Source organism: Meles meles, chromosome 18, assembly GCF_922984935.1.
Source record: "Meles meles chromosome 18, mMelMel3.1 paternal haplotype, whole genome shotgun sequence".
NCBI lineage: Eukaryota > Metazoa > Chordata > Mammalia > Carnivora > Mustelidae > Meles > Meles meles.
Genome location: NC_060083.1, coordinates 3,390,673 through 3,534,851, shown reverse-complemented (window position 1 = coordinate 3,534,851; position 144,179 = coordinate 3,390,673).

Here is a 144,179-nt window from a genome sequence, read left to right as displayed (position 1 = left end):
AAACTTACATACATGCCGGTAATATCTCAACAGAAGATAATAAAGGGCCACCAGTCACATTCCGTGAAGCCACAAGCAATGGCTAATAAGGGTGCAATCCTATTAGAAGGAGTAAATGCCTCCTGTGTCTTTCTTCTACATCTCTGAAAACATGAAGGCATGATCTCTTGACATTAGATCAAGGAGAATAGAGGCAGGAAAGACAGAGGGATCTTAAGAAAGGTCATTTTTTTCTCTATTTTTTATTTATTTTTAAAAAATATTTTATCAATTTATTTGAGGGAGAGAGAGAGAGGGAGAGCACGAGAAGGGGGAAGGGCATGAGAGTGGGGAGCCCAATGTGGGGCTCAATCCCAGGACCCGAGGACCATGACTAGAACTGAAGCAGGAGTTTAACAGACTGAGCCACCCAGGTGCCCCCAAGAAAGCTCAGCTTCATTTTTAGAGACTATTTTTATTACATGAACATTTGCCCTGGCTATCTCTTCTGCTTGGAGAACATGTTCCCTAAATATCCACTCAAGTAACTCCTTTACCTTTGACCAGTAATGTCACTGCAGCCTACTCTGATTACCATCATTAAAGCTATCACGTCTTCTGGGCTCGAGATTCCCACCTTTCTCTTTTAGATTCCATCTCCCATAGTTTGTAACACCTTCTAACAGATTATTTAAGATACATAAAGACACATATTGTGTTTATTTTTTTGTTGGTTGTCTTTTCTCCTCTCTCTCTCTTTCTCTTTCTCTCTAACACACACACACACACACAGGCACACACACACACATTATGCACAAAGTGCACACAGGAAGGGAGTATTTTCTGCGCACTAATGCATTCTAAGCATTTACAGAAGTATCTAACACATGACACGAGCTCAGAAATTGGTGGAATAAACAAAAGGATGAATGTCCCTTCGTGCTTCTCTCAGATGTCCTTTCGTGTTAGAATCTTAGCGTTTTTGTTACTGTTACAAGAATAGTGATTTTGATCTTTATGATGGGTAATGGTTCAGACAAACCATAGTGATGGATAGTCGATGACATTTTGTCCACCTCCTCTCTGCCACGAGCAGCCCATGTAACCTTGGAGGTGCCTTCCCTCTGTGGGATTGGAATAGAAACCCAAGATCTTTATTTTGATATATCACCTCGATCACTCACTATAGAAGTGGAGACAGCAGATGCTGACTGTGTCCTTTTATCATCTCATTGAATGAAATGAATTGGGACGAGTAGGGCAGCCATCTTTCCTTGGGAGAGGAAGACATTGGACACCAAAGGCACAATGAGAAGTGGTGTCTGTGGACAGGCAGTTAACGAAGTGAACTATCCAGGGGAGACAGAAAAGAGCAAACCATCACTGTAGTGTCTAGGCTTTAAAACTCCAGGGTGTTCCATTTGCCCTTTGCCATAAAAATGACAGAGTTGGGTTAAGGACTCTGCACCCCTTATTAGCCATTAGCATTAACAACAAAGATGAAAGACCCCAAAGGCAATTTTTGTCACTAAGATCTGAATTTATTTCCCTTTGCTGAATCTTAAATTAGTAGTTAACTGATGGTGAGATCTGTACCAAGAGGAGGTCATGTTTCCAGCTAACATTTCCTAAAGCCATTAGATATCCGTATTTCCCCCCCATAAATTCAGAAGCTGGAGTCTGACAAGACTAATAAGGGGGGAAAATCCACACTCAATCACACTATCTTGAGTTTATCTTTCAGAAGCAGATGTAGGCTCCTAGCCTATCTCTTGTAACTACCCGGCAGGATGCAATATAAGAAGAACTCATAGATGGGAGCTTTAGTAGAGAAAATCCTTTTTGTGTTTGATCTTCCCCTTTTCCAGAAATACTGACAGTTGCTGGGGACCATTATCTACTTACCAGGGTTTACGTGTGGTTTAGATCTCCTAGATTACTTTTAAGCTAAGATCCAGTTGAAAAGAGAGTACAAAGGAAGTTTGTTTGTTTGTTCCAAACACAGAAATTGGGTGGGAGAGTTCTAAAAGAACTTGTGTATTCCATTTCGGTCAAGGGAATGCCTTTAATTCCACCTTCGACTTCTGACAGTCTCCATATAGATAATCCTTTCCTAAATTGTCTGTTTATTATGCTGTCTCTTAAACAGCATGGCAGTAGCTTCTGGAGAGTAACAGAAAGTAAGGAAGAATACTAGTGTTTACGGAGGCAGTTATTTACATGGTATTATGCTTTCTCATATATGCAGCAATTTAATGCTCCCATTAGCTCTGTTTGGTAGAAACTGTTCCCATTTACAGACAAAGCTATTGCCTACAAGTCCTAGGATGGCAGGATCAGGATAGACTGATCTGGAGACCCCGATTGGAGATCCCTTGATTTAGACCTTGAAGGCTTTGATATTTCTGCTTAGTACACCATCAGGCCTTCATTTGATTTAATCGATCAGTAAATATTGAGTGTCAATTACCTCTTAAGTGTTATGCCATGTTCCAGATACAAAAGTTATCAAGAGATTCATCCTTCGCACTTATCACTTAGTCTCTTGGGAAAGACTATATTCGTCTTTATGTACGTGGATAAACGTATGATTTTAAGATTGTGATAAGTGGGGGCACCTGGGTGGCTCAGTGGGTTAATGCCTCTGCCTTTGGCTCAGGTCATGATCCCAGGGTCCTGGGATCGAGCCCCGCGTCGGGCTCTCTGCTCAGCAGGGAGCCTGCTTCCTCCTCTCTCTCTCTGCCTGCCTCTCTGCCTACTTGTGATCTCTGTCTGTCAAATAAATAAATAAAAATCTTAAAAAAAAAAAAAAGATTGTGATAAGTGCTATGAAGGAAATTGCAAGATGCAGTGAGACTCAGTGAGGAAGAAATTTCACCTGGGCTGCTACAGGGACAAGAGATTTAGCAGAAAGAAGACACCTAGAAGATTCTGAGGTAGGAAGAGCCCATGGGAGAAATACAGGAGATCAGGGGATTGTTGTCTGTCAGAGTTTGAGAAACAAGCCTAGAGAGGTAAGCAGCAGCCAAGTCACAGAGAGCACAGTCGGTCATGGGAATAATTTTGGACTTTATCTTTAAATCGCATGGAAGTTTATGCAAGGGAATGACATAATTGATTTGCATTATTTTAAGATCATTTAGTTGTTAGAAAATAGACTGGAGAGGATGTAGGAAACACTGGTTAGGAAGCTATAACTATGATCCAAGTGAGAAAGGAATAAGGTGGGAGAGAATTCTCTTCCTCTCCCTCTCTCACCTTGGATAAATGATGATGGAAGATGGCAGCAATGAATCCAGGTTTGAACAACTGACCCAAGATGGTGTTATCCACTGAGATGGAAAAGTCAATGCAAAGGCAAACTTAGGAGAGTTTTGGGGGGAGGATGGGGTTTAGCATTCAACTCCAAGCACATTGAGGTAGAGATGATTCAGTGAAGTAGATGGTACAATGGCAGCTTATTATTATGTGACTAGAAGTTCAAAAGAGGGGTCTGGACTGGAGATATAAATTGGGGCTTGATATGTGAACTTGGGACCTCAACAGTATCACACAATGATTAAGAATATTTGGAGTCAGGTAGCCTAGGTTTGGGTCTCAGCCCCATAACTTATTGTAGGATCTTGGACAAATTTCCTTAGCCTTCCATGTCTGCTTCCTTTTTAATGTAAGGGAGAATATTCACATAGAATCCTCATGATAAATGACTAAAAAGCTAGTAGGTGCCAAGAACGTAAATCTTATTTTAGTTTTATTGGTAATAGTAGTACTAATAGTAGTAATTTAAAAATTGAGCATATGAGGGGTGCCTGAGTGGCTCAGTTAGTTAAATGTATGATTCTGGATTTTGGCTTAGGTCATGATCTCAAGGTTGTGAGATCAAGCCCCACACTCAGTGGGGAGTCTGCTTGAGATTCTCTCTCTCCTTCTCTAAAAAAAATTTGAGCATATGAAAGCGCAGAAGACTGGGACACTTGCTTAAAGGGAGCATAGAGTAAGAAGGAGGGCAAGCCCCAATTTCTAAGGATTGAGTAGAAGATGAGTCTGAAAAGTCAATCAAGAAGTAGACACCAGAGGAGCAGGAGAAAATTAGAAGATGGTGACGTCATGGAAGCCAGGAGAATGGAATGTCCTAGAAAGATGGAGGAGTCAACTGGGCAAAAATAAAAATTGAGACGTCTCTCCCATTTGGCCACATGGAGTGCACCACTGACTGTATCCAAGGCAGTCTGAGCAGAATGGTAGACTGCAGGACTGGACGGAAGGGAGAGGGATGGTGTGCTTTTATGAGAAGCAGGACACAGTGAGATTGTGCTGAAAATGTGGATCATCGGAGCATGTTTGTATACTGTAGGCAGAGATCAAGGGGAAGAGAGAGACAGGGGAAGCAAGATAGAGAGGAAGGAAGGACAGGGCATGGGAGTGAGAGAGGAGACGCGATCCACTGAAAAGGAAAAAGAGGAAGGAGTCAGTATCAGAATGATGGAGAAGAAAGTTTTCCATTGTAACTGAAGAGAGCAGAAGAGGCAGGGCAGATGCAAGAGGGTGCCGTTCTGGTGGTAGAACTTGGTGTCTTGTCTGCTGCTGGTGGTGGACGTTGAAGGTTGAGCAGTGGTCAAGCTATGCAAGCAGTTCCTGTAGCAAGCGCAGCTCACTGAGAAATGTATGCTAATTCCTCATAGAGTCCCTTCAAAGCCTTGCTTACCCGTAACTCCATTGCAAGTCCCTTTTCTAGCAGACATCATGTGCTCAGGGCTGCCCAGACGAGGTTTTGGTTGGGCTCTCCTAAGTTTGGTATTTTCCTGGGTGGATGCAATGGAAGAACAGAGGCATGAGGAAAACATGGAATTTGCAAGATTTCAGGGCCCAGTGGCCCTTGTGCTCCTGAGCTGTAGCCAACAAGGAAGTTGAGGAACTGTTTTGTGAAAAGATCATAAAAAGGTGGGTGTTAATTCTGTGGGACAAGGTTGCAGAGGGCACCGTAGAGACATATGGGAGGAAGTGAAACTGTGAGGTTTCGAGAAAGAGAGCAGACCAAGGTAGGGGGAGATGGGTCCCCATCTAGCAAAGGGTAGCGAGGTGTGTGTTGATGCCTTTCAGAGTTTCAAATAGACTTGACCATCATGTCTTGTTTGTTTGAGGGTGCTGAGGTCATGGGACCTTCAGAAGCCAGTTGAATCTGGAACTTGAATTTGTAGTTAAAGAGACAGACAGAGGAAGAAGCACTGGGTGACTGAGATAGGTTCATATACCCAAATCAAAGTATTTAGTACTTGGAATCTTTTCCCCATGTGGACAGGATGCTGTTTCTGGCATACGTACCACTGTTTGTCCAGAGAAAGTGAATCAGTGACATACAGTACCACTGTTGCCCTGGCTGGTGCCTTGGATCTCTCCTCCAGATCACCCAGTCCCCACGTCATTCCATATGCCTGCATTGTGTGCTTTTCAGGTATGCCTTCTCCTCAGTTAAGGATGACAGCAGCCGACAGCAGCTTCATCCCTTATAAGCAAAGCGTGTAACATAGTAGGGGCAGGGCACCATATTTTTTTTTAAAGATTTTATTTATTTATTTGACAGAGATCACAAGTAGGCAGAGAGACAGGCAGAGAGAAAGAGGAGGAAGCAGGCTCCCCGTCCAGGACACTGGGATCATGACCTGAGCGGAAGGCAGAGGCTTTAACCCACTGAGCCACCCAGGTGTCCCTGGGAACCATATTTAACACTGTGATACACTGTATCACTTAAGACAGCAGTGTGAGAAAGGCATTATTATTATCATTATATATATACATGTATATGTCATTATATATGTGTGTGTTTCTTTTTTAAGATTTATTTATTTATTTGAGAGAGAGAGACGGGGCATGCACGTGCATGAAGCCTGACGCAGGGCTTGATCTCCCAACCCATGAGATCATGACCTCAGCCAAAACCAGGTGTTGGACACTCAGCTGACTGAGACACCCAGGTACCCCTCATTTTATATATTTTTAAGGCTGATAGAGCTTAAGCACATTGTCCAATTTCATCCCAAGACAAAGTGGTCGACCCAAAATCCTGACCCAAGAAAGCTGACTTCAGAGTCAGCTCTCCTTACCGCCATGTTGGGATGGTTCCCTCTACCAGTTAATGGTCACCACATACGTACTATGGAGGCAGGCATCTGCTGTGAGGGTATCTCTGGGAATAAAAGTGTTTATTATCCTGACTATTTGAATTGCCGCATGGATTTTATTCTAAGCAAAGGCATAGCATTCCATTTCATGAATATTCTGATTTTATTTCAACTCTGCCTTGTGGGGGTGCCTGGCAGGCTCAGTTGGTTATGCGTCTGACTCTTGCTTTCGCCTCAGGTCTTGATCTCGGGATCATGAGATGGAGTCCTGCATCGGGGTCTGTGCTCAGTGGGGAGTCTGCTTGAGATTCTCTTTCTCACCTTCTCCCTCTTTCCCATCTCTGCCCCAAAACACACACACACACACACACACACACACACACACACACAGAACCTTTAGTAAAAAAATAAAGAGTAAACTCTCCCTTATGCATGGACATCTAGACTTTCCCCTCTTTTTTCCTATTTCTGTTGCAATTAAATTTTCTGGCACATATATTTGTAGAAGTGTACAAAGTTATGTCAGTAAGATAAACACCAGAAGTGGAGTTGCTGTGTCAAAGGATGTGTGCGTTTTTCACTGGAGACATGTTCACACCGCTGTCCAAAAATACATCCTCCCGCCAGAACTGGAAGAACATTGTCTGTTTTCTTGCCTATTTAGTAAGCTTCTAAGTTTGTGCCAATCTGATAGGGGAAATATGATCGCTCATTGTTTAATACATTTATTCCACTAAGGGAGCCGAATTTCACCCACTACTTTTCTTTTCTTCTCTGGGCTGCTACTTTATGTATCCTGCCCATTCCCCCCCCCCCCCACGGGGTAATTATTCATTTTCTTACTGAGTTATAAGAGTATTTTATGCCCGAAGGAAATGAGTTCTTTATCATGTATATTTTCCCAGTATATTTTCCGAGTTTGCTCGTTATCTTGCCTAAAGGAACCTGCAAGAGAGTTGAGTCCCATTTGCGTGTGTTCCTTTTTCAAAGGTGATCACAGGCGAGGATGTGCTCAGACATTTTCCTGAAGCATATGTGCGAAATTAACATTACTTACCAAAATGTCGGCAGAGAAGGTGATTAACTTTTCACTTCTCACCATTCCGCACGCCGCTTTTAAATACTGCCACTGGACTGCTCTTGTAACTAAGAAGCCCACACCCCTGGCTCTCTCTCGCTCTGCATATTTGAAACCCAGGAACTGGAAACACGCCATTTTTTAAACAGACAGTGGCCGCCTCTCTCCCTTCCCTCGCTGCTTTAAGCTCCCAAGTTGTGAGTTGAGAGGTCTTTTGAGTCCGAGAACCGCAGTAAAATTCTTCTGTGGGCCACGCTGATGTTAATGGCTAACATTTGGGGCAAAGGTCTCCTCCATGTCCACATCTGCAGCTTTGTACAGACCTCACCTCTGAGATGCCTGAAAGCGTGAAGCCAGGCAGGGCGTAATGTGTATTAGCAAGACAAAGAGCCCACGAGGGGAGAGGCGGGGGATGAGCTGTAATTTACTGAAGATTTATTAGGCCTCATGAAATCTGCCTGAACCACCCATTTTCTGGCTCATCTGCCCACATCTAAATAGAATGGCTTTGTTAGTGGACGATGGTCATTTAGAATTATCCCGCAACAAATCTCTGTGCTCAGAAAGGCGGGCCGACGGGAACCGCACAGGGGAGAGAGTTCATGCTTTGCACACAGAACCCCAGATCTGGAAATATGGAAACATGGGAATGCCAGGGCCTCGCTGGGGGCCTCTCCCTTGACTTTTATTTGTGGTCTGAGTCTTTGGGGTGGCTTATTTGCTGGAGTGTGTGAATAAAGTTCAGGAGAAAGCAAGGCAAAGGTGCGTTCATAGGGAAGCCTGGAGTTCGCGAGGGTGATTTTCAGAGAAATGTGTTGAATGTTCTGCTTTTAGGAAAAATGCTGCCCAAACCTTAAGACTCAATGGAGCATGTCCAGTAATATTTTAAAGCCCAGCTTTCAGGCATGAGATCTCTCTGGGGCTACACAAATGTCAAAATAGCTTCTCCCTAATTTGAATGAAAGGTAAAAGTTATTGGGGCGTGGTTTTCCATTAAGACTTAGGCTTGCAGCTCGTTAATAGGGTGTTAGAAATTCTCCTGGATTTTATTACCAGGAACTTCCCTTTGGGTTTATCACATTGCTGGACTCACAGGTCTCTATTTGCCCATCTATGCAACGGGTAGATGCTGAAAGCTTCATGACAAAGCAAGGCATTTGGAAAAAAACGTGTTTATGGATTTCTCCCCATAGAATATGATCTCATTCCACTCCACTTGACTTTGGAACCCAAAGGATATAAAGGGAGAGGTCTGTCCACCTTAATAAAATTCTCATCTGCCCTTACTGCTGATGTAATGTGAAAAGGACACATTCCTAAACTTAACAAGAAGAAGGATAAATCATTCCTTCTGCGGGTCTTAAAAGTAGTAAGTAGGGCTGATGGAACCCAGTCAAACAAGGGAGGGCACAGTGGGCAAGTCCACATCAAGCCCTTGAAATCGATACCAAGGCAGTGGCTGGAGAGGAACGTATGCCAAAATGACATAGCACCCAGCCAACGGCATTACATTCTTGGCCTTGGATAAAGAAGGGAAAAAGCAAGAAGCTTTTCGAAGCAAACACACTGCTTTAAGCCATGCTTGATGATCCCAGGGAACATGTGGAGCCCAAAGCAAATAGTTTTGAAACAACGTTTAAGTTACTTGTTTCTCCATCGACGTCATAATCACCTATGCGACTGTGGGTTGGAGATGCACACCCGTCTTCACGTGTCGTTGGTGAAACCGTCTAAACAATGGGATAGTCCTCAGTTAATGCAAATGAGACCACAGTTGTCTTGTCTGTAATTGTCTCAACTAGCCAAGCGCCTTTCTTTGGTGAAAAGAGTCATCCCAAACTCCTTGCTCTCTCTACCCCTAAGGGCCCAGTTCATGCTCCATGCTTTATCTCTTTCTTGTGGCTTTTATCCACATCACATTAAAGGGACTCTTGTGCCTTTATTCAGGCAAATAAAAAGTAGATTCAGAGAGGAGAGATGAAAAGAGCACATTCCACCGATGGCTGACTTCAGGATCCGGCAGCCTGGTGTTCAGACGCTGGCCAAGTTAAAAGTTGCACTGGGTTCCTTTACATCACAAATTCAGAGGGAAACATGAAATCAAGCATGCGCCCGTAAGGACTTGTAGTACATTAAAATGGAATTGTGTCATTGGCAGCTCTTGAAAAGGGATTTCCAGGCCTGCCTTTTAGCCTTGGCTAATGGGGAAGAAGAGCTCTAGAGCTAGAGGTATGCAATTTGCCCGCTCAATCTGTTTCCATTTAAAGAATACTTTCTCCAAAGCTAAAAGCAGGCAATAGAGCCTCCACCACACATTACCCTGAAAATATCAACTTTCCCACTGGTTCCGAAGTTCTCGGGAGGTATGTTCCACGGGAAACGTCAGGGGCTCGTGCTGTTCCCCTGAGCAGATAATGATCAAACAAATCACAGTTAAAATTCAGTTAGCTCTCCAAATGAAAAACATCAGAAGAGAGGGGTTGACTTCTTTCCAGAACAAGCCTAGCTTCAGAAGGGCACAAACATGGAAGAGAGGGTAATGGGTCTGTTTCAAGGCTGTGCCATGTGACAAGGTTTGGTTTTTGTTTTTTGTTTTTTAATCGGGGGGACCATAGGGACACAATCATTGTGTGCCACCACACCTGGACAGCATTCAAACTGCCCCCCCATCCTTTAAAAAATTTTTATTAATTAATTTATTTACTTAGAGAGAGTGTGAGTCAGGGGAGAGACAGAGGGAGAGAGAGACTCTCCACCAGACTCCGCGTTGAGCATGCAATCCAATGCAGGGCTTGATCTCAGGACCCTGACATCATGACCTGAGCTGAAACCAAGTATTGCGTGCTCAGCCAAATGAGCCACCCAGGTTCCCTTGAACTGCCCTTTTAATTAGGGAAGTCAACCTACCTGGAATCAGGTGGCATCTGTACCCTAGCCCCACTGTAGTCTTAAACACGATTTGATTGAAACTATTGTCTTCATTATTGCCATACACCCTCCGATACTCCTGTGAAGTATCAGAAAATGTGTGTATTCATCTCTGTGCCTATTCCTGGCACAGAGCTCCTGAAACCCTTGCATGGAAACCTGGATGATAGGAGTGTCTTATGTTCTAATGAGGTGCCTCCAAATGGGCTTCTGGATGGCGTCTATGCGAAGGTTAGGTACCAGAAAGATCAAGCCATGATTAGAAGCTTGGGGTTTTCAGCCCCAGCCCATCCCCCATCGTCCAGAGAGTGGGTGAGGGACTAGAAATAGAGTTGAAGATCAATCACGCCTACATTCAGAAGACTCCATTAAAAACTCCAATAGTAGAGGGTTTGGAGAGTTTCCAGGCTGGTAAACATATCCATGTGCTAAGAAGGTGATGCACCCCACTCCACAGGGCTGGAAACATCTGCACTTGGATCCTTCCAGACCCCACTATTGTATCTCTCCCTCTGGCTGTTCATCTGTATCCTTTATGGTGTCCTTTAACGAACTGTAAAACCTATATAAGCATTTCCTTGACTTCTATGAGCCGTGCTCACAATTAATCAAATCCAAGGAAGTACTCTTGGGAACCTCGTATTTACAAATAAGTCGAACAGAAGGTGTGGATAACCTGGAGACCTACTACTTGCGGTTGGCATCTGAAATGGGGACAGTCTTGTGGGACTGAGCCTTAACCTGAGAAGTGTTTGTTGTGGAAACTTCCCCAGCCCCCCAACCAAATCTGCTGTCAGAGCTGCTGTGAATATAGTAGTTGTGTGAAGGCAAAGGGTACTCACAGGAGGCAAAGTGAGGTTTTTCCTAATACAACACCCATAAGCACAGGCTCTACACCCCCTTAAAGAGAGCTGTGACTGGCCAAAGGGAACCCCACTGGCCTTCGTTCCAACATTTTACTCTTTTTGACTCTACTCTCAGTCACCCTTTCTTGCCCATCCAACATTCAGTTCATTCCCGGGCTCAGTTCCCTGCTGAGCAGGGCTCCCTAATTGGGACTCCATCTTGCAGCCCTGGGATCATGACCTGAGCTGAAGGCAGACATTTAATGGACTGAGCCAACCAGGGGCCCCTTAAAGAGTGACTTTAGGGGCGCCTGGGTGGCTCAGTGGGGTAAGCCGCTGCCTTCCGCTCAGGTCATGATCTCAGGGTCCTGGGAGAGTCCCGCATCAGGCTCTCTACTCAGCGGGGAGCCTGCTTCCCTCTCTCTCTCTGCCTGCCTCTCTATCTACTTGTGATCTCTCTCTGTCAAATAAATAAATAAAATCTTAAAAAAAAAAAAGAGTGACTTTAAACACCCAAATGGAAATAACCTTATTCTGGGATTTTAGAACACTTTGTTTTGCCACTTAGAAGTCCCACGTGACCTTGGACCCCTCCTTTACATTTTTGAGGCTCAGTTTCTACTCCTGAAGAAGAGACAAAATAATTCTGCACTTTCCTTCCTCACAGGGTGATCTCCGAGATGGAAGACAGAACAAGGGAAACACTTGTGCTATAAAACCCAAGGAGGAGGCATTGGTTTTAAGAACTTGTGCCACTTGCCATGGTCTTTTTTTCTTTTTTTTAATGGTGCATCATCTGCATGACCCACCCTTCTTGGGCCTCCATCTGTCTCTAAAGTTTTTGCTCAAAAATGGGCTGGAATTGATGTTCATTCCAAATCTGCGAGGATGGTAGGCTCCACATTTCAGCCCGGGTTGCCCACCCTGGATCCTTTAAGCGCCTCCTCCTCTCCTCTCTCCTGCCCTTTGCAGATGTCCTCGGCTGTCTTGAAGACAATGGGCCGTCCATCACTCAAGAAGCTGCTCTTCGTCTGAGCGGGCACCTCGTGGGTCTGTTTGGTTAGAAGCATTGTTCGGGGTTGATTTGATTGCTGTCCAAACAACAAGCTCCCCAATGAAGAGCAAGAGACACTAGTCGCTAAGCATTTGAGCAAGCAAGGCATTATCTAGTACACTGCCCTTCCTATGTGCCGCAAGAGCCTCAAGGGCCACTCAGGAAGAGAATAGGGAGTTCTCTTGACACAGTGAATCAAGTCCAAACCAAACAAATTCCTCCCTCGGCGAGTGCTAGAGGCTGACACATTGTCTTCGATGTGAGCCTACGGTGAGGGGCCCCTTGGGCTCGGTCCTGCAGAAATCGCTGGTTTCCTTATTTCCTTTTCACCTGGCCTGCCTTTTCCTAAATGGCATGGTGTCCTTTTTTATCTATTTGCAAACTCGTATGCCTTGTGCTCTTAAAAACAAACAGGAAGACCAAAAATGCATCACCCAGAAAAAATTAAATAAAGTAAGAAAAAAAAATAAATCACCCAGAGAAAAACTACGTTAGCCTCTGCGGGCTTCCGTGAGTGTGTGTGTGTGTGTGTGTGTGAATAAAACAGTGTTTTAGGATGCATTTTGAGCTTGTCACCCAGCTCTTCTTTGAACTCCAAAGAGTCCTCTGCCCTATTTATAAGGGGGTTTTCGAACCCTTTAAAACCAGTTCATACCCTCGGAAATGGAAATGGTTTCCAAATTTCACCCGGCAAACCACCCTACGGTCAACATTCTAGTAGCTAACTCTGTGCTATGTGGTAATGCTTAAATTTTCTACAGTGGAATTACTGGGTTGGCATAAAAACATTTCATAAAGACTTTTGAAATATTTGTCAAACCGTCCTTCAGATAAGTTGTTCCAATTTTCACCCCACTAGCCTTAGATATATTCTTTACAGTATTATAATATTTAATCTATGTGCCAACTGATGGCTAAATGAAATCTCAAGGTTTATACCAATGTCTTTGACTACCAGTGAAAGGTAACATCTTTTCACTTACTGGTCCTTTTGAGTCTGTGTGTGTGTGATTATTGCAAATATATGTATACAATATTGCAATATATTTGTTGCATGTTCATATACTTACATATATTGCATATATATATATACTTAAGTATATATTGCATATATATACAATAATCACATACTATATATTTAGAGATACTGGCCCAATTTTACTGGGTGTCTTATAATTTATTTGTAAGGAGTTCTAGCATATTAATATTAATTATATTAGCTCAATGTTTAATTGTGTCACCAAGATATTCAACATGTCATTTGTCTTCATTTGGTTTCTTTATTATTATTTTTTTTACCTTGTCAAATAATTGTCTTTTTTGTTAGTTCTACTGAGGGCCCAAGCCTCTTTTTGGAGAAGGTGCCAAATGTTCAAGGAGGCCATGGGCCACTTGGAGAGAGTCTCGCGGTTGACACGTGGCCTTGTAACGCTTCCTCTCGGGTCCACAGCTGTCTCTGAACGTATTGATCTGCGGAGGAAAGGAGGTCTCTAGACAGAGTTATCCTGCTTCTCCCACTAGCTGCCAGGACTCGCACCTCCAAATTAGAAGGTGTTACTGGCCTTCTGCCAGGATTTTCTCTGCTTATTTCCCAAGGCACTACACGTCTTTCTCATGAAGAAGAATTATGACTTAGCTTTTGTGAATTCATTAAATCTGGACTTATCTGCACTGTGCTTTATGGGGAATTCCTCAAAGTTTGAGGCATATCATACCTTAGTAGGCTCTGTTATTTAGCTTAACTTGAACCGTGGCACATGGGTGTTATCAGTATATATTCTCATGTGTCTGTCTCCCCCGGAACGTTGTTTTGTTCCATTATAAATGCATGTTTCCCATTGTCTTCTGTCTTTGTATATGGCTAATGTACGGGATATGTATTTCTTTTATGTAGGCTCCACGCCCAGTGCAGAGCCCAACATGGGGCTTGAACTCATGACTTGGAGATCAAGACCTGGGCTGAGATCAAGGGTCAGACACTTAACCGACTGAGCCACCCAGGCACCCCAACATTTTGTTTTTTTTAATAGGAAATCTTATTCTAGCATTTTTCCACGTGGCCCTTGGATTACCAGGAGAGACAATTAAATCACATGAAAGTCATATTTTTTCTCCTCTTCCAATATTTACACATTTTTATTTTCCTGTGTAATTGCATTTGTTGAGATTTTTGGAACCATGTTGAATAGTGGTTACAGTGGTGGAACTGAGGAGCTCCCAAGTTTTAGAAGGAAATGTCTCTGGTATTTCAGTGCTGAGTCAAAATCCTGTTTTGCATTTTCTTTGTCAACCCAGGGGTGTTACTAGCATTAGCTGGTAGAAGCCAAGGGTGTGTGTTTAGTACCTCAGTGAATTAAATTATTATAAACGTATGTTTGGCCAAGTATCTCAATAGATGATTGTAAGCAACCAGTTTTCCTCCTCTTCCTCCTCCTCATGCTTCTTCTTCTTTAGGCTTTTTTCTTTTGACTTACAAAAGTAAAAGATAATACTTGTACATTTCCTTATACTGAGCTATCTCAGCACTCCTAGTCAAGATGTACTATTCCTTTAAACACGATTGTATCTGATTCTCCCTCTGCTTTGGAAATATGGTTTATACTATGCCACATGCAAATCTGATTGCTGCATTTTTAAAAAAATTCTCCCTCAAATATTCCCCCTACGAGTAGCATGCCTAAGTCCGGACTGAAGTCATCATGTTACCTAGACAAATCTCTCAAGACAGGTTTTAGAAAACCCAGTGACCAGACGAATATTGAATTAAAAACCTCCCAACACATTTCAATAGACAGAGGAAAAGACTTTGACATAATGCTCCTTCGTGATTTAAAAAAAAAAAAAGTGAGCAGACTAGGAGTAGAAGGTAACTTCTTTATCTGATAAAGAGAATGTATCAAAAAATCCACAGCTAACATCATGCTTACTAGTAAGACTGAATGCTTTCTCCAAGGATCAGAAAAGGTCAAGAATGGCTACTCTCACTGCTTCTATTTAGCATTATACTGGACAAGCTGTCCAGGGCAATTAGGCAAGAAAGTGAAAAAGAAAGCATGCAAATTGGAAAGGAAGAATTAAAATTTTTCTCTCTCTGTGCTTGAAAAATATAAAAAATATAGAAAAACCTAGGAAATTCACTAAATAACTACTAGGAATTGTTCCAACCCCATCCCCCCTTTCCTTGTGAGAACCTTTGATGGAAAAGCTGTACTCTTATTCTCCTTTTCATGAATTAACTGACATAATAAAGACTTGCCTGCATGGCTAAGAGTCTTTTTTCCATCCCTCCCTCCCTCCGTCTCTATCTCTCTGCCTCTCAGTCTCTCTCTCCCTCTCTCTGTTTCTGTCTTTCTTTGTCATTAACTGCAATGGATTTATATAGGTTTTGATCCAGGCTTTTGACACTCTGGGTCCCAGACCCAATAATTGCCCCAAACTTAGACAATTCTGTTCGGGTTTGTCAACTGTTACTGAAATCCAGAAGTAGACATACCTGTACAAAAAAAGACAGAGATTATTCCACATAAGGAATTTGTAGAAGTTGTAATGATTTGTCCATTTGGGGAAGAATGACTCATGGTTAATGCAATGTACTTTTAAAAAGAATTATTTATTTATTTGAGAGAGAGAAAGAGATAATGTGGGGAGGGGGTGAGGGGAAGGAGAATCTTAGGCAGACTTCCCACTGAGGGTGGAGCCCATTTTGGGGCTCAATCTCACGACCCTGAGATCATGACCTGAGCTGAAACCAAGAGTCAGATACTTAACTGACTGAGCCACCCAGGCACACCTAATGCAATGTACTTATAAATAATCTTTTTCTTTATCTTACCAACTGGAATTCATGAAAGTTAATATGGAATTAATAGTTTAGGGTTAAAGTCCTGGTTGCTTTGTGTTGGAAGTAACTTAAAATTAGCTTTATAACTGGATTTTTTTTTTTAATCATTCGCCCTCCCTAAATGTATTTAAACATCTCCTAGGCTTTAGATAAAGGCCAAAAATTTTCATGCAGTCCACAAGTCTCACCTGACTGAAGTCACCTTTCTTGCCTTTTCTTGATTCTTGCTTTCTTCCTCTCTGCCAGCAATCCAGTCAGTGTCTTCTGAGGAAACATGACATGTTCCTTCTAAACGCAGGAGTGTATGCCCCAGTCCCTCTGCCTGGACCTCTCCATTCTCCTCCCTCAAACTCCTTCCCTAGAAACCCCACTTCCCAGAGATCTCTAACTTCAGGGGTACATTGCTTTTGACCCAATGTTTGTGTCCCCATGAAATTCATATGCCGAATCCTGATGCTCACTGTGCAGGTAAGTGGAGGTGGGATCTTGAGGGGAGAGCCCTCATGAATGGGACCAGTGTCCTTCTGGAAGAGAGCTCAGAGTACTCCTTTGCCCTTTCCACCATGTGAGGACACAGTAGAAAGATTTTTCTTTTTTTAAGATTTAATTTATTTATTTGACAGACAGAGATCACAAGTAGGCAGAGAGACAGGCAGAGGGAGAGGGTGAAGCAGGCTCCCTGCTGAACAGAGAGCCTGATGCAGGGCTCGATCCCAGGACCCCGGGACCATGACCTGAGCTGAAGGTAGAGGCTTAACCTCGATGAACCGGAAAGCAGGCCATCACCAGACACAGAATATTCCAGCACATTGATCTTGGGCTTCCTGGACTCCAGAATGGTAAGAAAAAGATTCCTGTGTTTATAAGCCACCCAGCCTCTGGTATTCTGTTATAGCAACCTGAATAACATGGTCTTTCTCTCCTTTGCCCAACGGGGTCCATTCTCCCTCGTCTCTGCCTTCACAACACCTTGCAATGCCCCTGGAGATGTTGTTCATTTCTTCTTGGTAATTTGTGTGATTGTTTGGTCCGTATCAACATGACATCTGTTTCTGTATCTCTAAATCCTAGAAAATCCCTCATTCATACAGGGCTCCCCCCCATATTTGTGGAAAACATCAACCAAGGCCATTTTACAACGTAAGAAACTTAATGTTTCGCATTTTAAATGTTGGGCATCTGGAATTGTGGAAGTAAAACAAATTTGAGTACGTTCAATTAATAATTCGACTATTCTGGGCTTTTGTTTGTTTTTATTGCTTTAACCCAGCAATATTTTCTTGAATTTACAAATATCTCCATGAGTGTTTTGTCCATGGATCTTTTACTCAGCGACCAGAGTGTGTGATGTACTGCTGACCTACGTTGGTATTTTTCAAATACCCATTTCTTTTAATGAGTCTCAGGACGTCCTAAAAACTTCCGGTTTTTCATTTTGACTCTTGGATTCTCAGACATTTTTATTCTTGATTTTGCATCTTGACAAATGTATATTTATCAAAAAAGATACACATAACTCTCTTGCACCTCAGAAACAAGACTGTTGGGGAGCTTGGGTGGCTCAGTGGGTTGAGCCACTGCCTTCAGCTCAGGTCATGATCTCAGGGTCCTGGGATCGAGCCCCACATCGGGCTCTCTGCTCAGCGGGGAGACTGCTCCCCCCCTCCACCTGCTCTCTGCCTCCTTGTGATCTTCCTTTCTGTCAAATAAATAAATAAAATCTTTTAAAAAAAAGAAAGAAAGAAGAAAAGAAAACTGTTGGCAGAACACAAATGAAGAGGAAAGGGAAAGGAAGCTATTTATTATTATTATTATCATTATCATTATTTAGGAAGATACTTAAAGGGAAATTTCAGATGCAGCTATAATATCCATAAAGCTGGAAGCCAAAATCCCTATAGCTGATTCTTGGAAAATCTGGTTTAAGGCGCTCCACTTGAAATAATTACATGTACCATTTTTTTTTTTTTTTGTATTTTTGTTAAGCACTCTCTGGCACTTACAGTAAATAATTGTCATAAGATTTTGTGAAAAGATAGATAAAGAAAGCCTGTTCCTGGTGGTGGGTAATGGGGAGGGCACGTTTTGCATGGAGCACTGGGTGTTGTGTAAAAAGAATGAATACTGTTACGCTGAAAAAATAAATAAAATGGATAAAACCTAAAAAAAAAAAAAAAAAAAAAAAAAAAGAAAGCCTGTTCCTCCTCGCCAGCTCTGCAGTAAGTTATCCTCCGCCAGCCAAAGCCACAGATGGGAGAAAACCATGAGCCATCACTCTGGTTTCATACACCATGAACGAGAAAATGCATGTGACGGCCTGTGCTTGGTGTTGGCACATAGTTGGCACCCTGGGTTTATTCATTCACTTCTTCAGTCCGCTGGAGAGGAGAGTTAACATAGATTTAGATCTTTATGCAAAGCCCCAGATTCTTTCCCAGAATTTAAGCCTATACACCTTCGCCTCTGCCGTGTCTGTCCCACGTCAACATCCATGTACCAAATGCTTTCCCTTCCCACTATACTTATTAGTTTTCAAAGATTTTATTTATTTATTTGAGAAAGAGAGAGAGACAGAGAGCATGAGCAGAGGGAGCAGCAGGCAGAGGGAGAGGGAGAAGCAGGTTCCCAGCTGAGCAGGGAGTCTGATGGGGGGCTCCATCTCAGGACCCGGGAATCATGACCTGAGGCTAAGGCAGATGCTTAACCGACTGAGCCATCCAAGCACCCCCTGCCCCCCACCATTATATCTATTATTCTCATTGTGTCACAATAATGCACCGTCAACAATCATCCCTTCATCCAATAGTAGCCTTTAGTCTTCAAGACACACACCAGCCTCAGGTGAGCTCTGATGGGAGTGCTTTTTGAAGAAATGCCTATGCTCAATTGTCAACAGAAACCTTCCCCTCTGTGGCTCCCTGCTCTGGCCAAATGGCAGGTGGGACCTGAGGTCTGACTATCTCAGTGCTCCAATAAAAAGGATAATAAAATGAATGTTTGGTGTGAAAAATGCTTTTACGGCAAGTAGTGTAATTCAAACTTTTTGGTGGTGCTTTAACGTAAGATTTTTACGACAGGGTCGTTAAATCGTTGGCTCAATGTTTTAAAGGTCTGGGGAATTTAAAGGCAGAAAGTATACTCTTTGTAGTTGTGTCGGTCTGGAGAATGAGGCAGGCAAAGAGGATACTTAGGGTTTGGGTTGCTTGCTGCAAGGCTTCTGGGCTTCTTTCTCCAAGTCATCTCCCACTCAGGGATGGGTGGTATCTTAAGCAAAAGAGGAGGAAACTAGAGGAGCTTCCAAGGAGCTGTTGGTTTTCCAAGAGAGGAGCAAGTTAGTTCTGCGCACACCCTGCAAGGTCATCTGTGGCCATAAATTTGAGACAAAAGACCAGGCCATTGCCTTTGAACAGAAGGAATCCCATCCTGATGACATGAATCTATAAGCTTCACTGTTTGATGTCCAAACCAACTGAGCTTCTCCTGACAACTGCTCCTTTTTGAATGAGGAGCTCAAATGGCCACATCTTGGTCCCTCCTAGAACCTTCTGGACAATAGGAAAGAGAAACTTCCAGGGTGTTTGACTGCACTGCCCTCAGAAAAGGATGGGCATAAAAGCCATCTGGATACAAATATCCATGAGAAAAGTTGTGAAGACCACATCTACCATACCTTATGAATTATCATTACCCAGAATGTCAATTCTGGATTAAAGAAAAAAAAACACAAAATAATGGTCTTTAAAATTAAAAAGATATTTTTGATCATGCACTAGCATGTGACAAAGAGCATTTTTCATTGTCCCGTATTTCTGTTATCTCTCGCTTTAGTAAGCTGGTGTAACTGTAGAAGGATTGGTTGCTGCTCCTTGGACTAGGTAATTCCAGCTTAGAACACAAAGAATGGCACAAAATTTTCAGAGATTTTTAGAAAGTCCTGCTTTTAGAGAAGTGAGACTAACAGTTTAAGTTAATTATCCCCAAGTGAAGGCATTGATCCTCTCATGTGAGACATAGATAAGCATTTGCAATACTCCTGGTTTGGGTTAAGAATACAGCAGCAGCCTAGGGTCCAGAGAAGAGCTGAGCAAAAGGGAAATAAAACACATACCCATGAGCATTGAATATTGCATCCAGATCAGTCAGGATTGTGATCATCTGTGTGTTTAGCGTATGAATCTCTGGATGAAGAGAAGAGTCTGAAAGTCTATTATTCCTTCCCTTTAACAATGTATATTCTTTTGCATCTGTAATGACTATGTGGATGGATCATAAAATTGGGATTACTAGATCAAGGCATATATACATTTTAAAGTTTTGCCTACCTTTCCAAAGTAGTTGCACAGTTTATACTGCCCCTTGGCAGAGTACATCTGTACTTGCTTCTGTCACCACCAACTATACATATGTGTGTGTATATTAGTATAATATAATATAAACATATAATATGCATGTTATATGCGTCATGTAATATATAACATGTATCCAATATAATATATGTATATTGATATATATGTATACATATATGTGATGTATATGAAATATACAATATATTGCATACCCATAATATACATGTAATGTACATGTACATATAACATGCTACATATAATACAATATAATATAGTATATGTTTATATACCTACATATGTAGATACATCTACATATGTATATGCATATATGTATGCATTACACATGTGTAATACATGTAATATATACATGTACACATGCATGTGATATATATATACACATATACACATGTGTATATATCTACATATGTAGATTTACATGTGTAGATCTACATATGTAGATATCTATATATGTATATGATATAATATATATGCATAACACATAGATATATTTTTGGATTTGTACTTCTTTGATAAGGAGCAAAGGTAAATATATTAATATATTTTCACACATTTTCCCATTGAGAGACTACATCTTTGCTTGTTTTAATTTTAGTAGCATTTACTAAGACAATTAATACCTGATTGTATACTATAACGATAAGTATCTTTATTTCAATATTCAGAGCGAAATGAGTTCAGGGCTGTGAGGGAAGTGGTGGGACAGGGCCATAGTGCTTGAATGTCTGCGAATACCTACCTATCAATAGGGCAACTAGACAGGCAAAGCAAAAGTCCGCAGAGAATATTTCACAAACCCGTGTGACACAGCACCCTCGCAAAGCCCAAAACACAAGTAAGTACAAACCATGGGCAAATCCAAGACCACAGTCTATGGTGTCTCTTCACAAAAGAAAGGGGAGCAACAGGACAGAGTCTGAGGAACTTGGGGCAGGAGAACAGGAAGTAGAGACTGTATGCATTTGCTCAGGATGCTGTAACAAAGTAGGCCATGTGGCTTAAGCACTAGAAATTTATTTTTGTACAGTTCTGTAGGCTAGAAGTCCAAGGCCAAGGTGTCAACAGAGTTGGTTTCTTTGGAATTCTCACTCCTTGGCTTGTGAATGGCCATTTTTTCCCCAGTGTCTTTCCTTGTTCTTCCTTCTACGTGTGTCTGTGTTCTAATCTCTTCTTATGAGGACACTGGTCACTCTCAACTTATGAACCCCCACCCTAATGACCTCATTTTACCTGAATTTCCCTATTAAAACTCTGTCTCCACATACAATTGTTTTCTGAGGTCCTGGGGTTAGGTCAACATTTGAATTTTGTGGGGACACAATTCAGCTCATAATGGAACACAATGGAAAGCAGGCAGGCCAATGTGAACACAGCAGATGAAACTAGGAGGGGTCTTTCCCATTCACAGGGGCCTGAAGGAAGCAGGGCCTGGAGCGGTCATGTTGCTGTGATCTCTCAACTGGCCTACCAGGACAACCTTCCAGGACAGGGTCCTGAACTGAGCAGAGTACTGAAATTTGATTCAAAATCAAGCAGAAAACAGATGAGAGAGAAGAAGGAAAGGGACAGTCTCAGTAAAAGTGAGGATGTAGAAGAGAAAGAAATTTCCAGCCACCATCTTTTTCGACAATTTACTCTAAATTGTTACACAGAAAAGAGAGGAGAGGGAGTGCTATAAAGTTGGAAAAGAACCACACCTCTTTCAAAATTTTAGATAAACGAACTTCACATAAGAATGAGTAAGGGAAGGGGCGCCTGGGTGGCTCAGCGGGTTAAAGCCTCTGCATTCGGCTCAGGTCATGATCCCAGGGTCCTGGGATCGAGCCCCGCGTTGGGCTCTCTGCTTGGCTGGGAGACTGCTTCCTCCTCTCTCTCTCTCTCTGCCTGCCTCTCTGCCTACTTGTAATCTCTATCTGTCAAAAAAATAAAAAATCTAAAAAAAAAAAAAAAAGAATGAGTAAGGGAAAGACATCAAGATCAAATCCCACCAAAAAATGTGTTCATCTTTATTGATTTATGTACATACAATAAAATTCAGGCATTTTCCTCTCTTTTTTTTTAAAGTTTTTATTTATTTACATAATCTCTACACCCAGCATGGGGCTTGAACTCAGGAGCCCGAGATCGAGAGTTTCCTGATCAGCTTCCTCTGACTGAGCCAGTTAGGCATCCCTAAAATTCGTGCATTTTAAGCACATGCATCAGATAACTTTGACCAATGCAATCATGTAACCTCCACCCCATTAAGATATAGAGCATTTCTTGTTCTATAGAGACTTTGCATTTAATCTTCCCCATTACCCCTGCTCATCTCACTTTGATCAGCGTAGATTAGTTTTGCCTGATCTAGAATGTCATATAAATGAAGTAGAGTAGATACTCTGTTGCATCCCTGTACTTTCCCTGAGTGTACTGTCCGTGAGACTGATCCATATTGTTGCATGCGTGATACATAGGCTTTGTTGCTGAGTTGTATTCCATTATATTTATGATATGTATTCTTTTGTATATATATTAATATTTTTTCATCTTTGCCTGTGTATGTTTTCATTTCTCTTGGACTGAGAGTGTATTTTCTGAGGCATATGGTAAGTGTGTGTTTAGCTTTATAAGAAGCTGTCATGACGTCTTCCATCTTCCATAGTCTCTCATGATGGACGACTACACCCACACTTTATGAGAGTTCCACTTGCTCTACATCCTCAATTAAATATTGTCAGTTTTTTGTTTTTAATTTTAGCCACTGTATTTAAAGTATGCAGTGTTATCTCATTGTGGTTTTCTTTTCTTTTTTCTTTTTTTTTACAGCAAAGCTCCATTTTATTTATTTATTTTTGAAATTTTATTTTATTTTTTCAGTGTTCCAAGACTCATTGTTTATGCACCACACCCAATGCTCCACACAGTATGTGCCCTCCTTCATACCCACCACCAGGCCCTCCCAACCCCCTCACCCCCTCCCCTCCAAAACCCTCACTTTTTTTCTCTGAGTCTACAGTCTCTCATGGTTCGTCTCCCCTTCCGATTTCTGCCAACTCACTTCTCATTTGTTTTTCCTTGATGTCGAAAAATGATTAGCATATTTTTGTGAGCTTATTGGTCATCCATATATTTGTATGGTGAAGTGCTTATTAAAGGTTTTGGCCATTTTTTTTTTTTTTTGGCCCACTTGGATTATTTTTATTGAGATGTAATTCACATACCGGAAAATGTATGCTTTTAGAGTATACAGTGCAGTGTCTTTTAGTACCTTTTAAAATGCTGCCACCAACGACATTGTCTAACTTCAGAACATTTTTACCACCTCGCAAAGAAAATCCATACCCATTAGCAGTTCTATTCATACCTTCTGCTTTTAATTCCTTTCCTCGTATTTACTTGTTTTGCTCTTTTCCTTCATTCCTTTGGGTTAACTGAATGCATGTTAGTGTTCAGTTGCATTTCTTCTCTTGCCTTCTTAGATACACTTCTTTTGCTTCTCTTTTAGTTACTGACCTAGCGCTAACAGATGCTAGTATCTTAAGCGTCTATGGAGAAGGAATACTGTAATCCTTTTTCTTCACATTTGACACTTCATCCCTCCTGCTTTACTCTTTCACTTCCTCAGTTCACACCAGACTCTTCCCACTATTTGCTTTCTGTTCTCACTTCACACATGTAACATATGTACAACAGTGTATTTCCACATACTCATGCCCTATCCTTTGTATACTCACTGTTGATGTCTTTTATTTCTTCTTTTTAAAAGATTTTATTTATCCATTTGACAGACAGAGATCACAGCAGGCAGAGAGGCAGGCAGAGAGGGAGAGGGGGAAGCAGGCTAGCAGAGAGCCTGATGTGGGGCTCGATCCCAGAACCCTGGGACCATGACCTGAGCCTAAGGCAGAGGCTTTAACCCACTGAGCCACCCAGGCGCCCCAATGTTTTTTATTTCTATAAACATTATAATTCCCACTCTATACTGTGTTTAATATATTTTTTTTTTAAACAAAGAGAAAGCATGAGTGGAAGACAGGGTAGAGGGATAGGGAGAGAGAGAGAATCCCAAGCAGACTCTGTGCTAAGCACAGACCCCAACGTGGGGTTTTATGTGGGGCTAGATCCCATGATGCTGAGATTATGGCCTGAGCCAAAATTAAGAGTTGGATGCTTAATTGACTGAGGTGCCCCTGTAGTGTATTTAATTTTAATCAGTTATATAAGGAAATCATGAGAACAATGCTATTTTATATTTTCCAACTTGTTCTATTTCCAGGGCTCTGCATTCTTTTCTAGAGATCCAAGTTTCAATCTGGTGTCTCCCTTTAGCCTGAAAGGCCTGGTGCTAAACCTCTTTTAGAGCAAGTTTTCTTACAATGATTCTCTCAGTTTTTACTTATCTAAAAATATCTTCACTTTAGTATCATTTTTGAAAAGGACTTTTATGTACATATAATTTTAGGTTGATAATTATTTTTCTTCAGTGTGATAAATCTACTATACCATTGTCTTCCAGCCTCTATTGAATTCTGTTAAGAAATCAGTAATTATTTTTAGCCTTGTCTTTTTGTATATGGGGTATTTTATGCCTTTTTCATTTCCCTATAACTTTCACAATTTTCTCTTTACCTTTGGTTTTCAGTAGTTTGGCTGCAATGAGCCCAGGTGCCATTCTTTTTAGATTTATTGTGTTTGGATTTTGTCAAGTTTCTTGGATCGGTAAATTTGTGTTCTTCATTATACTTTGAAAAATTTTGGCTGTTTTTCCTTCAAATATTTTCTTCAATATTCATTTTTTTCCCATCCCCATACCTCTCTCTTCTCCTTTAAGATCTAATTATGCTTATATAAAACTATTCTCTACTGTCCCTATTTGCTGAGGCTTCTCTGTTTTCCATAATTTTTTTCTCTGTGTGTTTCAGATTGGATAATTTCTCGTGTTCCTCCTTCCAGTTTACTGTCATTTTGCCATCGCTAATGCACTACTAATTCCATCCAGTACAGTACAATTTTTTTTAACTCTTCTGTTCCAAAATTTCCATGTGGTTCTTATGGTTTTCATAGTTTCCATTTTTATTTTTGGTATTCCCTATTTTGTCACTCCCTGAGACCATATTTTTCTTTAATTTTTTTCAAATATATATTTGTCTTTATTATTTTTTGAACAGACTTTCTCAATTATGTTTATATTTTATGAATCATGACTTTTTAAATGAGATTCTGGGCATTATGGATAATACAAGTACTCAGCAAATTCACAGTTGAGACTCTAGATTCCATTATTGCCCTCTGTAAAGTATTCCTTTTTGTCCCAGTAAGTGAGTAAATTTCCAGTTGATCACTTTGTACTTGTAGGCTTTCCAAGAACCTGTATTTTGTCAGGACCAGTGATCAGATTCTGCCTGTTTGGGCTTAGTTGTAGGCTTTGTTGGGGTGGATCTAGAGTAAGTTCTATCAATTTTTTATTCTTAAGGCACAGTTTTTTGCAGTGTTTCAGCTGGATACCAGGGTATTAGTGAATTGATAAGGAGATCGCTACTAAAGCCATAATTCTCACATCCCTTGGTACTGTTCTCTTCCCAACATTGCTTGACCCCTAGGGTCTGTTCTTTCTCAGCCCCACTAGCAGCTGCTACCTGTTAAGCCCAGGATGGACTCACCATCCTCTCTGCAGTATATTAATCAGCAACAGACTCACAAGAGATCCCTCTACACAGACTTCTGGGGCTGACTCTCTATGGAGCTTCTTCCCCTCTGTTGTTCTGTCCCACAGACTCCAGTCCCTGTAGCTGTTCTGAACTCTGATGTCTTCCTTGTCAGCCCAGAAAAAAATACTAGATCCTGCTCAAAATCCAGCTCTCTATGCTTTACGTCTCCCAAGGAAGAAAGCTTATCCTGAGACTTATCCTGTGAGTTGTCTTTTCTCATCAAGTGCTTCTTCTTCACAGACTCCAAACAGTTGCCTCATCTATTTTGTAATTTTATAGCTGTTTAATTGTAGGAGGATGAGTCCAGTACTAGCTATTAAATTGTGTCTGGAAGCAGAAACTATCCCACAAAAATTTATTATTAGATAAAAGGTAATGAGGAACCCAATAATATCTCTACAGACAATGAAAGCTTGCCAAAGGCATGCCATAGAACATATCAAAACTGTAAAGTCTCCTTTAAGAAGAATAAAAGGTATTAAAGTGTACCATAAACAATCATGAAAGAACAAGATAAGTCAGAGTCTGAAATTCAGAAACGAAGTGCCAAAAGTCAGACAAGATTTATAAAAATGTATACATTTTTAACAACTAGAAATCAAAAATTAAAATAGTGGGAAAAAGGGGAGAGTAAATGGGCAAAAAAATAATACCCTAAGAGAAATGGAAGGGGAAAAAAAAGAAATTTTTAAAAATCAAAAACTCAATGGAAAAAATCAGAAATAGAATGTATTTGGGCAAATATAATGGAACTATATTTCTTCTCTTGAGTTTTTTTCAAATATGTTTGGCAGCTAATAGTAAAAATTGTAACATTAGGTGATGGAGTTTTCAATGAATGATGTAATGCATAAGAGAACTATAACAGAAAGATGGGGAGAGCATAGGGACCTATGGGGTGGTAAAATTTCTGTGCTACATTTGAAGTGGTAAAATACTGATTCTAAATAGATTATGAAACATATATTTTCATCTAAGGAGTAACTGGTAAAAAAAAGAGAGAGATGGCAGATTGGTATATAGATAACTATGCTAAATAATAGATGAATTACAAGGGGATATTTTTAAATGTTCAAATATTATTTAAAAAGAAAGGAAAAGGGAAACAAAGAATATAAATGAAAACAAATAATAAAATAGTACACCTAAATACAAATATACAAATGGTTACATTAAATGTAAATGGTCTAAACACACTTACTAAAGACAGATATTGTCAGAATATATTAAAAAAGAAAACTGATACAACTACATTCTGTCTACAAGAAACTATCTAATATAATGTTACACATACATTGAAATAAAAGAATTAAAAGCATGGTTATATACAGGCCTTAAAAACACAAATCAAAAGAGAGCTGGAGTGGTTATGTTAATATAGGACACTGTATATTACTCAAGAGCAAAGAAAACTAGCAGGGAAAAAGAGGGATATTGTGTATTAATAATAGGAATCAATTTACAAAAAAATAGGAAGCTTAAATATATATGTACAAATATAAACAAGAGAGTTTAAGATATACATGAAGCAAAACTGAAAGGAGAAATAAACAAATCCAAAATTAACACTGGAAATTAACATTCCTCTCTCACTAAATTACAGGACTAGTGGGTAAAAAAGCAACAAGAATATTAAAAGACTAACAACACCACCATCAGATGAGAATTAATCGACAAATTTATAGACTTTTCTATTCAATAACAGCAGAATATACTTTTTTTTTTTCAGTATGCATAGAATATTCATCCAGATAGACCATATCCTGGGTTATTAAACAAAAGTTAACAAATTTCAAATATGCATAGCATAATCCCTGAATACAATGGAATTAAGCTAGAAATTGATAAGAGAAAGATAAAGGGAAAATACCTAAGCACTTGGGTATTAAACAGCACATTTCTACATAGTATGTTGGTCAAAAAGAAGTTTCAGGGCAAAATTAGAAAAAGTCACTAGCTGGGGAAAAAAAAAAGAAAGAAAAGAAAACCCAACACATCAAAATTTGTAGGCTGCAGCTAAAACAGTGTTTTACTTGGAAATAATAGCATTAAATGCTTATATCAGAAAAAAAGAATGGTCTCAAAACAACAATTTAAGCTTTCATCTTAAGAAACTAGAAAAAGAAGAGCAAAATCCATCATAAGGAAGCAAAATTAAGGAAATAATAAAAGTAAATAATGGGAAAGATAACAGTGGTTTTAAGAGAAAGGGAAAATATTGAAGAAAAGCAAAGATAATCCAATATACGCTAATAGGAGTTCCCAAAGGAGGGGGGAATCAAAGCAAAGATACAATCAAATACTAAAAACTATAAATCAAGAAAACTTTCATGAAATTAAGTTAAAAAATGAAGATATATATTGAAAGAACATACTTAGTAGTCAAGAATATTGGCCTAGAAATGACAAAAAAAAAACAAAAACAAAAACAAACCCAAAACATATTCTAATAAAATTACTACTTTTTTTTTAAAAGATACTATTTATTTATTTGACAGAGACACAGTAAGTGAGGGAACACAAGCAGGGGGAGTGAGAGAGGGAGAACCAGGCATCCTGCTGAGCAGGGAACCCTACCCAGGGCTCGATCCCAGGACCCTGGGATCATGACCTGAGCCAAAGGCAGACACTTATCTACTGGGTCACCCAGGTGCCCCTAAAATTACTATTCTTTATAAAAATACAGTCACTTTTCCTTGAAAAGTTAAACAGTTACCATATGACCCAGCAATTTTACTCATAGTCATATGCCCCAAAGAATTGAAAATAGGTACACAACCAGATATTTGTATGTGAGTATTCATGTCAGCACTATTATATCTTGTCACCCCAGAGGAAAACTCCATACCCAGGAAGCAGTCACCCCTCATTCCCCCTCTCTCCTTCCCATGACAATTACTAGTCTCCACTGTGTCTCTATGGATTGACCAATGATAGATATTTTGTATAAATGCAATCATACAATACATGATGTTTTGTGCCTGATTTCTTTCATTTCATTTCTTTCACTTATTTCATTTTGTTTTTGATATTCATCATGTTGTAACATGTATCAGTACTCCACTCCTTTTGATAACCAAAACATACTCCGCTGTATATATATATATATAAAACACAATCTGTGAATCTCTTCACCCATTAATGAACATGGGATTGTTTCTAACTTTTGCTGTTGTTAATAATGCTGACATGAATACTTTGTCAAATAAATAAATAAAATCTTTTCTTTTAAGTATAATTAATGGCTATAATATTAGTATTGTTATTCTGTGTTATTCTGAGACCATTGTCTCTGTGGAGTGTAATCAGGTAAATGAGCCATTCAGGGATATACTGATTCCACCATTCCCCGTGTCCTTAAGAATGATGTTTCTCAGGGATGTGTGGGTGGTTTAGTTGGTTAAGTGTCTGCTTTCAGCACAGGTCATGATCCCAGTGTCCTGGAATGGAGTCCCACATTGGGCTCCCTGCTCCACGGGGAGTCTGCTTCTCCCTCTCCCTCCTTTTCCCCTGCTCCTGCTCTCTCTCTCTCAAATAAGTAAATAAAATCTTAAAATAAAAAGGAAAATTGTAAGGAAAAGACAGGAATGAAGGGGGAAGCTTGCAGAGTAAAGAGATTTAAAAGACACATATCTTTTAATGGATGCCACTCTGTCCAAGGAAGAGGAAACTATGAAGTAACTAATATGAAAACCAGAATAGGAGTTACTTTATGGGGAAGAAGGAGGAGCTTGAGATTAGGAAAAGGCATATAGAGAGGCCTGGAGAATGGGTGGCAAAGTTCTATTTCTACACCTGGATGATGGTTATAAGGGTGTTCACTTTATAGTAATTCATTAAGCTATATATGAGTGTGGTTTTTGGTATTCATGCTTTATTTTTACAATAAAAGGGGAAAACAATCTATCTTTCTGTTTCCCTTTGTGCACTCTGTTGGCTATGGCTTACTTTGAGAGCTCTTTCCAAGCACAAGATTTTATAAATATTTACCCATGTACTTTTCTGCATGCTTTATGTAATTAGCTTTATATTTCAATTATTAATCTGTCTACAATTGCTGTTTAGTGTAGGGCATGATGTAGGGATTTCATTTTGCCATACTTTCCTTTTCCTCAGTGTTTCAAACTGGTTTTTCCTATTGAAAAAGTAATGCATGCACATGGGAAAAAGCCACAAATGGGAAATAAAAGAAAAGTAACTCTTCCTTCCATCCACAATTCCAACCCCCATCAAATGCAACCACATAGTTTTTAGTTATTGTTGTTGCAGTTCTGTTATGTATCTGCAGTAGACAACTACATTTTCCAGGCAGCATCTATAATAATTTTACTTTGCAGAAACCACCATGCTGTTAGCTTTATGAAGTCCATACCATTTGTGTGAATTTGACCTCGACCCTGAGTCGAAAAATTTCCCTAGTCACATAAATTGAAACAGAGATGGAAATAGGATACAAGTTGCACCATCAAGAGCCATCAAAAATCAATTTTAGGGATTTTTATTTCCACTACTAAGCTATGAAACACCTTTAAATTTGGAATTGTCAGTATGTTGTCCAGAGCTGTTAAAGACCACAACATGGAGATTCTAAGAATAAAGCCAGCAAGGAGAATGAAGAGCCAAGATGTGGAGAAAATGGGAGCCTGACAATGAATCCCTTGGCTGCAAATCTAGATTGAGTTTTCTGTCACTTGCAACCAGAAGAAACCTAGTTGATACTATATCCTTCTGAAACCTCTTTATAGCTATAACTCACCCCCTCCCCCTCCCCCACACAGGAACACCTAATTGTCAAAACTCAGGATTCACATAGATTCAGATAAATTTTCTATTATAAATGTGCTTTTGTTCCCTTCTCACCATCCGAAACTTGGGAATAAAGTAGTTAACATCATATTGAACTTGCTTTCTAAACTCTTGCTATTTGAAATATATTTATGTATGTGAGAGAGACAGAGAAACAGAAACATTTTATATACATACTCTCTTGGAGATCTTTCATATCAGCTCATAGAGATTTCTTTTAATCGCTATAAGTTCTTTTTCCAGATAGAAGATGCTTAAAAGGTATGGATCCCATTGGAAGACAAAGTTTGTGCACAATACCTTGTTGTTCCCAGCATCTTGTTTCATCAAGGATATATGTGAGTATACTTAACGATAAATTCTGAAGAGCATAAATACTGGATCAAAAGATATATAGGCAGCTTAAATTTTAATAATACAAAATTTTAGATAAGAATTTTGTTAAGGAAAGCCTGGGTGGTTCAGTCAGTTAAGCATCTGCCTTTGGCTCACGTCATGATCTCAGAGTCCAGACATCGTGTCCCACACTGGGCTCTCTGCTCAGTGGGGAGTCTGCTTCTTCCTTTCACTCTCACCCAGTGCTCTCTCTCTCTCTCTCTCTGTCAAATAAATAAATAAATAAAATCTTTTAAAAAGTTTTTATTTATTTATTTGACAGAACGAGAGACAGCGAGAGAGGGAATACAAGCAGGGTGAGTGGGAGAGGGAAAAGCAGGTGTTAATGAGCAGGGACCTCAAGACAGGGCTCACTCCCAGCATCCTGGGATCATGACCCAAGCTAAAGGCACATGCTTAATGACTGAGCCACCCAGGAGCCCCTAAATAAATAAAATCTTAAACAAAAACAAAACAAAACAAAAGAATTTTGTTTGGACTTGTTAAGGGTGTTGGAAGAGGAACAAAATCTGGAGAAGATGTCTTTATAATATTAAGGCTATACCCCAGTGTTTATTTACTAATGACATATTTTACCAAAAATGTTTTTATAAGTTTTGTGAAATCACGTTTGTCAACTTCTTATCTATACATGTGATGGATTATATCGATGTTTTTTCAGATATTGAACCATCTTTGCATTACTAGAAAAAGCCTGTCTTAGACTTGATATGATATTCTTTTCAAATAATGTGAGATATTATTTGATGTTGCCTTTTCAGTATTTTTACAATTTTATAAGATGCATGTGCTTTTCTTTTTGGTTGGATATTTCTCAAGTTTCTGGAACCTTCTAAAGCCAAATAAGAAGCTTTTTATATGAAATGAAGCAATTTATATAGCATGGGACTTACTTACAATGTTGGGATTCACCCCTAAATTATTGTTTTGAGCCACCAATCTCATTTAGAAATATTTCTCTGGCAGAAATCAAATAAATTCTCATAGCCATTAATTTAGTATGACTTTTCTCTTTTTGAGTTACTTTTGGTCCCTTACCTGCAAAACATCTATTTCGAATAGAATTTTTATTTTATGGGTTTATGTATGTCCTTTCAGAATTCTAAATAAACTAGATATCTCTTTCCATGTATATATGATTTGATATGACCAAGTTCAATATGACAAAAGTTTGATTTGGTATGACCAAAGTTTGTCTTTTTCATGATTTTTCAAAGGATCTGTTCTTGAATTTATCAATTCTGTCACTCTCTTCCTATTCAGTACTCTATTTTCCTTTTTCTTCTTTACTTTATTGATCTATTTCTAACGATATGTATGTTTACTTTTGTTCTATTTGAATAAAATTACAAAGCAAAGGATTTTCCCCTAATTTTTGGTTGTATTACTATATTTTTGGAAAAACAGTATTTGTTGTTACAATTTTCAGACCAGTTCATCATTTCAAAATTTGATTTCCTTTTACTCAGGATTAATTTGAGACATATTTGTGGGGGTTTTTTCCAAGTGGTTTGGAGTTTAAAAAATGAATTTATACATATTTTAAAATGAAACAAATACCATCACATTTGAATTATTAGACTTTGTTAGAAAAGTCTAGAAAAGACCAGATAAATTTTATTCTTTACGAATTAGTGGGTTAATATATACTCAACACCTGTGTTTCATTAAAAACTGAAACAAGGATAAACTAAGAATATGGCAGAAAGTTCCCTACAACAAGAAACTCGGTTATGAGATTTCCTTTTCTTTCTTCAATGGCTTCCATTTGGGAAAATAATCTGTCCATGAGATTCCAGTGAGTCACCCCCCCAAAATATAGTCCCCTCTACTGTCCTTTGTTCCCCCCTGTCCAGTGACACAGGCCTAAACTGAGCCAGCTGATCATAGGACTTTTGCTGGAAGGACAAGGAACATGCATTTTCTTTCCATAAGGGTTTGCCAAGCTGGCAACATGTTAGCTGCTTGTGACCACACTGTGAGAGCTGGTTGAACAACAAAGCCAACACAGAGAAGGGCAGAGATGGTATTCTTTCTAAAATGAAGTGGGAGCCTGGTTTCAGCCCAGATGCACCTCTCCAAGTCCATTTGACTGACCCTACAAATTCCCTTATTGCTTAAACTAACTTGATCTGGATTTCCTCCTTACCCCACAAAACCTTGATTAACAGAGAAACTGACTCGGTCTCCCCACAAAAATGAACACTGATCCAATATACTCTCAGCTCGGAAGCGTGGTGCTCTGCTGGATGCTGGAGACACCCATGGCATGCCCAGATGGTTGCTGCTCACCACTGGGATATTCTCTTTCTTAGCTTGTTCGGGGTTCATTATTCAGAGGGAGAAGAATCTTGCTGGTTTTTCTAAAATAGTATAGGGTATTGTTCGAGTTTACACTGTGACATGGTGCCATATTGGTACCATGTACCCAGATCACACCAAAATCAGTGATGCCAAGGTTATCATTGTCACGGTATCATCGGGCCTCAGAAATCTGGCAGGGCCCTAGTGCTTTCAGAGTAAAAGCATCCATCATCCATGCAGTAATAGAGGGTTAATTCGTGTGTTCAAAAGCATCTGGTCATGACAAAGTGTATGCCTCCGAGGATGACTTCTTCTTTGAAGCTCATCCTCCAGCAAGAGCTTATTGAAATCAGTAAGTGTCCCAAAGCACAGAGGGCACACTTGTCTCTTTTACGTTTTCCTTTGCGGAATGACAAAAACAAATCTAGGGGCATTTGAGCAGTTGTCTCTACATAGAAACAGTCTTTTTTTTGGGGGGGGGTCCTGTTGGTAAATGCCTTAAATAGGTAAGCTTTAAATGTCCAGAAGAGGCGATAACTTTCGTTTTAAAAATCAGATACTAAAAGTGGGGACCAGGGAAAGAAAAAACACTCCAGCGACTTTAAAATCCTTAAAAGGAAACTTTGGAAGAAAGAGGAAAAAAAAAACAAAACTCAGCCTTCTAGCAACACAACATGAATATGCCTAATTTTTCTCAAAAGAATGCACTTAAGGACTTTCATTAGTCCATCAAAATACAAAATCAGTAAAGTTGTTGTTCAAAAATTACTAGTTCTTTAACTAAATTGACCATTTAACTCAACCAGATACATATTGTGTTTCTGTCTCTCTGTATGTGAATATGTGTGTATTTGTAGAGCAATATTCTGAACTTTGAAAGGCTGAAAAACTCCCCTTGAAACATCAAATAAATCTTTGTGTAGTTTTGATGTCATTCAGGGACATCGTTTACTTTTTCCACATTAGATTTTTTGCTTTAGCAGATATAGATGGAGCATTTCTCTACCCAAAGAAATAAAATAGAGGGTTTCTGTTTTGTTTTGTTTTGGAAAATGTGTTCTTTGCTCATGGTAGTTCACCAGGGCCAAGAATTGGAAGTAAGTCTTGCACAAGGTTTTACAGAATCATTTCCTCTTAAACTTCAGCCCTATGCTCTAAAGTTAAAGTTTTGAAATAGTGTGAAATAAATTCTAGTGTAATAGTGTGAAAATTTAATAGAGGTCCGCAAAAAATAATTTATAGCTATAGGAAAGACTGAGTTAAACTGAGCAAAACTTGGAATAGAATGTGTGGGCACACATCCCCGTACCCACAGTTCAGTTCTGCTAGAATTCCAGAGTCTGTCTATCATGGTGTGTGGTATAAGTCTTTAGAGAGCCTACATATTAACATGGCAAAGAAGGGAAGAAAAGCAGTTGACTCAAACACTACGGATTTGGCAAGGAGCTAGTCACTGTATTTAACCTTTTGAGGATTTCATTTTTTTTTTTTTTCAAGCCACTTAGACTTTGAGCTCAATCCTTTAGATTTGTCAAGGATTGTCTTTCCTATGCAAACTCTGCTACCACAGACCTTTCATTATATGGAAGGAAATATATGAACTCTTTTGGAAGATATATTTTATAGGAGAAAGAGTAGAGAATTATCGCAAATTTCCCTAAATTCAGATAGAACTGGGAATAAGAGGGAGAGTGTTTTTGTTTTTTGGTCTTTTTATTTTATTTTATTTTCTTCTGGTAAGATATTGCTGTTGGTGGTGGTTAGGTGTCTGAGTTTCCAGGAATTCCAACCCTCTGCCTGACCCATGACTGGCAGTGTGGCTCAGAGATTTGCTCATTACCCACCATGAATAGCAACATCCCCTGGTTATTGCAATCAGTGTCCATCAGTTGAAGAACCAAGCAGATGTAATGGCTGATGAATTACATTTTATGATGCAAATGGCCCTGGGAGGAATTGTGTTCCATGTATCCCAGATCCTTTCACCTTTTAAAAATCTCATTTTCAATGTCTTGCATGTAACATTTTAAAAGTTATTTTTATTGTGTTTGTTTCTTGAGAGAAAAGCCTTATTGTAAGGGTAGAGAAGCTTGCATGACCAAGTCACAAAAGAAATTTAGTTCTAAAAAGTAACAAAAGAAAATAAGGGAATCTTTTTTCCCCCTTTGGTTAAGTTTACCATTAGTTTGGAGGAGGGAAAAAAGCACAAAAGAGTTCATTGGACTACGTGATCCAAGAGGTCTTCAAAGAGGAAAAGAAAAATTCTTTAAGTGTAGCTCTACTAAATAAATATTTTAAAAGCTTATAATGTGCATAACCTCTAGCTATTATGAGAAATGACTTACTGTGAGCCTGTCAGACATGAAGGGAAATTGATGACCTGACAATACAGGGGAGAATGATACAGCAGATTGACTTTTCTTTCACCTAAAATAACACAAGTGGAAAAAAAAAAAAAAACTGTTTCTTTTCTATTTTGTCCAATTATCTTGATGCTAGTGATTCTTTGATAAGAAAGGTTCTCGTGAGAAAAGTTCACAGTACAAGCTGCATGTGTGGTTGTGTTCTCTTGCTCAGGATCACCTCAGTCCATATGCCCAGAATCTGTGTATCTCGATACACAATTAGGGTGAGCATCCTTGGGCACCAAGCACCCTGCATTGTCCCCAGATTGTCAAATACTCAAATTCTCAGTAGATTTCCAAAGAAGTTTCTCTCTTCCTCTTTCTCCATCCCTCTTAATCTACCCCTTCCCTCTCATTCCCTCTCCACGAGAAACAGCGGCTAGGAGCTTTTGTGTCCCCCACATGTTCCTGTCTTTGTCGTCTTACAGAACATACTGTGAACAGCTTACTTTTATTAAACTTCTCTCTCCCTAGCCTCCTTTCCTCATTTGATAACCCATTCTTTCACCAGTGTTAAAAGGACCTTCTTTGTCATCAAATAGGCTACGCTGAAGATGAAAATCTTGCTCATTTCTGTTCTGAATTTAGAGCAGCACCGATTTACCATCTGCCCTCTCCATTTCCCCAGAAAGTTATGCTACAGGTATTTCTACCATGTTCTCTTTCTTCTGTAAATCAGCAGATTGGTGGGGAATTGCAGCTTCTGAGATTTTCTGTGGAAGTTACGCATGTGCTGTGGGCTTCCCTCCAGCCCCCGCCCTGGACTCCCTGCTCCTTGTCTGGCATATGACTTCAATGTCCAGCACCTCCCACGATGAGCTGCCCATTTTCATACTCTCTAATGCCAAAGTTAACAGAGAACTGAGATTTGAAAATGCCAACCATTTATAAAACTAAACACTTCTTTCTCTGATTTCATGGTCAATACTATGAGCTCATCCAATTCTGGGCTCTCCATAATTTGGACTCTGTAATCTAGCCAGGAATGAATCTAACCACTCTCACCCCATCTATTAGAAACCAGAGGCACAAATGGTGGTGTCTGGGTGGCTCAGTTGGTTGCATCTGCCTTTGGCTCAGGTCATGATCCCCAGGTCCCGGGATAGAGTCCCACATCAGACTCCCCACTCTCCAGGGAGTCTGCTTCTCCCTCTGCCACTCCCCTTTGCTTGTGTGCCTGCCCTCCCTCCCTCTCATTCTCTCTCTTTAATAAAGAGAAATCAGAGGAGCAAATGTATGACATCTAAGAGCTGTAATGTCATCTGATGCCAGACTTCCTTTGGCATTAGCAGGTTGAGGCTTGACGCATGTGTTCAACCTAGCCCACTGGACTAATTCCAGCGCACCCCTTCCCCCACTGCATCCCAGAGCAGGAGGACTGTCTTGCTTTCAGTAAGTGTACATCAGTTACTGATGTAACAGTAAGTGTACATCAGTTATGTGGGTCTTTTTCCTTTTAAAAGGTTTAACTTTTTGCATGTTCCTTGAGCTTCTCCCATCATTTCAGTAAGCAGACTTCACATTTCATTATCCTGGGGGTATAGCTCAGTGGTAGAGCATTTGACTGCACATTTCATTGTCCTACAAATTCCGCGTATTAGATCATCGTAATCATGGGATGGAATGTCTAAAGTGTTTTCCTCCATAAATATATCCTCAATAGAGTAAACATCTCCTAAAGGGAGAGAAGAGGTCTCTTAACAGCATTTTCTATGCCTTCTGTCTCCAACACAATGCTTTGTACACAAGCACACAGAGATATGTTTGACTACTTTTCATTCAGGGACACTGTCTCCCTTCATTATTGGTTTATTCTAGCTGCTGTCCAAAGATCAAGGATCTCTTTCGTCTGAACAAAAATAGCCACTTTCATTTCCTGACCAGTACACCAGAGATGGTGAATGCTACTTACAGAATAGAATGGGAGGAGCCTCGGAAGTATTTCTCCTTCATTCTAGTTTTGTTCCATCATTGATCCTTTGGTTTCCTACAAGACCTGCTTCCGTGGAGTCCCTCCTGAACTGGAAAGAGAAGGAAAAGCTAGTTGCCAGCCTGCTGCCATTTGCATGCTGGCCATCGAGATCTGCATTGTCTGGGTATTACTTTGAGTAACAGAGGAAAGCTGTATTGTTTTAAATATAAGTTTATTTTGGACAGACATTCCTCCAAAGAAGACATCTAGATGGCTGGGCACCTGGATGGTGAAGTAGGTTAAGTGTCTGACTCTTGGTTTCAGCTCTGGTGGTGATCTCAAGGTTGTGAGATTGTACCCCTCAAAGGGCTCCACACTCAGTGTGGAGTCTGCTAGAGTTACTCTTTCCTTCTCTCTCTGCCTCTCCCTCAAATCAATAAATAAATAAATCTCAAAAAATAAAAATAAAGACACGCAGATAGCCAACAGATTCATGAAAAGATTCTCAACATCACCCATCATCAGGGAAATGCAAATCAAAACCATGATGAGATACCACCTTGCACCTGCCAGAATGGCTAAAATCAACAACACACGAAACAAAGGTTGGAGAGGAGGTGGAGACAAAGGAGCCCTTGTTTACTGTTGCTGAGAATGTAAAATGGTACAGCCACTTGTAGAAAACAGTATGGAGGTTCCTCAAAACATTGAAAATAGAATTACCATTGATCCAGTAATTCCACTACTCAATATTTAACCAAAGAATATGTGAACACTAATTTGAAAGGATGTATGCCCCCTATGTTCACTGCAGCAATATTTACAATAACCAAATTATGGAAGCAACCCAAATGTCTATCTATCCATTGATAGATTAATGGATGAAGAAGAGGATGGTACACACACACACACACACACACACACACACAGGAATATTATTTAGCCATAAAAAGAACAAAATCTTGTCATTTGCAACATGGAGGGACCTAGAGTGTACAAAGTTAAGTGAAATAAGACAGTCAGAAAATGGACAAATACCACATGATTTCATTCATGTGTGGAATTTAAGAAACAAAACAAAAGAACAGAGGGGAGGAAAAAAGGATAGAAACCATAAATAAATAAATAAATAAATAAATAACACACCAGACCCTTAACTATAGAGAACAAATAGATGGCTATGGGGGGGGGGGGATGGGTGAAATATATGAAGGGGATTCAGAGTACAATTTTCTTAATGAGAATTCAGTAATACATGGAATTGTTGAAGCACTATATTGTACACTTAAAACTAATATAATACTGTATGTTAACTACGCTAGAATTAAATGGGGAAGGAAGGAAGGAAGGAAGGAAAAAAGGGAAAGAAAGAAAGATTGATTATATTTGGTCATCTTGTAGATGGATAAGGAAGATACTAAATAATAATGGATACCCTGGGTTAGATCCAGGACAAAGAGGACATAAGGAGGTTGGAGGACAAGGGACAAATAAGAGCACACCACAGTGGGAAAAGGAGGACCCATTGAAGGAGAGAGGTTTGTAAAACGTGAGGCTGGAGGGAAAAGGACACCAAGAGGAAAGAGTTTAGGACAAGTACTGATCTAGTCTGTGTGGTGAGCTCAGTGGGGCCAAGGACCCACAAAGAGTTAAGAGATCCAAGGTGAGAAAACCGAGGATGAAACAGCCAATATGGAGCCCCAGATGGCTTCGGAGAAATATTTTAAGATTAAATCCCAGTCTAAGTCCACTTATAAAGTTGTTCATTTTCCCCTTGAAGAACTAGGAGCCTACGGAAAAAGAACAGACAATTTAGGGATGACAGTATAGAGTAAGCTCTGACCAAGAAACAATCTTAGGGACGACATTGACGAGCGGAAGGCTGTCCATAGGCATGGTATCTATCGTCTGCCCATGGATGTGAGTTACAACCTGAGTGGAGGCACTGTAGGATAATAAAATAGTCTGCACTCTAAATGGTGAGTGTAGTGTGAAATGGATAAATAAACAGACTTTCAAGGTGTGAAAATCCAGGCCATTATTTCACAGTCTTAAAAATGCTCCTTTATGTGACTTGGGTTGGCAACAGAAGCTGTGGAGATCCTGCTGTCCAATAGGGATTAGTCAATCAGGTTAGCGATATTTTACTTGAAAGTTTGTAACAAGGCACAGGTGTATTTCAATGTACATTGAAGATAGGGATAAAAAAGTTAGACACATAAATGAGGTGAGGAAAACAGGCCCGGAGTGGTGGGTCCCCACTGGGCATCAGGCCAAGGATTTGGGGGTAACAGGAGGACACGGAACTCAGGGGAGGATGACCCCATGAGAAAGTCCCGTGAATTCAGTGCCATGAGGACTATGTTAAATGTATTATTACAAGTGCACGGACTTTCTCACTGACTTTATTTTGTAAGGACAAATGTTTTTCATCTGTGGCACGTTTTTGAGAAGACCAACTCTGACAGCCAAACACAGAGCCAAAGGGAAGTAGAAGGAGATTCACCAAAGGCATTTCCTTAGTAAACAGCATGTCTATTGTATGTGGGTCCTCTAATTGGCTGTGAACTGAATTTCACCTTTGGCATTAAATACAAATGTTTATTTTCACTGTCCCCCTTGCTGTAATGTTTACATGTGATATCAATGCTGACCTCTCTTATGTAAGCAATAAAATAGTGGCATGGATTGATCCAGGGAGAAGCCAACCCCCGCGTGGTGGGGGTCCTATGATTCAGAAGCTCATCGGAGTTATTTGCATCTATGGATCTAAAGATGGATGGACGAGAACACGTGAGCAAGGGTTTCCTGGGGAGGCTGCTATAATTCTATTGCCCTCATGTCTTCAGTGTTCCCCTTCTACCTTCAAGATTGCTGCTGTAAGTTGCTTCAGCTTCTGCTACTTAGTAATTGGAAAGGACTACATGGAAGACAGAATTTCCTGTGATGGAGAAACGTTAGGGCTGTGAGGACTAATTACTGAAAGCAAAAGTGTTCAGGGATCCTCAGGAGAACAGCACTGTCACATATGATAAAAACCACTCCCGTTGAAATCTGTAATCAACATCTATAGTTAAAATACACGGAAAATTAACTGTGAATTAATGGGCAACAGGACAGATTTCTGGGAAAAAGGGCAACTGGGCACACACTTCATTCAATGATTGTTGAAATGAGGAAAAGGAATAATATGTTCCTCCAAAAATCATAGTGAAAGGTCTAAATGTAGGGACATGGGAGGATATCCAAGATATGTTAAGTGGATAAAGAAGTTATAGATTAATATCCCCTTTTTGTAAAATAAATAAACATATGTAAGTATAATAAATATATAAGTTAATGAATGTGGAAATATATGTATATGAATTAATAAGTCAGTAAGTACATAAGTGTATATGTCTTAACTTACTAAGACATAAAACTACAGCAGTCACACTAGGATTTAAGACTTCCATTAAAAATGTCTTCTATGGGGGCGCCTGGGTGGCTCAGTGGGTTAAAGCCTCTGCCTTTGGCTCAGGTGATGATCCCAGGGTCCTGGGATCGAGTCCTACATCCGGCTCTCTGCTCTGCAGGGAGCCTGTTTCCTCCTCTCTCTCTGCCTGCCTCTCTGCCTAGTTGTGATTTCTCTTTGTCAAATAAATAAAATATAAAAAAAAAGTCTTCTATGTATATTTATTTTCAGTTTTACAAGCAATCTATGAAGTTTTTATAAAATGTCAGCACTGTAATGTCATAAAAGAAAATATGTAGATTTTTTTTCACCACCCATCTCTTTCATCCTCACCATCATTTTCTAGGGTTAAACATTCAGAAAATGTTTGAATTGTTTGCAACAACTGTCTTACTCTTAAACCAGAAAAAAATTGTATTAAAAACAGTAACTAAACAAAGAAATATCATTGGCTGATGATTTCCATCAGAATTGGGAACTATGGAAGAGTTCCATTATAAACAGAAATTTAAAGGACTTTCAGTTATAGACTGTTATCAATACAGATACAGACATGGACATAGATATTGGTATAGACAGAGATCTTACTGATAAGACCAAACCAAGGAAAGATCTGGCAAAGTGGTAGTTCACCACACATGAAGAAAATGTTCTGGAACATTAGGGGAAAAAAAACTGGACAAGTCCCCCAAAACATTTTCTAGGGCAACAGCAAGGGCTGATGGTAAGACCCATGGGGAAGGTAGACAGTGAGTTGTGAGTGGTTACCTAGGATGGGGACTTGCACTGGAATCCTTACATCCTGCTGAGTGAACGTCCTTCTGATTCTCAGTTTAGACAGCCCAACTGTACAAAACATTCAGTTAGAAGGAAGGGGTCACCTTGATGATAGTGAGATGAAAGGGTTTGGATGTATTTATTGATCATTTGCATTTCTTCTGTAAGTTGTCAGGAGAGAATGAAATCTCCATTTCGCAATAAGCATGGACACCAGCACTGTCCTGTTTGGACCATATGGTTCCCCACTCCTTGAAAGCTGCTGGATTTCTGAGCCAGTTGAAGACCACTATGATAAACATGTCTGCTGCACTTTTCCCCCTCATTCAAACCTAAAAAATTCAAAAGAGGCCCACATGATCCATGACAGAACCCATCTCAACTTCTGATATTGGAAAAGCATGGATTTTTTGCCTTCAAATTTCATCAGAAGGAGAGAGAGCGAGCAAGAGATGTCATGAAACATAAGAAGCAACGGAAATGGGGACAAATCTGGAGAAAAACTCTAATTCATCAAAGGGATGTTACGTCTCTGTAACTAAAACAAGTCATCCTGATATCAGAATGACCTCACATGGTGTTCATCAAATATTCTATGTTCTTCCCATGTTGAGACTAATGACTAGTTCTGGCCAATGGATAAAAATGACATGGTCATGTAGTGAAGAGTCAGGAAAGTTTTCTGAATTCTCACCTTACCCTCTGCAGCCCCACTGGCAGTTATCATGTTGAGATCGCAGAAGCACAAAATGGAAAAAATATGGGTATCTTGACTCTTTGCTGTGAAGAGAACTACCTTGGAGAATCTCCTGCTCATACCAAACTTTGCTTAAACAATAAATAAAATGTAAGCCATTGAAATTGTGAAGTTTTTATAACTGCAGCATAGCTTTGCAATGATGATAAAACAGATCCCAGATACTATTTATATATTTTACAATATATATAGTTACCAGAATAGAAAATGGAACAGACAAAGTAATCAAAGCACAAATTAAAGAAATTTGATTGGAGGTCAGAGGGCTCACTAGTTTCCAGGTAGATGTAACAGATCCAAATACAGTCATATTTCCATTCAATTTTTCCCTAATTTTGAAAATAAAAAAGGAAAAAAAGAATAGCAAGAATAAAAACCAAACTAAAACAGATATCCTAGAGAAAAAACAACTTCGGCATAAAAACCATACTAAATGGAATAATGTCCAGGGTTTTGAGAAGACAGCATGACTGAGAACTTTACAAACAGCCATACTTTTTATGGTCAGAAACACAGTCTCAGACATATAACACAAAATATGCAACACATAGCTTTTGTCTTTCCTAAAAATTTTATTTATCACATAAGAATTCTAAGGTTTCGGTGTGTATGTCATCCATACAATATGCAATAATGATCATGGGTGTGGAAGTGAATTCTCTCCAACATTATATTGCCAGAGCTTACCATGATATGTATTTCATATTAAATGCACAATAAATAATTGCTGATTTAAATACTCAAAGTGCCCAGGACACCTGGGTGGCTCAGTCAGTTAAGTGTGTGGCTCTTGGTTTTGGCTCACATTATGATCTCAGAGTTGTGACCCTCTACCCTAAGTGGGGAGTCTGCTTGAGGATTTTCTCCTTTATCTGCCCCCTCTTCCTCACTCCCTCTTTCTGAGATTAAAAAAAAAAAAAATCTTTAAAAAAATAAAAATAAATACTCAAAGTACTCAATACTACAGAGAAATATGTTAAAACTAAGAAATCACCAGATAAAACATGGAGTTCAAGAAATGATGGTGAGGGGCGCCTGGGTGGCTCAGTGGGTTCGGCTGCTGCCTTCGGCTGCTGCCTTCGGCTCGCATCATGATCTCGGGGTCCTGGGATCAAGTCCCGCGTCGGGCTCTCTGCTCGGCGGAGAGCCTGCTTCCTTTCCTCTCTCTCTGCCTGCCTCTCTTGTGATTTCTCTCTATCAAATAAATAAATAAAATCTTAAAAAAAAAAAAGAAGAAGAAGAAGAAATGATGGTGAGCAAGAAGATCAGTGAAATAATTAAATATTTAAAAGGGGACTTGGGGTGCCTGGGTGGCTTGGTTGGTTAAGGGGCTGTGTTTACCCCAGGTCATGATCCCAGGATCCTGGGATTGAGCCCCACATTGGGCTCTTTGCTATTATATATATATATATATATATATATATATATATATATATATATTTAGAAAGAACATGCTGTGTTTAATTCAGATAAAACAAAATTACTTTTGTTGTTGAAAATACAGGCACCATGATGCCAGGAAAATGTTAACCAAAAAGAAATCACATGAGACATAGGAGAATGTGGATTACTAACTGTAAGGATCCAGTCTGAAAAGGATATTTCCTGAATAATTCCAATGATATGACATTTTGGGAAAGAAAAGCTGTGGAGATAGTAGAAAAATAAATGGTTGCCAAGGGTTAGGGGAAGGGAGGGATAACTAGATAGAGCACAGAAGATTTTTGAGGCAGTGAAAATATTCTGTATGATACATAATTGTGAATACATTTGTCCAAACCATAGAATGTACACCATCAAGAGTGAACCCTAATGTAAACTACAGACTTTGGGAGATAATGATGCATCAGTGTGAGTTTATCAATTTTAACATAGGTGCCACTCTAGTGTGGGTTATTGATTATGGGGGAGGCTATGTATGTGGGAGGCAAAGACTATATGGGAAATTTCTATACATTCCACTCACTTTTGCTGTGATTCTAGAACTTCTCTGAACAAAAATGGTCTTAAAAAATCAGATATAGAAATACTAACATCACACAAAATAAAATTCAAGGCCATTGTATAGTTTAGGGGTGAAATGTGACCTAGATCTCACATGAACCAAATACTTTTGGAGATCTGGATAAAACATTCTACTGACAAAAGGGCACGGGGGGGGGTGTGGACTTCACATCTCTCTTCTTTCTCTGACATATCATGTCCACATGTGACCCTTGGAACTGTAGACAGCCATATTGAGAGCATGAGAAGAACCAACATAGTGCAGAAGGCATAAAAGAAAAATGTAAAGAATCTAAATCTATTACTAATTGTTTAATCATTTAATTAAACAACCCTGGAATCAAGGTACCCATTTAAAAGTAAATTTTTCATATTGCTTCATTTATTTGAGTGAAGAGTTTTCATTATCTATAACCAAAAAGCATCCTAACTAAAGTATGAATTTAAGCAAAGTACACTTTTCCTGTCTTTTGCTCGGATTCTGTGATTTTTTTTTCTTTAATGTTTCCATGACTGACCAACTTCCCTTCTTATGGTCATGTTCTGTTTATAAACATATGCAAATTTTCTCAACTAGAGTACTATATAATACATATGTGCCAGAAGTGGGTTACAGCTATATCATGAGGTTAACATATTCAGTTCTCAAGTTGTCCAGGAAGGGCTGGGGCAGCCAGAGCCCCCCTCTTTCCCTCTGACTCTCAGAAGTCTTGATAAAACCTAATGGATGGAGACTCAGAGAAGGGGCTCTGACACATATCTATGCTCATAACACTACCAGTACTCCAGAAGCTGCGACCTTATACTCATTGATCCTCAGAAGTCACTACATTATAATATTCAGAATGTGAAACTTTCAACCAAAAAAAGAAATTACAAGGCATATAAAGGAAAAGAAAAATATGACCCATTTACAGGAACGTAATAAGCTGACAGAAACTGCTCCTGAGGAAGCTCAGACATTGGACTTACTCTACAAAGTCAACTATGTTAAATATGCTCCTATAGCTGAAGGAAATCATGAACAAAGATCTGGAAAAAAACCAAAAGAATATATGAAAAGAAAATAGCATCAGTAAAGAGCTAAAGATAAGAGCAACAAAGAGATAAAGATAATAAATAGATACAACTTATGAAAATCAATCCAGAAAATTAATTTAATAACCAAAATGAAAAACTCATTAGAGAGGCTCCATCACAATGATGAGAAGGCAGAACAAAGAATCAACAAACTTGGAAATTGGAAAATTCAATTTATCCATACTGAGGAACAGAAAGAAAAAGAATAAAGAAAAATAAAGCCTAAGGAACCTCTAGGATGCTATCAAACATACTAACACATGCATTATGTGGGTCTCAGGGGTAGTAGAAAGGTAGAAAGGGGGAAGAAAAAAATTTTAGAAAAAACGAAATGGCCAAAAACTTCCTACCTTTGATGAAATATAGGAAACAACATATCCAAGACAAAAACTCTAGGTAGGATAAATTCAGAGAGATCTATACCAAGACACATTATAATCAAACTGTCAGAAGCCAAAGACAAAGAACCTTGAAATCAGCAAGAGAGAAATTATTTGCTATGCATAAAGGATTCTCAATAAGATCAAAGCTAATTTTACATCAAAAATCACTACCAGGAGGCAGTGGGATAGCGTATTAAAAGCGCTGAAAGAAAGAAATAGCCAACCAAGAATTCTATATCCAGCCAAACTACCCTCTGAAAATGAAGGAGAAATTAAAATATCCTCAGATAAACAAAAGCCAAGGGATTTTCTCACTAGCAGACTTGACTTACAAGAAAAGATCTGGCCTGAAATAGAAAGGCTAGTAAGTTTAAGTCATGTGAACAAATGGACTCCAATAATGGTAACTATAGAGATAAATACAAATATCAGTATTCTTAAATTTTTAGTTTGTAATGGAAAGGGTTATGTACTGAGACCAAGAGAGATTTATAGCAGGAATACAAGGGTGGTTCATCAAAAGAAAATCAATCAATAGAATATATAGCTCATAAATAAAACAATGATTGTTTCAGTTAACGTTGCAAAAGTATATAACAAAATCCAATGTCTTTCATGATAAAAACATTCATAAAACTAGGAGTAAAAGGGAATGTCTTGAACATGATTAAAAGTATTTAAGTAAAAACCAGACAAAACCCAAAAAACCTTACAGCTAACATATTCAGTGATGAAAAACCTGAAAGCTTTCCCCTAAGATTGGGAACAAGATAGGAAAGGGGGAAAGGATTTCCATTTTTTCCCACTTTCACCAATGCTATTCAACAATATACTGGAAGTCCTGGCCAGAGCAATTAGGCAAGAGAACAAAATAACAGTCATCCAAATTAGAAAATAAGAAATAAAACGACCTCTATTCTCAGATAACATGATTGTATATAAGAAAACCCAAAAGAATACACACATTTGAGTACACATACACACAATTTAAAACAACATACAACACAGCCGCTAAATCCTGTAGTTAAAACTCCAAGGGCTAATAAATAAATTTAGCAAAGTTTCAGGATACAAGATCAATGCACAAAAATGAATTTTGTTACAATATAGTAGAATGAGCAACATGAAAAAGAAATGTTGTTCAAAAAATAGAAAACAATCATATTTACAATAACATGTAAAAGAATAAAATTTCTATGAATAAATTCACCCAAAGACTTATACACTGAGAACTACAAATGATGCTGAAAGAAATTTAAGAAGACACAAATAAGTAGCAAAACATTTGTTTTCGCAGACTGGAAGAGTGAATATTCTTAAAATGGCAAGGTTATTCAAAACAATCTACAGATTTAATCCAGTCTCTATCAAAATTACAATCTTTTTCTTTGTGTAAATGGAAAAACCAATGCCCAAATTCATATGTAATTACAAAGGGCTCTGACCAGCTGAAGCAATCTTGAAAATAAAAGAACAAAATTGGAAAACTCAACACTTGTTGATTTTCAACTTAATACAAAGATACAGCAATTAAACCAGCGTGGTAATGGAATAAGGATAGACATATAGAGCAAAGGAATAAAATGAAGAGCCCAGAAATACACCCATACATCTATAGCCAATGGACTTTCAACAAAGATGCCAAGACAGAGCAACAGAAGAAAAAACAGATACACTGGACTTTATCAAAATTAAAAACTTCTGTGCATCAGAGGATTTTATTAAGAAAGTAAAAAGGCAACCGACAGAATGAGAGAAATATTTACAAATCAACTGGCTGAAAAGAGTGTCCAGAATATATAAGGAATTCTTACAACTCAACAACAAAAAGACAAACAATTAAAAACTGGGCAAATGACTTGAATAGGCATTTATCTGAAGAGGAGATACAAATGGGCATCAAACACATGAAAAGAAGCTATTCTGTCACTAGGGAGATGCAAATCAAAACCACCATGGGGTACCATTTACATCCACTACAATCCCTATAACAAGAAAAAAAGATGAAAAAATAACAGGTGTTGGTGAAGATATAGAAAAATATGAATTCTCCTACAGTTCTGGTGGGATTGTGAAATGGCTCAACCACTATGGAAAACAGGTTGGCAGTTCCTCAAAACATAGAACATGGAATTACCATATGACTCTCCTAGGTATATGCTCCAAAGAACTAAAAATAGGTATATAAACAAATACTTGTACAGAAACGTTCATAGCAGCCCTATGATGGCGGAAAATAATGACCAAAAGGTAGAAACAACCCTAATGCCCACTCACAGATGAATAGATACAAAATTCTAGAATATTCGGCCATAAAGAAAGAATGAAATACTGACCTATTCTACACCATGGATGAATCTCAAAAACGTTATGCTAAGTGAAAGAAGCCAGACACAAAAGGTCATGTATTATGTGGATTCATTTATATGAAATATCCAGAATAGATAACTCTACAGAAATATAAACCAGAGTGATAATTGCTAGGATCTTGGGATAGGAGTAAGGGGAGGGATGGGGGCAATGGAGATTTTATTTGGAGGTGATAAGAAGATTTTGGAACTAGTAGGGGTTGTGGTTGCACAATGTTGCAAAGGTACTGTATGTCAATGAATTATCCTCTTTAAAATAGTGAAATTTGTGTTATGTGAATTTCCCCTTGATTAAACAAACAAATGCCCTGTGTTAGTCAGGGGGTCTTTCATATATCATTCATATCTTCCACGGATTCTCCAAGATACCACAAGACTTCGCCATTGTTGCGTATTTTCAAAGACGATTCCTAGCATCACCAGAGTGTAGCGCCTCATGTATGATGGCAGATTCAAGCAAATCCACCAAGACTCATGTAGGAATGCTAATGAGGTAAAAGCGTGTATTGAGATAATTTTCTTCTTTTCCCTCACTGAGACATGTGGAAAAACACAAATGTACCCTCCAAGTTCTTTATCTATTTGTCTTGTACCCAGGGGAATGTTCTCAATTACAGTGGGTTTAGAGAGAGAAAACTAGTAACAGAAAGAAAAATAAGAGGTTGGCTCAGACTCTTTTTGGAAATCAGTCAGTTCATCCCAAAGTCTTAGGCAATGTCCATCCCCATTGGGTGAGTGACAGAGAAGAATTTGATAATAAAAACAAGGAAATGCAAAAAAAAAACAAAACCAACAAAATATTTTTCTACAGCCCGTGATGATGTCATTCTCCCTTGAAACACTGCCTCCTCAGATCAAAGATAAACAAACAACATGGAGGCAGGGGGAGGGGCAGAGCAGTGAAGAAAAGGCACGCTGGAAAGCCACAAGTATCCTTTTTCCCTCTCTCTGAAGGCCAGAGCCTTCCATTTGGAATAGAAATGTTTTAAAAACTTTTGATAATTGCTAATGTAAAGAAGAGAAAAGAGCTTTCTTCACAGCAGGGCTGCTTATCTGCAGACCTCTCCGTGCCTTCAGATGGGGATGGCGGGGCCCCAATTCTCAGGATTTCAGAAAAGAATGTGTTAAAACGGGGAAGGGGGGGCGTGTGGATGAGAGGAAGCTGAAATGAGCACTGCTGGTTTAACATGCAAATGCCCCCCACTTTCTTTTAGGTGGAGGATCAAGGTTTGGCTATTTCCATCTTCTTTTCCATCCCAGTTTAGTTTCAAGAGGACTGGAGATGTGACAAGGGCTTTGTGTGGGGAATTCAGGGGAATGAAAGGGCCAAGGAGACCCAGTTGAGGGAACAAACTTTTGGGGGTCAGTGGGGTCAGCTTAGAATAAATGTGTGGCATTGTTGTTATTAAGGACATGGTCTCAGCGGGGTGTCCTGAGCCGGGCACACAACTCCAAGGCCTGTTTATTCAACACTGAAATACCTAGGATGGGTCTTGGGGAGAAAAGGAAAAACTTCAGCAGCAAAGGCCTGCACCTTTCAGTATCAGAACATTCTCCAGAGACACAAAGACCTGCTTTTTTCTAAGTGCAGAGATGCAAGTGCCTGTGCATAACCCAAAATTAATTGATTAATTAACCAATGCATTAAAAGAAGAGCTCCTCCTAGCATTTTCTTTCTTTTTCTTTTTTTTTTTTTTTTTTTTTTGGTCTCTCTCTCTCTCACACTTTTTTTTTCCCCTCCACACATGGACAATCCAGGTCATTGAAAGCCCAAGATAGAAACAGTTTCTTAACAGTGTTTGAAAACAGCCTTTGTTTCCATGGAAGAGGCACAGGCCCTCTATGGTTTCCTTCCAGAAAACATTTACCTACCTCAGAGGGTTTTTTTTCTTTTTTTCTTTCTTTTTTTTTTTTTTGTGAGGATTAAATGAGAGAAAGTGCTTAACACAGTCTGAGCACATAGTTAGAGCTAAATAAATATTAGTTGTTGTGAGTGTATACTGCTCTTATGTTGCTCAGTCACAAGGAGGTCAGGGAGAAAGATGGGCGGATACAAGCAGAGGCTGCCCCAGCCTAGCTGGAAATCCCATTAGAGAGGAAGGGGGTGGGGTGGAATGAGATCACTGGTGAGAAGATTAAACCTCTAGGCAATTGAGAGGTAAGAGAAGGGGCATTTCTAAAACCAGAGTTGGAGAGTGGCTCCAAAGATTAAAATCAGGAACACACTTACCTATAGGCTCTCCCGTTGTGAATTTTTAAAAAGCCATATGAAGTTGCCCAGAACTGTCTTGAGGGCGACAAGACTAAGGTACATGAAATATTGAAGAACGTTGAGTGCTGAATTATGTCTTATAGACCGTCAGAAGGTTCGAGTGTCAGAGGAAAGGGTGGACAAGGCTAACGCATGAAAACAAGTAAAAGCCAAATAAAGACACCGTGTCAATAGGAATTTAATGACAGGATAAATTAGCTTGGATGGTGTGTCAGGAAGGAGCACCTGAGAGGAGGAAGCTTTTGACGTAGGCAATCGGGTGGGCAGGGAGGAGTGGGTGATGCTGTGGTAGAATTATGACCCTGACTAAGAGTTCAAGCAAACAAGGTTTCAGGAAGTTGAGTGGAGGGTAGCATGTGAGGAATGTGCAGACATGAAGATTATCTAAACATTTATGGCCACAATTCATGTTCAGTGTGGTTGTGACGGTGTTGGTGGTGGTACAGTGCATGTGTACTTGCATTTACGGACTGGAGAGATTAGAGTAGCATTGGAGAGGGGATGAACCCAGTGAAATTTCAGGAAAAAACATAAGAAGGACAAGATGGCTGACTGGGAGATAGAGAAAAAGGGAAAGTCAAGATAATTCATTATTCTGTCGTAGGAAGCTAGACAGTAGTGGCATCGTTGGTGGAAAGACAGAGTTGGGGGGAAGTTCCTGTGTTGGGGGTGAAGACAATTTTGATTTAACACATGTGGGATTAGATCCCTCTGTTGGAGGGGTGGTAGTGTGCTGAAGGAGAATCTGTTATATGGAAGGAGGGAAAAAACTAAGGTTTGGGAAATGGGAGTAAAATGAATTATTGGTACAACGAGGAGGAACAGTAGAGCTTGCTAATGAGACTTCTTGGAGAAGGTAAAATAAAGAGGAGGAAGCTAAAACACATTTCTCTTCCTGTAAGCTTAAGGGTGAGAATGCCCAAGACCAGGTGTGGAGGGCAAACACTTGGTCTGGAAGGTTCTGCCAAGTGCCCACTATGCATGCACTCTGGGCTACCCTCTCGACATGGCTCCCTCTTGGTCATGACCGTAGAGCCACATGAAAATGTGCTAACGGGTAATAGAAGCAATAACAGTCCAGTTTGTTTCACTCTGGGGAGAGATTTTCAGGGGATTAAGGAGAAATTTGTATACTAAAAAGGAGATTATGAGAATTTGAGTTCTGTGTATAGAAGGGGATAAATTGGTTCTGCTTGGTCAGATATATGATGGGCTGTTATTGACCTGTTACATTCCTATGGACTTTGATTACAGTCTCTTAAATAATAAACTTACATACTTTTTTGCATCTATATTGCTTCATTTGATGTCATCACTAAATGAAAGATAATCCCCAGAAGGAGGTGAACAAGTTGACCCAAGGGGCCATGCTATGAATAACTACAAGTACTACAAGGTTGCCTGAGTCAGAGACTAGGTTGGATGCCCCTGGAGGGTAGAATCTGAGTCTAAGCTATCATTATATCTAGAGAGCCTAGCACAAGGCAGGGCATAGAGAAGGTGCTCAATAAGTGAGAGAATGGAGGCTTAAAACTGAGACATTGGCCCCAAAATGAGCAATATAAAAGGGGAAACATGTCACTAAGCTACTGTTTCTAGGGCAACATGCACAGTTGCCCTGAGGGATGCTTTTAGGGTGTCCATGTGACTAAATCAGAATGCAGAGCCATAGACAGAGCACTTTCAGTCCCTAAGTAAATTGTACAGTGGACCATTTTTCCCTTGGCAGGTGGGGATTGAGGTAGGGTGGGAGAGTATGGTGGTATAAGACAGTGAGCTAGAATGTGATGTTGGGGATGTCCATTAGAGCCACCTCTGTCCAGTATGCTTGTCAAACAAACGGCTTACCGGTATCCATGAATCAATAAATCCTGTTAGCACCTGTGATGCTTACCTTCGACTCCTCCCCTGCAATTCCCTTGCCTTGCCATCAATTGGTTTAGCTGTTTAACAAACATTAATTGTGCTCCATGTGTCCCAAATGTGGAGTCAGTGGTGCAAATACAACTAAGATGCAGAACTTCACCTCCTGAGAGGTACAAACAAGCAGGAGGGCAGCAGGGTTAAGTGCTCTGACTTAAAGAATCATCGGATGCTAGAGGAGACCATAGAATAGGCAGCTATGGCAGTCACCCCTTCTCACACGCTTCCTGTCACCATTTTTATCTCTGAATCTTGCAAGCATGTTGCTGTAGAGGTTCTGGTGACATCTGCTGTTCTGTCAGTGTGATAGGAGAGCCAGGGAGTGACAGATCTGGCATGTGTCCTCTTCAGAGGAAAGGCGAAGGCAAAGGACTGTTGAATGAAAAAACCCTTGCTCTGAACAATCTCTCTTTGCTGAAAACTCAGGAAGAAAAGCAGCATTACAGTTCGCAGGGTAACCTTCTGCTAACAATACAGCTGCTGGGGCTCAGCCAAGTCCCAGTATGGCTGCCTGACCAAGGCCATGATGAATGATATCACTGCAAGCAAAATGAGACGTCAACTGAATAAGCCTGAGCTTTTAACAAAAGCCTTGACTAAGCAGTAAACTGACCAGAAGGATGACCAACTGTGGAATGTTCCAAATATCCCTGACATGAAGTGTGAACAGTGAAGCAAAAAAGAACACCAATCCAGGGTGGTAAGCAGAAGCAGAATCTGACGAGAGAAAAATGGCACCATTGTTTGGAGATGCTGAAGGTCATTTCCTTCAATGTACTTGGAAGGTATGTAGCTGGAGGGATCTCATTTTTGGATGCAGAAACTAATGCCCAGAGGTTAAGAAACTCAATCTTGAGCACAGGTAAGTTGGTGGTGGAACCAGAATCCAGTGTATGTTCTGCTATGCCCCTCAATTTTCATAAAACTTGGCAAGGTCTTGTCTCCAGGCAACAGCAACCATATCCCAAGTCTGCAAATTCACCAGAGATGTAGGCAACTTTCAGCTTCTCCAGTCATCATCAGTCACTGAGTTTCACCAAGGATTACTGTCCTTTTGTTTTCAAGAGTCATGAGTACCTTACTTCCTAAATTTTTTCATGTTGGAGAAAGATGGCTTACCACCTTTATTCTTGAACGACTTAGCTGGGTATAATATTGTTGGATCATACTTCTCTTAGATTTGTAAGATTTTCTTACAGTGTTAAATGTTTGTAGAGAAATCTGAGGTTAACATAATAAGAATCTGCTTGACAGATGGCCTATTTTTTCCTAGACATGTTTTCTCCTAGATGGTTTTTCTTTCTTGCACAATATATCTAGTGTTGATTGCATTGCCAATTTTTTCCTTGAAGTGATTTCTTCAACTGCAGATTCAATTATTTATGCCACTGAAATGTCCATTTATGTTGGTATCACATATAGTTTCCATTCCATTACTTGGGTTCTTTATTTCGGAAATAGTATTTCTCCCTTTTAACTCATGTAAGTAGGATAGGTTCTTCATAGTTTTCAAGTGCTTTCCCAGATATGAAGGAGATCACTCAAGGCAAATCATTAACAAGAACTCTCTAGAACTTTGCACATAGTGCTGGGGCTGATAAACTCTGCCAAGGGAGAGTCCATGAGGCAGACTTGTCCTCCATATAAGGAGCAATAAGCATTATCTAACAATGGAAGAGACCATTTTATGAAGGACTAAACTCCTCATCCCTGGAAATATTCAAGAACAGACCAGTTGGCCATCTGTTCATGAGCTTAAGGTGGGAAGCTGAAGTAAATGATCACATTAATCCCTCGTAGCTCTGTCGCCTTATGAAGAACAGAGCCAAGTGGAGTCCCGGCCATCAGAGTCTTTGGTAAAGGGTAGACTACAGGACTGTGGTAAGTTATCCATCTGCATCCCTGTCGAAGGCTGCTCCACCATGGAATCTTTTTTTTTTTTAAGATTTTATTTATTTATTTGACAGAGAGAGATCACAAGTAGATAGAGAGGCAGGCAGAGAGAGAGAGAGGAGGAAGCAGGCTCCCCGCGGAGCAGAGAGCCCGATGCGGGGCTCGATCCCAGGACCGTGGGATCATGACCCGAATCTGTGTCTGGTGACTGATACCAGAAACAAGTCAAACAACAGAAGGGCCAGGGCTGATGTGACAGCAGAAGCCATTTTTTTTAGTTACTTCTGCTAAGGAGGAGAGAGTGTTCTAACTAGTCAAAAAAAAATTAGACAGTGGAGGTTATGAAATTTTTTTCTTTATTTCTTATTCTCCAACGAGACTTTTAAACTGTAAGTTCCCTAAGAGCACAAAACAGCATTGAGTTTCTCTGCTATTCTATTACCGGTGGGCAGCTTTAGGCTTAACGCCCAGTCTAAACACCTAATATTCACTAAATAGATAAACAAATTAAAGAAGTAGTAAACTTGAACTCATAAGTTGGAAAATTAAGACATGAAGTCTCTCCTCTCACCATGAAATCTGTATTGCAAGCAATTTAACCAGCATGCAGACTTGAGTCTGGATGACTCATATATTTTTTATTTGGCAGAATAACTGATAGAGCACTAGTAACCCCTTCAGATTCTTTGGCTTCACAGAAGTCCCTAAAGAGACAGTGCTTGTAGAAAGGGACAGTCTTGTGGCCCGTGGCAGGGCTGCATGGTAGAAGAAGAGATAATATTAGAGTACACAAACTCCAAATTTGAATTGTGACTGTACTATCAGAGTAGCATTGGATTGGACCTCAAACTTCTCTGAGGCTTAGTGTCCTTCCCTGCACAATGGTAAAGCAACACTTCATAGGACTGTTGCTAGAATTAGGTAAAAGCCAGTTACCAGAGCATCAGGGACGGCACATAGCACAGACCAAGTTATTGGTGATCTTGGCATATCCATTTCTGTTCCCTCACTTTACCCAGAGCCTCCAGCTCCAATCTTCACCCTTTGTTGTGGAATCCAGTGGGGAGGGCAGTGATCTTGATAACTGGATGGGTATGTGCAATAGAATTTCTTCCCATTCTCCCTCTGGAGCTGCTCCCTGGTACCTAAATGAGCCACACCCATTAGACCACAAGTACCACATATAAAGCAGAGAGGAGATTGCTCACTCTTTCAAATGATACAACACTAAGTTTTAAGAGAGATGAAGGGGATTTATTAAACTTGCCCTCCCAAAGGAGCTCATTTAGATCCTGATTGCACTGGCTTTAATGAGTAGGCAGACCTCATTACACAACTTGGGGTCCCAAGACCTTCCACAGTCCCATGAGACTAATCAATTACATTGCCTTTGCTCTTCCCCTTAAAGCCAATTTCCAGATTCCAGCATCTCTGGAGTTCAATACCCTCAACACATCACCCACAACCTGTGATGCCCTTGTTACAAATCTGCTTTGTGACAAAATCAACCTTTGGGAGGAAATCATTAACTCATGAGGGCGGGTCAGCCAAGGCAAGTGATTGGTGCTCACTGTCCCTGATGTAGAGGAGGTCCTGGCATGGAAGACAAGGCTTGTCCAGTTCATGGCTATCCAGACCTTAGGGTTGGCACCAGCTATAGCCTAAAGTTTGTTAAAAGAAACGAACCCTCCAAAAACCATGAAGCTATTTAATCCTCTTTGAACAGAAAGAGGATGAAGTCTTACAGGTTGAAGGAGAGGTTCCTTCCCATAACTCTGACTGCCATTTCTCTGTAGTTTCTCTGGAGTGCCTGTTACAGGTCAGAGACTGCCCAAAGGATCGGGGATAAAAATGTGAGTCAGACAAGGTCTCTGCATTCTTGGAACATATATTCTAGTAAGAAGAGTGGGCAAGGAGACAAAAAATAAATCTAAAACTGAGAACTGCAAGTGGGTTAAGGGTGATACAAATAATTGATACAAGGTGATGGGATAGAGAGTGATGGGGTGACCACTTAGATCCACATCATCCAGGATGACTTCATGGAGGCCGAGTGAGATTTGGAGGAGAAAGACCTCACCCTGTGAAGATCAGAGGGATGTGAATTGCAGGCAAAGGGGATAACTAGTGTGAAGCCCTTATGGCCCTACCCAAGGGGTAAAAAGACAAGGAAGAAAGTGTCAGCAGATCACGTAGGACTGGTGAAACTTGGGAAGAGGTGGGACTTTCTGATTTAAAATCTCCTCTCCTAGAGGTGGCCTGGGTTAGAGAAATGTGAGAAATGATAACCCAGAAGGAGGACAAAGGCATACATGAAAAAGACATACATAACCTTGAGCCAGTCTGGATCCCAATTCTAAATTGAATTCAAATATATGCCCTTGAGCCCTACCCCACCTTCTGAGTAAACCTCATAAGTTAATCTTGGTGTTCCAGAGGCTCCTACTTGATGTTCTAGTTTCATTAAGGCACTGGTCACAGGTGATTTGCTGATCAGAAGCACTACACTGGGAGAGTTTGTGGGTATGGTCAGCAGCTGGATTTTGATACCCGTTCTTCTCCTGACTAATTAGTAGACCTTGGCCAAGTCTTTCCTCTTCATGTATTGATCTTCTAATCGGTATACTGACCCATGTGTGCTAAATGATCCCCAGGGTCCCTGCTAATAGTATAGGGGTTGTATGATTCTGTGACATTTGGCATAAGCTCAGGTAGACATGTTATAGAAAATTAAAAACGTTTGATGTTCTCACGTACAAGGCCTTATAAATAACGGAGAGAGCCACATGCCGGTGGCTGGATCATTAGAGTTGAACCAGGTAGAAACCATGCCAGGTTTAACAACATCCTGCATAGAATTCATTCCGATTCTCAGTGTGCCGGGAAAGCCTTGTTTTCCTCTCTCATAGGGCCCCTCAGATCCCCACTACTACTCTAAGCCTTGCAGGGAGGCATTCTCATTTCCATAGCACAAGACAATTGTGAAATAAAGAGAAAACGGGTTAGCACATTCTGCTAATTGGCAGCTCAGAGTAAGAGGTACAATAAAATGCCTGAGCCCATTAGGGAAGTTTCTGAGACTATTGCTGATGGTTAGGCGCCCTCTACTGGTGGACTTGACAGAGAACCACCAAAAGCTGAGGTTTCTTTTATTCTGGGATGCCTGCTTCTTAGGGTGACCTAGAATGCAGGTGTTTGTCTTCAGGGATTTCCAAATGGAAACCAAGCTTAAACCAGGCCATACCTCATTCAAGAGAAATCCTTTCAAGCCTTTACAAATCCTGAAGGTTGTCTCAGAAATTTGGTAATTGAAGTGAACACAGAGCACCCTGGGTTGAGACTGGAAAATACTGAATTTGGAAGCTTTTCAGAGGGAAGGAAAATATCTATTAAAAATGAAGTCTATGGGCATTAAAGAACATGTTTTTAAGTTACGGACTGTAGTACAGAATAGAAGAAAAAAAGGTTGGTGTTTCCATGACAGAGCTGGAAAACACCTTAGTGCCCCCCAGGAATGACTAGGTGATTAAGGGGAAACCAACCACCTGTTTTGTGACACTGAACTGAGCCTGGGATGTGGTTTTGGGTGGGGGATAAGGGTATAGGATTTTTTTTTTTTCTCATTTTATTTATTTTTTCAGTGTAACAGTATTCATTCTTTTTGCACAACACCCAGTGCTCCATGCAAAACGTGCCCTCTCCATTACCCACCACCTGTTCCCCCAACCTCCCACCCCTGACCCTTCAAAACCCTCAGGTTGCCCCAACCTCCCACCCCTGACCCTTCAAAACCCTCAGGTTGTTTTTCAGAGTCCATAGTCTCTTATGGTTCGCTTCCCCTCCCCAATGTCCATAGCCCGCTCCCCCTCCCCCAATCCCACCTCCCCGCAGCAACCCCCAGTTTGTTTTGTGAGATTAAGAGTCATTTATGGTTTGTCTCCCTCCCAATCCCATCTTGTTTCATTTATTCTTCTCCTATCTCCTACCCCCCCATGTTGCTTCTCCATGTCCTCATATCAGGGAGATCATATGATAGTTGTCTTTCTCCGATTGACTTATTTCACTAAGCATGATACGCTCTAGTTCCATCCACATCGTCGCAAATGGCAAGATTTCATTTCTTTTGATGGCTGCATAGTATTCCATTGTGTATATATACCACATCTTCTTGATCCATTCATCTGTTGATGGACATCTAGGTTCTTTCCATAGTCTGGCTATTGTAGACATTGCTGCTATAAACATTCGGGTACACGTGCCCCTTCGGATCACTATGTTTGTATCTTTAGGGTAAATACCCAGTAGTGCAATTGCTGGGTCATAGGGTAGTTCTATTTTCAACATTTTGAGGAACCTCCATGCTGTTTTCCAGAGTGGTTGCACCAGCTTGCATTCCCACCAACAGTGGAGGAGGGTTCCCCTTTCTCCACATCCTCTCCAGCATCTGTCATTTCCTGACTTGTTCATTTTAGCCATTCTGACTGGTGTGAGGTGATATCTCATTGTGGTTTTGATTTGTATTTCCCTGATGGCGAGTGACGTGGAGCACTTTTTCATGTGTCTGTTGGCCATCTGGATGTCTTCTTTGCAGAAATGTCTGTTCATGTCCTCTGCCCATTTCTTGATTGGATTGTTTGTTCTTTGGGTGTTGAGTTTGCTAAGTTCCTTATAGATTTTGGATACTAGCCCTTTATCTGATATGTCGTTTGCAAATATCTTCTCCCATTCTGTCAGTTGTCTTTTGGTTTTGTTAACTGTTTCCTTTGCTGTGCAAAAGCTTTTGATCTTGATGAAATCCCAACAGTTCATTTTTGCCCTTGCTTCCCTTGCCTTTGCCGTTGTTCCTAGGAAGATGTTGCTACGGCTGAGGTCGAAGAGGTTGCTGCCTGCATTCTCCTCAAGGATTTTGATGGATTCCTTTCTCACATTGAGGTCCTTCAACCATTTGGAGTCTATTTTTGTGTGTGGTGTAAGGAAGTGGTCCAATTTCATTTTTCTGCATGTGGCTGTCCAATTTTCCCAGCACCATTTATTGAAGAGGCTGTCTTTTTTCCATTGGACATTCTTTCCTGCTTTGTCGAAGATTAGTTGACCATAGAGTTGAGGGTCGATTTCTGGGCTCTCTATTCTGTTCCACTGATCTATGTGTCTGTTTTTGTGCCAGTACCATGCTGTCTTGATGATGACAGCTTTGTAATAGAGCTTGAAGTCCGGAATTGTAATGCCACCAACTTTGGCTTTGTTCTTCAATATTCCTTTGGCTATTCGAGGTCTTTTCTGGTTCCATATAAATTTTAGGATTATTTGTTCCATTTCTTTGAAAAAAATGGATGGTATTTTGATAGGGATTGCATTAAATGTGTAGATTGCTTTAGGTAGCATAGACATTTTCACAATATTTATTCTTCCAATCCAGGAGCATGGAACATTTTTCCATTTTTTTGTGTCTTCCTCAATTTCTTTCATGAGTACTTTATAATTTTCTGTGTATAGATTCTTAGTCTCTTTGGTGAGGTTTATTCCTAGGTATCTTATAGTTTTGGGTACAATTGTAAATGGGATTGACTCCTTAATTTCTCTTTCTTCAGTCTTGTTGTTGGTGTACAGAAATGCAACTGATTTCTGTGCATTGATTTTATATCCTGACACTTTACTGAATTCCTGAACAAGTTCTAGCAGTTTTGGAGTGGAGTCTTTTGGGTTTTCCACATATAGTATCATATCATCTGCGAAGAGTGATAGTTTGACTTCTTCTTTACCAATTTGGATGCCTTTAATTTCTTTTTGTTGTCTGATTGCTGAGGCTAGGACTTCTAGTACTATGTTGAATAGCAGTGGTGATAATGGACATCCCTGCCGTGTTCCTGACCTTAACGGAAAAGCTTTCAGTTTTTCTCCATTGAGAATGATATTTGCGGTGGGTTTTTCATAGATGGCTTTGATAATATTGAGGTATGTGCCCTCTATCCCTACACTTTGAAGAGTTTTGATCAGGAAGGGATGCTGTACTTTGTCAAATGCTTTTTCAGCATCTATTGAGAGTATCATATGGTTCTTGTTCTTTCTTTTATTAATGTGTTCTATCACATTGATTGATTTGCGGATGTTGAACCAACCCTGCAGCCCTGGAATAAATCCCACTTGATCATGGTGAATAATCCTTTTAATGTACTGTTGAATCCTATTGGCTAGTATTTTGGCGAGAATTTTTGCGTCTGTGTTCATCAAGGATATTGGTCTGTAGTTCTCTTTTTTGGTGGGGTCCTTGTCTGGTTTTGGGATCAAGGTGATGCTGGCCTCATAAAATGAGTTTGGAAGTTTTCCTTCCATTTCTATTTTTTGGAACAGTTTCAGGAGAATAGGAATGAGTTCTTCTTTAAATGTTTGGTAGAATTCCCCTGGGAAGCCGTCTGGCCCTGGGCTTTTGTTTGTTTGGAGATTTTTGATGACTGTTTCAATCTCCTTACTGGTTATGGGCCTGTTCAGGTTTTCTATTTCTTCCTGGTTCAGTTGTGGTAGTTTATATGTCTCTAGGAATGCATCCATTTCTTCCAGATTGTCCAATTTGTTGGCGTAAAGTTGCTCATAGTATGTTCTTATAATTGTCTGTATTTCTTTGGTGTTAGTTGTGATCTCTCCTCTTTCATTCATGATTTTATTGATTTGGGTCCTTTCTCTTTTCTTTTTGATGAGTCTGGCCAGGGGTTTATCAATCTTATTGATTCTTTCAAAGAACCAGCTCCTAGTTTCATTGATTTTTTCTATTGTTTTTTTGGTTTCTATTTCATTGATTTCTGCTCTGATCTTTATGATTTCTCTTCTCCTGCTGGGTTTAGGGTTTCTTTCTTGTTCTTTCTCCAGCTCCTTTACGTGTAGGGTTAGGTTGTGTACTTGAGACCTTTCTTGTTTCTTGAGAAAGGCTTGTACCGCTATATATTTTCCTCTCAGGACTGCCTTTGCTGTGTCCCACAGATTTTGAACTGTTGTGTTTTCATTATCATTTGTTTCCATGAATTTTTTCAATTCTTCTTTAATTTCCTGGTTAACCCATTCATTCTTTAGAAGGATGCTGTTTAGTCTCCATGTATTTGGGTTCTTTCCAGCTTTCCTCTTGTGATTGAGTTCTAGCTTCAGAGCATTGTGGTCTGAAAATATGCAGGGAATGATCCTAATCTTTTGATACCGGTTGAGACCTGATTTGTGACCCAGGATGTGATCTATTCTGGAGAAGGTTCCATGTGCACTAGAGAAGAATGTGTATTCTGTTGCTTTGGGATGAAATGTTCTGAATATATCTGTGATGTCCATCTGGTCCAGTGTGTCATTTAAGGCCTTTATTTCCTTGTTGATCTTTTGCTTGGATGATCTGTCCATTTCAGTGAGGGGAGTGTTCAAGTCCCCTACTATTATTGTATTATTATTGATGTGTTTCTTTGATTTTGTTATTAATTGGTTGATATAGTTGGCTGCTCCCACGTTAGGGGCATAGATATTTAAAATTGTTAGATCTTCTTGTTGGACAGACCCTTTGAGTAGGATATAGTGTCCTTCCTCATCTCTTATTATAGTCTTTGGCTTAAAATCTAATTGATCTGATATAAGGATTGCCACTCCAGCTTTCTTCTGATGCCCATTAGCATGGTAAATTGTTTTCCACCCCCTCACTTTAAATCTGGAGGTGTCTTCGCGTCTAAAATGAGTTTCTTGTAGGCAACATACTGATGGGTTTTGTTTTTTTATCCATTCTGATACCCTGTGTCTTTTGATTGGGGCATTTAGCCCATTAACATTCAGGGTAACTATTGAGAGATATGAATTTAGTGCCATTATTAGCCTGTAAGGTGACTGTTACTGTATATTGTCTCTGTACCTTTCTGATCTACTACTTTTAGGCTCTCTCTTTGCTTAGAGGACCCCTTTCAATATTTCCTGTAGAGCTGGTTTGGTGTTTGCAAATTCTTTCAGTTTTTGTTTGTCCTGGAAGCTTTTGATCTCTCCTTCTATTTTCAATGATAGCCTAGCTGGATAGAGTATTCTTGGCTGCATGTTTTTCTCGTCGAGTGCTCTGAATATATCATGCCAGCTCTTTCTGGCCTGCCAGGTCTCTGTGGATAAGTCTGCTGCCAATCTAATATTTTTACCATTGTATGTTACAGACTTCTTTTCTCGGGCTGCTTTCAGGATTTTCTCTTTGTCACTAAGACTTGTAAATTTTACTATTAGGTGACGGGGTGTGGACCTATTCTTGTTGACTTTGAGGGGGGTTCTCTGCATCTCCTGGATTTTGATGCTTGTTCCCTTTGCCATATTAGGGAAATTCTCTCCAATGATTCTCTCCAATAGACCTTCTGCTCCCCTCTCTGTTTCTTCTTCTTCTGGAATCCCAATTATTCTAATGTTGTTTCGTCTTATGGTGTCACTTATCTCTCGAATTCTCCCCTCATGGTCCAGTAGCTGTTTGTCCCTCTTTTGCTCGGCTTCCTTATTCTCTGTCATTTGGTCTTCTATATCACTAATTCTTTCTTCTGCCTCATTGATCCTAGCAGTGAGAGCCTCCATTTTTGATTGCACCTCATTAATAGCTTTTTTGATTTCAACTTGGTTAGATTTTAGTTCTTTAATTTCTCCAGAAAGGGCTTTAATATCTCCAGAGAGGGTTTCTCTAATATCTTCCATGCCTTTTTCGAGCCCGGCTAGAATGTTCAGAATCGTCATTCTGAACTCTTGATCTGACATATTACCCATGTCTGTGTTGATTAGGTCCCTAGCCTTCGGTACTGTCTCTTGTTCTTTTGTTTGTGGTGATTTTTTCCGCCTTGTCATTTTGTCCAGATAAGAGGATATGAAGGAGCAAATAAACTACTAAAAGGGTGGCAAAGACCCCGGAAAAATGCGCTGTAACCAAATGAGAAGAGACCCCAAATTGTGGGGGGGAGAAAGGGGATAAAACAGCTTCTGAAAAAAAAAGAAAAGAAAAAAGAAAAAAAAAAAAGAAAGAAAAAAATTTAAAAAATAAAACAAATAAAAAAATACAAAAAAGAAAGAAAAAATATATATATTTAGATGAACTAGTCAAAAATGTTAAAAAAGAAAAGGGTAAAAGTTTTAAAAAATTTAGCAGAAGAAGAAAAAAGAAAAAAGAAAAAAAAATTGAAAAAAGAAAAAAAAATTGAAAAAAGAAAAAAAAATTGAAGTAGCCGCAAGACTAACGAATCATGGGGAGAAAGCCATGAGTTCCGTGCTTTGCTTTCTCCTCCTCTGGAATTGCTCTGCTGTCTTAGGAATTGAATCTGCTTTCTTCTTGATAGATGAACTTCGTCCTGGCTGGATATTTTGTTGATCTTCTGGGGGAGGGGCCTGTTGTAGTGACTCTCAAGTGTCTTTGCCCGAGGCGGGATTGCACCGCCCTTACCGGCGGCCGGACTAAGTAATCGGCTCGGGTTCGCTTTTGGGAGCTTCTGTTCCCTGAACGCTTTCCGTAGAGTTCCGGAGGACGGGAATGAAAATGGCGGCCTCCCAGTCTCCGGCCCGGAGGAGCCGAGAGCCTGGGGCCCCACTCCTCAGTGCGCCCCCAGAGGACAGCACCCAATCACTCCCGTATCCCCAGCCTCTAGCCGCGCTCGGAGCTCACCCAGCCCGCGACCAGTTCAAGGTAACCCCGAGCTGAGAGTTCAGTCCTCGGCTCTGTCTTGGCAGCCGGCTTCTCCGTTCTAATAGCTGCGAGCTCTCCGACACTCCGACACCCCCGATCCTTCTGTGACCCTGCGGGGCCTGGGGCCACGCTGGCCCCGCGTGGGCTTCACCCCGGTTTAGCCCCTGGAGCAATGTCCCTCAGTGGAACAGACTTTTAAAAGTCCTGATTTTGTGCTCCGTTCCTCCGCCGCTTGCCGGGAGCCGGCCCCTCCCCCCGCGGTCTATCTTCCCGTCGTTTTAGATTCACTTCTCCGCCAGTCCTACCTTTCAGAAAGTGGTTGATTTTCTGTTTCTAGAGTTGCTGTTCTTCTTCTCTTCGCTCTCCCGTTGGATTTGTAGGTGTTTGCAATGTTTAGATAAGCTATCGAGCTGATCTCCTGCTACCTGATGTAGTCTCAGGCTGCTACTTCTCCGCCATCTTGACTCCTCCCCCCAAGGGTATAGGATTTTACCAGACCTGGCTTCGAATCCTAGCTGCCACTTATGGGAGAAGTGACTTAAGACCCCAGATTTTGCTTTATATGACCCTCTCCTAAATCTTTCAACACAATACATGAAAGCCACAGTGCTCACTCAATAAGGACATAGAAGAAATGTAAAACTACTACAGAGGGGCTTAGCTATTACTTATTCATTCCTTTATTTTATCTATCAAAGAGTTTCTCATCAGGGCCCGGCACTGAGTATTAAGGACAGGAATTAGACCCTAAGGGAGCAAAAAGTCCAGGAAGAAAGATAAGATGCATAGACACATAACTGTGGTAAGGAAGAAAGGTGTCATGTGAGAGATACATATACGATCAATGAGATTTCTCAAAAAGTAAATTAGTTCCAGTTCAGAGGAATCAGGAAAGGGTTTTCTTTCAGTATTACATCATTTCTGGGATTTCTGAGCTTGCTCAAGTACCACCCACCCTTGACCACATGGAAAAATAAGATTCAGAGTGTTTTTAATAATTCTGATGGAGAGCTTGGGAAATGTGTGTGTGTGTGCACACGTGTGCACCCACTATTGTGATAATTATTTCACAATAAATGTAAATCAAACCATCATATTATACACCTTATATTTATACAGTGATCTGGGATGTCTAGGTGGCTTGGTTGGTTAAGTGTCTGCCTTTAGCTCAGGTCATGAACCCAGGTTCTTGGGATTGAGTCCCACATAGGGCTCCCTGCTCAGTGAGGAGTCTGCTTCTTCCTCTGCCTGCCACTTCCCTTGCTTATGAGCAATGAAAAAATAAGGTAAATTTCCCCCTGTGAACTCACAGGGAAAAAAAAAAAAGTCATTGTATAAGAGAGGAAATATATTCATAGTACACTATGTGACTCTGCAATAAATAATACATTGTTGTAATTATGTAAATTCAAACTAATGAATTAACCAAACACTCTGACCGAACAGTATCTGGGGCAGAAAAAAGCAAAATATGTATGTAAATGCATAAGAGAATTGAAGGTGTAATTTCAGTCCTCAAAAAAGTTAATATAATGTCAACAATTACGATATTAAGAAATACAATGGTACAAATATAATGTTTAGTGATATAGAGGTGTAGACTAGAGGAATGAGCTAAAACAAAGTGTCTTGCCAAAGATGATGAAGAAAGAGCTACAGTGATGTAGAAGTCCCTGGTTCCACTTATTTCTGAGGACCAACTTCATCTTTGCCTTTCAAGTAATTTGGTGAGACATTTTACTTTAGGTGGAAAACCTCCTACAACCTTTGTAGTTTTTTCATGACAACTTTGGTATTTTTTCCCTCTCCTGTAAAGGACAGTAATTGCTCTCCTTGTCTAAAATGCCATTTTAGCATCCATCCCTGGACAGTCTCAGAGATTCCCAGGAGCCCACTGGGATGGTCTGGGGGGTGAAATGCAGTCTTTCCTGGGATTAGCAAGCAATCTCATGCTTGAGTCTGGGAGATATCCTTGAATTATAAGGCAGGTGAAGACAAGATGAGAAAAGGCTTAGTGTTGTGAGAAGGAGACCCAGCAAAGGCTCCCAAAGGCAGGGAGAGATGCCATCAGCAGTCCCAAATCACTGCAAACAACAAGCTTGGCTGGCTGTGTGGATGGTGCATGTGAGGTTCTTCAAGATTACAGTTGTCCCCTTCTCTCCGTTTCTCCTCCTGTCTTCCAGAAACCTGCTTGAGGGTTGAATCTCTGTAAGCACGGGGCATAAAGTGGTAAGGATGGCGGATCATATGCAATGTGTTCTGAGAGGAAAAGCCTAATTGAGAAAATGATGGGAGGAGGACAGAGATGGAATAAGCCCAGTGTGGAGTGGCTGCAGATTCTATTCCTTCATGAGGTTCAACCATCAAGATAGAGATGAAGGGAAGAGATGTCAGATTTGCAGAATAGAGAGGTGCTAGATGAAAACCTGCTGGAAATTATACTTTGGGGATAAAACAAAAAGGAAGGAGACATAATTGATGCTGCAAAAGAAATTAAATCCATGCAGAGAAAGTAGAGGGAAAGGTCCAAAAGGAAGTGATGAGAGAAGAAATGACCATATGGAAGAGCATGAGTAAAGATCACAAGGAGAAAAGGCCAGAACCCATGACACATAAGGAATTATCAGAGGAAAAACACAAATCAATCTTCAATTTTCTAAGTTAAAAAAGAAATCTGTATATACATTGCCAAGTTCCCACGCAGGCCTAACTGAACTGATATAACTATGTTCATTGAATTCTAGAGCAATGTTTGTTTGCTTGCTTTTAAAATAAGCCCACACTCAGTGTGGAGTCCAACATGGGGCTTGAGCTCATAGCCCGGAGACTGAGACCTGAGCTGAGATTGAGAGTTGACGGCTCAACCAACTGAGCCACCCAGGTGCTCAAATTATAGAATAATTGTTTAACTTAAAAGAATCAAGGCACCTTGAAAGCACTACAGCAAAAGAAAAGGTTATTTATGAAAGGGGGGGAAAAAAAAAGACCAAACAGGCTGGCCCCTCAGTTCCTATCTGCAGCATTGTCATTATTTATTAATAATCATTAAATTATTATATAAATTATAATTTAAATCATTAAGTTAAAATTTATTAATTAATAAAGTAAATTATGGAGAAACCTCTGTAGAATTTTGAGCAAAAACTATGGAGATAAAAGTTGTCTTTTATAAATGGAGACAATAAAAAATATTTTAATTAAATAAGAGCTTGAAAAAGATCAATAGACAACAATTCTTTGAAGATTATATCCAGCTAACTGGAGGATACTAAAACATCACAATCTCAACAATGGTAGACTCAGCTGAACAAATGTGATGGGGTTTAGCACAAAAACTGGGGAAACGTGGCCCATATTTACCTAGTTCTCTCCAAGGATGAATGTAAGTCTTGTTGTAAAAATGAATCCAAAATCAAAACATCTGTTCCTTTAAGCTTAATGTAAAATTCATGATTTCATGAAAAAAAAATCTGAGCTTAAAACATCAGCTAATATTCATAAAGACTGAGAAATGTTAAGGAGAAGGGAGGGTGGGAGACTATACTCAAGATTATTTCCTTCTTGACTCGCAGAGTCAGTTCATGTCAAGGAAAAGAAGGCTTTTGAAATATTAAAAGATAAACATCAAAGAAAGCAAAAGCAAAGAAAACGTGGTCCATAGAGCAAACAGGAGTAGCAAATGCAAGAGCAAAAAACAATATTGAAAATGTTCAAAACTATATGCCTGTACATGAAATGTACTTTATGCTAATAAATGGGGATGTTCAGTACCCCTCTTAAAAAGCAGACTCTCAAGTTGTTTTCCCCAAATCTAGCCAGTTACTGTCTGTAAAAGACCACACTGAACAGAGGTAGACAGAATTTACAAAGTAAGCTACTGGACAAAAATGTTCTGGCCACGTTCAAACAAAATGAGAAGGGGGACAAGCCTAAACATCAGACAGAAACATCGGAGAGAGCAAAAGTTCACTTCTTTGGATGAATGGTATGAACATTTATGAGAGTAATTTAACAGCAAGCCAAATTTAATAACACCTCTTAAAAAAATGGGTTAATAACACTTCTAAAAATATGTTAACATAGTTCTCTCTTCACAACAGATCAAACAAGCAGAAATTAAGTGCATAAGCAGAAATAATAATATTTACTCAATAAGGTACCACAAAATAGCCCCTGACTGGGTCAGTCAGAAGAGAAAGCATGCCGCTCCTGATCTCCGGGTTGTGAGTTTGAGTGTAGAGATTGTTTAAATAAATAAATAAATAAGATACCACTGATGACTTTCACAACTAAAACTCAATATCTGGCTTTTGTTAGAATATAGTTGTTTTGGACGCCTGGGTGGCTCAGTGGGTTTAGCTGCTGCCTTCGGCTCAGGTCATGATCTCAGGGTCCTGGGATCGAGCCCCACATCGGGCTCTCTGCTCAGCGGAGAGCCTGCTTCCCTTCCTCTCTCTCTGCCTGCCTCTCTTGTGATTTCTCTCTGTCAAATAAATAAATAAAATCTTTTTAAAAAAAAAGAATACAGTCGTTTTGTTTTGTTTTTTTTAATTTAACATTTTAGGTCCCAAAGACATCTCAAATGCTAAAAAAAAAAAAAAAAAAAAAGCATAGATTTTCCTCCTATTTCCTTTTCTCACCAGAATAAAATAAAACTAAAAATGAGTGTTCCAAGTATTAAGTCATAGAAATAGAAATTTGTATTCTTCCTAATATTGATAAAAATAACTGATCCCACAATTACAAAATTATTAATATAAAGGGACTACTACATATTACCACTCAGATTTTTTAAATTCCTTATTTAAAAATATATTGATTCTGATGCATGTGTCTTCTGTAAAGGAAAAAACTGGTAGGAAGTATTTCAGTGTGTTAAGAGTCAGTAACTTTAGGTATTATTTTGTGTATGCAAATTTACTCGTATGCATTAACTGCTTTTCTGCATGGAATAGGAACTTGGTAGAGGCCAAGCTTTATATTTTTGAAGTTGAAAAACTATTGTGGGGGGAATTTGTAAACTCTCATATTGTGGTTAGGGTAGAAGATAGAAGATATCTTCAGAGAAGGCACACCCCTCTAGCAGTAAAGACTGGAAGCAAATATGTAACCAACTCTCCCAGGGTACGTGAACTAATCCAAATACAAATGTTTCGTATTAGGTAATGGTAAATGTTCTGTTAAAGAAGTAAACTATATCTTTTTAAGGGACAAGCATAACCTAGGATCAGAGAATTCTTTTTCCTTAAGTTGGATTTAAGCTGCTCTGTGCCTAAAACGTGCTATGTGTTCTTGAGAGATCAATGTGTGATCTTATCCTGACTTTTGTTGGAAAACCAGACCGTGGCTGGAAAAATAGGCTTCTTTGTTAAAGCAAGCTGTCTCAACCTCTGCACTACTGATATTTGGGGCGAGATAATTCTTAATTGGGAGCATGTGATGGTGATGGTGATATCCTTTGCACTATAGGATATTTGGCAGCACCGTTGGCCTCTAGCTACTAGATGCCAGTAGCATCCTCCCTCCCCCAATCACTTGTGTCAACCAGAGATGTATTTAGACATTACCAAATGACCACTTAGGGGGCAAACATCATCCCTGGTTGAGGATCAGTGTGCTGGAGGATAGACTCGCAGGAACTAAACTGAATGAGATGCTGGATGAATGACATCCTTGTAAGATTGACTATGCCACACTTCATGAGAACACTGTTGAAGATTGGGGTTGAATTCCTTGGGCTCTGGAAAACAGACCACATCCTGTGGATGAGGAAGGACATTTTCCCTGAAGTCAGTTGAAGCCTGGTTAACAGTCTCAGCCTGAGGTTGTTATGCTCCGAAGAGCCAAGGGTAGTAGGACCCTTTCCAAATGCTGAGGGAGGCTTGAGAGTCAGGGTTATTAGTGGAGGGAAGTGGTTCCCATCAAAGTTGCAATCACATTAGGGTCAGCTGCTATAACTCCATGGGAGCACAAGAAGGAAAATGGGACTGTAACAGTTGTCAACTATTGGCCACAAGTACTTGCAGCAGCTGAGGGATGGGTTCATGGAGCAGTAGAAGGATCCTGGACCAGGCACCAAGCAACTACTAAGTTCACACATTTTATCACTCAGTGCTATGTGTTTCTGACTCTTACATTCTCTCCATCTGCATAGTTTCTCCCAAATTCCGGTGGGTCATGACTTCTTGGAAAACTTATAAGAACAGCGTGAATTTGCACCCGCTGTTGTACTTTAGCTCAAAGACTTACCTGATCTTATCATCCCTTTCCCCACCTCCTCTCTTTACGGGGATAACTAGACATGACCAGTGGGTCACCTCCCTGATTGTCTTATTTAACAACAATTTTACCTCCTCAAAATGATCAGGTCACAACCCCTCCCAATGTACATGGTAGTTACCATGTACTGATGGTACTTCCTTTGGCAGCTGGTCTATGAAGACAAGAAACCCAAAGTGACCAGATGGCACCTGTAGCTTTACGCCTAGGGGGACTCTTTACTTTGTTCTTCGATGCAAACACAAGCCTCCCAGGAACCAAGACCTTGAGATTTGCAGACTCAAGAGCAGAAAGCACAAATTCCTCAGGAGGTCACTGGTAATGATTGGTTATAAGAGATGCAGCTACTTCTATTGCTTGGTACCTGGACTCATGCATTCTGTTGAAGACCTAGTACCAGAGGAAGTGTCCCATCCTTAGAAAGTGTCATCTCAAAGTCGATGCCTCGTAATACTTTCAAGAAGCCATTCATTCTACTGTTCAACCAGGCTGGCAGTTTCTGGGTGATGCAGTATGTGGTAAGACCAGTAGATCTTACGTTCATGTGCCCACTGCCAGTCTTCCTTTGCCAGCCCCTGGACTGAGGAGATCTTATACAATACTGCAGGTATCAGGATCAAGACCTTTGTAGGCTTTTGGAGTAATGGCGCTGGCTGCAGGGAGAGAGGCAAGCTACTATTGAGAATACATGTCAGTCCTGGTTAAGATGAATTTTTAATCCAGAGTAGCAGGGACTGAGTGTAACTAAACAGTCATTAGTAGATATCTGGTCTTATCCATGGGACAGTGCCATAGAGGTACTCAGCTTTGGTCTCTTCTTACTGGCAGTTGGATATTCAGTAGTAAAAGTCCAACATGGTGAGAGGGAGCCTTTGTTGGGGGGCCCATGTCTTGTCTCTGTTTCTGCTATCATGGCATCCCCATTCACAAGCTCATTGTCTAAATAATGGAGTGGCCAAGGACAGTGGTTCATTGTCATGAACTGGCTAAGACAACATACCAGTTGGGTACTTAGTGCCTGTTCTTAAGTGGATGTTCTGTGGTGGGAATGAGATGCGATGCAAAATCATCACACTTGGTTCTCACTCATACAGATCTATCCATATGCTTCTTTTCTGGATCTCTCTGTCTTTTTTCCAGCCTTGCTTCTTCTAGGTCATTGTCCAACCAGCTGAGCCATTTGCCATTGACCATGAGTCCACATTCTAACTTCAGACCAATGATTTCTTAACACAGATTGGATGGTCATGAGTACCACCCAAAGCTCTTCTCAATGGGAAGATTTCTTCTTGATTCTGTTTCTTGGGGTCCACCACTAAGTGGAACTATCACACACAATTGCACTTTCAGTTCACACATACCCACTGAACTGACTCCAGGTATATATGAAGCAGGAATTTTTCTCCTCTCTCAGTTGGACATTGAGAATGATCCATGACGCCAAAGGTATGAGCAGAGGGAGAAGTATTGGTATAATAGTGGAAAGGGACATGGAGTTCTAGTGTCTGAGTCACCAATGCTCTCTGGACCTGCTCAATCCAGAGTATATTACTTCTATCTTGCAGTGGCATTCTCAGTCTCATGACTGGGTGTGTCTGATGGTACCTTATCCATTATGTGCAGTTCTGGCTCCATGGCCATGTGCTGTCCCATGGTTAGATTTTCTGTCTCTATCAAGGAGCATTAGCAGATCCGCTTGTTTGTGTTTTAAATGGTGCATACTTTTCTGCTGCAGATGGCATAGCATTATTCAGGAACCCAAGACTTTATAGGACACCCTATTAGTACAGTACTGGGGCTTGTTAGAGACTTTACAAAGCATCCCAAGTGGCAAGGCTGTTCATGCTGTACCCTGAATCTGTTTCAGAGGTCTTTTTCTCCGGGTCCACTAAAACGATCAGCCTTTAGCATTATCGAATAATGGGTCAGAGCCGTATTCTCTAGTGTATAATCTGCTGCATCTAAAACCTGAAGAGGCCAACTAAACCCTGTGCTTCTTTCTTAGCAGTAGGAAGTGGACAGAGAAACAACATGCTCTTGATTTTGGAAGGGATGACTCATTTGCCCCAGAACACAAGGCCCCTATATATTTAATTGATGTATCATGCCTCTAAATCTTTGTAGGGTTTATCTCCCTCCCCCTAGAGTGCCTGTCTTACCATGTCTTGCTCATCGGGTCCAGCTTACATGATGTCAGCAATATGGGCTAATATGGTGTTCTACAGAATGTCCAGATGGCCAAGATCCTTTCAACAGTATAGTGACAGAGAGAAAGAGAATTAACATATCTCTGGGGCAAGGCCATGAATGTATACTGCTATTCATCCCATATGAATGCAAATTGCTTCTGTCCTATTTGATGGGTATTGAAAAGAATGCATTTGCCAGATCAATAGCTTCATGCCACTTACCAGAGTCTCTAATAAAGATACCATTTCCAGCACAGCAGCTGCAATTGGCTGTACTATGTGGTTAAGTTTGCAATAGTACACTGTTATTTTCCATAATCCAACTGGTTTTTGCAGGATCACTACCCCTCCATCCTTGAAATCTTTGAGGGTGACAAAAATCTGCCATTCCCCCAAAGATACGGTAATTGTTTTACATTTACTGTCTTGTCTAGGGTGGGGGTAGTTTCAGGGGTTTCTATTTGGCTTTTTTACTATGATAGCTCTTTATAATATAATTTGAGTTTATTGGTCAAGGAACCAGTGTAAGGATTTTGCCAACATCTTAATATGTCGATTCCCATTGTATATTCAAGACCGGGGAAAATGCCCACTGGGTGTCTCTGCAACCAGCGGGCACTGTGAGATGGACCTAGATCAGTATTCCACTTAGTACAGAACTCCCTTAGCCCCTTGTTCCATCGGGGTCAGCATGATGCTTTGGGTCCCTGGGTGGCAGTGTTAGTTTGAATCTTATTTCCCACAACATGCAAATGGTATGTGTGTTCCCTTTTTCCCAGCCTGAATCATAGCCAATGTCTTCTTTAGGAAGAATCAATGCCATATAAATCTACCATGATGTTGGATAGTCTTTGCTTATGTGGATCTGACCTCTTCTTCAGTCATGGTTTTGGGGACTGGGAACTGGCTCCGTTCTGAAAACTGGGAAAGAGAACTTTCTTTTGGAGTAATTGAGATAGGTTTCTGTTCCTCCATGCCTGATGTATTTTGAATGTATTTATGATACAATACCCTAATCTTGCCCAACTCTCTTGTCCTTAGGAATACTATGATCTGTGACCTGTCTTCTAGGTTGACATTCTGATCTTGCTACCTTTTTGGTGACCATGTCCACAGTGCTTCTGATGGTTGGTAGTTGATTCCTGGTCTCCACTAGTCTGGGATCTTATCATCTCTACTGCTCTTAGGAAGCCCAGGTCTCAAATAGTATCTCCTGGGGTTGGCTCCGACCTCCAGAGGACAGCCACCCCTGAGCTCCTCAACAATCCCAGTGCCCTCACATTAGTGCTTTCCTCATCACTTTAGTAAATGGCATGGCCTCCAGGCCCTCGCGAGCAGCATGGCCAGAGCCTGCAAGTGTATTTTCTGGTCTTATATAGAGACATTCTGGCACTCTCACTTCTTTGAGTCTTTGATCCCTTCCTCTACAGTCTACTGTTTATTTTAACGCAGACTGTTTTATTTAACATAGGTCATCCCTATTCTCTTGGCTAATGTTTAAGCTAAAGAAAATTGACTTCATAGTCCCTGGAACAACCTATTCAGTATCTAAGTGAAAGGGGGGTTTCTGTTGAGTCTCATTCCCGCATGTCAAGATCTAGGGAAAGAGTGGATGTGGATGTGGTATAACATGAAAATCACTGGACAGGAATTCAGGAGTCTGGGGTCTAGGGTCCAACGTAGTGGCATTGAGGCCATATGGTACACTAAATCTATTGGGGCAGTGGGGAAAGAAACTTGAAGTCAGAAATACCTGAGATAGAATCAGAGCCCTGTCCCTTTTCAGCTGCCTGATTTTGGGAAAGCATTGAGGTTTTCTCTGCTTTTCAACTGCCTGATTTTGGAAAAGCATTGAGGTTTTCTCTGCTTTTCAGCTGCCTGATTTTGGAAAAACATTGAGATTTTCTCTGCTTCAAACTCTGCTTCAAAATGAAGATGAAATAATTTTCAATTTTAACTGCATATTCGAATCACCAAGGTTTGGGTTTTTTGTTTTGTTTGTTTTTGGAAATGCCTATTTTAGGCTTGACCGGTTGAATTAGAATTTCCAGGATAAGGCCTGACATCATCATCTTTTTAATCCCCAGACCCATCCCTCTTATTCTGGGCAGGAGATCCAGATACACAGGAAGGCCTGAAAACCACTGGTTAGATAATCTGTAAACGCTGGCACTGATACACTTCAATGGGGCAGATAATCAAGGATATCCATCTGGGCCTTTGAAAAGGTGTACTGTGGGCTTCATCTCAAAATAAGGACAAGAAAAGTCTACTCTCTGAATGTGTCTTATTTTGTCAATGAAATGATTGCCATCTTGAGTCTGCAGCTGAGTGAAAGAGAGAAGCCCTTACAGCTAGCTGGAGAACAGGACTACTTTGTCCTGGGCTGAAGGCTGGTGGGGCTGGTAGCCTTTTCTTACCATCTTAGCCATGTGGTACTTTACAGAAAGTTGCCCTGTTAACATCAGAGCTAAAGATCTCACCTGAATTCACATTTCAGAATGAGGACCAATGACTACTTATTCCCCATGGTACTAGAATTTCAAAAAAAATTTTTTGATTCTCTGATACTAATTTTCCTCAAAAGCACTATCCGTCATTTGTCTGCAGCCCTTGAAACAAATTAGAGACCTATGCTCTTTTCACAGCATTCTGACTTCCCACCAGTTCTGTTTGACCATTTTCTCAGTGAGCAGGGAATCTTCATTTCTGCCCAAGAAAATTGGGATCAGGGGACCCCCCCCCCACCACCACCATTCGCCCCCTGTGGAATCAGCTCTGCCCAGGATTAACTGAAGAGATCAGAGTTTTAAGCTGACAATACAATGTGTCAACGACCATTTAAGGGAAAGTACAGCTAATAACCGCAGTTAGAAGAAATGACCAATGTTTTTTCTGGGAATCTCTAATTTGTGAGTCAACTATGTAAGTTATCAAGTCTACCTTCATTAAAAAAAATCTCAAATTATCCTCTTTTGTTTTTATTAAGGTCAAAAGTATTTAGGTTTAAAACCATCCTTAGGGGTTGTGGTTTGTGTGAAATCTCTACAGTGGTTCTATAGTTCCAGTATTTGTGTTTGGACCAACTGAATTGTGTAAACATGTTGGTCTTGCATACAGGTAGCTAACCTGTATGCACTTAGCTTCTCTCTGAGCAAAAAGTTGCCAGAAAGGGCCAGAAGGCAGGCAAAGTCCTCAGGAAGATAAAGCATGAGCAGAACAGAAAGTCAAAAATAGCCCAATTTAGTTATTATTTAACACTGGGTACTTGCATGCATCAGGTTGAAAGTTTCAGATCCATCACCGGCCAGGAAAACCAACAGTATTTCTTTAATATTTTAGAACTTGAAACCCCTTAGCAGTAAGGGAAAGGCCTCCTGTTATGAAATGTGTTGATTCATGGAAGAAAAGGCCAGATTTCCAGTATTAGGGAAACCAGCCACCTACTTGCTATTAACAGAGACACAAGTCAAAACCACCGGGCCAGAACACAGTTCTGAAGCTTACAGTAGCACTGAGTCTGCCTTCTTTCCTTTCCTGGTCTTATTTTCAGTGCAGCTGAAGATTGTTCCCTAATGATCCCTGGATCTCACTTCTGGGGCCCTGATCGCTGCTGATTTGGGGGAGTCCGAGGAGGAGGAGTCCTCACCACCTGGCTGCTCTGAGCTCTCTCGTAGTCCGTCCCTCCTAGTTCGGACACCAGCCCTACTGCAACCTGCTAACCAGAAACAACAGCTCAACGGAGTCACTTATGTTAAATCCCACCGAGACTTATTACCTAACCTCACTGCAGTTTCAGCCTCTTCCAGAGTGGAATGTAAACCATTCAGTCTGGAATTCTCTGGCCAGCACTAGGGAGCTGATCTGTATCATAAGCCCCTTGTCTTCCCGGTGGAGGGGAGGGGGGCGACCTTGCCTGAAATAATTCTTTCCTTTCTTTTGCTAATAACTTCTTTGTCCCACCTGTTAATACCTATAAAATGTTCTGTTTTGCATCAAACACCATATTTTTGTCAGATGGGATGCTGCCCAATATGAATCATTGAATAAAGTCAATTAGGTATTTAAATTTACTCAGTTGACATTTTGTTCTGTAACACTCCCAAACTTCCACCTAACAACAAATTCCAGGCCTATGTGTACCTAGATCCTTGGCTGGATCTGAATTACTTAGCTCTTTGACTCCTCCCAAATGGTGGACTCCAAGCCAGAAATACCAAGACTTGAAGAACCCCTCTCCACTCTACATTCTGCCTCATCCTCTCCTCCCCCAGTACGTTGTTCAAGAGTGTTTGGCAGTTGTAGTATAATAAAAAAATGTATATATTTGGTCTTTGCGCATGGTTCCTTGGCACAGACATCCTAAAAGTCTTGGAATTTCCGGAGTGATAAGAGGGTCCTTTGTTCTTTGTAACAAGCCCCCGTGACCATACCTGAGTTTATGCCAGCAGAGTGAAGGTGGGCCCCTAGGTAGCTTTGGAATGGGGACCGGTCACTGGAGAAACAATCACCATTAGAGGATTAGAACGATCAGTCCAGGACCTACCTTGGGGAACTGGAAGAGGGTTAGAATATATGTTCATCCCTATGGTCAGTGATTTAATCCGTTGTGTCTATGTTATGAAACCTCCACAAAAAACTCAGAACAAAAAACTCAGAACAAAGTTTGGGAGGAACTTCTGGGTTGATGAACGCATCGACGTGGTGGGGAGTGGCAGGTTCAGAGAAGGCCTGGAAGCTCTTCACCATGTCTCTCCCTGTAACCTACTCCATAAGCATCTCCCATCTGGCTGTCCCTGAGTTGTATCCTTTCTAATGAGCTGGTGATCATAAGCAAAGCATTTTGCTGAGTCTGAGTCATTCTAGTAAATTGTCAAACCTTCGCAAGGATCCTGGAAACCCCAGATTTGTAATCAGTTCAGTAGAATGAAGGTGGCCTAGGGACTTCTTTGTGGCTGGCATTTAAAGAGGGGGCAGGGTTGTGGGACTGAGCCCTTAATCTCTGTCTGTACTCAGTGTCAGAATTGAATTCAATTGTCGGATATGTGGTCGGTATCAGAGAATTGGAGAATTGGTAGCAGAACAATAGATTTGAATTGGAAAAAAAAAACCCACACACCAGCTGAGAAAGAATTTTTGTCTTTGACTAAGAAAGATGAGGGTTGGGAAGGTTACCTCCAGCCCCTGCCTTATGGATTCTGTGTCACTGACAAGTTGGAGGAGAAGGAACAGGGTTGTCAGAGAACAACGTGAACTATTTTGGATTTCTAAGGAAAAGCACACTTAAAATGTGTTGCTTGACCAAATCACTGCCTTGGAATATCTACTTTGTGGGAAACCAATGTGAGTACCAAGTAACTGCCACTGTGCCCACATTCTTGGCTTTGTTACAAAGAAAAATTATGCCTTGGAACCATGTCTGGCATGTTCGGGCTGAGGTTAACTGGGGCTTGGTTATGCCTTGAGGACCCTGTTGCTGCTTTGATGCTGTGATTCATTCATTGATCTTAGTCAGTTCAACTATTTATATGCCGGTGTCAAAGTCTCACCCAGCATAACCACAAGAGGCTGCTGGCCTTCATCCACCAAGCAGACGTTGGAGGATCAAGCAAGACTTGCTGGTGCTTTTACACAGGGGAGAAAGATACAGGGACAGATGGAAGATTTACTGGTATGACCCATATGTCAGATGGGCCTCCTTATTCCTCAGAAAGAGGGTACTATCAGCTTGCAATGCCTGGTCTATGAACGCCTATGATACTTCCCAGTTCTCCTAATTTCCAGGGACATACCTACTCATGGTTCTGTCAGCTTCTCCCCTGACATGTTCTTTGTTTTGATCTGCATCTCCACACCCAGAACTCAGCCTCAACTTCTTAATGAGAGACAGGGAAAGAAAGAGAGAGACAGATGAAGGAGGCAGAGAAAAGGAAGAAGAGGAAGAAGAAAGTGGAGAAGGAGGAAGGAAAGAGAGGGAGGGAGAGAAAAGAAGGGAGGGGAGAAGCAAGAAAAGTAAAAAAATGTTTATCTCAGTTTAATATTTCACTGCAAGCACGGTAGTCATGGGAAGATGTTACATTATTGGCTTTATTTCTCTTTCATCTGTTGGCCGTTCCTCTCCCATCCCCCACCACTGCTGTCTCTCCTCCATCCTCCTTCCCTCCAGCTGGACTTCAGAGACTATCCATCCTACTATGATGCAATCTCAAAGAAACATTAAGGGAAAAAAAATTTTTTAAATAGACAAACACATGTATATCATTCTACAATTTATCTTTTTTAAACGTATTTGCTTATTCAATTTTCTAAACAAAACAAAAAGGACAAACCATAACTTTTTTTTAAATGCTTACCTATAAGAAAGGAAGAGAACAGGGTTAAGATAAGAGTTATTTGACTACATCTTGTTTTTTATTTTTTTAAAACACTTTATTTATTTGTTTGACAGAGAGAGAGATCACAAGTAGGCAGAACAGCAGGCAGAGAGAGAAGGGGAAGCAGGCTCCCCGCTGAGCAGAGAGCCCGATATGGGGCTCGATCCCAGGACCCTGAGATCATGACCTGAGCTGAAGGCAGAGGTTTAACCTACTGAGCCACCCAGGCACCCCTACATCTTGTTTTTTAGATGTGACTTTAGAATCACACAAATATTTTACATGATTAAAAGACAAAACTAAATAAAATGCTTTTCTTAGATATCAAAGTAAAGTAAAATGAAACTCACTGTGATTACATTGGTAAAGTACTCCACTCAGTGAGAGACAGTTTATGTGATTTTATGTCATATGATGTCATATGGCCTAAGGACTAAACAGGGGAAAGTAACTTCTTAGGAATCATACAGCTGGTGGTAGAGTTTGCATAGTCATGCAGAGACTGCTATAGCTTGGAATACATGAGAGGTATAACTGTGTTGGGTGTCCATTAAGTTGGGAGCATCCATGTGGTTGAAAGGATACACATGTGTAAGTTCAACAAAGTTTAAGTAAAACCCCGTAGTTTTGAATTTAAATTGGAGGTATGGTTCTGAACTTATGACATATTGTAGCTTAAGGAATACATATTTTCTAGCTCTGTCCACTGAACAGGGCTAGGAACAATACCAATGCCTTAGTGATTGGCACCCAGCCTGAGGTCTCTAAACACTTTTCCCAGTAGAGGATCCTTAGAGAAAAGGCTGATTTCAGGACTAAGGCAGGAAAAATATAAGATGAGTCTGAAATGGTTGTTTCAGAAACAAGAAACCTATCCAAGACTCTTAAGTTTGTGTTATAAAGACTCAAGTCTAGGGGCGCCTGGGTGGCTCAGTTGGTTAAAGCCTCTGCTTTGGCTCAGGTCATGATCCCAGGGTCCTTGGGATGGAGCCCCGCATCTGGCTCTCTGCTCAGCAGGGAGCCTGCTTCCCTTTCTCTCTCTCTGGCTGCCTCTCTGCCTATCTGTGATCTCTGTCTGTCAAATAAATAAATAAAATCTTAAAAAAAAAAAAAAGACTCAGTCTGGGGGCACCTGAGTGGCTCACTTAAGTATCTGCCTTTGGCTCAGGTCTTGGTCCCAGTCAAGCCATGCATCCAGCTCTCTGCTCAGCGAGGAGCCTGCTTCTCTCTCTCCCACTAACCCCCACTTGTGCTCTCTGTCTCTCAAATAAAATCGTAAAAAAAAACAAAAACAAAAAAATTAAAAAACCCTCAGTCTATGGTCTAGGCTCTCATTGGTAGCTTCATCATCAAAAAGGGTAATAATAACTGGGATGATCTGAAGCACATCAAATATATTTTAGTTTATGAGCTTAACAATTCTCAAACAAAATAAAACAAAAGAAATGACCTTCCTGAACACCTTTTAAGATGCTCGAAGACAACTTCACGATTTTTAAAAACAAGTTTGAAAAAAGGAAAGAATTCTCTCCTACACAATCTGCCATAACAGAATTGAGAAAGGGAGTTTTTAATAGCAACACTGTAGCTAATAAGTGAAAAGTGAATGACAAATTTGAATGTCACCGTTTTTCATACCCTAATGGTTTAATGGCTCTAAACCAGGGGTCAGGCAAACATAGTCTATAAAGAACAAGCAAGTAATTATTTTAGGCTTTTTAGGCTTTGTAGGACATATGATTTCTGTCACAACTGCTCATCTCTGTTATTACAGTACAAAAGCTGCAAAAGACAATATATAAGCCAATGGGTGTGGCTATATTCCAATAAAACTTGCAAATACGGGCAGGAAATTGGATTTGCTCCTTGTGTTTCCCACACTTGATGTAGATAATGACCACTAATGGCGGCTAGCATCACGAAAAGAGGGACAAGATGATATGCACCTCTTGATGGAATTGTATACCACCACCCATGAGGTAGACTTGTGGGGGGGTTGGGGGGAAACAAGCCTGAATCTGACCATGTTTCTACATCTGACTACTAAATTTCAGGAAATTAAGGAGGTATCATCCAACATCACCAGGATGCAGGCAGAAAAATATGAAGTTTTGGAAGTTCTGCAGGACAAAGGACCTAGCTTCCTCAACACATAACTGCAAGAAAAAGAAAAGATATGGAAGCATAATTTATAGAGTAAAAGAGCGTTGAGAGATATAACAGCCAATTAAAAATATAAATAAAAAGAACTGTCCTCAAAACTCCAAATTCTTGCTTAATGCTTGTATGGAACAATGTAACCAATATTGCTCTATTCCTGGTCTTGAATTCCCAAGTCCATCAAGGGTCCTCTCAGTAAGATTCCATCTTCCATAGAAGACAATCCCTGTGTATCTGCTTACATTTCATTTCTTTAGAAGATAATTCTCCCTGAGACAGTGAAGAGGTAATCCCAGGTAAAGAAGGGTCAAACCCTAATCCTGTTTCTTCAGTAACTTTCCATTTTGTTTTACTTAATGCAAAGTTTTCTATTAGGATGTATCCAAAAAAAAAAAAAAAGTTTTACAGTTAGAGAAAATGTACATAATTTAACAATCTCTCACTATTTTGTGTACAGCATTTGAAAAATTGCCTACTTGACTATTACTTTCTCTTTGGCTTTATTTTCTCATAAAATAATCATTGCTATGTAGAATGCACAATCATTTTTATGTAGGATGCACAATTCCGAGGGCTATTAACTTATTGGGGAAAAAATGGTTGCTAATATACACATTTTTTCTTGTTTAGATTTATTTCCCACCAGAGAACCATAAAGTATCCCAATTAACTATGAATCTTAGCCTGTGGTAAATGGGAATATCCACAGCCTTCTTCAAGCTGGAAACATATTTCAGTCCTCTGCAGACTAGAACTAAATTACTGTGTCAGTAATGAAAATAAATTTGCTAATTAGTTCACTTAATCAAATCCGACTGAACTCTGTTCCTAGCAGCATACACCTGAGAGCCTTAAGACATCTGTTTCTGAGAACTTATCACCTACAGGCAACTTTTTCCTTTTTTTGTCTGAGAATAATTATTCAGCTTCCTCCTTAAGCCTTCAGAGGGAGTCTCTATGCAGTTAATAGTGATATGTTATGGTACTAGAAACCTCAAACAATCACTTGAGGCCCCAATCACTTGAAGCTGGATGCTAGACTGGGCGTAGCAAGTAGATGACATGAATTTATAGGCTTCATCCTTGATCTATGAAAAATAGAACCAGAAAGCATTGTTTAGCTCTGACCAAAATGTGAGCTAAACTCTCTCCCTGCATTCCCTAGCTTGTGACAGATGGCAGCAATTCCATCAGTCTCCAACTTTAGTACGATATGCGTCCCTTTTCTCTAATTGCACACTCACCAAATCAAGCTTTTGCTAATTAATTGGGCTTCCAATATGTCTACTGCTAGCATCACTCAGTGTATCTGTTCTTCATCTGGTGCCTAATCCTCACATGTGCAATGACTTCCAGTTTTTGCCTTACTTGTTCCCATATTCGGAAGCAAAATTATGACCTTGGGTAGCAGTATTGAAGAGAAGCCATGCATTCAAAATCAGTTGCCTCAGTATGGAGTCTTTGGTGTTGGTGCTGCTCTCCTAGGTCCCTTGCTAAGATGCCCCTCTTCTGGTCCATAATTTAACCTGAGCTTGTTATTTTGTGTTTCCCAGAACTCCTGTCTGACTTCCTGCCTCTCTCTTCCCCAGTCTCTTAGCTTGCTTTCCTGACCCGTGATGTCTGAACTCTATGAAGCACTGAATGCTTACTTTCTAAGGCACCCATTTCTCTTTTCTTAACTCTCTTTCATAGAACTTAATACTTTTACCTGCCTGGTGCTTTAGTCCTTACCTGACCTTGCTTAACTTCATCAGTCTGTCTAGACATTACTTTTACCTGTCATTATTAGTCTATGGTCAAGTACTTGGTACTAAGAGAAGATGACTAGACTCAGTTTCTGCCCCAATAATTCCTTCTTTTGAATTGCTTTGTATTTATTCAACCCATTTTTCTCCTTTATGTGGACTAGGTATGACTAGTTCCTGAAGTCATTTGAACTTTCAGCACCTGCTTCTTTCTAGCTCCCCATTCTACCAAGGCAAGAAGGCCAGACATGTTGGTCAGAAGAAAGGTCCAATTAGCCCTGTTTGGAGAAAGAGCACCAGACTGGGACTGTGATGACATCCCCTTGAAGTATTAGTTGTTCTGCCTAGAATAAGTTGCTCAAGTGTAGATTGGAAGCATCAGATTCTCCTGAAAGCACCCCCTCCCCTGACTCTTTTTCCCCTAATGTGTTGTAATATCACAGTTCCTAGGTCAGTGGACTAATTGGCAAAATAAGAATTTGTTGGACCAGGAGTCAGGATCCCTGAGTTCCAGTTTCTGCCTTGCAACTAGTCCACACACTGTAGCCTTGGAGAAACGTTCTGCCTCTTCAAATCATAAAGAAAATGAGGGTGCTGTGTTGGATGATCTTCAAAGACCCTTCCAGCTCTTTCCTTCAGTGATTCCATTTTTCTGCGTATGAAGGGGAACACATTTTGCTAGTGAGGACCATGACGTCTGAAGAGAATTACTCTTCCATGACCCTGGTCTGGAATTTATTCTGCTTACAGATTTTGAAATGCTTCAGCTGGATTTATGCTCTTTTTTTTTCTGGCATAAGACTTTCTATGAAAAGCAATTGCCTGCAGGGTCTAACACAATCTATTCAGCATGTCTCAGAAAGCTCTGGAATTCAGGATTCTCCACAAAGTTCCTCCTTGGACTGGGAGCCATAATGATCCAACAGAAGGACAGTGGCAGCAAATGGGTGTCCTCTAGAAAGACCACCACAGGAAGCTCGGAGTGGGCAAACTAGCATTTCACTCAATGAGCTGTTTCCAGAAAGACCAGGCTGTGAGGTGCTAACAGCCAGGAGACAACTGACCACCACATCTGCTATGGATGGCCATCGCAACCTGCCCACAAAGAATCTTGATCTGTCTCTCCCATCAAAATGTCTGATTCTAAGGAAACTCAATACAGTTTTTAAAGCCCTGTTACAGCAACATGATGTATAAGAAGTATGTCTTATCATGGGCTAGGAACCCCAATTCCATACTGAAAATAATAAAAGAAAATAGATTTCCCCATCACATGGGAAATGAGGCTGGATTAGAGGCTTATTATGAGGACAAGAACAATTATTACCCAGGTTCTGGTGTCACACTCACTGACACACTCACACACAGGCCTCCAGCTCTGTTATAAAAGGATGCTGATCCCCACACTACTCTGTATTTTGGAAGGAGAGAGGGACAGAATCTCCTCTCTCTGGGCCTCTAAAGTAATGAGCCATGCCATTCCTCCCGACTTACAAATGCTGCATGGAGAAACTGAAGCCATCCAGGAAATAAAATAACATTGAAATAAAACTCAAGGAATACAATTGTGTGTGTGGGGGGGGTGTTTATGTGTCTGTATGGGTCTTTAGTGTATGTGTAAGCCTTTTTGGGTAGATTTTTCCAAGGGAAAATGATGGGGGTGAAGAGCTCAACTATGACACCATATACCAGCTGCACACCCTGGAAGAGGCCATGTCCCCATCTGTAAAATCACGGTAATAAATAATAAGTATCTCAAAAGATGATATAAAAGATTCACTGAGATAATACGTGTGCACAGCACGATGACTGACCAAGTGTCTATAACCCCTTGTCACTGCAGCTCCAGGCATGCCTGAGGGTGATGACCTTAGATGCAAAGCCAGGATTGCCCATCCTTGCTAAGCCATATGTCCATTGCCTATGAATGCACAGTTGGGCAGGCTGCTTCAGATATCCTGGGTAAAGGAGAAAGGCTTGAGTTCATGGAGATTGTGGGCCATAAGTAGCCATATTGCCACAGCTTGACTGGAGGTGAGTCTGAGAATGAGAGACAGGGAAAGAAAAGAGAAGAGAAAACAGTAGAGATGGATTCCGAATTTCCAGCTGTCACTGTTAAGTTTTGGGAGCACAAACACCTGTCCTCCCACGGGATTTAGCATAATGTAGCGTCAGTAATACAGAGCTGTATGAGTGGATCTGGAGCCTTGACAAGGAGAAAACAAGGCTTCATAGGCAGGAGTAAGCCGCTAAAAGCTCCCCCAGAGAAACACTTAGGGATGAAATGAGGGACTTGCCAAAGAGTCGAGGTAGAAGAATAACCTTTGGGCAGGTGGGGCAGTTTCTAGGATCTGGAGTTACTGCAGGTGGGGCCTCCTTGTGCTGTCCAGGTGACATTCTACTGAGCAAATCTGAGCTCTGTGCTTTCTTCGATGACTATATACTGAGCACGTGCAATGTGCCAGAGGCTGTTCTAGGCTCTGGGATAAAGAAATGAACATCAAGAATAATGCTCCCTGTCTCAAGGACATGGGATTCCACTGGGAACTGAGACAAATTAGCAAAAGACACAATGACTGTACAAGATTATTTCAAACATCTGCATACTATAAAGACATCAACATGCAGTAATGTGATGGAGAAAGACAGGGAGGGAAGGGGGTTGCTATGCTCAGCTACGACACCATTTACCAGCTGCACACCCTGGAAGAGGCCATGTCCCCATCTGTAAAAACACAGTAATAAATAATATATATCTCAAAAGATGATATAAAAGATTCACTGAGATAATACCTGTGCACAGCACGATGACTGACCTAGCGTCTATAACCCCTTGTCACTGCAGCTCCAGGCATGCCTGAGGGTGATGACCTTAGATGCAAAGCCAGGATTGCCCATCCGAATCCTGCTCAGACTCCTGACCCACAGGAAACATGAGAGATCATAAAATAACCAGTACTGTTTTAAGCCACCAAGTCTTAGAGTAATTTGTTTTGTGGAAACCGATAACTAGCACCAATTCTTTTATATAGAAACAGAGAGAGGACACGCGGGTGGCTCAGTCAGTTGAGCATCTGCCCTCAGCTCAGGTCATGATGCCAGAGTCCTGGGATCCAATCCCACATTGGGCTCCCTGCTTGGCAGAGAGTCTGCTTCTCCCTCTGCCTCTGCCTCTCCCCCCTGCTTGTGCTCTCTCTCAAATAAAGAAATAAAATCAAGAAAGAAAGAAAGAAAGAAAGAAAGAAAGAAAGAAAGAAAGAAAGAAAGAAAGAGAAAGAAAGAAGGAAAGACTTTCTGACAAAGACAAAGACTCTTCTAGAAAGGTTTGTTGTCGGCAGAAGTTATTCTAAAACACAGTGTATTCACAGGAAATTTGAGCTTCAGTAAAGCCAACAGATTAGGAGACAGCTATCATGTAAAAGATAGTTTGTTACTCACAGTTTCTAAGATGAAGGGACACACCATGCAGGGAGGGACATGTGGAGAAGTTCCAAGGTCAGTCAAGAGCCAGATGGAGAAAGAAGGGAGAACTGTGGGTAAGAGCCTTTGTTGTGGTTTTTGTTGGAAGGAACTGGCAAGACAGGGTGAGCAGATTTAGGACTGGCTAACTTGAGTAGGTTCAGTGGGTTCTGGGTTACAGGGGTTGTCCCTAGTTGTCTGGTGCCTGGCCCTGGGGTGATTGGGGTAGGAGAAGAGCAGCCTGAGTGTAAGAGCCCCATAAAGGGGATAGTATGTAAGCTCTGGATCGGTTGATCTGCATTTGGCAAGTGGGTAAATTGTTTGCTACCTCTAACAGTTGACTAGCCCTGGGAGGGGCAGTCCTTCCACGGTCCCTACGTCCAAACATCAGAACACAGAAAATAAAAGACATGGCTAACACAGAGCCTTATCTGCGTATCACATTCATGAGCTCCTGTGTGGCCAGGGTGTGGTTTCATGATCCCATTGTGGAGTCTAGGACTTGAGAGGGACATCTGCTAAGGGAAGAAGGGGTCTTTGATTCCCAGAAAGATTATACAAAGAGAAGCCCTCTCCCCTCTTCTCATTTTGAGTAGTGTCATATGAGGACTCCACGACTCGAGCTGCCATTTTAGCTTGTGACCACAAGAAGATGACCAAGAGAGTCCTGAGGAAAACAACCCGCCATGTCATCAGAGAGCCCCCATCAACCCTGGAGGCCTACTGTTTAGGCAACATTACTTCTGGTATACGGTGACTTTGCAGCCAGAACCTAGCTGACGTACAAGCACTAGGACTTGCTTCTAATTCCCAGACTCCTTCTCTAACCACTCTGCTTAGAAGAAAGAGAAGATTAGTTATTTTGCCACAATAGTAAAAAGTTACTTGAGACCTTATGGTGGAGAACTGCAATTTGCAAAGCATGATGTAGAGCTTGGTTAAGTGGGGGTTCACTTCATGGGGAGAAGAGAGACAGATGGGGAACAAAAGTGAGTTCTGGAAGCCCTGAAGACAAGAGTCCACTTCAATATGCCGCCTAAGGCAGGGGCCGCCTGGTGTTCACTGTGCTGGGACATATGGAAGCTGTGAGGAGGTGTTTCATGTGGTCCATGGATGCATTTTACGCAGCTTAGTGGAAACATATAGGATTCATGTGGGCATGTTTCTGATGGTCCCAGCAGCATCCGCCAGAGAAATGGGGAGGAGTCAGAGTAACATGAAATAAGAACAAAAAGAAGGAAGATGATTAATGTGTCATTTTAATTGGTGAAATAAGGATGTGGGATGTATGATTTCAGTCTACTGGAAAGAGGTAGGATACACATTGTCTCAGCCTCTAGATTTTGCTGAATGTGTTTTTAAACAGAGCATCTCCAATCACATGGATTTATTGAAAACTGGTGTTTCATGTTAAGTGAAATATTGTTACCTTGAGGCTGCAATTGCTGGGCAGTGGAAAAAAATTTCACAAAAGGAAAAGAAGAAATAAGAGCGGAATTGGTAAAAACTCAGGGCTAGTAGGAAACCATGAGGAGATAAACAGGCATATTAAAATCCTTAAATTTATTTGAGAAAAAATTGATTCATGAATTAGCAGACATCTAGCAGACAGAAAGGAACCATGAGGAGTTAAACCAAATGAAAGATTTTGTAGGCAGAAGGGAGCAGAAATAAGAAAAATATACTGGCAAAAACAGAAGACTGATTATTGGAAGGTCACTTTTCCTTACAGGATGACAGAGACCTGTCAGGCAGATGATCCCATTAGTGATTTCTGATTGATTGTTTTAAGGTTCCATTTCTGGGAGAACCAAGCCTATGATTAAGTCTTGGTTTGGTGATGTGGGACTTAGCATAAGCAACTCCATCTGGGGTCTGTTGTTTATGTCTAGGTTATTATCAGAATTCTTCCTGGACCAAGTCGTCTGCATATCTTAAGTGGAGATGGTTGGAGTGATGGGATGTATATTCTCCATGTATTCTCCATGCTGGAGGATGACCTTCTTATTCACACTGCTAAAGCAGTTTTAGTTATTTCACTCATTTCTGAGTCTGCCCAGCTCTCTCCTTCTCTTCACGTTTGCCTTTCCATCCTTCATTCTGCACACTCACTGTTACTATATGCCAGACACAGGCACTGGGAATATAGAGTACATAAAACAGGCATTATTCCAACAAAAGACTATGGTTTTTGTCCCAAATGACCAGTGGTTTACTGCTGCTGTGTAGATAAACACAAACACAAAGACTATTATAATCTCTATTTTCAGTTCTAAATGCTTTGATAGTAGTTGTGCAGCAACCCACCTCCCCACCCCCACCCCCACCCCCCAAATCCCTACCCTTATTTCTTTTTGGTAGATCCCATGTTTTCAGTTTCTACTTAAGTCCTAGGACTAGGGGAGCTCAGATAAGACAGTAACTCCTATGTATCCTGTACTCATAGAACAAATATAATTGAGATAGGACTTTGCATTTAAGACCCCTCATCCTACTATGCATTTTGTTTTCCTGCATCCATTTTGGCACGTGATCTAGGAACTGGGTAGGATAAATGCCCCATCAAGAAAATGTCATAGACCTCCCACTGGAGAGGTAAAGAAAGTGCTTGGTAAGGGTAGGGGCATGGACCATAGTTGGAGGGAGACCAAGAGGTAAAATGCCAGTGCTTCTTCCCTCCTTCCCTCCTGAGATGTAACCTGAGGAGAGGCAGGAAATGTGGAAGAAACACTCTCATAAGCAGTATGAGTGTTTGGGTTTAAGGTAGACCCAGGAGACAGTTGTAGGCCCCCCAGACGTAACCAAGTTTACTGCCTACTGCCACATCCAACAGAGTGCAACCATGACAGTTGCAAAGAGGATGGTGAGTATGGGGTACAGAAGAGAGAGGACCGAGGTAGTACTCGCCTGGTCTCTTCAAACCCATGCACTAGTTATCTGGAAGCTCCTTTATGGAACTGAAGGGAAGCAGAATAAACCACCCCAAAACACCCCTGTTTGGCACTGGGATAATTTTAAGCTGATTACTTCTAAGACTCATTAGGCACAGGAGAAACTCTGAAAGCAGGGTAGAATTGACTCTTTTGTAAGGGAAATTAGCATTTATAATGGAAATTTACATTTATAAGGGAAATTTCCACTTGCCAGACTCTTTCCCTCTCTGTCCCAGGAAGAGAAAGAAGACTTTAAAATCACAGGAAGCTCTTGTCAGAGGAAAAGTCAGGACTAAAATCTGCATAACAACTTCTCCCTCCTTTACACTGTTTTTCTGGTCACCTCCCATGACTGGCCTCCCCACCCACACCCCCGCCCCAACATCTTTTTATTTATTTATTTATTTATTTATTTATTTATTTATTTTGCCTTTAGCTGAAGATGGTATTTAAGGGATGAATTGGACTATTTCGGGGACTTACTCAGTTTTCTCGGGTATCTCCAATGTATGTAGAGGTATATAGGTTGTTAAACTTCCTTTCTCTCTCTCTCTTGCTAATCTGTCTTTTCTTATGAGGGGCTTCAGTCGCAAAAGACATAAGGGTAGAGGGAAAAGTACTTTTCTTTCCCTATTTTTCAGCCACAGAACATGGTCATGGAAACCAGAAGACCCAGAAGATGGCACAAGGGCAAAGAAAACAATGAATAGTCTGCCATGAGGCTATCTGGGCTTGGGGTAAGGTGACCCAGCTGAAGAAGCTGAGGGATGGAGAGACAAGTGTCTGGGAAACAATAGGACTGTTGGCCACAGGAGAACCAAGGTGGGACCAAGTCAACCATGCCCAAAGGACATGGGCTCTGAGAACAATTCAGAAGAAACGAAAATGTCATTAAGTAATAAGTTTAGTCTTGACCCTTCAGCAGAATGGAACTGGTGGAGGTAGGATTTTTTTTCTTGTCCGAGTAGAATGTGTTCCTTTTCAGCTCTGTTTCGTATATAACCAACTTACTAAGGCAAGGTCACTCCAAGATGGTCCCCTAACCAGCTCCTGGGTAATACAGATACTGCTGGGGCCACTCTTGGAAAGCCACTGTCATGGAGAGTTTTAGCCATGCCTCTCTCTAAGAGATAAGCAGGTCTGTCCACGTGCACCTGAAAGCAAGGCAGACTTTCCCATCATCACCTGTGATTTATCTGTAGATTATCTCTCCTGTTAATGTGAGCTCAACCATGCAGTTGAGGCATTAATGACCCTTGAAAATTTCAGTCTCGTTGTACTGCAGCCCAGAATCTGTGGCTGAAAATGGTGAGAATGACAAATTACCCCATTCCTAAATTCTCACATTTGTTCTGTATTCCCTAGGTCATACCAGTGTTGGAAAAATAAAGAAGTCAGCCCTCTGCCTGATCCATAAATATACAGAATGCAAAGCCATATGATCTCCTGAAGTTCATTTGCTCACTGACATTAGGTCAATATTGTTTCCTCTGTGGAGAGGCTCAGAAATGTAGAAGGTTGCACCAGGGTCAAGTAAAAGTGAGTGATTCATCTTGTGTACTTTCTTTTTTGCCCTGAGACTCAATTTCTAACATGGTGGGGACATGTCCCAAACCAACAAACAGTTCTCAGACACCAGCAGAGTGTCCCAAGAATTCAACTCAATTCTGATACCCTTTACTGGAACAGCATCAGATTCCACAGGTTAAGGGCTCAGTCCTACAAGACTGCCCTCACCCCATCTTTCAGACACCAGTCTCACACCACATTGTTACCTGTGCTCCCGATTGACTGCCTATAGGTCAGAGGTTCTGTGGCCCGTTCCTCAGTTGTTTTCTTTTTTAAGATTTTATTTATTTTAGAGAGAGAGCAGAAGGGGGGGGAGGGGAGGGAGCAGAGGGAGAGGGAGAAGCAGGCTCCCCTTTGAGCACGGAGCCCAATGAGGGCCAATCCTAGGACCCTGAGATCATGCCCTGAGCCAAAAGCAGATGTTTAATGGACTGAGCCACTCGGCGCCTCCCTCTTCCTCAGTATTGATGAATTTGCTAGAACAGCTCAAAAAACTCAGAGAAACATTTTACTTACTAGATTATGGGTTCATTATAAAAGGATATAACTCAAAAACAACCGTTTGGAATAGATACACAGGTCAGGGTTTGAGGAAAGCATGGCTTTCCTCATGCCGCTGTCCCCAAATATCTACCTGTTCACCAACCCAAAAGCTCTCGGAACCCTATCTTTCTTGTTTTATTATGGAGGCTTTAGTACAGAGTCATGATTGGTTAAATCATTGGCCATTGGCGTTGATTTAACCTTTGGCTTCTCTCCCTCCCTGGGAGGTCAGGGGAGTTGAACTGAAACTTCCAACCTTCTAATTACCTGGTTGATTCTCCTGGCAACTAGACTCCACCCTTAGGTAGAGTCACCTCAGAAAGAGTCACCTCATTAACATAACAAGAGATACCTTTGTCTCTTTCTTCACTTAGAAAGTTCCCAGGGTTTTAGGAGCCAGGAACTTTGGACAAAGACCAGTATATACATGAAGTATATTTTAGTCATCTGAAGACCCAATATATATTTCTTTTAAATCATAGTATCACAATACTGAAAAGAAATTATACCTTCTAAGGTCACTGAAGATCTAGGATGCTCCTTTTTTTTTTTTTAACTAAGTATGAGTCATAGCTCCTGTGCCCAGGTAGACAAGGAATAAAAAAAGCAAAGGCAGTGATCCAGAGCAGGGAAGGTCTAATGGGGCGGGAGGGGCTGGTTCTGGCAGTGAGGGGATTCTGAATGGAGCAGGAGGGCTGCAGCTGTCTACCTGGTCAACATTTTTCTTCTACAAGGAAACCCTAAAACCACAGAATTTAGACATGGTGAGCAATGAGTTGCAAGATGGGTGAAAAGAGTCTCTAAAGCATCCATGTTGATTACACTCTGTCTCAGGGACACCCAGCCCACCCCTCGGACGCTGGGTGTCAAGCGCCAAAGGACTGTGCCGGGAGGCAGGGGGACAGTAGAGTTACATCTAGATCCCACATTCAAAATGTAAAGTTTTACAGGCGAGATACACACGACACCAGGCGAGATAGGCACAAGGCAAGGTTTACTAAAGGCGCCCTCGGGTGAGGTTCTGCGACTCAGGAGAGGAGAGTCGGGGAAGTCATGTGCGGAAGGGGTTGAGTGAGTTTTTATTGGGCCAAGGCAGGGCGGGGGCTCATAACCATATTTGGTAAGGTTAGAGGTTGGGGGTTGGAAAGTCCCAAAGTGGCTGGTTTCCGTTTCTCGCATAGGTTTCGGTTTACTCAAAGTGACGTGTGTTTGACAGATGTCCTTCTGGCAGGAAAGTCCTGGATAGGGGAAGATGGCAGCCTGGTGGCCATTTTATTGTTCCTCCTGCATTCCCAGGGCCACCGACCTAACACAAACCATGGTTGGGGGTGCGGTAGCATCAGCCACAGTATCAGGGACCTTGTGAGCGATGCAGAATCTCAGGTCTCACCCCAGGCTACATACGCATCAGCATCTGCATCTTAACAAAATCCCCAGGTAATTAGTGTGCTCATAAGAGTTTGAGAAGCACTGCTCCAGCACTTTGGTTCCCATCCCGGAGCTGCAGTTAAAAAAAAAAAAAGCGTATGTCTAAGAGTGAAACCCAGGTATGGTGCTAATGATTTTTAAATGCCCCATGATTATAATGTGCAGCCACGAATGATCAGTGGTTCACAAACATCAGAAAGCACCAGATTCACTGATTAAGGAAGGCACAGACCATGGGGGCCCACCCCAGAGTTTCTGATTCTGAAGGTCTGGGGTGGGGCCTAGGAATTTGCATTGCAACATGTTCTAGGGGATGCTGAAGATGCTGGCCCTGGGATCACACTTTGAGTACTATTGATCTTAAGAGAGACAACAAACATCATATGTGGTTCCCAAAGATCCCAAGCTGGCAGTAACACTATCACCTGGAAACATATTACAAATACAAGTAATCAGGCACCACAACTGATCTACTGGATCGACATTCTGGGGGTGGGGCCAGCAATCAGTTTCAGCAGTCAGTCAGGTGTTTCTGTTGCAGCTAATGTTTGATAACCACTGGTCTGGGTGTTCAGTTCCAAACTGCCACATCCTTAGCCATTGGAAATAGATGGAAAAATATGTTTTTCTACTTTTTCCCTACATGTTTTGATCTACAGAAAAACATTTCTCTTTTGTACAGGGATTTGCTTAATGACAGAGAAACTTGAGCTGAATGTGTATATAGATAATATACCCATTTATACACAAATATACATACCTATACATACACATACAAATATAAATATATATGAACTTAAAATTTCACACTGGGCCCAATCAGTCCTGGCAGGTGAACAGAGCAGATACGAGCTTCCATGTTATAGGTGTACCTCTGAGAAATTAAGTAGAACAGACAATGCCAGTTCCTTAATAATCCATTTTTCCATTCTCCCTGCCTATCAGAAACCCAGTATAGTTCAGGAATTTACCTTCTCCTTAATTTAGGAAAACTAATAAGCTGGTTCTAATTATTCTTAGCCAGTGGTTCTTGACATTGGCAATCTGAAAAATTTTTTTAAATATGGCTGATTCCACCTTCACAGGTTGATTTGATTGTCTGAGATTTGCTCTCTGCATGGTGTTAGAAGTTAACCAGGTGACCAGGGATTCGTACCACTGGTTTAAGTCAATCATAATAATCTCATCTATTCCACCAGTGATTTGTTTAAGGGAGGATTGTGATGGCCTTCTAACCAATTAGTTATGCTGAGGGGCTGGTGGGAAAAAAGTTTTCTTGTTCTTAAAGCAGAGGATACAGTTGTACTGTTTCTGGTTGTTGTTAGATCTAAATGTGATGTGATGGCTGGAGTCACTGCAGCCATATTGCTACCATCCAGACTATAAACCCAACACTTGGAGAAAAGCAACTCCAAGGAAACTACAGAGAAACCTAGAGCCAGTACTTCTGAACCTGCTTGTTGTTTAAAACTTGTAGCGTGTGAAATGATACATCTATTGTTTAATTGGGGTTAGTTATTACTGCCTGTCAAAAGTATCCTAGCAGAAATACTGAGTGACAAGGCTAACATCATACACTTAAGACAAATATGGATTCAAGCCTTCTGATACTGGCTCCAGGGTTCTTTCCACAAAATTATACTGTTTCTATTGTAAAAAATTCAGGAATAACAGAAATAAAACCAATGAATCACCAATTATTGTGCACTCACCAAAAGACAGTTTGCAAATTGGGAGTATTCAAAACATGGAATAAAGCTCAGGAGTATATTGTGATAAAGCAGCTTATATAGTGAGGAAGCAGTGATCATTCTTCACAGTGATTGGCTATACCATTAGAATGTTCTTAAATGATAGGGAATTGGTCAGTAGTTACCTTATATCAGTCTTGGGACACAGGTTAAGTTTTGCTTATGATTTCCAGAAGCCTAAGCAAGAAATGACCCAGGTCAAGTTAATCTTGCAAAATAAGCTAAATTAAGTTTTGTTTTTATGACTAACCTGGTTTTGTCTGCTCATGGAGATTTCAAGGCTGGTCTCCGCTTGTTTTTTTTTGTTTTGTTTTGTTTTGTTTTTTTAAACTATATGTAGAATGCTGGGCAGGATCTCAACTGAAAACTTCCCAGGAACCCACTCTAGGTTTCCATCTAGGAAAGAGAGTTACTACTGTTTCATCTTAAGAATTGAATAGTCTGGGGCACCTGGGTGGCTCAGTGGGTTAAGCATCTGCCTTCAGCTCAGGTCATGATCTCAGAGTCCTGGGATCAAGCCCTGTCAGGCTCCCTGCTCAAAGGCGAGTCTGCGTCTCCCTCTCCCTCTGCCTTTTCCCTTGCACTTGCTTGGTCTCTCTTGTGTGTGTTCTCTCTCTCAAATAAAAAAATAAAATCTTAAAAAAAAAAAAAAAGAATTGTCTTACTCTTATGAATATACGATGGCTAATATTAGGTGTCAATTTGACTGGGCTAAGGGATGTCCAGATAGCTGGTAAACATTATTTCTGGAGGTATTTGTGAGGAGGCTTCCAGAAGAGACTAACATTTGAATCAGCAGACTGAGTAAATGCACTTGGCACTATCCAATCCATTGAGGGTCTGAATAGAAGAAATAGGCAAAATAGGGGCAACTTGCTGTGTGCATGGGTTGGGACATCCATGTTCTTCCACCCTCCAACAGTGATGTTCCTGGTCCTCAGACCTTCAGACTTAGACTGAATTATACCACCGACTCTCCTGGTTCTCTGGCTTGTAGATGGCAGATTGTGGGAATTTTCTACTTCCAAAATCACGTGAGCCAATTTCTGTAATAAAGTTCTTCTCTTCTGTGTATCTGTATATATTCTATTGCCTCTTTTTCTCTGGAGAACACTGGTTAATAAGAAAAAACATTTTGAGTTTGTTCATTAGCAACTTTCCCACCAAACACATTAAACCAGGGGAGGAGTGGTGGATTAGTATGGAGAATCACCCATTTCATTTGTCTAGACCTATAATTGGGCAGGTATCTATTTAAATTGAAGAATAACTGAGTCACTTAATAGAATTAATGAGGAGAGAAGACCTTTGGGAATTAGATGATAAAGATGTGCATAGTTTTCTGGATACATAAAAAGGATGGTATAGTCTGGAAGGGATCAAGTAATTAGAAAAGTCTATGTTAATTTCAGGCTTCCTTAGAAACACCAGGGGGTGAAGTGCCTCAGTGGGTAGAGTCAGTAGAAAATGAACACATTGGTAGAGGGAATGAGTGATATGGAGAAATGTAATTGATATTACCTAAGGGCAAACAAAAAGAGGAAAGTTTCATACATGAGGCAATTTGTCAGAAGGTGAAGCCAACTGTGATTTTCTCTCTCATTTGAATAAACTATAGTGTCCCTGAAGGCATAAATTGAGGTGGGATTCATTTTAAAGATGATATACTGATTGTTTAAAAATATGCAAAGCATTCACTGCTACACTGGGTCTGTCAGTTGGAGTCTATCACTGAAATAAAATAAAAATAGGTTGTGTCTATACAATGGGAAGAATGAACCATTTGGACAATGGCTTTGATTTTGTATTCTGTTTTAACTGAGAGTATGATTAAGTATGATGAAAATGGAACAAACTGTCAATCAGTTGACCTGGTCTAATCAATTGAAATAACCAAAGTAGTAATTAGCTATTTGGTGTACTTACCACCTTAGTATCCAATCAGATCAATATTAATTCAATTCATTCCTTGGGACTCTACAAGTAATGTGGGCTCCATATCTGTCTCTGCACTCCAATTTTTTTCACCTCCATAAGGGAACATAAGTCAAACAAAACCCATAGATCTGTAGAATATATAGAAGGCATATTTGGTAAAGATGTTCACCTCATTTACCAGGATGTTTATCAAGTATCCAACCATAATTGCTATCATTAACCCATGCAATTAATTTCAAGATGAGGATCATCCATTGGGATAAGAAATAATTTATCTAATGAGCCTTTACTTGTGAGAAGGAGAAAAGCAGTCCCTGGTATCTGGGAGTAGGTAGATTCTCTCAGGTTTGATGCTAGGAACCTCACTGGAAGTAAGAAATAACCCAATTTATTGATCTACTGGTATGTTTCTTAGCTTAAGGTTACTGGTTAGACAGAAAATAAGTGAAAAATTCATCCAAAATGCCAAATATTTGTGAGAGAATGTTTGTTTCAGTGTCCGGTTAAGGAGGAGTGGCTGTACTTACTCACTCTTTCCGATTTTTAGTCAGTTTTATGGAAGTCTTTACTTCGGACCAGATTTTCATGGCCTTTCCCCAATGGAATTCTTGTATGGCTGTTCACAAATGTTCTACAAGTCAACCAAAATGGTTGATTTGCAGATATATCCTACTGTTGACTCACCAAACATCCAACTGAACTAATTCCTTAATCACAGCATTTTCAAAGGTCCTTAAAGATCACCTCATCCAATGATGTTATTCTACTCAAGACGGACTGGAAAGAAGGTCATAGGCCAAATGTACTGGCTGAAGTTATCCAAGTAGTTAGCAATAGATCAGGGTCTGCAACCCAGTTCTCCTGGCTCCTAATTCAGTGCTCTTTCTGTGGTCAATCAGCTGGTCTAATTTATTAAGTGATTAAGAAGTGTTTTTATTTATAGGAACAATTCTATTTGATCAGAATTACTTGATGTATGACATATAACAAAATTTCAGAGTCACATGTGAGTTTTCATTAATATTCTAAACACATTATTATTTATGTGTTCAACAAACTTTCTGATTGCCTCCTCTATTTTTTTTTTCATTTCCTCCTAAACTTTTGACCTCCTGCATCCTCATTCAATAAATATTAAAGAGATAACAGTCCAGAAGGGGGCTCAGATGCGTACGTAAGCGATGATGCTAAATGAAAAATTTAAGAAGTTAGCTAGTATCTTTAAATGGCATGTAATAAGCAGCATGATTGTTGGGGGCAGGTGGGAAATGAAAGGTTACGTCTAGCTGTGAAAAGAAGGAGGCTTCCCAGTTTCACATCTCCGCAGTGAGAGATGACAGTTCAGCTGGAGAGAAGAGCGTGAGCAGAGGCAGACTGACCCAAACCCGAGTGTTGGCTGTTGGTCTATAAACAGGAAATGTTGGAGCAATGAGTCTCCACCACCTGCACACTCTGACCCCCTCCCCTTCCCTTTGTTATTTACCTCCATGAACTTTGCAGGTATTTAGTTTCACCAAATACTTCTAGTCGACAGATGGCCCTTTCTTAAACTTCTGGAAATAGTTGAAATACTTCTCTCAGAATTGTTATGAATTTTAACTTACAGAAAGTGTCAACACACTTGAGTGATTCAATTATAGAAACGCCGAGAAAGGAATGACTGGATACTGGTGAACTTCAAACTCAAGAGAGGAAACAAGAAAGAAATACCCATTCACATCACTTAGAACCACTGATATGCTATTGCTCCCCTGGAGGGGATGGGGTGAGGGGGGAACTTGAGAACTAGAGGTGCCCCGGTCTCTTTGTCCAGTTGTCTCCTTTCCCCAGAATGCCACCTGAATTGTACCATTGACAAGGGCCTTCAGAAGGGCCTTCCTCTGTGAATCAGGTACCTCTCTTCCTCCCTAGAGCTAAGCCACACAGGAAAGAGCCAGAGTCGTAGATGTAGGAAAGCCCTCTGACCACCCTTGTTGTGCCAGCATGTGGTTCTGGGATGTCTTTGTGACTTGCTTCTTCCAAGCCTACCTTTTTGTCCAATTACATGTTGCTGGAATCTTCTCTAGTCTCACTGAGAGAGGAATAAGACTATGCATTGCCATCTTGTTTTTCCTGGGCCCTTGTCACTGACTTGCTTTCTCCCCTAGGTCAGATGTACGGTAGGTCCCCCCCATAATCTTCCCAGTTGACTTTAATCTTCAAGCAGGCTTCTTATCTTGACCACTGCCTCTTTTTATTCTACTATTTTGTTGACATTACAACAGTCCAATACCTTCTGCTATTTTGGCATGATTATCGATATAAAACAACTTTAATTTCCAGTTCTTAGTTTGCTTCTCAATTTTAGTGGACTCACTGGGAGTTCACCAAGCAGTTTTCCTGCTTCAGAAGGGAATGTGAAGGGTGAGTGTCTTGAATGGGATACAGAAATGTGCAGGGAAGCTCTATGCCGGCCAGACCCAGCCATTGTGCTCTGCAGTCCTCCGTGAATGTCATGCAGTCACCAACTATCTTAGGAACTACCTGTGAGCCTTCTTGCCTTTCCAGTTTCTCCATCTTATTAAATCAGAAGGAATGTGTGATCTTTTACTCAGATCGTAGGCCTGTACCAAATATAAGGGGGAAAGAAAGATTTTTAAAACCCTTGGAGGGTGCATCTGGGTAGCTCAGTCAGTTAAGAATCTGCCTTCAGATCAGGTCATGATCCCAGGGTCCTGGGATCAATCCTTATATTGGGTTCCTTGCTCAGTGGGGAGCCTGCTTCTTCTTCTGCTTGCCATTCCTCCTGCTTGTGCTCTCTCACCCTGACAAATAAATAAAATATTTTAAAAAATCCTTGGAGGTTCAGAAGTATAATAATATATAATATATAATAATAATATATAATAGAAATGACTGAAGAAAGGATTGGGATTATTTCTCGGAAACCATTTCTGAGTTAACATCTCCAATTTGCAGACATATATTGAGCTTTTTATATTTAGTTCTTTCTTTCCCTTTCCAGTCTTATAAGCTAATGTGCATAAAGCATCTAAAATCGTATGTGACTTATATTCACTGGGCAATAAATGTTAGCTAGTAAGGCGTTCTGCACTGCTGTTTAGATGCAGGAGTTGGGCCAGCAAGGCTTACGAATGGCCCCTTTCTTCTGCTGACATTAATCCTAGAAGAAATTAAACATGTGCCCAAGACACCTAAGTAGGGATGAGTAAATATCCAAGAGAGGGCAGTGTTTGTTGGTTATTTTGGGGGATTGTTATGCTCAGGAAGCAATATGGGGAGGGATCCTTTCCCATGGCTTAGCAGTGATCCCTGTTTGAAGTATGAAAGGAAGTACAGTTTAGCTCTATGACCTTCAATCGTCAGTGATGAGGACATTGGGACAAAGGCCAGAAATTCTACCAGAGCATAAAGAGCTGTTCCTGTCAATGTCCATCTTGTGAACTCCTGGCCAGTGGCCGTCTAACCATAAGAGAGGGCCCCTGGGATCCCATTTTTTTGGCCTGACACTGACAATACTTCTGAGTGTGGGAAGGTGCCTCATTGCATAAGTCAGTATGTTAATGTCAGTGAGATTATTTGCACCCACATTTTACAGAGGAATTGATCACTGGACTGCATTTCTCTAATTTAGAAATTTAGTCTGTCATCCCCACTGCGCCATCTTCTGCTCTCAGGGAGTAAAAAGACGCATGTGGATAGGCATCTCACAGGCAGATCAGTTCTGCTTAGCAAGCAGAGGCCATTTGGAAACACTGGGCCAGACATTGGGACTTGCATGGTTAAAAATAATAATGGGCGTGTCTGGGTGGCTCAGTCAGCTGAGCATCTGCCTTTGCCTTGTGTCATGATCTCAGAGTCCTGGGATCCTGCTCTGAGTCAGGCTCCCTGCTCAATGGGGAGTCTGCTTTTCCCTCTCCTGCCCCTCTCCCCAGCTCATGCTCTCTCTCTCAAATAAATAAATACAATCTTTAAAACTACTACTATTAAAAATAACAATAAATCACTGATAACATACTAGATGTTTAATATCATACTGTTTTATATTTGTTTTCTTTTTTATGGCTATAAAGATGGAGTACTATGCACTAAAAAGGTAGTGGTGCAGGTTGACTTTCATTTATCTGCTCTGGTGCAGAATTACTCTGTACAGTCCCAGAGTCCCCAGGTACCAACAGAATTCTTCCCCAGGTAGACCAGTAGTCCCAGACTAGAGTATGTGAGTCTCCAGAAAGATGAGAACTTCCTGTAAGTTTTGAGTGTTATAGGAGAAGCTACAGGAGGCAAGCAGGAGTTTCTTCTTCCATTCAAACCTAAGGAATCTCCAGGAAGAGGGCTCAGGCAGCCTGCATTCTCTGAAATTCTAGTGACAGCAAATTAAACATAATCAGAGAAAAGGATTGCCAGTCAACTCTCCTTTTGCCCAGCTATTTTGGTATTTTGCCACAGTCAAGTTCTGAAATGCTGCATTTGCAACCATGGCCCAGAGCATTTTTAGCTCAGTTTCACAATCTCTATTTTAAAAAAAGAAGAAAGGGGGAAAAAAAGAAAAAGAAAGAGAAAAATAAAACCCTACTATTATGCTCCTGCCCCCTCTTCCCTTTGGACTCAAGACATCCCCCCCTTCCTTGGCTGCTGCTGCACTGAGATAAGACTGTGGTATTTTCCCCTGTCACCCACCAATCATACATTATCATAAGAAAGTGCCAGGCATCCATCAGCCCACAGCCCCTGATTTATGCTCAAAGTTCGGATTATCTATTCTGCTCCAAATCCCTTCAAACAGCCAACCTGATCAAAGAGAATCATATCCACCAGATAAAATTCGAATATAGCTCCATGCAATAGAACGACAGGCAGGATTTTTTTTTTTCTTTTTAATCTCCAAACTGCTTCAGCCTCCTCATTTTGTCAGGAATTGTTCTTTATCCACAGCACAGGACCCACTGAGCAACCTTATTGTCATTCTTGCATCTTTCCTGTTGGGTTCCGTGTGGGGAGCCATTTATGGAGTTTGCTCCTGGGGAAGGCGTCTTTGTCCACCAGCAGATCCCTGCATGCAGCATGTGGAGACAGAGTCTCCCTCAGCCCACGGCCAGGTAGATGAGAAACATTACAGTACATGGATTAGTCTTACTTAACAACCAGTTGCTAACTTTGCCACTGTGTAACCAAGAGAAAGCCAAGATTGAAAAGTAGTGTCTTCAATGCTGGGGGTCATTTCGGTGATGAAATTAAATCCAACAATTCACTTCATTCACTCAGCAAATATTTATTGAATGTCTTATGGGCAAGGGTCTGGTGAATGAAAGAAGTATATCATTGAGGAGCTTGATATCTAAGAAAGAAAGATCTAACCAGGGAATTAAATAAAAACAGAGATTTCTGGTGCAAGAATGGAACCTGAGCCCAGTAAATTCAGCTACCCCCAAATTCCTGGTGAGTAGACCAAAGAATCTAGCACAGACTTCAAGGTAAAATGCTCATTGCTACTGGAAACTAAAGAAGAATTGTATCCAGTGCCAGAAACTTTGTGAGATTCCTGGAAAATATAAAGCAGGTAAGGGCAGATGGAGGTGAGGGGTTATTAACATGCAAGTCACCACTCTTGAAGGGAAAATGTACTAAGAGAGTAGGGAGAAGGGGAAACCCCACTATTTTGAATCAGCAGGGACTGAAGGCAAAAATAAACCACAGAGAAATTGCCTGGAGGCGGAGAGGAATGCAGAACCATCGAGATGCCTCTGACAACACACAGAGATCAGAAATATGTGTGGAGCTGGGATCTCACCTGAAGGATCTTGGCTATTCTAGACCCAGTGGTGTATTAAGAAAAGAAGGGGCAGTTGGTGAGTTTGAATCCCTCCTTTTCAACAGGCTTCCACTAATAAGGAAGAGGTGACATTTTCTGCTACAACTATTTCCAGCTGCAACTTCCTCTTTTCTGACCTCTAAGTCCACCTAGAATCTGACGAAGCAGACCTGGAGAAAATCCACTTCTCCCTGCCTCTATTTCTCTAGGCATGGGGGATTTGAAGAGCAACCCAGATGGAGAGTCCATTTTCCAATGCCAGAGAGTTACTTTGATAGCTGGAGAAAAATGACCAGTTGATAGGTAGTATGCAGTAGTATTTCAAAAACCCCATAGTGTAAAGACTCAGAATCCAGCATTTCCTTTGAAATAGATTTCCTGGAAGAAACCAAGTACAACTTTACAATTAAAAAAGTTTACTGGGGCACCTGAGTGGCTCAGTCAGCTGGGTGTCCTCCTCTTGATTTTGGCTCAGATCATGGTCTTGGGATTGTGTGATCGATCCCATATGGATCTCTACACTCAACATGGAGTCTACTCGACCCTCTCTCTCTCTTCTCCTCTCCCCTCTCTTTCTCTAAAATAAATAAATAAAATCTCGGAGTGCTTTGGTGGCTCAGTTGGTTAGGTGTCTGCCTTTGGCTCAGGTCATGATCCTGGAGTCCCAGGATCAGGCCCCATGTTGGGCTCTCTGCTCAGGGGAAAGTCTGCTTCTCCCCCTCTTTCTAACCCTCCACCAGTTTGTGCTCTTTCTCTCTCACTCACTCATTCACTCTCTGTTTCTTAAGTAAGTAAATAAATAAATCTTTTTTTAAAAAAAGTCTCTTTAAAAATGTATATTTCCAGGGGAGCCTGGGTGGCTCAGTGGGTTAAAACCTCTGCCTTCGGCTCAGGTCATGATCCTGGGGTTCCGGGATCGAGCCCCACATCGGGCTCTCTGCTCGGCAGCGAGGCTGCTTCACCCCTCTCACTCTGCCTGCCTCTCTGCCTACTTGTCATCTCTCTGTCAAATAAATAAATAAAATCTTTAAAAAAAAAAAGAAAGAAAAATGTATATTTCCAATAGGGTTTTTAGAGAAATTATATGTCTGAAGGAAAACTAAGCATACATCTTCTCTAAACTCAATTCATGTAATTATATATCTCATCATAATGGAGATCACAGAGTGTTATTTTATTCTTGACACTGACACAGAAAGATAAGTTCCACTTTTTTGTTCTTTGCTCTTAATGATTACCAATACAAGAATAAAAGCATTATCTAATGATTTGTTGTCTTAAGGCTGTTAAATTCTAAGATGCTGCATTCTAAATCATGAGTGTGATTAGAATAGCAAAGTCAGCATATTTGACTCCTTCTTCCTCCTGATTTTCACTATTGTTGAGCAAGCCCACGACATGAGGAAAAGTGTACATTGCCACTATAGCATAAGGAATATCTCTCCTATGAGCTGGAATGTCAGTGTTTCAGCAGGAAAAAACCAAGGTGAAAGATCATGGAGTGGAAAGGCCAAACCAACCACTCTTCAAGAGAAGTGGAAGGGAAGCCCATTGAGAAAGAGAGGATCCATTTCCCACCAGTAACATCCACTGATTTCAAATCTAGGGCTCATGAGCACTATTTGAAGCTCTAGCCCATGAGATCATGGGATAATGAGGTGGGATAGACACAGACAGAGCCAGACCATAGGCTGATCACTGGGCAATGGGTCCCAGTGGAGGGGTGCTCAGTCCTTGCCAAAGAGGACTTTGTCCCAGCTGGTTTGGAGCTGCCAGTGGGACAGGTTGCTTCCAGACAAAGAGTTGTGTAGAGTGTCACACAACTTGTGAGGGAACCTATCTCTGCCACCCAGAATGAAAAAAAAGCCCCCCACTCTAAAAACCAACAGCCAAGGAAATAGCACTAGATATGAGAAGGAAAGACAACTGGAAGTTTTGCCTGAAGTTTTGGAGTCAATAACCCCAACATTTCTTCCCTGTCCCTGATTAAATAGTTCTGTAAGAAACAAACAAAAAACTGCTTTAATAATCCTATTATTTGGGAATAATTTTAGGTTTGCAGGAAAGTTGCAAAGATAACACAGAATTCCTGAATACCCTTCCCCTGGTTTCCCTAATGTTAGCCCCTTAGAGTATCATGGTACATTCATCAAAATGAAGAAATCAACATGAGTAAATTGTTAGTTACTGAACTACATACATTATACGGTTTTTACCAGTTTTTCAACTCAAGATCCTTTTTTGTTCCAAAATCCAATGCAGGACAGAGCATTACATTCAGTCATTGTGTCTCCTTATTTCCCTCTGGCCAATGAGAGTTTCTGTCTTCTTTTCTAAAACCTTGATGTTTTTGAAGAATACTTGGTATTTTATAGAATAACTCTCAATTTAAGCTTTTATGTTTTTCTTATGATTTGACTGGGGTTCTGGGTTTGGGGGGGGGGGGAATACCCCAGAGGCAGAGTTCCCTTCTCATCAGACCCTATCAGGGATACGTATTAGCAACATGGCTTCCCAACTGGTGATGTTAACCTTGATCATCTGGTTGAAGTAGCGGTTACCAGGTTTCCCCACTGTAAAGCTACTAGTTTTTCTTTGCCATACTTTGTTCTTTGGGAATAAGTCTCCAATGCTTTCCAATAAGTTTCCATACTTTGTTCTTTGGGAATAAGTCTCCAAGTCCAACTGATACTTTAGGGGTGGGGGTAATGAAACTGCACAGAGAATCCTCTGTAGTAAGTGTAGTTACATATGTTTTCTGGGATTTTTCTTTCTTTTTTTTAAAGATTTTATTTATTTATTTGACGGACAGAGATCACAAGTACGCAGAGAGGGAGGCAGAGAGGGGGAAGCAGGGTCCCTGCTAAGCAGACAGCTCAATGCGGGGCTCGATCCCAGGACCCTGGAATCATGACCTGAGCCAAAGGCAGAGGGCTTTAACCCACTGAGCCACGCAGGCACCCCTGGAATTTTTCTTTAAAGAAGTTTTCTCTCTCTCCTCTCCTATTTCTTTATGTATTCACTTATTTATATCAGTGTGGACTCATGCATATTTAGACTTTGGGTTATAATTCAATACTATTTTACCTATTGGTTGCTTAAATTACTTCAGCATTAGACACTTGGGGGTCTTTCAAAGGGTTGGCTTCTGTGTCCTGTTTGCATGTCTCCATCCCTCAACACTTTCCTGCTCTCTGTCACTGTAAGATATTCCAGGACTCCCTTTATCCTCTCATTAGAGAATGGTGTTTAGAAGCCAAGATCGATGCAATATGTGTGCTTGTTGTCACATGTTGGACACGAATCATACCCAATCATATCTCAGTATCATAGTTTCTAGGTCCTCTCTGTGGCCAGAACTAGGAGATAGTTACACGTATACAAACACGGACATTCACACATGCCTATATTTATTTCTGTATCTATTCTGTGTGTGTGTGTGTGTGTGTGTGTGTGTGTGTGTGTATTAAGCTAATGAGTTTGTACTGATATCTTCTATTCTAATTCAGTGTCATATGGCTCATTCTAGCCTTTTCTCCTTGCTGATTTGCAATTTTTCCTCTCCAGTGGTAAGACACCTGGTTCTCACTTTCGACCAGCCATTTACTTATTTGCTCAAGCCCAGTGTGTAAGTAAAGCAATTTCAGAATTGCTAACCTGTGTCTCCATGAGAAACTTCACCAACTTGAAGTTGTATAACCAGTGCTTTATTGTATAAACAGTGTTTATCTACAGTGCCTTTTGTCTTTAGCCTTATATTCTCTAGTCAGAACATTGCTTCCAAAGTAACTTAGGTCAACTCCTTGTTTTCCTCCATCTCCTTAGGGAAATTCTGTCTTATGTATGTAATATAGTTAAATTCACTGGCCATAGTCTACTTTTTGTCCTGGGTCTCTTGAAATTTCTCTATTTAAAAATTTCTTTTTTTTAGTTTTATACAATGAAGTTCACTTTTATAATGTTCCATGGGTTTTGAAAAATGCAGAGAATTACGTATTCACCACCCCAAAACCATACAGAACAGTACAATGATGCTAACATTCCTTTATGCATTATCTTTGTAGTTCCCTAGTCCCTGGCCACCAATGACTCTGTTTTCCCTTTTTATAGTTTTGCCTTTTGTAAAATATTATATAAATGGGATCATATAGTATGTAGACTTTGAGGTCTCATTCCTTTCACTTAGCAAAATGCATTTAAGATTTCAATGTTGGGTGCCTGGGTGGCTCAGTGGGTTAAGCCTCTGCCTTCGGTTCAGGTCATGATCTCAGGGTCCTGGGATCAAGTCCCACATCGGGCTCTCTGCTCAGCAGGGAGACTGCTTTCCCCCTCTCTCTGCCTGCCTCTTTGCCTACTTGTGATTTCTCTATCTGTCAAATAAATAAATAAAGTCTTTAAAAAAAAAAAGACTTATTGGGGCGCCTGGGTGGCTCAGTGGGTTAAGCCTCTGCCTTCGGCTCAGGTCATGGTCTCAGGGTCCTGGGATCGAGCCCCACATTGGGCTCTCTGCTCTGCAGGGACCCTGCTTCCCCCTCTCTCTCAGTCTGTGTCTCTGCCTACTTGTGATCTCTGTCTGTCAAATAAATAAATAAAATCTTTAAGAAAAATAAAATAAAATTATTAAAAAAAAGACTTATGCATGTTGTTGTGTGAATTGATCACTAATCCTTTTTATTGCTGACTAGTATTCTGTTGTATGTATGTACCACAGTTTATTGATTGATCTTTATAAAATTATTTTGCTTATTTCTAGTTTTTATTGATTATCAATAGAGCTGTTATAAATATTTGTATGCCAGTTTTTGTATAAACAAAAGCATTAAAAAATTCACTTAGGTTAATATCTAAGGATGGTATCACTTGGTTGTAGGGTAACTCTATATTGAACCTTATAAAGAACTGTCAAACCCTCTCCCAAAGTGTCCTATATCATTTTGCAAAAGAGCCTTTTGTTTTTAATTTCTCCCCACGGCAAAATGCAATGGTGGTAAAGCAGAATCAGGCCATCATGAATAAATGAATAATCAGAAAATAGAATAAGATATAAAACCTCAAATTAGTAAGCTAAGCTATCAATTCATGAAATCTCTCTAGAGTATAGATGAAGGATATCAAAGACAAATATTATGAGACAAAATTATCAGCATAATGAATAGGTTGAGTTTCATTAACAAATACTCCTACATAAAAAATTGTTTCCCAAAGGTAAGAGCAGACAACAGCTACACAAACAATCATGAAGTTTCTTAACTGAATTAGAGAACAGAAGACCAGGAGAATTCATTAATTGATTCAAGAACTATTTTCCAAAAGTACTTAAGCAGTAGAAATACTTATTTTTACCAAACCAGGAAATAAAAAAGATACAAATACAAAAAGTAAAAATTAAACTAAACAAAATTAAATTAAAATAAATAGTAAAATACAAATTCACAAAACTAGGAAACAAATACAGAGAAAATTCAACAAAATAGTAAATAGTTCATACAACTCTATTCTGACATATTTAAAAATATAGATGAAATAGGTAATTTTATAGTAAAATATAATTTTAAAAAATTTCTCAAAATGAAATAAAAGCTATAAATATAGCTATAACCATGAGATAATATAAAATGAATTAAAGTGCTCCCTTTCAGAACAACACCAACTCAAAGGGATTCATGAGTAAATCTTTTTTCAAAACTTCAGGTACCACATAAGACTTACGCTATTTAAATTATGCTAGAACATATAAAAAAAAGGAGCCTCTTGGTTCTTTTTATATAAACTATAGCACTGATTCAACAATTCATCAAAGCAAAGAAAGAAAAGCTTTTCCTCAATCTCGCTTATGAATATAAATATAAACATTCTAAATTAAACAAACGGATTCCAGGGGTGTACTAATAGAAATATACATCTCCAGCAAACAGCTAACACCAGGATTATAATGATATTAGGAGTTGCGATAATGGAATCATTCCACTATTAGATAAGGAAAGAATATTCCATCTCACTGAGGCTAAAGTGTATGTGATAAAATGCGAAATCTTTTTGCAGGACTAAGACACAAGTCTTAGTAAACTTGATATAATTGAGAATATTTTCTCAATTGCAATGCTATACCAGGATGAAGATCATACCTGCAGGTGAAACATTGGATATATTTCCACTAAATCAAGAAATAACATGTACCTGCTGTTTCTATTTTATTACTTTGGAAGTGATAAAAAAATATAGTAAGACAAGAAAGGAAGTAAAATTTAGAGTAAAAAAAAAATCACATTATCTGTTAATGTTCATTCTGAAACATACATAATTAAATATTCCACTTAAGAGAAGGTCTACCTCAGTGTCTCAAATTTTTTTGAGCAATAGCTGTATCATATATTATTTCCTCAAGAGTTCAGTAATTTGAGAGAAATTGGTAAATGTACATAAGATAGAGACGACTAGGAAAAATGTATTCAAGTCAAGTACAGTTGCATGCATTCACCAAATCTGTCACTCAAGAATTTGTTAAATAGAAGCTAATTCTCACTTCCTTAAGGCTGTCATTCAAATGTCACCTTATCAGACAGTCCTGCCCTGATTACCACATCTAAAACAGCATCCCTCTCCCTCTCTAGCACTTTCTAGACCCTTGTCCAGCTTTATTACTTTCTGCATAACCAGCAGCATTATCACACAAAAATACATTTCTATTTCTTTGATTGTACTGTCCAACAAACCCTATTCCACCGCCACTTCAAAACACACTAGAAGCTAAGCTTTGTAGGGATAGTCACTGAGCCCTGCAGACATCTAAAAGAAGATGGTCACACATTCTTGAAGGAAACTCCACGTGAACATCCCTGAGGTGAGATAACATCCACAGTGACTGAGAAACAGTCTAGATAGCAGTGTGCTTAGAATAGAGTGAGCCAGAGAGAGATCTGTGGGACATGAGGTCACAGAGATAGTCAGCAGCAAATGTACATAGGACCTTGTAACTGATGGTTAGAGACTTAGAACTTACTCTAAACAAGATGGGAACCCTCCTCCCTTATTTTTTTCCAAGCATAGGAGTGGTATCTAGGGAGCTCTAACTCTCTGTCTTCTGTGCAGGGAGTAGGCTATAAGGAGAGGAGAAATTTATAAATATTATTGAAATAGTTTCAAGCGAGAATCATGTGGTGACAGTGGAATTGGTGAGAAGTGGTCAGATCTGCAATATACTCTTAAAACAGAGTCAACGGAATTTGCTAATGGGTTGGATTCAGAGTATTAAAAGGAAAGATGTCAAGGATGACTAAGGTTTTATGTCTGAATAACTGAAAGAATGGTTCTGCCATTTATATTGAGATCCTAAAGACTAGGAAAAGATCAAGTTGTGTTCATTTGCTTTTAATTTTTTTTTTTTTTTTTTGAGGAGAGGTAGGCAGAAATCAAGAGTGTGGTTATAGGCATGTTAAGTTTGAGATGTCAAAGTTACATCCATATGGAGATATTCAAGAGCCTATTGGATACACCAAGTTCAAGTTGAAGGAAGTGGTTAAGATTGAGATATAAATTTAGGAGTTATTAGCCCACTGAATATAAAACCGTGGGAATGGATAAAATCACCCAGCATGAGTGAGACTGGAGAAGATGTCCAAGGACAAAACCCTGGAGAACTGCCTCATTTGATGGGGAAGAGGAGATGACATAATCAAAAAAAAGACTGAAGAGGATGGAATCCAGGAGCTTCTGGTGTCCTAGAAGCCGAGTGAAAGAAGTGTCTCAGAGAAGGGAGTAATTCACTGCATTGATTGCTCCCATTACATTTACTAAGATGAAGACAGGGAAATGACCATTGAATTTAGCAACATAAAGGTCAGTGGTGACAAAAGAAATTTCAGTGGAGCGGTCTGATTGAAGTGGATTCGAGGAGGATGAAGGAGTGACTGTGAATGCCGCAACTACAGAAAACTTCCTAGAGCAGTTCCACTGTAGGGGCTTGTAGAGAAACCAGATGGTGAATGGAAGGGAAGGGAAAAGGAACAGCTGCAAAAGCCAAGCTCTCAGCTAAGCAAGAGAACCTGAGATTCAGTAGACAAATGGAGGGAAATAACTTTGATCAGAAAACACTTCATCCTTAGCCACAGAACAGATGGTAGAGTGTGTAAGCAGAGGTGGAGGTAAGTGGGTGGAGGATGTGGGTATCTCCTTTTGTTGCTTCGATTCTCTGAGATAAAGGAGGAAACAGTAGAGATATGAGAAGGGTAGAGTGAACCATTCGTGTTGGAAACTGGGGGCTAGAACTGACTACAGAGATGGAGGGTCATCTACCCATTTGACATTATGGTCATACATTATGGCTATGTAAAATGAAATGAGTCAGCATTGTTCTTGTCTCTAACCTTGTGAGTTTGCACGGGGACAGGCTCCACATCATGTCAAAACCAAGGAAAGTGAGGTGAATTGCTTTGTCCAAGTCCCATGTGTGTATGGTGGTAGAAACTGGGTTTTCTAATTCCTATTTAGCTGTGTTTTTCATAAACATCTAAAACCATAGGAATGCTGTCCATATATTCCTTTTATTTTGTTTTATTTCTTTTATTGTTTTAACACTATCCAATTTTCTTATCCAGGGAATAGAGTGTAGACTGACCGCTCAGAGTAATGATAATCTCTGCATTATTACCATGATTTTCAACTTTCTTTGGGGTTACTTTACACAGGGCAACTGTAATATATAGCACAAGCAGAAAGAGCCCAAGAACTATTTATAGCATTACTCTAAATTCCAAGTTCCAAATCACTGGCTTTGAAATAAACTGTTGGCATTAAATCCATGGATAAGAGATCTCTATATATGGAAATCCAGTGAAGCCCAAGTGCCCACTACATCGGATTCTGGCTCCTTCCCAGTATATCATCTTTATCTGTTCCAGCTAGAATGTCTCTTTCCACATCCCCGAATAGTCCAGACTAGTCTGGGACCCATATACCTAAAGGCTCTACCTGAAGCTGTATAAGATTCCTCTGTATGGATCCTTCTTGGTCAGAAAAAAAAAAAATCTACTTACTAACTGGTGCTGAACAATCAGTATTACCTCAAAATAAATGGATATATTTGCATGAAAATTCTTTCTTTCATTTCAAAGGAATTTCTCATATATATTTTTCCTATGGCTTAAATGCAAAAAAAAAAAAGATAATTGCTTATCTGTATATGAACTTATTGCATCATGAACAATGTCATGTTAGGTTATGGTTTCTGACGAAGATGATGATGATGCTCCTAAGTACTGGAATTGATTTTTTTTTTTTTTTTACAAATTATTCAAAAAAGCCTGGGCATCAAGACAAACCAAAGGCTCAGAATAAAAATATTCAGAATAACTCATAGGCTTTAGGGTAAAATGTACAGGGTAAAGGAACATTTATGGGCAACAGTGTGCATGTCTGTCTTCCTTGACTTAGCATTCTTTGAGCACCACATAGCCTAGTGATTTAACCTGCTAAACTGAATATGGGCAATAAACTGGCTTCCAGAAAGTTCTGTCAACAAACAGTATGCCCTCAGTAATGTCCTTTTCATAACTTTGGTTTTGTTTTGTTTTCCTTTTTGTAACCTTTAGTTATTATAGTTTGTATGTCAGATTTCTTTTCCTCCCTACCTAGCCTCAATGGAAACAGAGTCAGAGGCCAGAGATTTAAGAAGCAGCGCTACGGCTACGGTGATTGAAAGTGAGTTTAGCTGAAGGTCACGGCTGGTTGGACTCTGACTGAGGAGACGGTGCTCCTCAGCTCCAGAAGAGGTTTTCACTTTATGTACTCTGGGTTGTCTCTGCAGTGAGTGGCTTCCAGAATTTCTTTTTGGCATCAAGAGCTCTTTAAAATTACATTTTATAGGGAACTTCAATATATAAAATAGGAAAAAATAGTATTTAGCTATTATTAAATACTAAAAAATTACCATTAACTATTTGTAAGGTCAAAAGTCATACCACTAAGGAAAGAATGAAGCAATCTTTAATAAAAGGATATATTTCAAATCTGAAGGCCAATGCTGAAGGTCATACATCAGCTTTAGAAAACAATTCGTCTCTGTATTTTAGGTAGTTGTACAGGATAATCCAAAAGTACATGGATAAATCATTGTAAATGATAGGTTTGTTTGTTGATTTTTGAAATCTTGGGCAACAATCTCGAGACAGTTTTCAATGGAACTGTCCAGAAGGTTGAATGAAGAACAGTGGAAAGTTGAATAACCGTATCTAGAAGTCGCTCATAGTCCTTATGGAAGGAAAGAATGAGAGACAAAGGAAAGAAAGAAAGAAAGAAAGAAAGAAAGAAAGAAAGAAAGAAAGAGGGAGAGAGGGAGGGAACAAGGAAGGGAAAGAGAGAAAGGAAGAAATGAAGGAAGGAAGAGGGAGACAGAGAGAAAGAAAAGAGAGAGGGAGAAAGAAGGAAAGAAGGAAAGATGACAAGCACCAGTACTCACACAAAAACATCAATGGTACAATATTGTCATCACAGGATCTGTTATCATGCATCTGATTGCAGTGGAAGGATTATCACATGTATTGGGGTGTGGGAATGCACCACTTTTTCCATCTTACCAGAGTGGGCATTTGGGCTTCATTCTTTTTTTATAGTTGAATTCCAAGACATGAGGTGCCTTGTGAAACATACATCTGTGAGTATGTTCCCAGATAAACAGAGAGGTGGCAGGAAGTACCTCATGCAAATGCAAAGTCATGAGGAGACACGAAAGCATATTAATATAATGCTCTCCATTTTGTTGGATTTGGCATAAAATCGTTTTGAACTGGTGAATGGCTTTTTTAATCATTAAAAATGATTCTAAATCATTAAAAAATTAAACCCACATCATACATTTGCAAAAGAGCTTCATAAAACACAACTGGAAAAGGCCCTGGCAGGAAGCTTTTGGAAATTGAGTGAAAAAATCTCAAGGCCAAAATCATCTCACGTGCTGCCAGTTGGGGGCCGAAGGCACTGTCTGGCCTTTGAGTGATGCAGCTTTCTTGACCTCTTGCCATTTTGTGCACGGCCTGAGCTGTGCATCTGTGAATGAGAGCTAACCTAAGGTGCACTGGGAAACAGATTTGAGGAGAAATTCCTCAGAACTGCCATCTCTGAAATTTTCCAACTCACAGGAAAAATTCTTGGGCAAGACCCACAGAGAACATTTCATCAAAAAGTGAAGTGAATTTGGTGCGCCTAGGTGGCTCAGCCAGTTAAGTGTCCAACACTTGGTTTCAGTTCAGGTCATGCTCTCATGGGTCATGGGATCAAGCCTTGCATCAGGCTCTTCATTTAGCGTAGAGTCAGGTTAGGATTCTCTCTCCCTCTCCTTCTGCCCCTCTCCCTGCTCCCACACTATCTCTTGCTCTCTTCTCTCTAAAGTAAATAAATAAATCTTAAAAAAAAAAAGTGAAGTGGATTTTTTAAAACATGTGACTTCAATAAGGATATGGCCTTAAGTGCTTTTGATTGAGTGATATGGTGTGGAGTCACAAAACATTGGGACAGCCAGAATGAGAATCTCAGTTTTGACTCCCGATCTAACACAATTATTTTGGGGTAGATGAGACTGTTGGAGTTTGTATCATTGGGTTAAGCCAAACACCCTTCTGCTTCAGTTTGGGTCCCCCAAAGCATAGCCTGAGATGAGGTAGTTTATGTGGGAGGTGATTTCAGGAAGTGAGAATGAGAAAGCAAGAATGATCACATGGGGAAAAAGAGAAAACTAAGATAGAGCAGACAAGGGGAAACTAATTCCACCAGAACCTTCTGGGATGCATACAAAATACAGACAGAGACTGGAACCTTTATCCACCAGTGCCTGCCCCTCATGCATGGAGGATTGCCTCTGGGATGTTTGCTTAGGTGTGTTGTGGCTGCACCTTCCCAGACCCATCAGGTTGCAATGCACCAGGGAAGGCTCCAGGGAAAGCCCTTCCTCAGTGTACTGGGGAGTGGCAAAACCAAGCTTGCTAGAACTCTGAGCACTGTAGCTTGGCTGGAATGAATGGTGGGCCAAGGAGTCTTACCTGGGACACGAGATAATTATTGTCTGTTTTCCCGCCCAGTTCTACATGTGTTCTAGAGAAGTCCATGAGCCGATCAGCTGGAATCCCCCACCATAGTCAGTCATCACTCACCAAGCCTATTGAGTTTTTGGTAGTTCCTGAAAGGGGCACTCATTAACTCATGCATAATTCATTTATTCCCTAGTTATGTTTTGCTACATGTCTGGTACTGTTCTAGGTGCAGTTAACAAAAAAAAAAATCCCCATATCAGGGAGGAAGACAGACAAAGAAATAAACTTGTGAAATATATAGTTTGTCATAAGTACCAGGGAGAAAAATAAACCAGAGAGAAACTTGCGGGGTGGGTGGGGAGGGTAAGGGGATGCCAGAAGGGTGTTCAGGAAGGCTAGAAGATGAACAGAAGAGACCTGGTAATTCATCAAGCTCAAATCTGTTTAATGTAGCAAATTGTCCTCGTCTGGCTACCTCTCAGAGAACCAATGAGCAAGTTTGTAGAGAAGTATAACTATTCCTGTGTTGTCTCACTTAGAGATATTAGCTTATATCCAGGCAGATTCTGCCCGCAGGAATTAACACAATCCTCAGGGTGACTCCAAGGTGCAGATTCTCCAAGCAGAGTCAAGAGATCCAACCCATCCCTACTGCTTCAGCTACCTGAGTTTTTCCTGCATTTTTTTCAGATTGAGGATTTCAACTTTGTGTATGGTATTCAGGTGTCAAAGGCCATCCTACAAATATAAAGGTCTCACATATTAATCAATTACTGGTAAACACAGAATTTTTTCTCTGGGCTCAGGTCATTCCTGGTCTCTGGTATCAGGAAAGTCACAGTTTAGCTGCAGCTTTGGTTATGACCAATACTCGCCACATCACAGTAAGTGATACCAAGGAGAGCACAGAGTTGTGCTGGTGTATATGGTGCCGATTAAAAGTAAGTGGTAAAAAACTTGAAGAATGGCAGATTATATAACAAAGATTTCTCAAAACAGCTGGATTGTGAAAAGGATCTTAAGGAATAGGTAAATTTTAGCAGAAGGGGTTGATGATGGCATCTTCTGTATGGGACACTGTTGGAGGACAGGAAGGATGGCTGCCTAACTGAGGTGGTTACTGGGGGAAGTTGTATAAATTGGGGTTGTGTTAGGTGTTGAGAAAGTCTCCAACATTTGTTCACCCAACGCAGTTGAGCATGCACCAGTCACTGCTAGGACATGGGACACATACAGCAAAGGAGTAGGGGCTGAGACAGGTGGTCTCAGGAGACAGGAGCAGAGAGAGATGGCATGTGTCAGGGTGGGAGGGTGCAGGAAGACTTCCTGGGTCACACTGGTTGTGAAACTGGGGTAACTGCGAAGTTCAAAGCATGGTAGCATAAATAGAAAAAAAATACGATTTTCTATGAAAAAGAAGTCAACTAAATTTGGTAGTTGATAGGTATAGGGACTGAAGGAGGAAGACACACTGACCCTGAGTTTTTGTTGCTGTTGTGTTTTTTTAAAGCCTGGGAGAATACAGGTGCAATTAACAGAAAAATGAAAGGCATGGAAAGAGTGCATGCTTTCTGCAGTTGAGTGATTCCGTTTCTATCTATCTATCTATCTATCTATCTATCTATCTATCTATCTATCTATCATCTATCTATCTATCTATCTATCTATCTATACACACACACATACATACAAAAAAATCACTGTGATATCATATTCCTTTGAAGTTAGAGAGAGAGCCAGCATTTGTGCTAGACACTACAGTGAACACCTAAAGGAAATGATGCAACAGTGTCCCAGACACCAAAGGGAGAATAACAGTTGTCATGTCCATTCTGTGGATGAGGAAATGTGAGATTAGGGAGGTAACCAAGTGTCATTCAGCTCATTTGGCAAAGGAAGATGGGATTCCATGCTAAGTCCATTTGACTCACACGCCTGCATTCTCTAAGTACTGCTATAGTCATAGATTAAAACACTGAGTTATTTTGTGATTATAAAAGTAATTTAGTTTAGCTCGTAATTGTTAACATTAAATATTTGTGATTTTTTTCTTCATACAATAGTAACATATGTCACTTGTAACAATGTTCAAATATCAAAGATGTAAATGTGAAGAGTGCCTGAGTGACTCAGTCACTTAAGCATCTGACTCTTGGTTCTGGCTCAGGTCATGATCTCAGTCAGGGTCTTGAGATCAAGCTCTGCCTCAGTCTCTGCCCTGGGCATGGAGTCTGCTTAAGATTCACTTTCGCTCTGCCCCTCCCTCCTCTGCTCATGCTCTCTCTTTATCTCTGTCTCTAAACAAAAGAAAACAAAACAAAGATATAAATGCGAAAGACTCCGATAACTTCAACCCTCCCCCCATATAGTCCATAGTATTTATACATATTAACATAAGTTGAATTCTTTATTAATTCTGGTTTTTAAATAAATCTTACTACTTTGCTACACCTTGTCTCTTTATATAAAAAGTCATCTATTTAGGTCTGTGAGATGAGTCATTTATCACATTCATGGTATAACCTTAGGTGTGTGTGAAATGACTTAAGTTCTTTATGAAAGAAAAGAATATTTTTTCCAGTTCTTCTTCCTTGGATAATCTAATTCTCTGGGTTTAACCTATTTCTCTGAATTTCCATATGTTCAGATTTCTGGCCAACGAATGAGCTTTATAACTTCTGATGTTGCCTGCTCTGCAGAGATGGGCATTTCTTTCCTCATATCTGATCTTCATGATCAACTTTTTCCTTAATAAAAATATAGCAGCCTATACCTTAGACTTCCAACCTTAGAGAAACTGATTCAGATTCAAATTACCACATATGAGGACTGCGTTGAGATGCATAAGAATGTCAGTAGGGAGAATATGGAGTTGCTTTCTCAAAAGGAAACACACTCTGATAAATGAATAGGGCAAAACAGGTTGAGTAGAAAAGATTAGTGTACTTTATTGACCCATACTTTGTCCCATTCACTGCCTTAAGCACTGAGATGCAGCAAGGAACACAATAGACAATCCCATGAAGGTGAAGCTTAATGTCTCTGGAGAGAAAAGTAAACAAGTGAACAAGTATGAAAATTACAGATCATGATAATGTAATGAAGGAAACAATCAGCTGAGAAAATAGAGGGTGTCACGGGAGCCTCTTTAGATGAAGCAGTCAGAAATAGTTCCTTTGAGCTGATCCCTGAGGAATAAGAACCAGTCTGGCCTTCCTACTGTCACTACTCTCTTTTCAATCTTCACCTTGATTGAACCTGATCTGATCTCCATGCCCACAACTATGCAGCTGACATTTGCTAAATAAAATCTTATCTTCAGAGTGCCTGGTCTCACTTCTAAATTCTTCAACAGAAATGTCAAATAGGCATAGAAAACCCCTAGAAATCTTACCGAGCCCCCTAAAGAGTACTTTTTTACACAACTAGTCAAAATCCCAGCAGAGAGTAGGGTTCAAAACAGATGGCTCAAAGGACTTTTTTAAGTAAAAGTATCTCTGTGTGGCTCAGTTGGTTAAAAATCTGTCTTTGGCTCAGGTCATGATCCCAGGGTCCTGGGATTGAGCCCCACATTGGACTTCCTGCTCAGTGGGTAGCCTGCTTCTCCCTCTCCCTCTGCCTGCTATTCCCCCTGTTTGTGCTCTCTTTCTTTATCAAATAACTAAATAAAATTTAAAAAAAAAAGAAAAAAGAAAAACACCAAGAGATGTCCTTAATATCCTCAGAGATGAGTGAAAGTGGGGAGCTGTTATCTTTTAAAATCTGAAGGGACAAGAGGAGAAGGAAGCAGTATTACTGAATCATGGAGGGGCCAGAGTCATGACAAGAGGCCGTCTTGCAGGAGCATAGATTCTGGAAGGATCGGGGGGACAACAACTAGAGTTTTCTGTCTCCTGCCCTTAATCTCCTGCCAGTGCCTTCCACTGACAAACCCAACCAGGAACCAGTGGACAGGGGAGTTGAGATGTCACAGTCCATGGAGGGGAGGCTTGTAGGCTACAGAGCAGTACAGAGAACAAAGACTATGCCACTCTCCAGATGCTGATTTCATGCCTTCTGTTTCACCTCAAAAGCCCGTATCTATTGTAGAGTCACTTTGGAAATTAGTTCAGCAGTTTCCTACAAATTTGAACATAAACTTACCACATGATCCACTGATCCCATTCCCAAGTATTTACCCAAGAAAGAAGAAAAGGCACACGAAACCTGTGCATGAATATTTAGAGTGCTTTTCTTCAGAATTCCCTGGAAATAATCAGAAATAGCTCAAATCCATACAATAGCATTCCACTCAGCAGTTAAAAAAATGAGTCACTAATAGATGCAAAATGTATAAAACATAGATGTGTTGTTAAATGCAAAAATACAGTCTTTTTATGGCTGAATAATATTCCCTTGTACATATGTATCACAGCTTCTTTATCTATTCATCTATCAATAGACATTTGGGCTGATTCCGTAACCTGGCTATTGTAAATAATGCTGCTATAGACATAGGGGTGCATGTATCCCTTTGAATTAGTATTCTTGTATTCTTTGGGTAAACACTCAGTAGTGCAATTACTGGGTCAGATAGTTGTTCTGTTTTTCATTTTTTTGAGGAATCTCCATACTGTTTTCCACAGTGGCTGCACCAGCTTATATTCCCACCAGCAGTGCAGGAGGGTTACTTTTTCTCCACATCCTCCCCAACACCTGTTGTTTCTTGTGTTTTTGATTTTAGACATTCTGACAGGTGGGAGGTGGTATCTCATTGTGGTTTTGATTTCGATTTCTCTGACGATTAGTGATGTTGAGCATCTTTTTATGTGTCTCTTGGCCATCAGGATATCTTCTTTGGAAAATGGAATATTATTCAGCCAATAAAAAGAATGATATCGGGTGCCTGGGTGACTCAGTGGGTTAAAACCTCTGCCTTTGGCTCAGGTCATGATCCCAGGGTCCTGGAATCGAGCCCTACATCGGGCTCTCTGCTCCACAGGGAGCCTGCTTCCTCCTCTCTCTCTGCCTGCCTCTCTGCCTAGTTGTGATTTCTCTCTGTCAAATAAATAAAATATTTTAAAAAAAGAATGCTATCTTGCCATTTGCAATGGCATGGGTGGAACTAGAGAGTAAAATACTAAAATAAACAGGTGAATCCAAGAAAGACAAATACCATATGATTTCAGTTACATGTGGAATTTAAGAAAAAAAACCAATGAGCAAAGGAAAAAAAAAAAAAGAGGGAGAGAGAGGGAGAGAAAGAAAGAGAAAAAGAAGCCAAAAACCAGAGTCTTAACTATAGAGAACTCACAGATGGTTACCAGAGGGGAGTTGGTGGGGGTCGGGGTGAAATAGGCGAAAGGGATTAAGAGCACACTTTCTTTCTTTCTTTCTTCCTTCCTTTCTTTTTTCTTTCTTTCTTTCTTTCTTTCTTTTTTAATATTTTATTTATTTGACAGAGAGAAATCACAACTAGGCAGAGAGGCAGGCAGAGAGAGAGGAGGAAGCAGGCTCCCAGCGGAGCAGAGAGCCCAATGTGGGGCTGGATCCCAGGACCCCAGGATCATGACCTGAGCCAAAGGCAGAGGCTTTAACCCACTGAGCCACCCAGGCGCCCCAAGAGCACACTTTCTTAATGAGCACTGAGTAATATATAGAATTGCTGAATCACTATACCGTGCTCCTGAAGTTAATGTAACACTGTACATTAAGTACATTAGGATAAAAATTAAAAACAACAGAAACTACGTGCTGTATAAAACAGTATGATACTTTGAAAAAAGCAAAACCATAAGGACAGAAATCAGATCAGTGGCTTGCAGGGTCTGGGGCAGGGAGAAGTGTTGACTGTAAAGGGCACAACAGAATTTTAGGGGCATCTGGGTGGCTCTAGTTGGTTGGTTAAGCATCTGACTCTAGGGGGCACCTGGGTGGCTCAGTGGGTTAAAGCCTCTGCTTTCCGCTCAGGTCATGATCTCAGGGTCCTGGGATCGAGCCCCATGTTGGGCTCTCTGCTCAGCAGGGAGCCTGCTTCCCTTCCTCTCTCTCTGCCTACTTGTGATCTCTGTCTGTCAAATAAATAAATAAAATCTTAAAAAAAAAAAAAGCATCTGACTCTAGATTTCAGCTCAGGTCATGATCTCAGGGTCTTGAGGTTGAGCCCTGCGTCAGTCTCCACACTGGCTGTAGAGCCTGCTTGGGATTCTTCCTCTCTTTTTGTCCGTCCCCCATCGCTTGCTTGTGTGCTCGCTCTCTCTCTCAAAAAAACAAAAACAAAAACAAAAACAAAAACAAAATTTGGGGGGATGATAGAACTTTTTATATCAATTGTGGTAGTGACTACATGTGTTTGTTAAAATGCATAGATCTCTATACTAGAAGAGATGAATCTTATCATTATATAAATAATATCTCAATAAACCTGATTTAGCCACACAAAAAGCCATCCCCATATCACTCTGCCTACCCTCAGATGATGGTTTCAATGTGTTTATCACCTGTAAAATGGAATACGTCTTGGGAGAATTGCTTTGTATTTTCACCATCAAGTTCTGTAAACCCATTTGTATCCTTTCCTCCTCAGGTTCAAGGGGAGGAAGTGCTTTCCGGATGCTATGAAAGGCAAATACTTCCTAGGGTGCTCAGCATTCTCCCCATCTTGGCTCCTCCAGTTAGCCCTTCCTGTCCTCCCCAGCTCAGGATCATTCCTCCACTAGGTCTTTCCTTCCACATACCCACAACACTCTCCCCTGGTGCCACAACCCACTCCAGTTCCTGCCCTGCCCCTCTGCTCTGTCACTGCAAAATACCTTAAGAGGTGATCAACACAAGCTTTCTCCACCCCCTCCCTCCTAATCCACTCTTTAAAATCCTTCTGAATGTTTTCAAATGCACAGAAAATGATAAATAATAATATAACAAGCCCCATGTCTTCAATATCCAAATTTAACAGGTCTTAACACTTAGCTGTATTTGCTGAGGATTATCTTTAAAAAATAATAATAAAGCATTACCTATAGAATTGATCCTCCCAATCCATTTACTCCTCATTCCCCAGAGTTAACCTCTATTCTAAATTCAATATGTATCATTCCCTTCATGGTTTTATATTTTGCTGTATCTACATGTGTCCATAAATAATATACAGTGTTGTATAGTGTGTATTTAAACTTTATACAACTGATATGGTACTTTATATACCTTTGTTATTTACATCTTTAATTGTTTCTTGCATCCTACTTCTTCCATTGGGTTTTTGCTTGTTCGTTTGTTTTTTATCGTTAGATCATGTTATTTTATGATTCTTTCAGAAGAGTCTGTGGACATCAACTTTATAATTTCCAGCATGTCAGAAAAAATTCTTTATTGCCTACACACTTCAATGATAGTTTTTCTGGATGCAGAATTGTATTATGAAGTTATTTATTCCACATGATTGAATGCATCACCCAACCGCCTTTCTGTATCCAGGGCACCGAAGCCACTCATCTGAGTCTAGTTTCATTACAGTACCCTCATCCATCTTTCTCCATTTAGAGATTTTTGTCTCTGTCCTTGGCATTCTGAAATTCCACCTGAACAGGTGAGAGCCCTTTTCCACATTTTCTTCCTCTTGAAATTGGAAGACATTTAATTTGGAAGCATGTATTCCCCCATTTTTGCTTGAGGATTTCTTCCCCCACATTTTCACTGTTCCCCCCTTCTGAAACTCTTATTGGATTGACACTCAACCCTCTAGATCTATCCTTCATTTCTACTTTCCTACTAGACATTTGATCCTTTTGGCTTTGCATTTTGTGAGAATTGTTTTATCCTATTCTCCATTTCCCCTAATTTTGCTTGCCAGCCCATCTACAATGTTGAGGTTTTTTGTTTTGTTGTGGTGTGTTTTCATTTTAAGTTTTTACTTAAATCCCCATTACCATACAGTGCAGTATTAGTTTCAGAGGCAGAATTTAGAGATTCAACATTTCCATACAATAACCAATGTTTTGTTGCTTTGTTGTTTTTAATTTTGACAACCAAGCTTTCAATTCCAGGATCTCCCATGAGTGGAACATTCTTTCGCATTTCTCTGGGAACCATTTTCCTCTTTGTCTTGTATTAACTGTGTTTTCTCTGGGTGGTTGCATCAGGAAGCTCTCTCTAAGGGTGTTAGTGTTCTGTGAATGTGTGATGGTCCCCAAGTCACTGTACAAATGCTTGAGTTCAACCTTTTCTGAAAAGGGAAATGATGGGGCCTGCTGTCCTGTGGAAGGTGCCAGGGAATGTTCTCCCACGTGGAGGGGCTCTCTCACTGTTCTGGGTGTTATCACTGTCCAAGCACGGGGCATGCTCTCTCCTAGGCACTCCTGGGGCAGACTCTCCTTTACTCACTGCCTGACCCAAAGTTCCATGTGTTGGCGGAGGCAGTGGTGTAGGATGCCGAAGGGCTAGCCACTGAGCTGTTCCATGCTATCCCCAAACCCCTCTGACTCTTAATGGTCACACCACTGCCCATTCTGCGTATAACTGCTCTACCAGGTTTTGAAACGTAACTTTCCCATCCTGAACTAAACTGAACTCATTTGCTTTTCCTTTTTTCCACCTTTCAGGGATTCAACATAACTTATACCAAAAAGATCACCACTTTTCTTTCACTTTCCAAACTATTAGGAATTGGGTACCCTTTTGCTATAATGTCTAGAGATTGGGACAAGGGGGGAAGGACTGAAATACATGCCCATTCTGTCATCTTGAATCATAATTCTATACACTAATTTTATAAGTGACACCATTACAAATGGTTCTTAAAGGATTTTTCTATTGAATCCTTTAAGCATTCCCTAGTGAGGAATATGTGTATGTATGTGTGTGGGCATACCCTATGTGTGCATTTGTGTATGTGTATCTTTTTTCTTATCTTTCATATTTCTTGGTTAGCACTTCCAGAATTATTTTGCATAGTACTGCTCATGGTGGGTGGCCTGTCCAATACCTTCATCACTAACAACTCTGTCCGCTCCTCACAATCCAGGATGGAAGATAGGGGGACCCGCCAGCAACCGTGGTAGTCTTCACCTCTGAACATGGTTGGTTAGACTGGAGAGGGACCCTACATGGGTTGCATAAATCAGAGCTTCTTTTCCAGAAATTTGAAAAAAGAATCACACAAACACATAATTAAAGTTCCACTAGGTGAAATGAAGATCAATATCAAGGAGCCATAAGAAGTGGAGTTCTAAAGGGTGGTACAGCGCTGAAGAATGGAGATGTGGTCTAGGCGGGAAGGAGACTCATGAGGGTCCTGAGAAGGAGAGAACATACCATGGCTGAGGGGCTGATGGAAGGCCAGAGGTCTAAAAGGCAGAGCTCCAGGGAGAATGCCTTTCTTCTCCTCCTCATCACCATCACTGTGTCTGCCCTGCATTGCTCCAAGTAACTTGCAGGTACCATAACCAAGTAACTTGCAGGTGCCAGCCCACTGAGGTGAGGAAGAAGAGCTTGGGAGGAACCACACCCTGCAGGACAGAGAAGCCCTCTTAAAGATTTCAATTCCCACCCTGAGAATGAAAGGAAGTAGTTAACGTTATGAAGAGCAGTAACATGACTAGATGACAGATTAAAGGAACATTCTGACCCAACTGTGGAGAAGGGGAAGTTCAGTGAGATTAGAAGCTGAAAGACCAGTGTGAGGCTAATTCACAGGCACCCATCTTTACCTTAACCCCAACTTTAATGGAACCGCCCTAGTATTGCAGAGAAACTAAGTGTGATGGTCTCAATTAATTAATTATTAATTCCGTGAATTAAGGACACATATTACTAGATTACTCAGATTTCTTTGTGTTTATTGTAAGTCAGGAATGTAAGTGAATTCTGTAAAAATATCTTTTTGGAATTAATTGAAAATTTTTTGGTCTTTTTTTGGTTATTAAGATATATATATATGTATATATTTGGAAATCTAGAGGAAAATCTACTTGGCCATATAATGTATTTTATTTATAGATATGAGAGGATTTTTTTCTATTTATGTTAATAAGAAAAGCTGATATATGGTTTTCTTTTGAAAGATCTTTCTCCAGTTCCACATTTAAGGTTAACCTAAATTTTAAAGGCAGATTAGGTTAGCTTTCTTTCTTTTTCTCTGCCCCGAAACAATTTAAATAGCAGGAGTTCCATATAGTCGAAAAAATTTACCCATGAAACTGCCTAGGACTAGACATTTTTGAGGAAATTGTTCTTTGACAACTTTGCTAATTGTTCTCTTCATTATCTTGTTTTTCTGCAGTAAGGTTTGTAGTCTTTGTAAACCGTTCACTTAACTCAGATTATTAACATATACCAGAATATATATTTCTCTCATTTCTTAATCTCCTCTGTGTATGTAAATGTCCTCTCTCATCCTTAATTTGCATGCATTCTTTTTTTCCCTTCACTGATCTTTGCAGAGACACATTCATATTGTTAATGTTTTCAAAGAAACCAGTCCTTAGAATTATATATCAGCTATGCAGATTTTTCTGTCTTAAATGTAGTAATTTCTGTGTATCTCCTTCCAATCTCCATACTTTATTTTTTACCATCTTGAGTTAAAGATTTATTTACATTCATTTTCCTTATCTAATTAATTTATTTACAGCTATGCATTTTCCTGGGATTACAGCCTTGACCATGTCTCATATTTTGATATGCACTGTGTTTAATGGCCCTTTAAAAATCCAAAGAAACCTGCTGCTTGGTTTGTTTTGTTTTGAATGTGGTGGGAAATATCAATTTTATTTCTCTGATTTATTTCTTGATTTCTAATCCCCACACTTTTGTTACAGACATAAAAATGCCATATATTATGAAGCACTTAGCTCTTATGCCATAGGAATACAGCAGAATCTGCTTTCTTGTCTTCTTTTTCTTCTTTCCTTCACCTTCATCACATTATACGGATCACATCCTTGTGCCCACAGAACAAGACACTGCTTAAGAATCGCTGTGGACCTCTTCTTCCCAGCTCAGAGGTAAAACGTCCTTAGTAAAAGAATACCCAGAAACACACCTTTTTCTCATCAGTTGCTCTTAAAGTGTGCTGAAACTCTTGATTAAAATAGGTACCTTTTTCCCTTAGGTTTCAATACTCAATATTCTAAGAATGAAGTGACATCAGAGAAGTAATTGCTATAGCACAAGATGTTGAAAAGGTAAATAATAAAAATCAGATGGATTTCTTGGATGGGAAATCAGTTTACAGTTCAAACACAGGGCCTGGGTGGAGACACAAAACCAGGGAAAGAAATTAAAACACGTAAGAGTCAAGGGCAATGGTCAGAACAGCTTCAGAAAATGAGGTTGAATAACAGCAAACATGAGAGTCCAGCAAGAAAGGATGGCCAGAAGGACAGGGTTCCATTTTGTGGTTGGACCATTAAAAGACTTTCACTCACCTGAAGCTATTAAAAGAATCAAGATTTCATGATGCAATCGCTTCTCGGCCTTTTGGCTAAGATCAAGTGAAGATTTCATGATGCATCCAGTTGAACTTGTTTGTTTTTGATGTGTCTTCTTGTAATTTCATTATCACTTGGTAGCCTTTGGTCTTTATTATGCATCCCTTGCTGCTGGATGAACTTGGACTCTATGAAAGTTGTGAGTAAATGTTCCTCAAAGAAATAAGAGGATAACCATCAATCAGTAGAATAGGTAGCCAAGTCTTTGATCCATAACATTCTCCCTTGGAAGGATTCTACCATCCCTTACTTCCCACCTCTATGGTAGCTCTCTTCAAAATGGCTTCCATGAAACCATCCTGTTCTTGTACATGTATGCTGCTTCTTCGGGTCAGATGTGGCTTCTAATTCTCCTCTCCTTGAATCTTGGATAGCCTTGTTGACTTGCCTAACCAATAGCATGCTGCAAAAGTGACAGTACTTCTATGACTTCTTTTTAGACTAAGTCATAAGAAGCCTGTCAGTTTCCATTCTGGTCCCTTGGATTGCTCACTCCTGTAATCCATGCATCATATTGTAAAGAGCCTGTGCCACGTGGAAAAGCCACATGTGGGTGTGCCTGTTGTCATCCTCAGCAGAGTACCCTGCTGACCTCAACTGCCGGCGTTTGCAGGAGTCTTCTCAGCCATTCAGTGCAACTGGACCTTTAGCAGATTGCAGCCTCCTCTCATACCTGTCTGTGCCTGTGTAAAACTCCCCCAACGAGCAACCGGCTGGGTTCAGTCAATCCAAAGAACCATGATAAGTAATAATAAATCGTTCTACATCACAAGGTTTTGGGGTAGTTTTTACCTAGTGATAGATAACCAAAATAATCATCTATGTTTCAATGACCCCCAAAAAATGTCTTTCTGAGGGAAATGTGCATTCTTTACTTCTTTAGACATATCGTACCCTCCTTTAGGCTAAAGTCAAACCCTGCTGACTAGAAGCAAGAATACATTGAATATTTCTACTTTGATCCTCTGTTATGCTATTTGTTGGTCAAAGAACAGTATCATTTCCAGGTTCTTATTGAAGACGGTGACATCTCATTTTTATCCCCATCGATCACCTAATGGTAATCACAGTGAGTTTCCAGACTTTGATTTTAGTAAACTGCTGAGTTTACTGTTCAGCTGAATTGCTGTTGATATCTATCAACTGCCTTTTACGTGCTGTGATAGAGACTATGAGGGTCCCAGAATAATGGGGTTCCTGTGTTCACAGACCCTTTAGCTCAGGAGTTTGGTTAAAATATAAGGACATTGTGTAAACCTGGCAATTCAAAAACCTGTACCCCTGGGGCTAACAATACATTATATGTTTATTAAAATAATAAAAAAAATTTAGAAAATATAAGGACATCATGATTCAAGGAAGAATCTGATGGGTTCTGCGCACGAGAGGCACAAATAGACACATTAGGGCTCAAAAGAGGGAGAAGGTTAGTATCATTTGGAAGACAGTGTGGAATAGAATTAAGTAGAGCCAGACCTAATTTGGTTCCAAATCTGCCACTAACCTGGACAAGTTACTTAACATTCTGCAATTATAATATAGAGAAAAACACACTTTATTAACCAACATTCTTTTAATGACTTTTTTTTTTTAGCAATTAACCTTATAGGATTCTGAGAATAAGATAAAAATGAAGAAAAGAAACCCATGCTTATCTCCTAGAAGATGCTTTATTGATTGTAGCTAGTGGTATTATTAACATCATCCTCTAATTAGTAAGCTCATAGATGACTTAATGGGGACACAGCATTTGAGCTGGGACTTTAAAAAATGATGTTCTTACTTCACAGGATGTGCAAACATTAGCTAACCATCCATTAAAATGGGTCAGAGGTCTAAACGTAAGAGCCAAACTATGAATCTCCAAGAAGAAAATGCAGGTATAAATCATGATTTTGGATTTGGCAATCAGTGGATTCTTTGATATGGAGGCAAAAAAAGTGCAAGCAACAAAAGAAAAAATACATATGCTGAACTTCATCAAAATTAAAGACTTTTGTGATTCAAAAGTAAAAGACATTATCAAGAAAGCGACAACCACCACCCAAAGAATGGGAGAAAATATTTGCAAGTCTTATGTATGATAAGGGGTTTGTGTCTAGAATATATTTTTAAAAACTCAAAAGAAAAGTAAATCAATTAAAATGGGCAAAGGATCTAATAGACATTGCTCCAAAGAAGATAAAAAATAACCAGCAAGCATAAGAAAAGATGCCCAACAACATTAGTTTTCAGGGAAATGCAAATCAAAACCACAAATGAGATACTACTTCACACCCACTAGGATGACTATAATCGAAAAGTCAGAGGATAACAAATACTAGTGAGAATGTGAAGAAATTAGAACCCTTACACACTGCTGGTGGGAATGTAAAATTGTGCAGACATTTCAGAAAATAGATTGTCAAGTTCTCAAACACGTAAACAGAGTTACTATATGACCCACCAATTCTACTCTTAGGGAGATACTCAAAAGGAATTGAAAGTACATATTCAAATAAACACGTGTACATGAAGTTTCACAGAAACTGTATTCACAATAGCCAATAGATGGAAACAAGCAAAACATTCATCAGCTGGTGAATGGATAAGCAAATATGGTATGTCCACATAATGGAATATTATTCAGCCATGAAAAGCAATGAAGTACTGATACATGCTGCCATATGCATGAACCTTGAAAGTGTCATCCTAAATAAAAGAAGCCAATCAAAAGACCACATATTAGGTAATTTCATTTATATGAAATATCCAAAATAGGGCATGTCTACAGAGAGAGAAAGTAGATTAGTGGTTGCCTACAGCTGAGGGAGTGGGAAGTTGGGTGATAATAAGAGTGCAGGGTTTCTTTCTGAGTTGATGAAAATGTTCTAATATTGATTATAGTGATGGTTGCACAACTCAGTGAATATACCAAAACCCATGAAATTGGACACTTTAGATGAATGAATCACATAGTACGTGAGTTATATCTCAGTAAAACTGTGACCAAAAATGATGTTCCATGTTTCAGCGTATGGTGGAGAAGATCAGTGGGAGAAGGTGGAATGCAGAGAACCCAGGTGGAGAACAGCCTGTGTAACGATGCAGAGTTGGGACATTATCAAATCATAAGGTGTTTGCAGGCCATATCCTTGGAAATTAGTCTCAGGGAGGCAAAATGATGGAGGGTTATGAGGGTCGAAACATTCATTAAAGACTGTGCCCACAATGGATCCAGCAACAACAGGTTGGGCACTGGAACCAGCATAGTGACAACAGAAAGGAATGAACACATCCAAGAAATGTTGTGTTGAGTTGATGGGATGTTTGCTCTGTCAGTTGAACTGGTTTTCAGTTCCTAAGGGACTCAAGTATGACTGTATAGTTTTGAGTATACGAATAGGAAAAAATGGTGCTGGGCTGATGATGGTGGGAATCAGAAGTCGGGAAAAGGAGATGTTTGCCAGAGCATATGGTAATTTAGGTTTGGACACACAGGCCACAGAGGAGAAAGTACAGAGAGGTGGTCAAAGACAGAACCCTGGAAAACACTTATATACCCGAGCTGTGAAATGGGCCCAAGGATGCTCACCTCAAAACCCTACTGGGTTTTGGTTTTGCTGTTGTTCTTTGGTTTTGTGCGTGGTTGGGGGGCTGGAGGGATGGGAGATGGGGGAGTCTGACATTTATTGTTGACTATGCCTCAGGCAGTCTAAGTTGTTTCTTTTTTAATATGCACTTATTTTCCCACAACAACCCCATGGAGTACATATTACTTTTATTTTTGTCCGAATTTGAAACCAGATCAGTTTGGTTAATGATTATGTCTGCTTCCCTTGATTATAAGGCATAAATGGGACAACGTATCTGACAGCCTAGCCCAGGGCCTAGCATTCACAGGTGCTCTGCAAATACTAATTTTCTTTCCCCACACCTGCAACAACGGGCCATCCATGGTTGATGACCTTGTCTCAGAGCCAGGATTTGGATTTACTAACTAGCCTCTCTTCCTCTCTTATCCAACTTCTTTGACATACTGCTGTTGGTACCAGAAAGCCTCATTTCTCAGACACGGGTGACTGCTATATTTGATGACTCCATTCCTTGCATGTCTGCACACCCCTTGTTTCTCTCCTTCCCTCCTACCCCACCAATATCCCTTTAGGCCTTTGCTGAGCCAGTGGGGTTGAATAATGATAAATGTGCATTGGATTTGAGGCTATGGTTAAATGCTTTTCGGGAATCTGGTGGAGGCCCACACACCCATCTCATCTGTAACTTACGTCACTGGAGTCAAGGCTGCTAGAAACAGAAAGATGATGATCTCCTGCCATCCTCTCCAGCTAATCTCAAACCCAGGAGAGAGGAAAACTGCGGAAGGCTCATCTCTGCGAGCTTTTACAACAGTAAATTGTAGCTCATCAGACCCAATTCTTCAAGCCATTTGCTTTAATCTAAACCAGGATTTCTCATCTCCCCTTTTACGATCGCATTCCGGACTCAGTGAAGAGATTGAGCAGCATGCCCATATGTTATCATTCTAATGAAAACAATCAGAGCTGGGTGAGTATTAATCACCTGGCCTTATCATCCATTAAAGGAAAATCTTATTAGCCAAACAGCATATGTTTTGTTCCTGAATTCCAGAGATAAAAACCTAAAGGAGATGAGGGACGTGAACTAAAACTTTGGTCGGGTCGGAATTTTGGAAATGAATTACATCTTGTCAGTAGCTTCTTTAATTAAGCGCTCGTAAGGAGTTGGAAATGCAATATTCAGCCCCAGATATGGTTGTCTGAGTATGTTTCTCTGTTTTGTTATTGTAATTCTCGTAGTTTGACATGAGTTTTGGAAGGCCCAGAAAACCAGAGTAGCTTTCATTGGCTTTTAAATTAGTGTTCAGAAATCATTAGGTCCCCTAAGGGGTACTGATCAGGACACTTTGAGGAAATCATGGCATAGCACCATTTAAATGCCTCGTTGTATGGAGTTTAAAGTTGTCCATGAAAGGAAAACATTGTATGAACCATTTAAGGAGCATGGTTAGCTTAGATGACAAGTAGATGAGTTGCAGAAAATTACAATCAGGGTCTTTGACCATGACCTCAAGAACATGGGCACCCGAGTTTCAGGTTCAATGTACAATGTGAAGTTGGCAGTTCCAGAGGGACAGGCATTGTCTCAAGGGTGGTTCTAACTTTATGAAAGTCACCGTCCCCAGACAGTAAACCCGCGGTTGTCTGTAGCTAACTGCAATGCTTCCCTCTGCCCATGAATTAGGCAAACCAAGCCCCCTGCTTAAAACCTGAGATTGTTTAAAATCCCTTCCCTGGATATTTCATTCAGGAAAGCTGGAAGGACACCCAAGAGCTCTGCTAGGGAGTTCAATATACCTCTGGGCATGGAGATATAGGTCCACACCCTGTGACCAACTTATGTGGATTCCAGAAGGATTGTCTCTAGCTTACCAGCTGCTAGTAGCATCCGTGCCTCAGACTTCAGTGAAAGGTTTTTGACCTGAGGCATGGGAGAATGGCATATATTCTAGAAGAGGTGAAGACCTTGGTTTTTCATTTCTTTGGCTCTAAGTAATTCTCCTGAGTAAGCTATCCAAATATTACCTCTTCCTTTGGCTTGCCCTCTATGTTTTAGCTCACAGCTCTCAGCAGCTCTTGCTTAATATTTGGGTGACAATACGTTTCTCAACACTTAGAAATAAGTCCTCCACGCTCATTAGGATGACGAAATAAGGCTGCCCATGGTGTGTGGTGCAGGTTTTCCAGGCTCTCAAAGGACATCAAAGTTTTCCCTTGCCAGAAACTGTGGGTGGAAAGTCATGTGAAAGAGAGTCTCCTGATTCAACGTGTGAGCTGAGGACCGGTCCGTGGTTTGGATTTATGAGCTGTGAGCTACCGTCCTTGAATGTCTGCATGGCCAGGGGGTGAGGTCATCAGGAAGCAGGTGTGTGGCTCCCTAACAGGTGTTTCCAAAAGTGGCTTTCAACCCTGGCTTCACTGCTACCTGGAGTAAATGGGCAAGGGAGGCTGGACAGAAGAATCCTCAGTTTGTGGTGTTGGATCAACACGAGCGTTCCCCTAAAGGAAATCGTTAAGGCTGAAAATCACCATCACGCGATTGGAAAAATTATGTCAGAAAACTGACATGACTTTCAGTACGTACAGAGTCTGAGATGTCTGAGAATTGTAGGACAATTGGGAGACTTCAAACTGCAAGGAATGAATTCCTAAAAATGGGTAGTTTTGTGGTTCTTGCCTTCTCGAGGGTCCCGATGGGAAGGTGGGAAAGGAGGTAAAAGCTAAAAAGAATGAGTGTGCCACCCAAGAAGAGAGCTGTGGTGAGCACATGGCTCTGTCTGCGAGCCTGTCTCTGAGCCATCGGCTCTCTCCCAAGCTGTCTGTGCAGAGTGAGGGGGCAGAGGCTATGCCCCTGCTCCAGGCTTGGACAGGTGACTTGGTGTCCAAGCGGAATCCCCCAGTCTTTTATAGAATTCTTGGAAAACCTGTCCTCTTTCTACCAGGTTTATGAGCCACACGGAAATAAAGCTCTATTTTCCTGGGCCCATTTTGAGTTCCGTGTAAGGAAGGCCAGTTTGAGGGCAAGGCAACTCGAAGAACTGAGAGCCAACAGAGAGAGATCTTGAAGGCATTGTTTGAGTTCATGGTCCTAACCATGCCTAGAGTCACTCTGGTTTAATTTACATGAGCCCACACAATCCCCTCTTTGTATAATGCACTGTTTGTGAACAAAAGATCAAGACATCGCCATGTCTCCAACAGACAAAAATGTCCTGGTCACTCATTAAGAATCATGCATCCATGAGTTAGAGAAAGGAACTGAGAAATCTGATATGGAACCCTGGCCATTTGGTGCCCTGGAGCACCCTTGGTAAATCACTTCTACTTTGAATATTTCAGATTTTTTCATTTATATAATCAGGGTGGGCCAAGGTCGATTCTTCAACTCCATTATCTTACTACGAACTTGACGATCTTACAACATCTTACACCACCATTTTTAACTTAATATATGTGTAAATTCTTCTCTAAATTTTGGCCTGATTATATCGCCCCCATAAAATGTGTTCATCCGTAGAAGAAGGAATAAAAAATTTGACCTCCTAAGGGTTAACAGGCATCCCCATTTTTTTCTGTGACTAATTTAACTTTGTGAAGGTCAGTAGGAGAAAAACAAGTCAGGGCAAGAATTCTCTGCAGACAAATACAGTAGTTCCAGGGAGCTTTCCCGGCTGTCTCTCACTGGGCTTCTGTGTTCAGAGCAAAAAGACACATTGTCTGTCCACACCTTACAGAGGATTAATGCCCGCGTGTTTCTCCAACTGCTGTCTCAAACCCTAGAATCCTGGAAATACTTCCTTATTGGATTAGTGGCAGCTAAAGGCCTCCAAATGAATACAGCTACCCTAATAGGAAGTGTTCAGATGTAATCTGTGAAATGAAGATGCCCTGACTATGTATCCCTTATAATTAGACATCTAGAGAGACAGAGCCTGGCTTTTGTTTTAATAACAAATAAAGCTCTGCTCACTTCCTCTGAACACCCTCACAGGAGGCACTAAGGGAGCCTGTAGACCAGCAATCACATGGACTCACCTCCCCAAATAGGTCTTTTCCTACCTATAAATCAGAGATAACGAAATTTGCCATGTCCCTGCTTTCAGCTCGGAATGGGAGTCAAGCCACCAGTCCAAGACTGAACTGTTCTGTAAATGCAATGCATCGATTTGTGAGGCTTTCAGATTTCGTTTGCAGAGGGGGAAAAAAGGCTGATTCGATTTTCTGCTAAGTGTTTTCCTTCGCCTCCAAGTTAGTCCTTGGATGTTCTAACAGTTGCAAAGCTGGTTGTTGGCTTTCTGAAAAATCCACTGGACCTTGAGGTAAGAAATTCCTGAATCCTCATGGAGTGGATTGAATACAACAAGAATGACAACTGAATACAACAAGAACCCTGGAGGTCAGAGTATTTGTTTCCCCCAGCTTACTGCTGCCAGGCTGTATGCCTCTACCTATAGTCATGCATCCTACCGATGGTCCCCCTTCCCATGGCTGCATCCGCCTAGGGTGCCAATGGCTTTGTCCTGCTAGTAGTCCCTGGCGTGCTGTTATTTTTGGTTGGCTCACCATGCTCACACAGGCCCTTCCAAAATCTTACTGGACATTTGGACCTCCCCATCAACACATATTAATGACAAAGATAGTGCTCACCCTAGAAGCTAAGGGGAAGAAGTCAAAAGACCCATCGATAGTATTTTCCCCAGTGTCCAAGTAAGTCATGTACGTAGCCCTTTCCCCCTAGTCTTCTGTATCTGTGGTCAGCATTATCAAAGACAGTTTTTCTCCATCCCATGTGGTTTCATTCCCAGCATACCTATGAGCACGCATGCACACACCTGATTGAAAGCTGATTCCCAGTCCCAGGACTCTCTGTGATTCTGCCCACCTCTTCTGTTCCTCATTACTCCACTGGCACCAAAGATCAAAGTCCTGTCTATTCCCATTCTTCCCAAAATTTACTCTGGGTATTCTTCCCTCCGGAAGCCGACCAGGTTGCTCTAAGCTCCAGTCTTTGTCTAGAAGGCACGAGCCTGTAGCTCTTAGGATCCACAGGCATGCAGGCAGCAGATACATTGGACAGTGGGACAGCACAATGCTGTACCAGGGAGCATGAAGCACAGTGTCGGGTAAGGAGGGAGGTAAGTGAGCCAGGAGCCACAGATACAGAAATACCAGATCAGTGGCCTGAGAAAGCGTTCTATCAGAATTGCCTCTGGGAGTCTTGAAGGCCATCTAGAAGTCTTGTTGCTGAAGGGTGAAGACAATGCCTTATTATGAAATACAAGTCCAGATAGACTTGCTTTTGGAAGCCAGGAAATCAGATGGCCCCCAGAAGCTGTGGTCTGCAAAAGGGGTGAGGAAAGGTTCCTGCAGAGATGGTCTGGGAGCACAGTGCAGGATTTGGAAATGAGCCCTTCTCTCCATCCCCTAAAACTGTTAACCTTGAAATCATATGCTTAAAAAATTTGCCTACATTTACATTGGTGGTCTTCTGCTTGTTTCCCTTGGCTTCATCAGCCCATTCCTCTTAGAGCCAACTTTGGCTACACATTGGAATCACCACAGTGGGCGGCTTTAAAAATAGTGATACCTGGTCCTCATCCCTCCTACTCCCGGATTTTAATTTAATTGGTCTAGCTTATAGCCTTGGGCATCTGGATTGTTAAAATCTCCCCCCAGGTGATTGCAATACACAGCCAAAGTTGAGAATCACTGCATTCAAAAATGTCAACCAGACTTCCTTGAACTTGGGTAATTAAGGAAATGGGTATCTTAGCCATATTTGGGTCAGCGAGAATGAGAACAGGCTACCATAACCCTGGAGCTGGGCTTTGTGGCAAAGGGATCAGAATGAAGCTGTGCCGCAGAGAAAATATGAAAGTAATATCTGAAGGACATTTGGTGATGCTCTTTCCCATCTGGCCAGATTGTTTTCCTTTTGAGCAGTGGTCCTCAAACCTTAACAGCGTCAGAATCATCCAGAGGGCTAGAGCTTGTTAAAACACAGACTATTGGGGCGCAACCAGAGGAGTTTCCAATTTGGTAAGTCAGGTTGGTCCCTGGAACTTGCATTTCTGACACAGTCAGAGGGTGATGCTGATACTGCTGGTCCAGGGACTACACTTGGAGAAGCGTTGCTCTAGAGAAAGTTCCTCTCCATTCGTCCCTCAGCCATTCCTGTTTCATGTGATTAAGATAGCAGTTGCTTTAGAGCCCCATGAGAGCCTTCCCGTTCTGTGACCACACACAGGGAAACATCAATCATCCCGGGTCAGAAAGGACAGTAAAATGTTATCTGTTCCCCACAAGGTGCTTGCAGCCACGCAGCGCCCGAGACCAGTGCAAACGCTCGTGGGGAACTTGGATTTTAGCTGCTGTCACGAAAAAGGCTTGGTTCTTACAGCAAGGAACGCCCATGTGTCAGCAAGACCATTTCCTCCTATGATCACAAATGGTTTCCAGTTGTGCAGAAAGCTCAGGGGACATATGGAAAGAAAAATTGCCAAGTCCATGGCTATAGTCTCAGTCCATCCCAAAATCGAATTGAAAGGAAAACGAGAGAAATAGTTTGGCTTCTCTCTACCCATTCTTGCACTCCTCTCTGGAATATATGGATTTTCCTTGTTATTTCCTATTTCCAGTACTTGCTAAAAAGCTATCCCTTGAGAGATGTTAAATGGAATATCAGGAGAGATTTCAAACACTTTTTTTTTAATATATGAGCACTCAATTTCTTTTTTTCTTTTCTCCCAAACACAAACGTCTCACCATTCATTCTTAATCATTGCCTTTTTGTTTTCACACTGAAACACATATTGGAAATGGGAAATTCGCTGCCAGCTCAGCTTAGCAGAAAAAAATGTTAACAGTTGAGACAAAGAGTTCTGAGTTCTGCTGGGCTCTTCCAAAGTCACCTCTTTACAGAAGCTCAGCTTAGCCAAACCGATCTCAGTCCAGACAAGGACCACAACCTTTTGCTTGCTTTTAATCCTCCATCCATCAAATCCTCCATCTGAGCTCTTCCAGGCAGCAACTGGTGGGACTACCAAAAGAACAGTGAAAGCTTTGGGACCATTGTGACCTGACTCTAAAGCTGTGACTGGCAAATGGCAGGTTGTATCTATGGTTCCCTAGGATATGCAATTCCCTGATGCATGTGTGCACCCACCTAGGCTGCCTAGATCAGGGATAATGAAGATGAGACAATAGAGGATAGGGATCTTTCCTTCCACTGCTTTGATTGACACCAGTGGGCATGGTGGACTAGCCCAGTAGATCCTGAAATCTGTGGGACACCAATTCCACAAATGCTAGCTATTGCTGGGTGTCATGGACACACATCTTTGGGAGACATTGAGTTAAACAAAGGTAATCATATCGGTCTCTTTATTTCAGAACCCTTCAGTACTCTTCATACTAATATGCATGGTGAATTTTCAGGAAGGGGATTTATTGGGCCATAGGAGACATATTTGATCTTAGGGAAAAAGGAGGGGAGCTTCTCTTGGGATATTTCTGAAGAATTGCTCTGGGAAACAATAGTTAGACAACGTCTAGTCTCTTCTCATATAAATTCCACATTCCAAGTCTCAAGTCTCTACTATACGGGAATGAGTCTTAACTAACCAACAAGACTCCAAGGTGGGGTTTGAGCCAACCATAACCATGTACCTATGACCTAAGAAGCAAAATACTGTGAAGCCTTTCAAATATTCCTCCCACTCCTTCTCCATCACCTTGCTGGGGTAAGAGAGGGATTCTGGTGAAGAAGAAAGACCAACAGAGGAATTTAAAACACTAAGTTTCAACTTTTATAGGCATATTGTAGACATTTTCTTTCACTACTTTATATATAAAATATTTGGATCAGAGTATTCTTGTCAAAAGAGCCCTGCTTTGGCTAGAAACCCTTCTGAGAGGCCAAAGTGTCTTGGTGGGAATCACTTTTTCTTAAAGAATACCAGCCATTAATTATGGAAGTGGATAATCAACAAATAAGCCAAGAATCAGAGGCTGTGTTATCGCCTCTACTAATTTCCCTCACTTGCCTCTTGAGATGTAATACATGGTCTAGTTCGACATTGGACCACATCCATGGGTGTGATACGTGTTTGCAACTAGTGATATTGTTCTTTAACATTCTACATGCTTTAATGTTCCAAAACTTTATTCTACCATATTACATGTTACATTAATTATATATCACCACATATTATATGATTTAATTATATGATTCTATAATTTCATATTCACAATTCTGTCACACTTAGAAAGTAACATTGTCACTGTTTGCTTATTATCGGAGAGAAACCACGTCTGAATGAAGTGATTAGTAGAGACGACACAATTTGTGATCAGCCAGAGCCAGGATTTGAACCAAAATCCATCTGAAACAAAAACCTACATTCTTCACCACCACCTTAAGTTGTCCTCCACAATTATTGGAATAAGACTGAGAAAGAGAAAAAAAAAATTCAAATGTTTTGGATACTTTCTTAAACAATACCTCTAAATGCTCTTAACTTTAGCCATCATTAAAAAACTGGAAAGGAATGGACTCTCATAATGCCAAACACACAGTTAACACACGAGAGCAGAGTCAAAAAATTCCGAGGTTTCATGACCTGCAAATAGTCACATTTCCCTGATAATAGATTTTACAGCAAATAAATAAACAGCTCTATAGATAAAATCTCACACAATGGGACTGTAACTCCTCAAATGTGCACTTTTGAAGATGCACTCTAAACTCCTGGAATCAGGGGATTTGTTAAAAAAAAAAACCCACATAGGATCTTATGCAATGTTTGTATCTAGGTCGCCAAATTAATGAAAAAGGGAGAACTTTACAGTTAGCAAAGTGCAATTAATCTTCAAGTATGGTTTGTAAAGCACACTCATTTGTACCAATTAACTTCATTATTCTATTTGAAAGAGTTCTTCCCCTCTCTGTATTCCAACCTTCTTTTAAGTTTTAAGTCTGAGCAATCTTTACTGCCTTATTTCTAGTTAAGATTGCAATAATTTGTCATTGGTGTGCGGACACTTTCTTAACTATTCCTGTGTTACAAATAAAAGCACCAGTATTGCTCGGAGGTTATCTCTGGGGTCCTGCAAAGCCAAGCACTATAAAATGGTTAGACATTAAAGATGCGAAGAAAAGCCTATAAAACAACACATAAAAATGTGTCTTGCCTTGCTATTTATATGGAAAGATGGTGCAGTTCAATCTTTCAAGCCAAAGACTATTTGGAATTAAAGTTTCAATCAGAACAGGAGCAGGGGGAGGCTTCACCCTTTCTCTTTAACCTTCTTTTTTCTTTTCTTTTCTTTTTTTTTTTTTTACTTGTAAAACTGCCGAAGTAAAAATCATATGCTGTGTTGGCTTTCCCATTGGCCTTTTGATCTCTCATTCTCTCTCCTCTCTCTGTCTGTCTCTCTCTCACACACACACTGCAAGCAAAATCTGCTTTTTCTAGCTCACATTCTTTTATTTAAAAAATAAAAACTTGCTAAGTCAGACCTCTAACTCTTGGAGAAACAACCTTTATTTGTTTGTTTAGGCAGACTTCTAATTAGAAAAAAATCTGAACAACACAGCTCTGTTCATACTCTGTAAAAGAGCTGTGGGTTTAACCATCCAAGGGGGATGATCCTTTTTTTAAAAGACTGTGTTCCACTACAGGCATTAAAGGTGGCCATGCAGTCATGCTGGCCAAGGGTATGCATTGAGCTCTGCCAGGCAGCAACTGGTGGGACCACCAAAAAGAACAGAGAAAGATGGCATTCCAGGTAGATGAGAAGCCAAATTCCAGGTATCATCGTTTTAATTTCCCGGTGTCCAAGGAGAACCATGTCATGGGGAGTCAAATATAGCATCCAGATGGAACAAAGAATAACAAAGGCGAGTTCTGGCTCTAGAGCAGAGGATGTCTATTTTTCGACTTAGTTGATACCACATCTCCTGTTGGTTATGCACACAGAGGATGCTAACAGCCAGGAAGAGGGCAATGGTTTCCTAGTTGCAGCAGATGCTGCCAGTGTCCTTCCTTGGTTATCCCTGGAGTTACCACCACCTCTGCACATGCAAATCTGACAGCTTCCAACTGCAAGTAATTCTTGGAGGGCTCTCTCTAGTTCATCTGAACTCTCTCAGAGCTGGAAGTTCCAGAGTGTTAACTTCACCCCAGCAACCCTCAAACAACAACTGGTTGGAGTTGATAAATGCCTAGTTGCATGGGTCCTGGGGTGAAAGAACCTTGACCCACGTTCTTCACCGGATCCCAGTGTTCCCAACCAGAGTAGGTATCACTTGTGTCTAGTGGTAGACTGCTCAATGATATGCAGTTTGTTGGTTTCCTGTTCTTCCTGTCTCTTATCTCTACACTTTACTGATGCTTCTTGGCATCGCCTCCCAGATAAACCTTTTTGCATTTGAATCCTTGCACCCCCAGAAACCCAGACAAAGATAGGTGCTCACACTGACAGAGAAAAGGCAGACATTAGAAATTCTAGATTCATCACAAGATCCTAAAAGTGACCCACTGTCATTGACCCTAGTTGTGTGACCCAAACTTATCAGGACAGATGCTGTGAAACATGAAATTCTGCAGGAAAGAGGTTCTACTCTGTGGATTCCCAAGACCAATTTTCTGAGCCATGCCTCATCCAGGAAAGAGCATCTCTCTGTCCCTTAGGAAAAACCTAAATGACATTGACCCATGGAAGCCAGCTCAGTCTTGCAAGCGATCAAGATGGCAGACCAGGATGATGTCATTTGTGCCAGGTACATGTTCTGCCTATGGGGCTCTGGGAAGGGTTTTATGTGGGGAAGTGTGGAGTGCATTCAGGGATGAAAACGGTCAGGTATTCAGAGTGGGATGGTTGGTAGAGCTGTGAGCCATGTTCTCTGGGAATCCTTTGAGAGTCAGGAGCCAGAACTTCTCATCCTACATCTGGTTTGCTTTTCAGTCTGAGTAAAACCAGTCATGGGTAGCTGGACAAGATAAGTGCCTAAGAGGCCCAGGAGACTCAGAATTAGGACATGAATGGAGGTAAATTGTTTCAGAGGAAAACTTTCAAAAAGGAAAAATGTGATCTAACAGTAATTGAGTGGCTGAGGCTGGGGTAGAACACCAGCAAACAGAAACCCGTAGAAATAGTGATGGATTCAACCACCTCCCAAATGACAGGTGGTAGAGGAAAGTAGAGGATAAGGTCCTGTGTGTGAAGGTCTGGGAACATTTGCATGGCTTCAGAAACCCCTTGGATGTTCGACAAACCTAAAGAAAGTCGGTGTAGCAAGAAAAAAATGAACGCCAGGGAATCTGGTAGAATATGAGATTGTGAAGTGAGACAAGACCCAGATAATTTAGACTTGGAAGACATGGTAAGGAGTTTTAATCTCATTCTAATTGTAATGCGATGGCATTGGGATGGTTTTAAGTAGAAGGGCAATATGCTCAGATTTGAGTTTTAGGAGATCATTTTTTGGAAACTAGCAGGAGAATGAGATCATTTATGGAATGTACTGGAAATGATGCTAAATGCTCTCTATGCATTATTTCACATAATCTGTATGAGAGCCTTCTTTTATTATCTCTGTGGCACAGAAAGGATATGTCTAGACCCTGATTACTCAATGGTAAGTAATGGCGGTAGGACGTGTATCCAGATATAGCTAATCTGGAGGTCTGAGCTCCAAATATGCCTCAGGATACTCTTGAGAACCTCTACATAAATTCTTCCAGCTCATCACCCCAAGCTTGTCGATGTTCCCATGGGTCCGATAAGTTACATAACAGGACCCGCTATCTGCTCAGTGGCTATCCAGTGTGAGTCTTGGGTATGTATGGAATGGGGCTTTGTTTGGGAACCCCAGTTGCCTAGAGTTGCAGTTGTGCCTTCTACCCATGATTCCAATATACCCGTCTATAAGTTGTGCAATTTTTTTTCTAAAGATTTTATTTATTTATCTGACACAGAAAGAGAGCATAAGCAGGGGGAGCAGCAGGCAGATGGAGGGGGAGAAGTGGGCTCCCCACTGAGCAAGGAGCCTGATGGGGGACTCGATCCCAGGATCTTGAGATCATGGCCAGAGCAGAAGGCAGACGCTTAACCAACTGAGCCACCCGGGTGCCCCTATGCTGTTTTTATAGTGTTTTGAGAGAAGGTTGGCTGGACAGCAGAATGTAGCCTGAAGCCAATGTAATTTGGGGTCCTTGCGCCTCTGGAATCTCTTTTTGTAGACTCAGGCTGCTTGTCAGGCTTTTGACTTGGACCTTAGGAATGCCCTTGTAAGACCCCATCAGGATCTTAAGTGGTTCCTTAAATGGACATTTGCCTGAACAAATCTTCCTTTGTGCAAACATGAAGGATTAAAGTGCATCTTGGAACATCTGTCCCTGCTTCCTGCCGACTTAATTTTTCTTATCTATTACTGTCAAGGATGTATCAATTCCATCTTTGAATCTCTAGAAGTGATTCACAAGTTTTGCATTATAGGACTGTATTTTCATTTTGTTTCATTCCCGTTACCTGGGGTCACCCAGAAATCAGCAAACCACAGCTCCAAGCTCCAAGACCCTGGACATACCTCACCACATCCCAGATGCCCTCATTCTTATTTAACTCCTATCCTTCAAGAGTTTTATTATCTGCAATAATCTACCCAAGTTGAGACAGCTTCCTGGCTCATGGCAGTTCCCCCAAGGTGAATCATTGTTCCTGCCACGTTCTCCCTTCTTCTTGTAAAACATTCTGCAGCCTGCTCGAAGTGATACACCTGTGACCTGACAGAGCCATTTGGGGTCCCACCCCCACACTTTGCTACAGTTGAAGAAGTGAATGGCTGATAGAAGCCTGACCAATCGGAGTTCCTCCTAGAATTTTTTTTAATTAAACCAGAAGAAAGAAGCCTTTTCCCTCTCCAGACATGAAGGTGTTAAAATATGCACTGGGATCTGCTTGAGGCCATTTAACCCACCATGCAGGTTTGTGACATTGTGACCAATGTAGCCACAGGCAGAGGGAAGCAGAGAAGAAGAGCTGACAGGTCATGGGAACTTCCTAACTGTGGTTATGACCCCTTCTCTGGGTTTGTTCCCACGACCCACTGAATTTCTCCACTTCTTTAAACTGCTTTAAACCTAATGAGAACCAACCTTTCCTAGGATGAATAAATAAATAAATAGATAAATAGAGACTAGAAAGAAATACCTCTATACAATGAGGCACCATAACCATAGAAGTGACAATTTTTAACCTGACATGAAGGGGCACCCAGAGAGAGAACAAAGAGCCGTGGTAATTCTACAGTGCAGTCCTGGATGTTTATAATACCAGCCCTACATCTTAGCCAAAAGTCTTATGTTCAGTAGAATCTGTTTAAGTGATGGATGAAATAATATATTTTAGAAATACTGAAATTCAAATGGTGATTTTTTTAAGCTCGGGTTATAAGGAACCGCATGCTGAATTCTAGATAAATAAAGTACTTGTGCAAAGGGCCTACCATATCGAATTTATAATTTCTTCTGACATTCTAAAATTATTTTCTCCGGCAGATACTTGGTTTCTATTCTAAATGCAAACACTTGAATAAACATAGACTCCCATTTTTTTCTTCTTTCCTATTTTCCTCCCCCTGCCTTTCAATCCTACCTTCTTTCTATTAGTTTGAGTTCCTTGTCCCTGGCTTGTCCTACCGACCTTCAGGACTGGCCATAGCTCTGATCATCAGAAGGGAGGGTTTTACCAAAGGTGCTTTGGTTTAAAAAGCAGAGACTCCAACTTCTAGCTTTTTATCTTGTGCACTTTCCCTCCAGCCAAGCCCCCAGCTTGCATGCTAGGAACTCAAAAGGCAGATCCATGAGTCAATGGACTCTCTCCTGAGTCACGATTCTATCGTGACTTGCTCCTCCCAGGATGGAGGCTCTGCTGCGTTTTGCCAATCTCCCACAGGAAAAGAGTCCCTTTGGTAAATTCCAGTCCAGCAGCTGGAGCCTTGCTACCAGACTTCGCTGTGCTAACCCGGGAGCTCTCCAATATTGCTTTCTCCAGATGGGTCCCCCCACATCCACCTGGCAGATGGTGCAAGGACACCTTGCCAGAACCCACTTGCCACCTGTCCTCTCCCATTATGCAGTGAGATCTGTACTTGCTCATGTTGGGCGTCTTTCCCCTGTGACCCACCCCTCCAACTCAACTGACCCCTCTGTTTCATCTGGGTGCAGACTGTGGCTTCTCCTTCTGCAGCGAACACTTCCCTGCCTTTGCGAATTTTGCCATCCCTATCCCATCATCCAAGTTTTTTGGATCTGTGTGCATTTCTACCATCCCCCCGATCCCAAAATAGCAATACCCCTCAGGTATTTCTAATCTAGTATCTAACTCCTTGTCTCTATTTATAATGGATATTTTATGCTCCTTTTTTTATTGGTATAATTTCCTGAGTATACAATTCCCCTACACTTCGGCATGTGAATCTCCAAGGATTTTTTATTTTCTAATTCCTCTAAACTTTATATTGAATTTTACCAATAACTTGCAATCCATATTGCATTATATAAACATATATCAACCCCTATGTCATCCATTTAAGATCTTTTTATAGCTTTTACTCTATACTTGTGTTTTTGACGTAATCTCCCTGT